Consider the following 142224-nt stretch of genomic DNA (forward strand, 5'->3'; position numbering starts at 1 on the left):
CGGATCGTAGGGGCACCACTCCCTGTGGTGTGTCTTGGGCAAGTACTGACTGGCGGCGCCCATCCCTCTCCAAACTGTTTTGGGTTGGGGTTTGCTCCCTCGTATAAAACAGAGAGCACTAGTCTCCATGGATACCAGTAGCAGGAGAAGCCTCCTGTTCCGACTTAGATACAGCACCTTCATCATCTGGTCGCTGTTGTTTTTTTGGTGTGAAACCTCATACTGCTCTTCGGAGATGAGCCAGACCCCGGCAATGACGTGCAGCGATGTTTCAGTGACGATACTGATACTAGATCCTAAAACAGTGAGGGAAAACTATTTTGTTCCAAAATTTGAAGTATTCATAAATATGTGCAATGCTAGGCCAACTAGTGAAGTAGACCATTTGGCATTTAGATGCATGCCAAACTTTTGACATTCAAAAGTGAAATTTTATCGCAGATTATTTTTTACGCGCTAAACAAAATATTAAAAACACAACAACCAACATGTGCTCGGCTTAAGTTTTCATCTCGCTTTGAAATAAAGAAGCTGTGGACTAAGTGACTAGTCTCGAGTAAAGATTTTTTTTGACGTTTGGATTCGAAAAAGCAGGAGTCAAAAGTTAAAGGGACAGTGGGTCATATTGAGTGCCTCTAGTGGTACAAAAAAAAACTTCATCAATTTGAACAATAGGCAAAAATACATGAACTATCAGACCAATGGTAGTCCTTATGAATATTCATAGGTCAAGAAATGTGTATTTGTTTTTACAGAGTGGATTCCATAACTATTCGCCGCCATGTTAGTCTGGCATCTTGCTGCTATGTTGTGCTCATTTGACACTGGTTTTCGTTTGCTTTGGACACTACAGCACCATCTAGTGGTCGAATATTACACAATGTACCTTTTAAATTCCATTCTGATTTGTTTTTGTCTCTTGACAGTTATAGTAACCCGCAACATCAAATACAAGGTTGCTTAAGTGACCGTTACTTTAATAAGACACGCAGAAAATGTTCTTAGCACAACCAATGCTTAGTCTCTTTTGTCATTGTCACTTGTTGGTGCTGTTGCATTGACTTGACTGGTCCCCGTGGCAGCATGCTCATCCACAATTTGCAAAATGTCTTTCCCTGCAGCCTGCTCCTTCCTCTTTGCCTTTAAGAGGCGCTGATGACTCGCTGAAGGGTCTTCATAGGGGACTAAGGACATGGGCACGCGGACCGTGTCTATTCCGTTCACCTGCAAAAAAAAAAAAAAAATTTGTGTTTTTGTTTTCATTTTCCACCCCCAAAATATGACTTAACTGTATTCTCTGTACTATAAGGCGCACCTTAAACCCTTTAATTGGCCAGAAATTTGAAAATGTGCCTTAGATACTGCCAAATACTAGTGGATACAATTGTGATGCAAAAAGTAAGTGTGAAGATCAAAGAACACACGAGGCAGGGCTAGGAGAAGTTGAAAGCAAGAATGGGATACAAGAATATTTCGCAACTTTTACACAGCTCCCGGAGCACTGTGCGAGCAAGAATATCAAAATGAAGAGAGGATAAAGCCACTGCAAACTTACCAAGACCTGGCGTTCTCTTCAAACCTTTAGCCCAAAACAAGGAAAAAACTAATCAGAGAAGCAACCAAGGAGTCCTACAATTACATTGGATGACCTGCGGACAAACACAACTTACGTGGGGCAATATGTGCATAAGACAATTGTCGCACCCTGCATAGCTATGCCCTTTATAGAAGAGTGGCAAGAAAAAAAGCCCATTCTGAAAGAATACCATAACAAGGTCTGTTTGGCATTTGTAAGAAGCCACAGGGAAGACACAAAAGATATGTGGAACAAGATGCTCTGGTCAGGTGAGACCATAGTTCAAAATTGAACTTATTCTGTTGACGCCTATTATAATTTATTTATTTATTTGTTCGCGTAACATCAAATGTTTCCTTTCACTATTGTGTCCCACATGTCGTTGATTCTTAGAAAATACTTTTAAGATCTATACATTTGAAGCCAGAAATTTGGTAATACATCCAAAAGTCCTTGGCGAGCCAATACTTTTACAAGGTACTGTATATGAAAAATATATGACAAAAGGCTACTTTGGGGAGCGGTGGCCTTGTAGTGCAGAGAATACGGTAATATTTCTCTTACCGTGACTTCGCACCAGTAGTCTCCCTCCTCTGTAATTGGCTCAAATGGAAGCTTTAAGGCATGAGCTGGCACCACCATGACAAACTAAAATCAAGTTGATTTAGAAACAGGTTAATCGGGTCTTCCACCTTAAAGGTACAGTGTGTATGGAATACTTAGTGCCTCCTAGTGGTTAAAAAAACCTAAATCATTAGAAACAACAATAAGGATTCAACTGATAACTAAAAGTATACATGAACTATAATATAAAATGACATTATTTAAATATTTTAATTTAATTACTGTATTTATTTGACAAAAGATGAGGCTCACCCAGGGGGAACTGGATCTGTCAGCCATCTTGCTTCCACTGGTGCCTCAAAAAACATTTTTTCTTTCTTATTTTTTAACTTTTTTCTCCTGTTTTCCATTTTTGTTCTTTTTCATTTTTATTAATCTATTTTCTTTTTCATTTATTAAATTCTTTATTTATTCATTCTTTCCTGCTCTTTTTCTTTCTTTCTTCACTTTTTTTCTACTCTTTTTCTCTTATTTCATTTTTCTTTTCCTTTCTTTTCCATTTTCTGCGTTCTTTTCTGTATTCTTTTTTCATTCTTTCATTTTTTTCTGTCTTTTGTTTAAATACCTTTTTCAATTTTTTTTAATCAAATTTATCTCTCGACTATTTTTATCTTTCCTTTTCATTTATGTATTTATTTCTCTCTTTTCTTTAGTCTTTTTCACCTTTTTACTGTTGTTTTTTCTTTATTTTTTCTTTCTTTTATCCTTTACTTCTTTCCTTTATTCAGACACCCCCCCATTTCTTTCCCTTTCCCCTATTTCTAAATGATTTCATCCTTTTCTTCCATCTTTTCCTTTTTCCTTTCCCTTTTTTTTCACTGATCAAAAAACTGAGGAGAAACATTTGGCTTTTTGGTCACAAAGATTTTTAGCAGTTGATTTTGGTTGCACTGAAGAATTAAATCACACCTAGTGATCAGTATACATACTGTCCCTTTAACACATTTGTTGTTACATACCTTCTTAAGAAACTGCCTCCTCACAACCTCACTGGTCAGCTTAAAGTCCTCAGAGGGCATTTTGTTTATTTTCAGCGTGCAGCGTTTCAGGTACTCGACTGTCTGCCAAATGCGTCATCACAATCATCAGTTAATACTTCACGACATTGAGTCATTTTTTTCCTAATTTTATTTTGTCTTTCCGCATCTGTATCGCCCAAAATATGGAGGAAATTTATATGAAATAAATGTGGTTTATTAAGTTGTCCTAATTTGAATATATATATATATTTATATATATATATATATAAATAAAAAAACAACTCAGTGCTAAAGATGCATTTTCACATCATTTAGTTGTATTTTTTTATTTCAATTTTTTTGGGTATGGCCAAAAACATGGAGAAAAGTGAGGACATTAAAACAAATGTCTTCTAATTTTAAATGTTAAAAAAGGAGAATTCCATCCTTCCATCCATTCATTATCAGCACCGCTTATCCTCAGTAGGGTCGCGGGGGTGCTGGAGCCCATCCTCGCTATCTTTGGGCAGTGGGCAGGGGACACACTGAACTGGTTGCCAGCCAGTCGCAGGGCACACAGAGACAGACAACTCACTTGCTCATTCACACCTAGGGACAATTTGGACTGGCCAATTAACCTGACATGCATGTTTTTGGAATGTGGGAGGAAACCGGAGTGCCCAAAAGAAACCCACGCATGCACAAGGAGAACATGCAAACTCCACACAGGAGGTTCGATCTCATGACCTCAGAACTGTGCCGCACACGCGCTAACCACTGCGCCGCCGTGCTGCCCGATTTGGAATTCCATATGTTTAAAATAAAAAATTATACATTAACAAACATTAATACGTTACATTTGTCTTTTTTTTTCTTTTTCACTTTTTTCTTTTATGCAATGTTTACAAGACGATTTCATGACTTTTTGATAAAATGAACTAATTGTTGGGAAAATCACTTTTTGCCAATTATGCCTTTCCACGTCACTTATTTAGTTTTTTTTACTGTGTCTGAAATCAGATTATATTTTGTTGTTTTGTCCTTGCAAAAGAACAACTTATCCCAGCCTGTTTATGTACTTTACTGTTGCCCACATATTTTAATATTATAGCTTTGTTTTAATTATTTTATCATTTCTTTTAGCATAGTGTGTCATATAGGGCATCCAATAAATTCTTTCTTTTTGCTATTTTAGATAATCATAAACGTTATTCGGGCTGCACGATTTTGGAAAAAACTAATTGGGTATTTTCAGATCAGTATTGCGATTTCGATGCATCTTTCGATTTAAAGAAACAACAAACGCATTTTCTGTGCGAGCACTTAATTATAGTTACATATTTTGACTTTAAGAAAACAGTGTCCTCTCCTGGTGAGCTTTGTTAGGGTTGTGAAATGACTTTCAAAAATAGAACTACAGAAATACTACAAAAATACTCCAAAGGAAATACTTCAACAGTAAACTCGAAAAATACAACTACAGTAATACTATAATACAGAGATGGGTGGGTGGCGGATCCCTAAACCACTAGGGTCATAGGTGCACCATTCCATGTGGTGTGTCTTGAGCAAGCACAGCCTGGTGAAGCCGATCCCTCTACAAGCCAACAAATGTACTCATACCAACACATCAAAACAAAAAGACTACAAAATTCTACCACGGAAATACTTACATTTTACATAGATATTACAGAAATATTACAAAAATACTACAATGGGAATACTACTATTATACTACTGCAGAAAGACTACAAACTTTGCCTCGCCTTTTTTAGCTAGTTGGGTTAAAACTTGCCTTAGACTTGCTGTAAAAACCTGGACTAGGACAGTTCTGGTTGGCCAAACACTTAATCACTCAATTAACAAAGGGGAAAAACCCACAAGCACACAAACTATAAATCCTTGAGAGGAAAAAAAGGCAGTGTTTTGAGATTACACGTTCCCATTACATTATATAGCAATATTGATTAATTAAACAAATTAATTTTTGCAGCCCTAAAACATATTATGTGGATCTTGGAAATGAGTAAAATATCTCTATTGATGAACTTGTACTTAAATAAAAAAATTGAAGTAAATGGGTAATCAAAAATGCTGTCACACACCAGTTGTCCAGTTCGGGTTTGGATCCTTTCTTCAATCGACCCCTCGCGCCAAAGCTGCACGTAATGAAATGAGAGCACAGTGTTCAATAATCACATATTAAGGTAGGACCCTACCCTATAACGCACCCTTAACTCCTCCGCAAAGATCTGCTTGTTCTCTGGGGACGGATACACGGCGAGCCCTTGTGCCAGTAGCTTGTTTCGTCCCACTGACTTTTTGACAAACACCGTTTCTCCTCGGCCGCCCAGTTCTGCAAAAATATGTATCAATGACTAGTACGTAGATATATGTATTTGTTGATGTTTTTTCCGGACTCATTCAATGCCGTAACGTAAAAATATGTTTTCAAAAGCATTGTCCCCGGGAGCCATATCGGGTTTTTTTAAAAACCCATTTTAATTAGAAAAAATATATATATTGTTGCAACGTTTCACAACGTTGATATCAATGACAATGTTGACAATGCCAAAGGGTTTAACTCTGCTCATCAGTAAGTATCAAGCCTCTGGAAATGATTTCAGTATGATAAATCAGCATTAGTTGGCAGGGGTGGCTTCGATCAGATCTTTGTCCACTCATCGAGGTAGCCCCCACTTCTAGTCTTGCTTCCTGTGTCTAGCAATGAAAGTGTGTAGGCAGACCTGTATGGCGAGTGTCGTCGTAGTGAAGCAGCAAATATATGGATAAGTACAGACAGTTAACACTTCAAGCTTTTTTCTTGATTAAAAAGATGATTACGTCTCTTTGTCATTGTTGAGGTAGAGAGGGATGTGATCGCCATGGTGACCAAAAATCATTCTAGAACCTATGGCACTGAATTGTTTTTGCAAAGTTCATGAATCGTTCATGAATAAGTTCAGTGTTCCTGCAATAAAATGTTATTTTATAAGTAAAGTGCCCTTGGGTTTATGGAAAGTACTGTTTGGGAATTGGAGGTATCACTAATGCAAAAATAAAGCACCAGAGTGAAAGTTCTTTTTGAAACGCATCCTTTTACTAAAAGCAATTTGACTTAGTTTTCTTGTAAATTCAACTGTTTAACACTATTAAAAGCTAGAAACATACCTTTTTCACAAATAATGATGAGTGTTGAAGCTTTCTTTTGATATGCTCTGCATGGCCCATCTACTTACTGAACTAATTTTTTTCCAGAAATAAGTAAAAATGGCAAAAATGAATTGACATCGGCTCTTCCCATTTGAGAGAAACGTCTGGCATTGAATGAGTTGAGAAAATCTTAGGCTGACACTCACGAGGGACAGTCTGTGTAAGGATGAGCTCCATCTTTTCCTTCGGAGAGTGTTTTGTGTCCTCCACCACCTTGTAGATGCGGTGCCGACGGGGGTGCAACCTTGGGGCCCTGCCGATCTTGGACAGGGGCACCTGCCACCAGCGCTCTACCACCACAGTGCCCTGCAGAGACATAATCACTGTAATAATACAAACCTTGCGGAGAACGTCCTCTAGACCAGGGCTCTCCAACATGGTGCCTACCAGGACCAGGTAACCCCCTAAGACAGGGGTCAGGAACTTATGGCTTGCAAGCCAAGTGTGGCTCTTTTCATAAGTACATCGGGCTCGGAAATAATATTCACTTTTTGCAATGCATTTAGGCATCTGTGCTGCCAGCAGCAGGAATGCTGCAGTGTTTTCCTACCTTTTTAAGACTGTTTTAGAAGAAACATCATTTTGATTTTTCAGGTCTTTCGTTCATTCTGTTATTACCTATATTGAATGTTGATGAGCTTGCTACATCCATTTTGGCCAAGTCATCCTGGAAGGGGAACTACCTCATGTGCGGCCCCTTTTTGCATGCTTTTACATACTGCATTCTCGTTTACAATATTGAAATGTCCTGCTCTCTGAGCTTCCCAAAAAGAGTATTGCTAGCTTGCAGCTCTTACAAAACTCGGAAGCACGGATTCTTGCCTGAGTTTTACAGCAAAGCACTTTGAGTGGCAATTTTTTTGCCTGAAAAGGGCTTTTCAAATACATTTGATTTGATTTTCGAGGTTTCTTCAGTTTCTTCGTGCTGAGGTTTTGGAGATTTTCCTTGCGCTCGTGTAGGTTTCGAATACAGGGATGGTGTAATGGTGGTCTTTGCAGGCCTTGAGACTTTTTGTAATCAAGGGCGGAACAAATAAATATGACTTTACTCGTAACAACATAGTAATAACGTAATCAACTGGTAACCTTGTCAATCAGCTTCAAAAAGGTTGAGGACCTATGGACTAACCTATTGAGGTTTTTCCATTCAAAATATATAAAAACAATGACTGGTTTTAATGCAATTTCCGTAAAAACATTGTGGACGTGACCTGTTATGCTACGTATTGTTTAAATTATAACAAAAAAACGCAGACACAAACCTGGGCAGGAGTGACAGAGAAGCTCCTGATCGTCATTTGGCCAAGCAACCTATGAAGGGCACTGCAGCTGGAGCTCAGCATGTTGAGGGAAGTTACACAAAACGATAATATATAATAGTGATGTTTGTCACAATATTCCTCCAAAGTGGGATTAAGTGCTCGTATTCGAGAGCGATTATTTAAATCATTGCACGCTTAATGCTACAAACACTAAAATGCTAGCACGCTTACAGTAAAATGAAGGACCCCAAATTAATATGTCCTAAACATTGCCGGAATAAAAAAAAGTTAAAAAACAAAACAAAAACTGTCTTTGCTTTATTGCATGAAAATTTGAAATTTGTGTTCACTTCAAATTTATGGTAACCATATAATGTTATCATATGCTCATACGTTTTAAATCTCAAAATTAAAAGAAGCAGAAAATCAATAGCAGAGCGTCATACAAAGTAGTCCCAGAAATTGCCTACTCTAAATACAATAACAAGGGTTGTTCTCTTATTAGAGACATGCTGCAGTGAAGTACGACTAATAATTGTATGTGATAAATAACAAGCATTTAATTGTTGTTATTTTATGTCAGGTGCAAAATACAACATTTGGAACCAGTAATATACTGAATATTGAAAAAATAAACTAGGTTCAATGACATGTGGTTAAACCAGTGGTCAGCAACCTGCGGCTCTAGATATTATATCTCAGTACTTCCGGGAACGGTGCATTCGCAATGATCGCAGCAATGCTTTAGGGCTAGGACCTTAGCTTGGCCATTTGGCTGAGAGTAAGTGTCCCGGCTCCTAGGCTTTGTAGCGTATTATGAACTGACCAATAACGGATAATGGATAATGAATAACGAAGATAGATCAATAACCCTTAAAAACCCCAAAACCCCCATCTCATCGGCCCGGTATAGCAGTACCTCCGGGAACGGTGCATTCGCAATGATCGCAGCAAGGCTTTAGGGCTAGGACCTTAGCTTGGCCTTTTGGCTGAGAGTAAGTGTTCCGGCTCCTAGGCTTTGTAGCGTATTATGAACTGACCGATAACGGATAATGGATAATGAATAACGAAGATAGATCAATAACCCTTAAAAACCCCAAACCCCATCTCATCAGCCGTACCGCTTATCCTCATTAGGGTCGCGGGGGAGGCTGGAGCCCATCCCAGCCATCTCCGGGCAGTGGGCAGGGGACACCCTGAACTGGTTGCCAGCCAATCGCAGGGCACACAGGGACAGACAACTCATTCGCTCATTCACACCTAGGGACAATTTGGACTGGCCAATTCACCTGAAATGCATGTTTTTGGAACGTGGGAGGAAACCAGAGTGCCCGGAGGAAACTCACGCAAGCACGGGGAGAACATACAAACTCCGCACAGGAAGTATTCTATAGTTAATCAAGTAATTCTTTATCGTAAAGAGGTCAGTTTATAAAAAATAATTTATGTTACTTTGTTTTAGGTACCTCTGTGTTATTTATTGATTCAAGTATTTGAGTATTAATCCAGTTTTTGTACATTTGCTTTAAAACACATATAATGAAGGAGATCGTGTTTGCAGTAAATACTTGGTTTATTTTGTTACTGTTACCTAAATGACGATCAGTATACCACTTTGCACAATATAATTGAATATTTCGTGTCCATCAAACCCAGACTACACTTGTAGTTGAAATTTGTACAATTTCAGATTATGAACCAGAGGGAAAACATGCCTGGCTGCCCTTTGAACGCTTATGTATTGATTCCTGTGCAGCCAGTAGGACAAGTTGCTCACTTTGTCAAATATAAGTCTATTTATTTATTTTTTCTGCAAATTCCAAATCTGTTGTCTGCTTCTGTGGCCTTATCCACTGTGGATTTCAATCTCACTACCACAGAAACATCTTGTATTTGAATTGTATTTGTAATGACAGAGTACAACATGGAACAGGTACTAGTTAAGTATGCAAATGATCAAGTAATAGGGGGCCCTTAAATCTCATTTTGCTTAGGGCCCAAGTATTTCGGGGTACTCAAGCACCTACCAAATTCAACCCAAGCACACCCTAAAATTACTGCATTTTCAAACTCTCTTTTTCGTAATAAAGGACAGGATAGGCTTAAATATAATGAAACACGCTAGCGTAAATATGAAAAAATATAACAAAATGAAAAGGTAATACAACGCAGCGTGGAACACACATCGCTGCCTTTAAATGGTTCAGTCTATTTGATTCCTAGCAATGCTCTTACCCCTGCTCCTCTTTTGCTAGGCAGGTGTCAGGTGCGGCATAGCGGCGGAGTCTGTGGGGGCTTTGGTTTACTACAGTAAGAGTACCGGTATGTTATTATGGAATCCCAAGAGTGCCATACTTCAATTAAATAAAAGGAACATTCAATTCAGAGAAACTACCTTGAAACAAACATTCATTTGATAAAAACGGCATTTTAAAATAGAAGGCCTTTAGCAAAATATTGAAATTAAAAAGTAAGCATAACCGAATTAAACAAGTTTAATCACTTGAAACAAAATGAAAAACATGTTTTCAACCAGCTCCAAACCTAAAATCGCCCTTGGGCCCCATGAAGGCTCAGTACGGCCCTGGTTACGAGGCTATTTCCCGGATTTTCAACCTTTTTAACCTGCGGGCGGGTCATGGTCCCCATTAACTGCGATAAGCGAGGGATAAATGTACTTTTTAATCCAGCTCGCCAAACGGAAATGGTCACAATGTCATGACAATATGTATTATACTCAATTACGTACTACTAATAACACTTGTTTTAGGTGCCAACTTTGCCCCCATTGTCTCTTTTTGTGTCTATAACAAAAATACTACCACAGAAATACTACAGAATTACAACAAAACAAAATGTTAAATTTAGTGCTCAAAACTGATGAGAAAAACTACAATATAAATACTACCAAAACACTACTCCACTAGTACTGTACTATGATACAAAAATGCTACAACATAAATACTACAAAAATACAAAAAGAGTACAGTAAGGTCCTCAGTTCGAGGCCAGGTGGAACATACGTTGGCTTTGTGAGGGATGGGCTTCACTAGGCTGTACTTGCCCAACACCACAGGAAATGGTGCCCCTATACGACTTGTGTGCTTAAGCTATTCAACCAACCAACCAACATTACAAAAATATTAAGGTAATACTACAAAAAATATCACGACAGAAATATGACAAAGATGATATCATATAAAAATACTGCAAAAATACCACTACAATGATACTATGACACAAAAATACAGCTACTGAAAAATTTCTGCAGAAATACAACAAAAATACTACTATAAAAGTATCACAGCAGAAATATTACAAAATCCAACTTCAGCAATACTCAAACATGATACAAAGACACTACAGACATTCTACAAAAATACCTCAATGAAAATACTAAGAAAGCACTACTGCAGAAATACTATTAAAATACTACAAAAATAAAACTACAGTAAATACAAGAAAAATACCCCAAAATACTACAAAAATCAAAACTACAGTAAATACTACAAAATAAAACCAAAGTAATAAAACTAGATATGAAATATAGTGCTTGAAACAAGGACTTATTTTACTATTTTGCTGTAATTGTGAACGTTTCTAAACAAATTTGATACAACTAATCTATTTTAAAAGAAATATAAAATGCGCACACATATACATATATCCATCCATCCATTATCTGTACCGCTTATCTTCAGTGGGTCGCGGGGGTGCTGGAGCCCATCCCAGCCATCTCCGGGACACCATGAACTGGTTGCCAGCTAGTCGCAGGGCACACAGGGAAAGACAATTCGCTCGCTCATTCACACCTAGGGACAATTTGGACCGGCCAATTAACCTGACGTGCATGTTTTTGGGATGTGGGAGAAAACCGGAGTGCCCGGAGGAAACCCACGCAAGCACGAGGAGAACATGCAAACTCCGCACAGGAAGGTTGGTAGCTGGATTTGAATCCATGACCTCAGAACTGTGCCGCACACGCGCTAACCACCGCGCCGCCATGTGGCCAAACTCCTTTGGACCAAATACCGCAAATAGCTGCCTCCCCTTGCTCTACGTTATTGCCTGTCAGACATAGTTGTGGGTAGAGTACTCTCTGACGCACATTTGGCACGCAAGCAAGTGGAAGAAGTTGGAGAACAGAGGTCAAAAATGTCCGCTCTCATCAGAAAGATCATCAACACTGCTTCGGCACCTGCTGCAATCGGCCCCTACAGGTAACTCATGCATATAGTGAATAAGTATTAATATATAAAACGAGAGGTGTGTCTTTGCGGTTGTTGAACTTTAACGATAACGCCTTGCAAGGCAAAACTTTGAGCAAATAAGGATCCAGAGTCCAAACTCATTCAAGAGCTTTAAAGGGACGAATAAAACAATGGCAACAATTCGCAGGCAGATAACGTACACGGAAAAAGCGCCCGTCAGGAAGGGGATATACAGGTAGATTACAAGAAAATCTCACTTTGCACACCCATTTTCATTCTCTTTTCATTTTTTTTCATTGACAAGTTGTTTCTTGTAATGCCTAAAGGTGAGTTCCGTGCGTAAACCAATCAGGAAGCTTGTGTTTAGTGACCAGAGGTGGGTAGTAACGAGTTACATTTAGTCTAATACATTTTTTTGAGTAAATTTTAGTACATTTTGTACTTCTGAGAGTATTTTTAAATCACTATACTTTTACTTGAGTAGATTTGTGAAGAAGAAACTACTCTTACTCTGCTAAATCAGGCTATATTGAACTCGTTACTTAAATCCAGTGGCGGGTAGTAACAAGTTACATTTACTCCGATAAATTTATTGGAGAAGGTTTGTGGACATTTTTTTCTTCTGGGAATATTTTAAAATCACTGAGTAGATTCGTGAAGAAGAAACTGTAATCTTACTCCGATACATTAGGCTACATTGAACCCGTCATGAGTGACTGAATGTCATTAATGATCAAAAAGAGAATTGTTGTCAGTAAATGTTAATCTGTACAACATTACAATTTCCCACTAATTTGCTGTATTTCCAAAACAGAAATGTAATGCAGTCATTAGAGCGGTTTATTCACACACAAATATTTAATTTTGCTTCGAAAATTCAGATTCAATGAAATGAAATGACCTGCATTTATATAGCGCTTTTCAAGTCAATGACTTCCCAAAGCGCTTTACATTGTGCTTCACATTTCCCAATAGCGGCCGTGATCTGTGCAGCCATGTAAGGCGCTAACCTGCTTATTGGGGGTAATTGGGGGTTCAATGTCTTACCCAAGGACACTTCGACATGTAACACGGACAAGCCGGAATTCGAACTGGGATCCCTTAATCCTAAAACGATCGCTCTACCTCCTGAGCTACTGCCGCCCCAAATTCAGATATACTTTATTGTCATTCTAGTACACGTGTATACAGAACGAAATGTTGATACATCTGACCCGCACAGTTTTTTTGAATGTACAGATACAAATAAAATGTATTGAGTTGGAGTTTTGAAGTACTAATAATTTACTAAATAATTATGCCTATGTATAGTATTGTACAGTAGTGCAAAGAGTGCAAGAGGAGCAGCTAACCAGATGTGCAAAATGGGCAGTCAGGTAAACAAGTCACTATACAATAACAATAACACTGGAGTACGATAGTGCAGAGGAGAACAGATGTGCAAAGGAGTGGCTAGGTATAAAGAACTGCCAGTAGTGCAAAAAAACAAAACAAACAAACAGATGTACAGATTAGCAGCAGTGTAGACTTACTCTGTGTGTGATTGACCATTTAATAGTCTAGTGGCCAGGGGGACAAGACTATTGCAGAACCTGGTGGTCCTGCAACGCACACTGCAGTACCTCTTCCCAGTCCATGATGGGGGTGAGAGGGGTCCCCGAAAATAAAGGATCTTTAGCCTAAAATACTTCTCTTGAGTCAAGATCTTTTGTTATTTAAATTAAAAATTAAAAAGCATTAGATTTAAAAAATAAATACATCTGTAAGCGATTTTGGGGGGAGAAAAGCGATAGTCTGACTCATAAAACTGTAGTTTTGGTGAGTACGGAATTTAAAAAGCCGGTAAGACTTGTGACGTAAGGTAAAAATAATATACATTTTCTTATTCAATCAGATATTTTGTTGTAAAATTGTATCTTATTCCTCATTAAAATAATCAAATTCTTCTCCCTAACTCTCAAATGAAATATAGTTAGTTTGTTACAAATAAAAAATAAAAATCTCCTTTTACTTTGAAGTATTTTTCTTGAAAAGTAAACTTTCCTCTACATATATTGGATTGTTTTGATGGTGTGATTCATTTTTTACTTTAATTATATTGCTTGCCCCCTTTTGCATGTGTATCTGTCTTTTTGACGTCCCCTTATGTTGGGTGGGGAAAGGTGAAGTTTCTAAGAGTATATTTGATGTTTTTATCCAGCACTTTGAGTTTAGGTGTCTGAAAAGTGAGGTTCATTTTGATTTGATTTCAAATGTGGAAAACAAATGATGGTTTTGCAGCCAGGCAGTCCTGGTGGACAGGACCTTGTACATCTCGGGTCAGCTCGGGATGGACGTGGCTTCTGGACAGCTGGTCCAGGGAGGAGTTCAAGCTCAGGCCAAACAGGTTATGCATTTATATTTGGAAGCACACAAACATGTGATAAAATACCCTATTTTCTGGACTATAAGACACATTTAGAACCCCAAATTGGCCATAAATTGTAGAGTGCGCTTTATGTACACCAGAACTTGAGCAATGACTGATCATTTGATAATTATCACTGGCCCAAATTGTGATAACTTGTATCCAACGGGATTTGAACCTGGGTTGCGGCGCAGAGGGCGCCAGTACGTCACCTTTTACTGGACAAATATATGCGAAAACAGAGGTCTTAGCTTATGATCACTATTTTTATACAAGGTGCTAGAAACACTGATTTGCATAGTGCATTCTGTTACATTTAACAGTCTCTCCAATTTTTCACGTGTGTGTCACTAATGTTAATTAAGACAGTTACCATAAACTGAAAGTCTTTCAACGAAATAGTTTTGAGAAAGCGGTGAGCCAGATTTGGTAAGATGAAAAGGTGCAGGAGCTGATTATTCAGCCTGACATTCTGTAATAAATTCTCCCTCTGAGAAAGGTTTGCAGTGTTTGGAGATCAGCCTGGTGACCTCTTAGCTTGCCTTTGTAGCATCTTCATTTGACTCGCAGGGTCTCGTGAACAAGCACTGCTTTGGCGTTAAAACAGCTTCCAGTTGTTTTACCTTTTCACAGCGTTTCCAGTTAGCTTTTTGTAGTCAGCATATTTCATACGGCAGTACCTCTTGATATAATATTCTTTGAAAACAGCCACAGTCTCTTGGCAAAAAAGGCAGATGCAGTTGTTTCGGATTTTGGTGGGGAAAAAAATATCCAATTTCCACATGTCCTGGAAGCGGCGGCCCTCACAGTCAACTTTCCTTTTTTTATTTACAGTCGCCTTGTCGGGAACGGAGTAGGCTATTATTTTAACAGAAAGCCAAGGGCATCGGGGTTTAAACGGATACTGCCATCATATGGTGAAATGGTGATATGTTGTTTTTTTTTTGCACAAATTTCTTTTATACTGCGGGCAACATTATTCATGGGTGACACATTATTAACTTTATGACAGAGGCCGCAGGCCAGTAACAATTTTATCATTGCCCGTAACTGTCCCGCTGGCCGGACTTTGGACATAACTTAATTTTATTAAAGCACAGGTGAAGAAGTGGACAGATGGTCTAACCTATCAGAATGCACTATGTGAATCAGTGTTTCTGTCACCATGAGCAGAAACAGTGTGATGATGAGATAAGCTCTGCCTTTTTGTTAATCATCTGTGATCAAATAGTAAATTGTCAGTGGCCTCGCCACCGTGATCAGGATTCAATTCCCAATCCAAACAATGACTTGCGATTTTCATCAGTAAGATGAGAACTGATATACACGGTTAAAGACAGTAGCTCTGAGTATACTCTCAATTTCAAATGCTTTATAGTCCGGAGTGCCTTATGTATTAACATTGTATGACAATGGACAATTTTTAGTAATCTGGTCCACTTTATTGTTTGGAAAATAGGGTCATTATAAAATCAGTAATTGTTATTCCTCAGGCTCTGGTCAACATGGGGGAGATCCTCAAAGCTTCAGGGTGCAACTACAGCAACGGTAACGCCTCAAGTGTCGAAGTTTGTTTTCCTCTCGACCAACACGCCATATTTGTACATTTCAGTGGTGAAGACGACCGTCCTGCTGGCGGACATTAATGACTTTAACGCTGTCAATGAAGTCTACAAGACATGTGAGTAGATGATGACGGAGAACATCTTTAGTAGTCCATTTGGCACTCATCTTTGGCCTCTTGCACATGAATGGAAGACAACAGACACGTGAAACGGAATCTCACGAGTCCACTTTGCGTTTGTAAGTTGAAACCTTTACGTGGGAGGTTACCGTGTAACGTGAACTTCGCCAGTGCCGGCCGTATTGTCACTTGCATTCCATTCGGCGTTGAGGGAAAAAAAGCACAGGTGCTAGAGGTTGAACGATTATCGGCACCAATATTTAGGAATTTGACGGATATCTGTATTCTCTGGCCTGATTTATTTAAGCTCAGATACAGCCGAGCCTTTCGCTACTTCTCTCATGCCATCTTTCTCACATGCTACCCACCTGACCAGGGGCAGAGCCACTGAAGCAGGAAGAATAACATTGGAGTGGAGTAAACAGCGGCAGCTTTGCTAACTCTTGAGTCCCGATATGCCTGTGAATCATCATCGCTGATAATATCGAGATTTTAAAAAGTCTGTGGTAGAAAAGCGTGTGTGTGATTAAGGTATAGCGTAAAAAGTGTAGCTAACTTGTTTTAGGGAAGCATGTTCCGGTGTATACTGATATATTAGCTCTTATCATAACATTTGGCAATCAAGTAGGTGTTTATGATTGAAAGCATAAAAAGCACTCTAAAGTGGAAGGCCAAGTAATTAGCTGTTACCATAACATTAGTTCGTCAATCTGGCTCTAAAACAGGAGTGCCCACACTTTTCAATTTGCGAGCTGTGTTAAAATTTTGAAGCACTTTATTGTTTTAAGTTAATTTAAGTCATGTTGATTGTATTAACATTTTGATTTATTATTTAAAAAACATCAATGTGCTATTCAATTTATGTACCCTTATGCAAGTTGCTGCTAATCGTATTTTATTTCCTGCACTCTTAGTTTTTGGTTTAAGTAAAAGATCAGTCCTGTTAGTTGTGTTGAAATTCTAATTTATTTAGTGTTAAAGGTTTCAGAAGCTAATAAAGTTTTATTTGAATTTATAAAAAATATTCTTAGTTCTTTTTTGCATTATTAAACATTTCTTATGCCAACATTTAAGCTTTTACAGCAAATGAATATCGGCTACAAATATCGGTGATCAACCTCCTCCTAATATTACTAATCGGTATTGGTATCAGCCTATCCTCATTGTCATTACAATAACATTCGTGTTCATACGTGATTTTTGTATTCATGTAAGTCCTAATTCTAAACGTCTTACCAGCTCAGTAGCCTAGATGGTAAGGCGCCCGCTTTGAGACTGGGAGGTTCGGGTTCGCGCCCCGGCCGAGTCATTCCTAAGACTTAAAAAGTGGTCGGCGGCGCCCTCTCTTGGCTGCGGCTGCATCGGGTCAGATGCAATCGACATTTCGTTCTGTGTACATTGTTACACAGAATGACAATACAAGGAAATTATTATTATTATTATTATTATTATTTTCCTCCAGTTTTCTGCAACAACTTCCCTGCCAGAGCGGCCTACCAAGTGGCGGCACTGCCCCGCGTGAGTGCCCACTTTTACACGATTGGATATCTTGCCGTCTTCATCGAAATCCAACTCCATTTCCATCTTTTCAGGGCGGCCTGGTGGAGATCGAAGCCGTGGCGGTCCTCGGTCCTCTCGCCGACTCCTGACTAGACGGCCGTATCGCAAATAAGTTATAGCGTCAAAAACAAAACCTCATTATTTTGGGAAGCGCTCTGAGCTCCGTGAACCACTGGAAAAGCCCGTGTCATCGAAGAAAGCACTTCATGCAATTACTTTCGTTATCCTGAACATAAAGCGTCTCGTAAACGGTCATTTGAAATAAAAGAACTGGAGCAGTGTTTTGATGACGGTCATTTTATTATGATTCATCACAGAATTTGAATTACAGATAGCAAAAGAATCAAACTTTCTATACACTTGTCATTTATTTCAATAAATGCATGAATTTAAACTATCAAAATGGGAGCACTGTGTAGTTTGAGAATTAAATCATATTTGCTCTCGCATATTACATCATACTCTTATATGAGCACAACTATACTCTCATACAGATAGTCATACACCATGAGGAAAACACTGCTATACTCTTTCCTACATACGTCTATACTCTCAAACACGCTACTATACTCTCGTACACAAACTACTATATTCTCACAGGTACCACTATACCCTCGTACACACTATTTACTCATACATATTACTATACAGTACTCTCTTTCACACAGTATAATGCTTTCACACACATGCAACTATACTTTCATACTCACACTACTATACTTTCACACATACTACTATACACTCTCACATATCACTATACTCTCATAAACAAACGACTATACTTTCTCATACATATTAACTCAAGCATTTTACTTTACTTTCAGTTACACACACTGCTATCCTTTCACACAAACATATTACTATACCCTCTCACTCTCGCACATTTATGCTCTCAGACACATTACTATACCCTCTCACTCAAACATTACTATAAATTTATATACACACACTACTATACTCACTCATATGCATTACTATATTCTCACACACATACTACTACAATCTCATCCACAATACTATACATTTTTATACACGCTATTATACTCTCTCACACATATTACTATACTCTCATGCACACACTATTACGCTGTCACACACACACTACTATACTCTCACACCTACTTGTAGACTGGGAGCAACTCCAGCCTGATGTCAAACTGGAGTATGTGAGTGTGTGTGAATGGGTAAGTGTGAAGCACATTGTAAAGTGCTTTGGGAGGTCTTCATTGACTTGAAAAGCGCTTTATAAATGCAGAACATTTACATTTACAACATACACACAGATCTGTGTGCATCGCCGTGGTTACCAAATGTACCCGAGGTAAAACAACACTGAGAGGTGAGGTGATCATTACACTTGGTGTGAAAAAACCTTGAAGTATTAGCAATTTTAATGGTGTGTGAGGAATAATAATGCTGTGTGTGTGTAGGGGTATAGTAGTATGTGCGTGAGAATACGGTAGTATGTGTGTGAAAGCAGAGTAGTGTGTGTGAGAGGATAGAAGTGTTGCACATGGGCGTGAGTGAGTACAGTGGTATGTATGAGAGTATGATAGTGTTGTACATATGTATGACGGTAGAACAGTATAGCCATGCATGTGTGAGAGTGATATTTGTGAGAGCAGGTATTACCGGTAGTTACTTTTCAAATGGCTCCTCATAATTAAAGTTTCTTTCTTCCTTCCATGGTCATTCCATTCATTTGGATTTGTAACTTTTGGCATTGCAGGTCTGATGTCGCAGTTAATGCGAAACATCCTCTTATATAATTAAGTGCTGTGGTCTTAAGGCAGAAGTGGAAGGCTCACAATGACGATGTCATCGTTTCTCCAAACTTGGCAATGTTAATAAAAGTTTACAGTCTGGTAGGCGATGTCAGTCATTTGATGCTATATGAACAAAGAAAATGAGTATATCAATTTATGATTTGATATAATGCTCTATAACAGGGGTCTCCAACCTTTTTTAAGCGTCAAGCTACTTTTTGTTTTCTAATTAGCGCAAAGGGCACCCATTTTCATAAGAATTATTGAAATAGGAACTTAGCCAGATGGCTTGCTGGGTAGCTAAACGAGGTAGCTTGATGGTTAGGTAGAAAGGTAAACAGGTAAAAAACTAAAAAGGAGCTAGATAGCTAAATAAAAGAGTAAAAAGCCATCTGAACAGCTACAGTAGATAAAAAGCTAAAACAAAGCTTGCTAGCTAGCTACAAAGGAGGCCATAGTTACATTTATAATGAGCACAAAAAGGCAAAATGTTAGCTGGATAGCTAAAATAGCTAAAAAGATAGAAAGATGATTAGCTACAAAGGTTTAAAAAGGTAGCCAGATAGATAGCCACAAAAAAACAGCAATATTATTGCGCAAAAATTGAGAATTTAATTTGCTATACTTCCTAGGAAAAAAATCAGTATCAATAAAAATAAACGAGCTTATTACACAAAAACATTTTTATTCTACTCTCCTAATTAATTGCTCAAAAATAAATATCAATACTTGAATAAAAGTCTTTGTCCATGAAACCTATGAACTGGATATCATTTGAATTTCTAAAATAATTTATCATGTTATTATTATGTTATTACTGTGTTATTACCAGGTTAATTATTAAAAATACGGTTGAACAGACTCAGTCGACCACTAAATTTTTTTTAATAGAAAATCTCAATGAGCCAGCACTGGGGAACTATTTTCAAAACAGGTCTGCGGGCACCCTAACCCTAACCCTAGGGGCCCCCTGGTGCCTACAGGCACTATCATAACAGCAGGACGTGAACAAATCATGTAATTTACAATGACATTACTCTTAAATCACAAAATAGGCGAACTTAAGCATAACATGTCCCCCCTATTACCTATCACGGTCCCCCCTGTTACTGCTAAGCAATGTAACAGGGGGCACATTTGGCCTATCTTAGGTGTGAAATAATTGGTAAAAAATGTTAGAGAATAACATCCTTAGCTGGACCAATACCTTTCTCTCATAGTTTGAAAGTCCCTCTTTCAGATGAAATGTTGAAAACATTGAATATTTGACATTTTTGGAGTGAATGTTACCATGCTCAAATGGCCCCTAATGGGAAGAATGACCCACATAAGACGTTACTCGGTACTTGAGTAGTTCTTTTCCCCTAAGTACTGTTTTACTTTTACTCAGGTGTTTATTTAGGTGACTACTTCTTACTTCTACTTGAGTCCAATAATTCTGAAATAACAGTACTTGAGTCAAATCTTTGACTACTCTACCCACCTATGATCCTTATTGAGAAGGGAGCTCACCTGGTGCCTCTTCCGTTTCTTGTTTGGGTTCAGTCGAATAGGCAGCTTCCATTTGATTGGACCCTAAATTCCGTAAATTATATTTGCCTTTCTTAATTCATTCCTCAAGGCATTATTCCCCCTTTCCTTAATTTACCGTTTTCCAAATGTGCAGCGTCTACTTGAGCTGCGGTTTCAGCAGGGGCAGAATCTGGGTCAACGTCAAGCATCTGCAGTTCTTCCTCCGGGGGGCCTGTCTCCGTCCCCGTACCATTTGTGGGTCCAGTCTGCTCCGGAATTGTCTCGGTGTCTTCGGCCACGTTGCCGTTAAGTGCCGCTGCGTTAGGGGGAAAACACATTTGACTGGACAGTGTGTAGCATTCGACCACTATATGTCGCTTTATTGCAGGGGCGGGCCAACTGCGGCCCAAGGGCCACGTGCGGCTCGGCAGGGTATTTCATCCGGCCCGCCAAAGGAAAACAGTCTAAATATAATGACGATACATAAAATGGTAAATAAAGTGCTAGTAATAAAAAGTTTTTCTTGGTCTTTTAAATATTAGATCGCTTGCTCCTAAAGCTTTACTTGTTGATAATATTATTCGTGATTACAAACTTAACTTGATTGGTCTATGTGAAACTTGGTTGAGACCGGATTCGTTTTTACCGATAAATGAGGCTTCTCCTCAAGACTACGTGAGCAGCCATGTAGCACGCTCTTTGAAGAAGGGTGGCGGTGTCGCGCTAATTTCTGAAAAAAACACTCAAATTTACGCCTCGAACCTCCAATAGTTAGAAGGCGTTCGAGGCACTTGTTATGCGGTCCTCTCTATTGTAAATTTATGTACTAACTATTTATCGCTCACCAGGACCATACTCAGCCTTCTTAGATGAATTCTCTGAACTTTTTGACCTAGTAACCTATAAAGACAAAATAATAATTATGGGGGACTTTAACATTCATATGAACTCTCCACTCAGTTCACTTACTGTTGCGTTTCGGTCTCTTATTGATACATTTGGTTTTAATCAACTGGTTGATTTGCCAACTCATAAAGATGGAAACACGCTAGACTTGGTTCTGACTGGAGGAGTTTCAACCTCAAACATGACGGTGTTACCGTGTACTACCGTTATTTCTGATCACTATTTAGTTACATTTGAGGTGCAAGCTAAATGTAGTACTAAAAAAGCTGAAGGATTTAGCGGACGCAATATAAGCACTGGCACAGTTTCTGAGCATCCTTTCCTTCATACAAAGGCTCTATCGACTCACTCATGAATAATTTTAATGCTACCCTGACTAGTGTCCTGGATTCAGTAGCGCCCATACGGCTTAAATCACGACCTAAAAGACGCACGCCTTGGTTTACCGATGGAACTACTGTAGATCCCTTGAACAAGAATGCAGGAAATCTGAAAGAAAATGGTGCGCTACCAAGCTTGAGGTTTTCCATCAAACCTGGTGTGATAGCTTGTTAAAGTATAAAGCAGCCCTTGCCTCTGCAAAATCAGCCCACTTCTCGAAGGTGATTGCGTTACAAAAGAACAACCCCAAAATCCTTCTCGACATTGTAGCATCGCTTACAAGGCAACAGATTATCCCAGATAGTTATACCCATTCAGCCCATGACTTTATTGTCTTCTTTAATAAGAAGATTCAATGCATACAGGAAGAAATTTCTAAAGACAGTGTTAATACATCATATATTAAAGGGCTGAAATCTATAGATGCACGACATGGTGGCTGTCCAGGGAATTTGTCCCAATTTAGTGAACTGTCACTCGATAATCTTAAACAGGTGGTCAATACGGCCAAACCAAGGACTTGCCTGTTAGACCCGCTTCCGGGTTTACTTATTAAAGGTCTTTTTGGGGTCCTTGGACCTTCAGTTCTTAATATTATAAACATATCACTCTCCTCAGGTGTAGTTCCAGCGGCTTTTAAGTCCGCTGTTATTAAACCTACACTGAAACGACTCAACCATGATCCAGAAAGCTTATGTAATTATAGACCTGTGTCAAACCTACCATTTCTTTCTAAAGTACTTGAAAAAGTAGTGGCACAGCAGCTGAATGATTTTATGTCCGAGAACAATCTTTTTGAATCAATGCAATCAGGATTCAGGGCTAACCACTCTACTGAGACAGCTCTGATTAAGGTAACCAAAGATCTTCTACTGGCAATGGACTCTGGCGCTTCATCACTTTTGCTGCTGCTGGACCTTAGTGCTGCTTTTGACACAGTGGACCATAATATCTTACTAGAACGGTTGGAAAAATGGATTAGTCTCTCAGGAACCTTCCTCTCATGGTTCGTATCCTACCTCTCAGATAGGACGCAATGTGTTAAATATGGCGAAATGACGTCTGAGCCCTTTAGTGTTACCTGTGGTGTTCCACAGGGTTCAGTACTTGGCCCCCTTCTTTTCAGCATTTACATGCTTCCATTAGGTGATAGTATTTGCAAGTATAATATCAGTTTCCACTGCTACGCAGATGACACTCCACTATATCTTCCGTTGAAGGAATCTCCCACACTAAATTGTGGAAATTTGGAGGCCTGCCTCACCGAGATAAAAGAGTGGATGTCACTCAATTTCTTGCGCCTTAACTCTGAAAAGACTGAAATGTTAGTCATTGGTCCATCTAAATGCCATGACTTATTCTCAAAAACTGCTGTGAACATTGACAAATGTCACATCACACAGAGTGACTCAGTTAAAAATTTAGGTTTCATATTCGACCCCGATCTGTCCTTTCAAACACACGTGAAGACAATTACTAGAATCGCTTTCATCCATCTTCGCAACATTGCTAAAATTCGTCCTATGCTGTCTCCGTCGGATGCGGTGATTATAATTCACGCGTTTGTTACTTCCCGTCTCGATTACTGTAATGCTCTACTCTCCGGTCTCCAGAAGTCCAGAATCAAGAGTCTTCAGCTGGTAAAAAATGCTGCAGCGAGGCTTTTAACTAGGACAAGAAAGTCCGATCACGTAACCTGCATTGGCTCCCTGTTAGCCTAAGATGTGATTTCAAGGTTCTCTTGGTATTATACAAAATCATACATGGACTTGCTCCCTCATATCTTTCAGATCTGATTTCCCCCTGTGTTCTGGTCCGAAGCCTTCGTTCTGAAAGCGCTGGCCTACTGGTGATCCCAAAAGCCAAGAAGTGTTCCGCAGGTTCGAGAGCGTTCGCCATCCGGGCACCGGTGCGGTGGAATGCTCTTCCCCCTGAGATCCGATCTGCAACCTCAGTGGAAATGTTTAAATCTAAGCTTAAAACACACTTCTACTCTATATCATATGAATAACCTATATTTTTTGTTGACAATATCTCTGTACTATTTGTACTTGCAACATCCATTGCAGCCTGGTCATCCAGAAAGGGGGTTACCATATGTGCGGTCCCTTCTCAAGGTTTCTTCATTTTCCTCATGTTGAGGTTTTTGAGTTTTTCCTTGCCCTCATGTTGGTTTCAGATCAGGGGATGGTGTAATAATAGTCTGAAATAATCTGTGCAATAACCTGTGCAGCCCTTTGAGACTCTTTGTGATTAAGGTTGTCACAAAAAATATGACTTGATTTGACTTGACTTGGCTTGGTGCCAACTCTGTCCCCATTGTCCTTATGTGTGTCTACAACCAACACGCTATGACAGAAATACTACAAAAATACTACAAAACCAAATATCACATTAGGTGCTTAAAAACAGGGATCCATTATATTATCTAGCCTTTATTCTGAAAAGAAAAATAATACAAAAACACTACTAAAGTATTACTATGACACAAAAAAATACTGCTACAGTAATATTACAACTGAAAAATTACAGTAGTAAAAAAGAGTAGATAAAAACAATAAAAAGAATACGACAGAAATACACCAAAAATACCACTTACATAATACCATAATTAAAAAATAATAATATGACACAAATATTATAAAAGAAATACTACAGAATACAGCTACAATAGTATTACAAAAATACTAAAGAATTACTAAAACAATACTAGTATGGAAATACTACAAAATAATTCTTCTGAAAAACTACATAAATACAACGACAGTAAAACTATAATGCAGAAATACCACAACAAAAATATTATGACCATAACACTACAAAAATATTACTACAGTAATACAAAAATACTACAGATAACCAACAAAAATTGTACTTGAAAAACACTCCAAAAAATACTCCAGAAATACAACAAAAATACTACAGATATACAACAAAAAGTCAACGATGAACATTTTACAAAAATTCTACAGAAATACTAAAACAATACTCGTACGAAATACTTCCAAAAACCATCGACAGAAATAGTAGATAATTACAACTACAGAAATATTATCATGCAAAAATACTACTACATAAATATTATGACCATAACACTACAAAAACACTACTACACTAATACAAAAATATTACAGATATACAACAAAACTACTACTAAAATAATACTACAAAAATACAGCAAAAATACTACTATGAATTTTCTACAAAAATACTACTGCAGAAATAAATCAAACATAAAAAATACAACTACAGTAATATTACAAAAGTGAATATTAAAATATAGTGCTTCAAATAGGGACCTAATTTCTTTAATTCAGAGTGTTTCAAAACCCCTTTGATGAAACTATTTAGAAATAGATATAATGAAATATATCATGTCAATATTAAAAAAAAGAAAAAAATACAATTAAAAAAATAGGATAAGTCTCCAGGATTGGCCATTATTCAGTATCTCTGCTTTCTTCTATTGATCAGCCAACTGTAACATGTATCCATATCAGTAGATGGCAGCAAATTAATATTATTTTTCTTTTAATATACTCATGATCTGCTCTCAATGTAGTACAGTACACTTATTTATTTATTTTGAAATTGTTTAAGACTGCACTACAAAATATAACAAGTCATGGTTATTTAATCACAAGAAGTCTCAAAGCTTTTGAATGACCTAGATTCATGTCGATGATGTCTGTTCAAAGCATATACATTCTAAAAAGAGGGGGACCAAGTACAGAGCCCTGCAAAACGCCACAGGTAACACTAAAGGGCTCACAGGTCATACCACCAAATCTAACACAATGCGTCCTATTTGAAAGGTAAAATCTGAACCATGAGAGCACGGTTCCTGAGAGACTAATCAATTTTGCCAGACGATCTAGTAAGATAATAAATCTTGCACATACATTTTCTGATTTTAATGAACAGAAAAGTTAGAACTGGTAAAACATTTTTCTGTTCCACTTGTAGATATTTTTTGTTGTTTTGATGTATTCTGTTTGCCATTTATTTTTTAGAAGAAAAAAAAGGATAAAAACAATAAAAATTTAAAAATATACAAAATATTACAGAAACATTAGTAACCAATAATAACCTCTATTACTTCCTCAGCCATGGTGACCGCAAAAAAACTTCATACTGTCGATTCGGTGATAGTTTAAGCTTTAAAACAGGAAACTGGGGCCTGAAATACATTTTTAAAATGATTTTCACAGTGTGCCTTGAGATGTTTTTGTTGGAAAAAGTCTGCCTTGGCTCAAAAAAGGTTAGGAAAAACTGCACTAGACTAGGCAGAGAGTAGACGATGATCTTCTGTCCTGGAGGAGGGAGCATTTGGTTTGCATTTGATTGAAAAAAAAAATCATAACTTTTGATAGAAATGACCTGCAGACTCAGAAATTTTTGGTGGACTGGATTCAATTATACCACGGGGTAGTTTGGCCTTTTGTACAGTAATTGCTATTATTAAAGCCCCAGTGTGTAATATTTGACCACCCGATGGCACCGTTGTCTAATGCGAACGAAAAACCAGTGCCACAGAAAGGAGCAATACGCCAGACAAACATGGCTGTGACCATAGGTAAGGATTCCACTATGTACAAAAAATACAACATTTAAAAAAAATTCTTAAAACAAAATTTAACATTGATAGTTCATGTATTTTTTCCTAGTTGTCCCGTGTTGTTATGCTACTGTTTTTTAGCAATAGTGCAAGTTGGTTACCTGTGGTGTCGGTTCCATTTCTCTCTTCTGGTTTAGCTCCAGGTTTGGTAGAGTCCACTGCAGAAGTCTGGGAGCTAGTCGAACATCCCATCCTCTTCTGTTGCTGGAGTTTAGACAGGAAAAGGTGTCGAATTAAAAAAAAGTAGGATTTGGGATTTGTTTTTCTTGTCAGTGTTGTGGGTGTTTACACATCTTGGAAGGGTTTCTGAGATGTTGTGGTGTTGTTCTCCAGTTACTGAGATACAACCCTTTTCAGTCAGTGTCGGATTTGTTGTTGACTGTAACTGTGGCTGTTTCCAGGAGGCCCAGGGCAAAAAATACATTATTCAAGTGGTCAGCTTGCGTATACCTGCTGCTCCGCCTTAATGGGCGGTTAACAGGAGTGACTCTTATGAACACTTCTCTGGGAGGAAGTCTTGAATCATAGAATTTAATCAGTCAACAAACTCAGTTTGGCTCGGGGGTTGGATCTGGACTGTTAGGCTCGAAAGGATCCAAGTGCAGAGACAGGATGACAGTCTTTAATAAGGATCGGGAAAATAACAAAAGGCGCTCCAAGAGGAAGGGATTGGAAAAAAGCTGGTAACAAAAACAGTCCTTAAAAAGGCAAGGCTGTAATAAATAAGTCTTATGAAGCAGCGAGGCGTAGAGGACTATCTTGAGAACAGTGAGGACGGGAATGAACAATAGACAAAGAAAGTCAGTCAAAGCTGTCCCTAAACACACACACTAGGATTCTAATGAGCCCGATGTCTGCCCAATCAGTCAATCAACAACATGGCGCCTAGGAACCTTACACAGACCTTATGTTCTCAGGTGGGCTGGATCAGTAACAGTATGTAAACTCCAAATATTTAGCTTTGTTTTTAAGTGCTATGCTTTATCATTCAACCTACATTTGTAGCCAATCCCTCCATCCATTTTTTGTGCCACCTTTCCTCACTAGGGTCGCAGGTGTGCTGGAGCCCATCCCAACTGTCTTCTGGCAGTGGGCAGGGGACACCCTGAACTGGTTGCCAGCCAATCGCAGGACACACAGAGACAGACCACCCGCTCGCTCATTCGCACCTAGGGACAATTTGAACCGGCCAATTAAACGAACATGCATGTTTTTGATATGCTAAAAGAAACTGGAGTACCCAGGGTAAACCCACGCAGGCACGGGGAGAACATGCAAACTCTGCGGCCAGCAGCTGGAATTGAGAGGCAGACGCACTCACCACTTATTCACCATCAGTGCAGATGGCGCTGGGCAGAGAAGTGCTCTATGTGCATAGCTCTGCCTGCCCCTATCACTCACCCAATTACATTGCTCTGTGTGCTTGGCTGCCGTTTCTGGGTGTTTGCAGTTTTTTTTCTGTGAATATTCAAAATACAGCGTCTCACCAGTGAACATATATTGTTTAATGAGCTTCCATGTCAAGGATTCCTTACTGACGTACAGCCAAAATGGGGTATGGTAGTGTGACATTGTGCCTGTAAACTGTAGTGGAAACTGTGTTGTAAATATACTGGACCGAACCACTTCTATTACTTGTCTTATGTCAGGTATTAACATGATCATCAGAATAGGAACATATTAGAAAAACTTTGCATGAACAGGATTTTATGTCCGAGCTATTGTACTCATGAAAAGAGCCACATACGGCTCGTGAGCCATAGGTTCTTGACCCCTCATATGCATTCATAACTATATTTTCCCGTTGTAATTTGATTTTATGGCCCCTGAGACACATTTTTTCATTTTATAATCTTGAAACGGGCCACTGGCTGGAGACTCTTTCACAAAATAAGGGATCAAAAAAATTACAACTATCACAAACGCACCCATCGGTTGATGCGCAGAAGTCGACTGCGCATGGTCGCCTCCTGATGACGCTGCAAAGCATGCTGGGCCTTCCTTTCCTTCCGAGGCCATATTGAAGTAACCCTACCGTAAGAGCCTCTCGCTATTCCCTATTTAAAACAAGCCGAATATACTCTATTTGCTTAGTCCGCACAAACAAAACGTAACGAAAAGGTTTATTGTTCCGTTTTCGCCCGCAGGTTGGCCAGGTTCGGACTACTAACCGACAAAATGGTGGCCGCAAAGAAGACGGTGAGTGGCAGTCAGTTTTTTTCCCCATTCGGCATACGCTGGCCGCTTCACGTGGAGACGAGGCCTGCTAAGCTAACATGCTAACACGAAATCCCCTTATTCCCTACTAAACCTTAACAATGTATAAAGTCGTTGCTAAGTAATAATAGCATGACGTAAAGGCCTTCACGTAGTAGAGTTGGTGAATGTCTTGCAGTCATACATTGCTGTCAAAGCGAATGCGGTGACCGACTCCTCTTCAATTTAGGACTGCAAATAACGATTATTTCAATAGCCGACTAGTCACCGATTATTGAAATGAGTAGTCAAAAAATATGATTACTTTTTTTAAGTGAGCATTAAGTTGACTTGATGAGGAAAAGTGTAATAAAGTTATGATTAAAAACGGTTTAGTGAAAAATACATCTTTTATCGAACACTTTGCTGATTCGTTAATTAATTAAATAAAAATGCATGTAAACCTAAATTGCAGTGCTTGATCAAATTATTAACATTTTTTTATTTTTATCCCTGTAAACTAAAACGGGCTCTTTACCAGCAGTGGAATATTTAAAAATAAAATATTTTGCAATGAACATTCAGTGGTCAACTGCAAAGTCTGTATACAAAGTACCTAATGATTCTCAACTGTTGGCAGGCATGACAATCCATCGCCTTGAGTACAGTTTAATTGTTGTCAATCAATGATTTGAATCATGGCCTGGGGTATTCAAGAAAGTTGTCAATTTCAATGCTCAATTTGAGGCTGGAAAATGTTAAAAATAATATTTTTATGTACATAGATAATGTCGGTATTTCCTCTACACTTTTATACGCCCTGATTGATTTCATGCCCGAGTTTGAAAAGAAACGATTTTAACAACTGACGTTTGACGTGTTTACGTTTCAACTACTGACTGTTCTCTGGACCCCGTGCATTTAATTTGAAGTACCTTTGGCAGTTTGGCGTAAAACTCAAACTGTCTTTTATAGCGGAATACTAACGTGGGTGTCATCCAAACCATATTGGTTTTATCTACTTGAATCTTCGCGAGGCGAATCGCCCGCCCCCACTCTCCCCAACTGTCTCAACGTGATTTTTGAAAGCGTGTGCCTCACATAGCGACAGCCATGATGCGCAAATTGTCCGTATTCAGACTAAAAAGTCCCCAAACCTTTTGTATGTCTACTTAATGTTTGCGCCGTCGACATTGCTGTATGTTTTCTAGCATTCGAGACAGATGCTATTGCACATGTGTGACTCTCAAAAGAGATGATATTCATGTAGAGATGCGTCACTGTTGGAAAAACGTGTCTGACGAAAATAGCCGACACCAGAATTAAGTGTTTGTTATTTCTATTGTCGACTGTTGTCAACGTCGGCTAATTATTGCAGCCGTAGTTTACATACGTTGTCACTGACAATTATTAAAAACGTTTTGTAATGTAGAAAAAGTCGATGGAGTCCATCAACTCCCGACTCCAGCTGGTGATGAAGAGTGGCAAGTATGTGCTTGGCTACAAACAGTCCCAGAAGATGATCCGACAGGGCAAAGCCAAGCTGGTCATCCTGGCCAACAACTGCCCGGCTCTCAGGTAAAGATGTATGACATACCGTATTTTCCGCACTATAAGGTGCACCTAAAGCCTTTATTTTTTATTTTTTCAAAAACTGACCGTGCGCCTTATAATACAGTGCGCCTTATATATGGATCAATATTAGGTCGCAGGGTCTCGCAAAACAAAGGCAAGCAGCTGCCGGCTAGATTTTTCCTTGTAGGTGATGTGGTCCGTGGTGTATGCTGGGATACATATGCCGGCGTTTCATTTCCCAGCCAATGTGTCAATCATTTGAATCGATCACTATTGGCTAAAGTTATTCGGAGGTAAAGGGGGCGGATCCTTTTTATCATTTACAGGCTCGCATAGGCTAAAGGGGCAAAACAAAGCTTGCAATTGGCCGAAAGAGATGAATGTGAATAGCAAGTTTGGTTGTCTACGGCATAGAGTAAACATGATTTACCATTCTGTATTTGTAAATATTTTACTCTCCTGGATTTACTACACTCACGGATATAAGAGGACCATGGTTGCACATTATTATTGAACAAAACGACTTCGGTGAGCTACTCCGGCTATATATTTTCCCAGTATCTTGTTTCAGAGTGATATCGATGTTTCTGTGATGGGTTCTTATTTTAAATTAAACTCAATTCCAAGTGTTTATTGTCATATGCACAGTAAAGTTGCGAGCGAAAAAGAAAATAGAAACTAAGGAATGGTTGTCATTTCTTGAATCCCAAGACTTTAACCATCCGAATGATATTTGGAACGATGCATTTGACTGACATCGTACGGACACCGCATCCGCACGTGTCTACGACACGTATTTACTTCTTTGCAAGCTTTGGGAATGTTAAGGTGGTAATCGGTTGGACTGAACTATCTGAATGTTTTGTCCACGTTCCCATTGTAGCGCCTTATAATCTGGTGCGCCTTATGTATGGAAGATATAGGACCAAAAGCTATTTTTTGGGGGTGCGCCCTATAACCCGGTGCGCCCTATAGTGCGGAAAATACAGTTTTTGACTTTGGGGATTCTGCTTGTTTATTTTGTAATACATGGTGCAAGAGGACCGTCCTAACCCTAAGATCAATAAAAGGCTGGTAAATAGCTCACACAAATGACATACAGGACAATAGACGTCACATAAAATAATACAAGCAGCAGGTGACTAAAAGATGAAAAGCAGAAGTGTATTCTTCACATGCAATCAAATTGAATACTAAATAGCGCAAGGGATAATAAAAACCAAAGGAACTAAACTGTGCCATTTTTCTTTTTTGGCCACATTGCGGGTACCCTTAGAAGCAATATCTCGGCTCCCTCATTGAAATGAATAAAACTGAAAAATACTTTTGCACGGAGCTGGGAAAAAAAATATATATACCTTGTGAATTTTTTTTAAAATTGCTACTGATTAATGTTACTGAATTTATACATTTCACTCTTGTTAAAATTAACTTCTCATTCATTGTAATATTATTATAACTTAGGCCAGTTTTTCTTAGCACTGCGTTGTAATAATTTTGTCTATTCATCCTGATCTCATGTTTTAACCCGGAGGGCCATGGTTAATCTTGTTGGATACAATGTTCAACTATTTTGATATCAATGACAATATTGACAATTCTAATTCGTGCATTTTTAAATAAAAATATTCGTAGGTCGAGGAATAGATAACGAGTCTCACCTAAAGGAAGCTGACATTGTTCTGCCATCTTGCTTTTACAGGTACTCTTAAAAAAAAGGATGGGCAAAAAATGAGAAGAAAATGGTGCATTTGGTCACTTTGGGTCTATGGAATTTGTATTCTTCCTTCTGCTTTTTAGTACTTGTTTTTGTTTGCACTGTATTATATTGACATCTAGGGGTCAAATAACACAGACTCCCTATAAGTTATTTACTTGAACTGCTTTTCTCACACCATCAATTTTATCATTGCATCTATTATCTGAATTAAAAAGCCAGCTGCTGTTTTGTCTTGCAAATGTATGAAATGTGTTGGAAAACAATGATAGCGTTCTGGTAATCAATGTTTTTGGCATTTTCTTATTAGGAAGTCAGAGATCGAGTACTACGCTATGCTGGCCAAGACTGGCGTGCACCACTACAGTGGCAACAACATCGAACTGGGAACCGCCTGCGGCAAATATTATCGCGTATGCACGCTAGCCATTATCGACCCCGGTGAGTTTAAATTAGTTCGCTTTTACATAGGGCTTCAACAAGTCAGGTCCCGTTTATTTGTTTGGCCCTTGATAACAAAATGTCTCAAAAGACTGCAAAGGTTACAATTACGCCATCCCCTGATCTCAAACTGACATGCGGGCTAGGAAAAACGCAAATACCGCAGCAAGGAATATATCAACTTGATTCTTACCTCATTCGACGCCAGACGTTTCTCTCAAATGGGGAGTGCTGGCGCCGACCAATTTTTGCCATTTGACTTGTTTTTTTTGGAGGCCTGCAGAAAATGTCGGGCTGTAGCTATATCGGCAGTAGGACTATGGCTGCAACTAACAATGATTTGAATTATTGATCAATCAGTTGATTATTTTATGGATGAATCGTTTTTTAAAAAAACACACACATTTTGAATCTCCTTTATTCAAATATTGAAGTTATGGATAAAAACATAAAATTCAAGTGTTTGTCAATATTTTAACAACAAATACTGTATGCTACAAACCTGCAGATACTTTTTCTGAGTGTGTGAATGGGTAAAGTGTGGAATGCATTGTAAAGCGCTTCGGAGGTCCTCGGTGACTGCTTAAAGGGCTTTATCAGCGCATTCCATTTTACCATTTACTGATTCATCAATAACGAAAATAATCGTTAGTTGCAGGCCTAATTTCCAGACTGATTAAAGACGTGCGTTTGTGTTAATGAATCCACATTTATTTGTGGTCCTGGCATTTTTACCCAATGGCAAACGGCTTTTTCACATTGAGAACTGACGCATGCTCTCGACATCGGGCCAAGATGTGATTTCTTTGTCGCTGACTCAATGATTTTTGTCTTGTGCAGGCGATTCTGACATCATCAGGAGCATGCCCGATCAGCCGCAGCAGGCTCAGTAAAGACCTTCACCCCCTCGCACAATTCCTTCACCCTGATTGTCATAAATAAAGTTGGTGTTGACCGAATCTGGCCCCGACTTGACTTATTTCCCATTTAAAATGACATTACTGTGAGTGTCCACTGGAGGGTGGCAACGTTATTAAATCTTTTCCAGGTCATTGAGACCCGGGATCAATTTTTATACATATGCGTTCGTTTGAAGTCACACAACATGGAAGCTCTTTTTGGATCGGATCGATATTCAACTTCATTTTAACATTTTGCTTTGTGATGTTAAGTTTCGCCTGAAAACCTTGAATGCTTGAATTTTGGGCAAAGAATTGGTAAATGCCTGAAATAGTTGCCGCGACCACGCATTAAATGACGAAAAAAATAATACCCGTCTGCTTAAAGGTAGTTCCCATAACTTCAAAATATTTATCCCAGAACAAAAGTAAACTGCAAAAACATATCACCCCCCCATCTTATTCTTTCTAATGTAGTCCAGCCCCAAAATGTTTTTTTACTATATGCCCCCCCACCTAAAGTAAGTTTTGCACCCCTGTTTTGAGTTTTATTCTAGCTTTCAAATATCACCCTTTTTCTTTGTCCTACTCTTTGCTTTTTCTTTTTCTCCCTGTCCTTTTTTGTCTTTCTGATCTACAAGTCCGCTTCTCAACAGAACATTTTTTTCTATCGCTTGTTCTCTGAGCTGATATGATATCGATACCTTTGTCTTACAGACCTAATGGAGCTATCAAAAATCAAAATTAGTTTTGACCTCATTCAGTTTTATTAGGTGGTCATAAAATACTTTTACAAGCATAATGTCACATGCATGGGATTCATCTCTCTGCGATGAGGGATTTATCCCGTCTGAGCGACCAAAATGGAGTCGGGCATTACCTTGGATGAGGGACTGATTGACGCTCGCCTACTTAACTGGGATGAATGGGCAAGTGGGTCACAATCTGGCTGCATTCTTGCACATCAATATGATTTTTTGCTTAATCGGCAAAGGCTTTCCGACCTGGACCGTTTCCATTTGACCCATAAAAGTGAATGAAGTATATCACCCTTGAATTAAGCGAGGTTGTTGATAATGTTCTCGTTTTGGGCCTAAGTATGTATATCCACGTTTGTGTGTCTTTCCACCCAAGAAAATGAAGGAGTTTAACTATGACCATTTTTCACAGGCTGTCAGGGAGGTTTTCCTGGATGAGAAAAATGACAAAAAAGCTGACTCGGCACTTTTGGTACTATTGCCCTACCTTTTTTTTTGTGTGTGTCAGGTCCACCAAAGAAAACAGGAGTTTCGATATGACCCTCTTTCACAGGCAGTTAAAGACGTTGTCATGGATGTGAAAATGCCCAGAAGAGCTGACTCAGTTATTTTGGTTTTGTTGACTTGGATTTTTCCCAGAAAAAGAATCCACCCTCTCAGGCCAGAACAGCATTGAATATCAACACACACTATCACGGGCGATTAGATAGGTTGCCTTTGATGTGAAAAGTGCAACAAAAAAGACGACTCAGCATTTTTTTTGTTCGTTGGTTGTATCCATCCACCCAGGTAAAGGAGGGAAGAGTTTCGAGATGACTACTATCTTTTACAGGCAGGGGTTGGATTTGATGTGGAAAAATGCCCAAAAAAACTTACCCAGCACTTTTTTTTTTGACTTTACATTTTTTTCCCCAGAAAAAAAAAATCCTATCTCCCAGACAAGAATGACATTGATAATCAACGTAATCTATTACTGGCAGTTAGGTAGATTACCCTAGATGTGAAAAATGTCATGAACAGTCACTTAGCACTTTTGTTTGCGTTGACTCAGCATTTTATTTCCTAAAAACCAATAAGCTCTACCAGACCAGAACAACAAATATCAACACTTTTTTAGGAAATGAGTTACACTCTATGGGGAAAAAAAAACAAGAAAAGAGCAGACTCTGCACTCTTTATTTTGTTGACCCATTAGTTTTTCCCAGAAAGACATTCCACTCCCCCAGCATGGTTTGGCATGAAGAGAATTAGAAGTATTGCACGTGAGCAGATTTTTCCCTACATCTCATGGTGAAAAAAATGGCTCAAAAAAGTGGGCCAAAGCATGACTTGGATTATTGTTTAGGCTCCTATTTGTAGACAAGTGATCATCTTTTACCTCATTGAGAACAAAAATGCTGATGGTGTTTTTATACCAGATTAAATCCCTGGTCCAGTCTGCAGGCCGCATGTTTGACATGTCTCCCCTATATAAAAATGTGCTAATCTTCCCCTGCTAGCTGTTAATAAACAGCCACATTTCAAATTAGAAACAAGAACACCAATAATAAAAAAACAGCTGACCCTTCTTACATGTTGGATTTTATTTATTAGAATTGAGGAAACATCACTGGATCACAAATGACAGTCACAGGGATGATTACCCATTTAGCCATTCCATTTCCTGAAAGTTTGTCTTTTAAATCTAATGTCTGTCAAATCAAAGTGACAGTTTTCTCCAATGAAATGTGCAAAAGCAGCAGTAATCATCCAACTCATTGTTGAGTTTTACCCTGTAAGTTAATTTTCATGGACACAAACAGAACATTGTGAAATGATGTAATTGTGCTATTTATATGATGGTATGCAGAGGTGGGTTATATAGTTACATTTACTTGAGAAAGTTTTGAGACATTTTGTACTTCTAAGAATATTTTTAAATCACTATACTTTTTACTTGAGTATATTAGTAAGAAACTGTACTCTTACTCCTCTACATTAGGCTACATTAAACCCGTTAAATCCAGTTACTAGAGTAAGTTTTGGGATATTTTGTACTCGTTTTTTTAATCACTATATATTATTTTACTTTTGCTTGAGTAGATTGTCTGTGCAGCCCTTTGAGACTTCTTGTAATTAAGGACCATACAAATAAACATGACTTGACTCTTACGCTGCTGCATTAGTCGACATGGAACCCCTTAGTTAAAACCCCTCTACGTAAGTATGAGTCTGTCGGTCTTTGATAATGTGCGGTTATTTTGTCTAAGACATCGTTTCTTTTAAGATTTGACTAGTGACCCAAACGATCACAAGCTGGAACTTGTTTTTCTTACTGAACTGTATGCACAGTATATACAGTGTAGCTGTAGCCTCAAATATATATTTCTTTAATCCAGAGAGGGTTCACCCAAGCAAACTGAGTACACAGACATCCGATTACAGACTTTTATTCATTATTTATTACTTTGTTGTTTGGATAGAAGTTGATGATCTGATTGAATGGTTGTTAAAAACATCAATTAGATGTTATTCAGTACTTGTAGTCTTTTCACCAAGTACTTTTTTACTTTTACTCATGTAATATTTGGATGACTACTCTTTACTTCTACTTGAGTCCTATCATTCTGAAGTCACGGTACTTTTACTTGAGTCAAATGTTTGGCTACTCTACCCACCTCTGATGGTTTGTGTAATGAAAATGATTAGCTCATGTGTATGTACCAATTGTATGGTATACCATCATTTTTTGAAAAACTAAACATTAATGTTGAATGAGTTATATCTGCCGTTTTCATAGGGAAAATAGGTAATATTTGACCACTAAATGTCGCTGTATTGTGTAGTAAAACCACAAGGGAGTGCTAAAAAATCCAGCAGAAAATACAAACTATGGAGACTCAAAGGTGCAAAGTCTTTCTTTTTTTATGTCCAGCTTTTGGCGAATGAAAGAGAAAAAACAGCAAAGGAAAAGGGAAAAAAGAGAAAGGAAAAGAGAAAATGAAACACAAAGAAAACAAAAACCACATAGGAAATGATTTGAAAAACAGAAATAAAAGACGTGAAAAATGGAAAAGACAAAAAAAATGATAAAGGAAAATAAGAGTAAAGAAAAAAGCAAGAGAAAAATAATTCAAATGATGAAAATGGAATAAAAAAAAACAGAAAACATGACACAAAAAAGGCAGAAAAAGAGGAAAAAAAAGACAGGTTTTTGTTTTTCTTCCCGCTTCGTAGCACTCATTTCAAGTTGCACTAGACAATATAGCGACATCTAGTGGTTAAATAACACACCCTCTCTAAGGTAAGACAAAACGTGTTCCCATGCTACAGTTTATATATTGCTTTCTCCCTCAGTCAATAGTTTGTGTTCTAGAGCTTTTTAGCCCTCGTTTTTGTTGTACGACACGATACAGTGACCTCTCATGATCAAGTATTACGCAGTGTCCCTTTAAAATCGACGCTTGAAATAAACTCAAATGGTTTGTTTGTATAAATGCTGTTTAGGTGATAAAACAGGACACATTGGATTCATGTGCTCCAGCAGTTTGTGCTATTATGCTAAGCTAAGATCCTGAATGACATTAGCTTGGAGAAAGGTTAGCGATGCACACAAAAGAGCACTCATTGCGTTACGTCATACCAGGAAAATGTCCTGCAGTACTGCCCAACTACATCCAATACATGAAAAAAAAAAGACTAAAGAGGGATATAGTACTCTCCGGGTAGACTCGTGCATTCCAAGGAACGTTTTAAAAATTCCCTTGGAACATGTGAATTTCGCTGTACAAAATTAATTTGCAACCAAACTCTTAGTTTATAATGCTTTCAAATTGGGGAAATTCTCTCGTTACATGAGCAACTGGAGCTACGGGCACAATCCTGGAACAAAATTAGCTCGTATTTAGAGGTACCACTGTACTACGATTTCTTCGCAGGGACAAGAGACAAATGACCCATTTCCTCCTCTCTCAGGCATTACCAAAAATATACAAAAATACCTCATTGCTACATTCAAAAAGGGAGGAGCATTAGGTAGAAATCGCTTGAGTTCATCACTCAAAAAACAATCACAAGAGGGAATCACAGTTGGTGGCCTACTCACAAGTGCATGTCCAAGTTCCTCGGAACACGAGGGAGAACTGTACGTCGCCATGATGGAGATACTTTCTGGAGATGGAGATAAGCTATGGGGAACAACGAGAGGGAATCACAGTTTCGAGGGTAACAGATAGTGGACCACTCGGAGTGCATGTCCAGGTTCCTCCAGGACACGTGGGAGAACCTTACGTCACCATGATGGAGATACTTTCTGAAGATGATGCTAAACTAACGGGAAAGGCGAGGGGAAATAGAAGTTTCAGGGATAACAGTTGGTGGCCAACTCAGAGTGCATGTCCAGGTTCCTCCAGAACACGGGGGAGAACCTTACGTCACCATGAAGAAGATACCTTCTGGGGGTGGTGCTAAGCTAACGGGAACGTCAGCAAGTGTCTACATCCGGTACTCGGATAAAGCTAGCAGTGGAGAGGCGTCGGAAAAGTGGTGCAAGTCGATAGCGGGTGGGCTCAAGCCTCCACATATTGAGGTGGGGCCTCCTTGGGTGGTATTGCCACCACCTCCTCATAGGGTGGGAGCAGGACCTGAAAATAGATCACACAAAGTTGTCAACACAAAATTGTCACTGTTTATGTTATACTGAACGCTGCACAGAGCTCAGACATAAACCGATTCTGTTCGCCTGATATTCTCCTGCTCCCACAACAAGATCACTGTTGCCAAAATGGAATTTTAAAATTGGGCATTCAGTGCAATTGATAGAATATATTCTACCAGAATCTGATAATAATGAAAAACCTTGCCCAAAGGGAACATACCCAAGTGGGTGTAATCTGGATTATGTGTCAATCACAACAAGACATCGAGGACATAGAGCAAGGGTGGCCAACGCGGTCCTGGAGAGCCGCAAGACATGCATATGTTGGGGGTTGCTTTGCTCCAACATAGGTGAAGCCAATTTTCAGCTTGTTAGCAGGCTTTGTGAGAGCTTGATAACGATCCAGGCGATTGGATTGTCCTGCATGTTTTAGGAGTTGCTCTGCTCCAATGATTCCAATCACCTCGATCATTGAAGACGTTTTATATGACGTTTATCTTCCAATATTTTCAGTACCATTAAGAGAAGAAATCCACAGTGAATCATGTATTTTGCAAAGCCACAAATATATATGTAATTTACATATGCAATTTTTAAGCTTGCCTGTGCATATCTAAAGACATATGATTTTAAGGTCTTGAGTAAATTACAAATACATTTGTTGTTGTAGGGTGAAACAAAATCTCCATTTTTTTGCATGGCCTATAATAAATGTCCATATGTGATGCGTTACCACTGCACTAATTCACAATTCATAATGCCCCTGTTTCAGAGTAGCATGCAACTGTCCTTTTGGGTGCAACCCATAGGGAGCGAAAAGGCTTCATAGGACAGCTCCGTACAAACTAATGCAAGCTGCCGTTGATTACTAAGAGAAAAATGCCAAGCAGACTTTTGGAGAAACAGCAACAATTTCAAGCCTTTTTGAGCACTTCACCCCGAATTAAGCATAGAAACCTCCAATTCAGAATCACGTGTCGTGAAATCGTGACTAAATGATCCGTTTTGTATCCATTAAGCACGACTCGTCGGATGCCTTGATAAGAAACGTCCATCGTGGACGGCCGCTGTTGCTAATTCTGGCGAGCGGTAGAAATATGCTCCGAGGGGATGCCTTTGTGAAGCATCAGTTGAGGAGGGGGGAAGCCTCGCAAACTCATCACGGACCAGATTTGAAATCAGGCAGACAAGCAGACCGTTGCGTAACGTGTTCACGACAGGAGAGGACAAACAGAGCATGAAGCACGATTGCGTGCATCTCAAATGGCATTTACAGTGAAAAAAATATGTGTCTCCTCCCCAATTTCTGTGTTTTGGGGATATTTATCACTCGCAAAGGTTTCAGATCAGCCAACCATTTTCAATACCACACAGAGATAAGCCAAGGAAATGAAAATACACTTTTCAAATGTTGATTCAATTTATTAAAGAACAAAAAATAATTAAAACATATCTGAAAAAGTAACTTAAATCACAAAGTAACTGTCACTGACCATAATTTTGGGAAAGCTGAGTTCAATTCCACAGGCCACGCCCAAAATTGATGGCCTCCCCTGTGTTGTATCAATAAATCACTTAAAATAAATCTGTTAGACGAAGTGAAGTAGGCTAGGAAATCTCAAAAACACAATTAACATGCCACAATCCAGAGAAATTATATAAAAAAAATCTAAAAAAAAGTGATTTGAATCCATTAGCCCGGAAAAGGTCACAAAGCCAATTCCAAGGCTGTAGATCTCCAGCGAACCACTGTCAGAGCCATTTTCCACAAATGGAGAAAACGGGGAACAGTGGAAAACAGGATTGGTTGACCAACTAAGATTAATTCAAGAGTGTGACTACGGCTCATCCAGGAGGTTAACAAAAGAACCATGAATGTCATCCAAAGAATTGCAGGCTTTCCTGGCCTCAGTTAAGGTCAGACAGTGTTCATGACTACACTATTAGAAAGACACTGACCAAAAACCAAATCCATTTCAGAGTTCCCAGGCAAAAAACACTGCTGCCACAAAAGAAGACAAAGAGTTGTCTCACATTAGTCAAAAAGCATCTTAATTATCCTCAAGAATTTTGGAGAACCATTCTGTGTACTTACTGATGAGGCGCACCCCGAAAAAAATGTATCATACGTCCTCTATTTTTCACATACTGGACTATAAGGCGCATGACATTGAGACTACAGTAAGTGGAACAGTGTGCATTCATGTATAACCGTTTGGCTCTTTATACACTTGTGGTATATATGAAAGCAGTCAAATGAGTGTCACTGACCAATTTGCATAACATTATATTCATCAGGAATCAAACCCGAGTGTTGGACACTCTGTGGACACTTTATCACTAGAGCACAAGTGATACATATGACATAAAGGCATTAATAAAAAAATAAATAAATGGAGGTTGTGTATCGGCCAAGTCAAAGTTCGGATTTCAATCCAATTGTGATGCTGTGGCGTGATGCTAAATGGGCAGTACATGCAAGAAACCCCCCAATGGGGCAGATTCTACACCAGTTTGCAAAGAAGAGTGGGCCAGTATTCCTTCACAACAATGTGAAAGACTCATAACCAATCATCTTAAACGTTTGATTTCTGTTTTCGCTGCCAAAAGTGGCCCAACTCGCTATTAAGTTAAAGGGGCGATTATATTTTAACATAGGGCCAGATAGATTTTGATTTTTGTGCCTTAATAAATGGAATCGACCTTTCAAAACTGCATTTTGTATTTACTTTAGTTGACTCTGTGTTATATTAAAACTGGTTTGCTGATCTGAAACCTTTGTGAGCGATAAAAATGCAAAAAAACACAGAATTCAAGGACAGGGCACGTTATTTTTCAGGCCCTGTAAAAACAAATATGTGTTGCTACCTCCTGAATGGCGATAAAAGACATTTAGGAAAAGTACGTGGACTGCGACCTGGATGATAAGGACGATGATAAGCTTGGTGAGGGAAACTATGCGAGCGCAGATTAATGTCTTATGTATCCGTGTTGGGGATTAGCGCAGACAGGCAGATGGAAAGTGTGAGCGCGCCTAAAGCCTTTCGGGAGACAAAATGTACTCTAGTCCGAGCACTCATTCAGAGTCTCTTCCGATCGAACATTCAAGAAAATATGCATTTTTTGCCCTGAGTCTTGACATACTTTGTGTACATACTCTGCGATTGACATACGTCATTTTTAGTCCTGCGTGTGCATTCATCGAAACATTTCATTTTTAGGTGTTGAGTAAATCCTGAATATATAATAATAATAATAATAATTTCCTTTGTATTGTCATTCTTTGTAACAATGTACACAGAACGAAATGTCGATACACCTGACCCGTTGTAGCGAGCCGATGCAGCCGCAGTGGATCCAAACAATCTTTTTGAGACCAATCTCTTCCTAAATAGATGCCGGGTAAAAAGGACTGAAATATGCAGAGGTGGGTAGTAATGAGTTCCATTTATTCCGTTACATTAACTTGAGTAAGTTTTGTGACAGTTTGTACTTCTAGTGGGTATTTTTAAATCACTACAATTTTTACTTTTACTTGAGTAGAATTGTGTAGAAGAAACTGTGCTCTTACTCCGCTACATTGAAGCCGTGACTTAATTCCATCCACGTAAGTACGCGTCTGTGTCTATTAAGGGGCATTTATTTTGACGGATACCTGTTTTTTTTTTCTTCTTTTTTGCCCTGTTTTTCTTATTTTTTCCCTATTTTGAAGTCATTGCGTGCATAATGTTACATAATAATTGGTAACTTAGAGATTCAACCAACAAAAAACACCCGAAGCGCAGTTTGGGACCCAAAAGGGCTCTTTATAGTGAGCTAAGCCGAAGAACAAACCATTCCTCTAAAAATAGTCAGGATTCCCATCTGAACAAGTAAACTCCGGTCAAAGACGTCACTGAGTTCTTTTGTATTTACTCCGTTGTTTTTGCCACAAAACAACTTATTTTAAAAAGTAATCGAAATAGTTAGTTTCCCTGGTCACTAGTTACATTTACTATAGAGTACAGGAATTCAGTTACTGACTCTGTTACCTTTTAGAAGAAGTAGTAACTCATTACTTTAAGTAACGTGCCAAACACGGAGGAAAACTAGCTTTCCGGAATCAAAAGTAAGGCTTTTGCAGGCTTCGGTCACTCACCGTGGTGTCATTAGTGGTTACATAAACCAGAACCTCTGTAGTGCCTCGACCACTCACGTATCTGTAGCAGTTCCACACGCAACCAATCAGGTAGGCCTGCAGAGACAAATGAATGGACATGACTTATAAAGTACACAATGGTTGTTTAAGGCAGATTGTGGGGATCCAAAAGTGGGTCGCGGACCCGTTTTCAGCGGCCTGGAACAAATTAATGTTAAGAAATGGAATAACTGAGGGTCAATTACACTCCTTAGCAATAGATCCCTTCTTCCTGTCCAGTCAACCGGCGCCATCCCGATTATGTTTGAGAAGGACCGGATCTCGTTCTACTGTTGGTTTGTGCGCTTTATTTCCTTTTTTCGTTCGTAATAATAGATACCGAGAAAGTTAATGATGGAAAGTGGAAAAGAGTGACAACAATGATCTCGTCAAAAGGGAAACTATTGTGAAATACGAAAATGGTGTACAAGTGTCTGCCATTGAAGCTCTGCTTGAAGGTATAATAAATGGTATATGCTAAGCTTTTCCTTTTACCAGTTACCTCCCTGCTTGGTGCTCAACAGTAGGGGTTGGAATTGGGGGGTTTGGTCACCTAATGACTCCCGACGATAGGTGTTGCCATACACCAGTTGGGTTGAGCGAGGGGGCTGGGAATCCCCTCCTCTGTTTACATCTCGTAGAAAGAGTCAAGAATGAAAGAATGTAAGAATGTTCTTGACTTTAACCACCTCCACAAGGGGGATATGGCTCTGGTATATAGACATACGTTACCTACACCATGGGTCTCAAACTTGCTGCCCCTGTTTTGAAACAGCACACCAGTGCTGGGTTATTGTGGTTTTCCAGTAAATCTCTTTTTCCCTCTTTCTCTCTTTTATCTATATCTTTCTTAATCTCTTTATATATTTCTTACGCCATCCGTTTCTCTCTTTATCTATCCCTTTCACTTGCTCTCTTTTTTCTCTTTCACTTTCTCTGTCTCCTTTCCTTTTTCCTTCTCTTTATCTCTTTATATACCCCTTTTCTCTCTTATTCACTTCTTACTTCATCTTTTTCTCTCTCTCTCTCTCTCCCTCTATCTTTGTCTATCTCTCTTCCTTATTCTATCTTGCTCCCTTTTTTTCTTTCTCTTTCTTTTCTTTCTTTCGCGTTACCCAGGTGGACCCCTGAACTAAAATGACTTTGACACATCTGAGCTGGAAGAAGTCGACAGCAAGTAGACTATTTTGAAGTTACATACCCCACCTTTAAGTGAGACTGGTTGAGAACCAGTGCTTTAAGGTTACATGAAAACAAAGGTATTCTTGAGTAAAGAGTGGGACCGCCTTTGCCAAAACGTGACTTTCTACTCTGCTTTCTTGCCGCGCTCCTTCGGTAGCACCGAGTTGGGACTTGGCAGTCTAACAGCGGACTTCATTGTGTTTGTGCGTGAAAAGAGCGAAGGGCATGCTGGGACTGCACCAGAGCCAAAGCTAAAGTGCCTAGCCGCTTCAACAGATGGCCCCAATCTCAATCATGGAACCATCTGCTAATTCTGAAAAGTCAGGAAAAGGAAAATTATCTTGTGTCAAAAAATGCCCCCTCTGCCATTTTTGCATGTGTGTCAAGTACACTTGATTAATATCTAAGGAAGTACTCGTTATAGGTGGCAAAATACAGTATTAACTTTGGTATCGCGGTTGATGGAGAGCAGAACCCCCCACGAAATGTGAAAATCCGCATAGGAGCGATGCCCATCTATAAAAACCCCAGGGGTCCAACTTACCTCAAGATGACGTCCTTACCGACATTCGACTTGGGCTCGGGCTTAAGATCTTACCGCCAGTGGCGAACAAAACCTTTTCTTGCTCAGAGTTGTTTGACCTTTTGCTATTACATCAACGCAATTATTAGGGAAGTCTGGGGGTAGGATTAATTAAGCATTTGCTTCTTCCTTTTTGTTTCCGGACATGTATGTTAACATTGTTTTTGTTTTTGATTTGTTTTGTTTTGTTTTTATCATGTTTGAAATCAAGTTTCATTAATTCATTCATTCATTCAACCACAACCATGGCCTAAACCAGCAAAATTAGCTTTGTGGGCCTCCTATTACCTTATCATTTGCATACCTACAAGAACTTATTCCATGTTCTACTTCAAGGGTACGAAACTATTTGGATTTGCTAGGGGCCACATTAGGTTCAAAGATTTGGCCAAGGGGCCCATCTTAGAGACTGACCCGTTTTTTGCATTTCTTTTGAAATAGATTGAAAACCAATTGGATGAGACTAAACGATCACAATTCTTTAGTTTTTTTTTTTAGCATTTCTGGAATTGGATGTTCATTGAAAATCTGTAGTTTTTTGCAGTATATGGATCCCTTAACCACATGTAGAGGGACCATTTCCTGTAGTGTGTCTTGGGCAAGTACAGCCTGGTGACACCCACCCCCATTCAGGCAGTTTTTATTTGTTATAGTATTTTTATTGTAGTATTCTATTAGTATTTATGTAGTATTTCTATACTAGAATTTGTGTGGTGTATCTGTAGTACTTTTGTAGTAAGTGTGTAGTACTACAGTAGTCTTATGTATTATTACTATAGTATTATTATTTTGTGTTTTTTTTGTAGTATTTCTTTTATATTTCGCAGTATTTCCAAAGTAGACATTTTGTTGTATTTTGTGGTACATTATTACTGTAGTTTTTTTCTGTAGTATTTTTGATATATTTTTATAGAAGAATTTTTGTAGTATTGCTGCAGTTGTATTTTTGCAGTATTTCCGTTGTAAGACTTCTGTAGTAGTTTTTCTGTCGTAATATTTCCCTAAAAGTGTTATGTATTATAGTATTATGTAGTGGTATATTTGCAGTATTTCTGTGGAAGTGTTTCTCAAGCAGTATTTTAGTAGTATTATAGTACATTTTTGGTAGTATTTTGTGAGCACTAACCTAGAAGGAGCTGACGTAATTGCCCGCCATCTTGCTGCTACAGGTACACAAAAAAACAAACCTCGCAAAAGGGTGGGCCGAAACTGAGAAGAAAAATTATGGAGTTTTGTTCCATTGAATCTCCTCTCAGTTTGCACTCCTTTTCACTGCACTATACAAGATCTTAATATCTAGTGGTCATCTAATACACAGTGACCCTATAAAAGGACACTATATAATATTTATTGCCTCCTAGTGGTAGTAAAAAAACTTTCAGTAAAAAAAAAAAAAAAAATCATTGATTTGAATACTAAGCAAAATACATGCACTATCATACCGATGCAAATTTTTATCCCAAAAAATCATAGTGGAATCCCTATTTAGGTCGGCGCCATGTTTGTCTGTTCTTGATGCCTGCTGCGGGACTGGATTTTGTTCGCATTAGACAAACAGTGCCGTCTAGTGGTCAGGTATTACACACTGGGGCTTTAACGACAGTAATAATGTGTTTGCACATGCACTGGCATTGGTGCATTCACGCGCTAGTAAAGCAGGCTTCCTGCAGCTCTCTTAAGCGTGTGACCATGTGGTAGAGAACATTAACGCTATAGAAATGTTCACAGCTTCATGATGTATGACATATGCTCTAATTCATGGCAGTACTACATGATGAACACATCCAATTACGGGTGAGCAATGTTCAGCGAGGTGCTTAGGGAAGAAGCACTGGACAGCCCCAATCCTACTCTGCTTTATGGTTTGTGAAGGAGCCTGGCTCCTAAATATAACTGCGATAAACTCGTTCAATGCCAGACGTTTCTCTCAAATGGGGAGTGCTGGATGATTTTTGCCATTTGGACTCATTTTTGAAGGCCTACACAAAATGTAGTACTGTAGCTGTAGACCCTTTCATTGGTTTGTGACGCATCTGGTGGGCGGGGCTTAGCCTACAATAGAACTATTTGCAGAGGAAAATAATGCTTTCATAGCTGCTAGTTGTCGTCATGTTGTGCTTTTGAGTGCCAGAATCAAAGAGAACACGATAGCATTTGTATATTGAACTTGCACAGGATCCCAGAGGACACTCCTCCTCAAAGCCAAAGAGAAGAGTTGTGGTGAAATGCAATAAAGCGAAAAGATTGGACTGAGGCACTTGTCAAAAATGCTCAGGTTTTCAGCGCACATTTCATATCAAGTAAGACAAATTAAACGTTTATGATTGTTGCTATCGAGTCCATATTACTTATTATATGGGCAAAATACTTTCTCATTTTCTTAACTTTAGCTAACTGTTAGCGTGTAGCCTCAATGCCGGTAGCCTTGTAAACACTGAATGTGTCAAACATATAAACACAAACGCATTACAAACAATTGTTTGGCATACAGTCCAAGTGATTCATTAGATACGTTTAATTATTTATTCATTATTTATTAATTTATTTTTCTTTCTCTATTTTATGTTGTGTCAAACCAACGCAAGTCTAGTTCTTGGCTCCAGCTTCGGCTGTGAAAGGATGTAATAGGCAGAGGACATATCGAAAGAGAGCATGTTTCTAGCTTTTACCATAGTTTGGTAAACAACAATTGAACATTGCTAAGTTTCTTGAAAATACTTATTTCCCAGAACTCTTGAGAAAAACAGCTATTGTGAAAGGATGCACTTCAAGCAGAACTTTCACATAGGTGCTTTTTGTTTCATTTGTGAGACGTCCAATATCTAATTAATGCTTTTTATGAACACAAGGGCTTATTGCTTGCAAAACAAGATTTCATTGCAAGGACACTGAACTTATGCATGAACTTTGCAAGAACTTTTAAGGGCCCGATAATTCCAGTGATGTGATGACATGATTCCGCTCACCATGGCGATCGTGTTCCAGTGGAGGTGTACGGAACGTCATCCCTCCCAGGATAAAAAATCTTGAAATGTTAACTGTCCGTACTTATACATATATCTTCGCTACGCTGACCACACTGCATCACTATGCCCTTTACTTATCATACGGGGCCGCCTACGCAATTCAATTGCTGGATAGAGGAAGCAAATCTTGGAAGTGGGGGATTTCCCAATGTGTGGACAAAGATCTGATCTACTCCTGCCATCAATGGTGATTTCTCATCTCATCTCATTAGCTACACCGCTTATCCTCAGTAGGGTTGCGGGGGTGCTGGAGCCCATCCCAGCAATGATCGGGCAGTGGGCAGGGATCGGGGACAGACCAATTCACCTGAAATGCATGTTTTTGGAATGTGGGAGGAAACTGGAGTGCCCGGAGGAAACCTACACAAGCACGGGGAGAACATACAAACTCCGCACTGGAAGTCTGGAGCTGGATTTGAACCCACGCAGGAGGTTCCCAAGACATGAACTGTGCCGCACATGCGCTGACCACTGCGCTGCCGTGCTGTAATGTCAATGGTGATTTATCATACTGAAATCCTTCCGAGATGTTACTTACTTATGAGCTGCTCTAAACCCTTTATAATAGCTTTTTTGAAGTAAGACAATTTAAAAAAAACAAAACGAACAAGATATTTTTACGTTTTAGCACTCAGGGACCTTAAGGCACTGAAAGAGTAAAATACCATGAAATGGGGCTTAGGGCTATACAAATCGACATGACTTATACGATATGTGCAGTAATTTAAGCGCATATGTTACCTTGAAAGATAGAATGCCGCCAATAAACAGGAGAACTGCAAAGACGAGGCACATATTATTGGTGGACATGATGTCCTCTTTGTAAGGGAAGGTCCCCGGCTGCAAAAGGGGGGAGAAAAAAATAAAATAAGAAACAGATTTAGGAGTAGTTTGCACATGTACAACATGGATTACAGGGTTCGTACACCTTTTTAATTGGCAAATTCAATAATTATTTAAGGAGTTTAAAAGCCAATTTTCCAATTTCTCCAATTCTATTAAAAGAAGAAATCTTACTTTTTCAGTTGCAGGAATTTCTTTCCATTACAATTTACTACTGGGACTACCTTAATTCCTAGCATGGCCCAGAATAAATGTCCATAATTGATACATAAACCTTGCAATAATACACATTTTGTAGTGCCCTGCTTAGGTGTGGCAGGCACGTGTCACGCTTCATAAGACAATGCCATAGAAACTAATGCAAGCTGCCGTTAATCACAAGGGAAAAAATGCAATGACAAATCAAAGCCACCAGAAAGCAGTCTTGGTGTCGTCTTTAAGCTGACTTTATGAGAAATATGGCAGCAATTTCAAGCATTTACAAGCACTTCACCCAAAATCCAAGAACTTTTCAATCCATGAAACATACATAAAATTCAAGACTTTTCAATGGTGTCAGGAACTTATACGAACCCTGAAATTAGGCTCAAATTTCCAAGGATGTCAAAGCAAATTCAAGCAACAAAAACACACAAAAAGCCACTCACCAGTTGCTGAAGGTAGTCCTGCACAGTGTTGGGGTACACCACCACGCTGATGGCCACCAGGGTGTTAAGGGCAAAGTCGAAGATTTGGTAGCAGAAAAACGGAATGATCCATGCGGCGTGTTGCTGTTCCGGGCAAGACGGGAACGTCATACGAGGTGAAAACAATGTGTAACGCCATCGGAAAATGGCTGCCGACTTACCTTATAAGCTCCGTATGTCGCCATGCCACAAATAAGAATCATGAGGAGGGATATTGCAGTTGCTATGCAGATGTCTGCATGGTGAAAAGAAAGGGTGGATGTATGTTGAGCCTCTTCAGGACAAAATTCTTAGCAAAAGCTTTGAAACATTGAAATTGTTAAATATGTGGCCGAGCAGCAAATTAATGTAGACATATTTTTCACAAAATAAGAAAATGTGGTGTCTTCAAGATTCATACACCTTTATTATGGCCAAATTCAACCACTTTTTTACCGGGTTCCTACATCTTTTTGGTGGTTAAATTCAAGCATGTTCAAAGAAAATTTTCCAATTTCCCAAGTCCAATTAAAAGAAATATCCGATGTGAATCATGCATTTTGCAGAAACAATGTATGTATGTAGCTTACATTTTCAAGGGAAGTTCTTCCCATTACAATGTACCACTTGGAAACGCTACAGATGCTGCCCCACTAACGAATGAGATAAGTTCCGGAAGATCTTTCGTAAGTTGCTTTAGTGCTATGTTTTGTATGTTTAAGATCTATATAAGTATGTTCAAGGCTTGTATAAGTAACCTGTATTGTTTTGAACTAAAAAATAAACATTTCATAAAATAATATGCTCTATAAAAGATAAATAAAGTTAAGTTTAACTTACTTGTCGAAGATAGACTTCATAAGTTAGGCTACCTCCTCCTACGTGGTAGCAAGTGGCCGAAAAAAAGCCATCTGATCATTTTCTCAACCACGTCAATCTTTCTTATTCCACTTTCATTTCAAAAGAAACGGCCCGCCTCTTCTTTACACCAACCATATTAAATGGATGCACGAGTTATTAGACAATAAAAATGTCAAAGTTCTTAGCATGCTGGAGTACAGTATAGAATGTTTACACATTAACTAGGAAGAGGAAGCCAGATTTCTTCTTCCGGGTGGATGCTGGCTGACCTCTCAGAGCAACACACGAGGGTAGCGGCGGAAATAAACACTACAGTAGTGTCCTGTACTCTGAAAAAGGTGCACACAATACAAAATCTAACTTAGAGCAATGTCCAGATATTTTTCAAAATCCCCCCAAAAATGTTCGGATCTACCGTTTTTCGTAAGTTGAATAGTTGTAAGTAGGGGAGTGTCTGTACCCTCATTTTTTGCACGGCCCATAATAAATGTCCATAATTAGTCCGTAATACTTGCACTAATACACATTCCGTAGTGCCCTGTTTATCAGTAGCATGCACCTTTCCTCTCAGGCGTGACCCATAAGCGGGATGACTCTTCATAGTACAATGCCGTTTAAACCAATGCCAGCTGCCGTTAATTGTGAGGGGAAAAAATGCAATGGCAAAGTGAACCAGAGAGCAGTGTCAGTGTCATTTTTAAGCAAAATTGTTGTGTAACAGTTTTAAGTATTTCCAAGCGCTTCACCTAAAATTCAAGCACTTATCAACACTTGAAAACGCACATTACAATTCAAGCACCTGTATGAACCCTATTTTAAAGCACTTTCAAAAGCCAATTTTCAGTGCAATATCCTGGTTTGAAGTGTATAGTTTTCATTTTTGGTGTGAATACTTTTCATTAGAGGTGATTACTGTATATTTTTTCTATTTTTTTATATAGCTTGCCAACTGGAGTGCAACCCTAATTTTGTTGCAGCAACACAATGATAACAAAGGTGATTTTGAAATCTCTCCATTATAATGCGCTGGTGGCAGCTTGTAGTTTTTTCCTACCCTGCCTCTGAAATACCGCTTGGATGCAGCTGACTGGCGTCAAAGTACATAAAAGTCCCCTCGGGCAGCCGTGGAGGTCACGCAATGTGTGCGCTGATTAAAAACAGGGATCTCATTCCAGGCAGGATTATGGCATCCATCTTGAATGACTCACCAATCTATGAACTGATCCCATGACGGGATTTGTTAAACGTTGCCAAGATGCGACAATCTGCATGTTTCGGTTTGGTAGGGATTAGTGGCAATGTTGATATAACTCCAACGCTCATTCTTTTTTACTTCCCGGGATGGTGGCGGAGGAGGAAAAAACTACTGTATGTTCCGCACAAGAAAATCAGGTGCACCCCCCAAAATATGGTCTTTAGTCATATATTTTTAACACATAAGGCACAATTGACTAGTAGCAGAGGTGGGTAGAGTGGCCAAAAATTGTACTTAAGTAAAAGTACTGTTACTTCAGAGTGAAAGGACACAAGTAAAAAGTAGTAATCCAAATAAATAATTGGGTAAAAGTGAAAAAAAACAACACAAGTAATGAGTAACGTCATTTATTGCTTTGGTTTTATCAGATCATTAAATAATTAAAGTCCATCCAATCAACAATAAATTACAAGTCTGTATAATTCTAAGTCTGTGTACTCAAACAGTTTGTTTGGGTAAATCTTATCTGTCCAAAACTTCAACATTTGAGTGAATAAGAGGAAATTAAAAATGTATTTAAGAAATCCAATTCATTGATTAATCGAATATGATGATGAAAATATTCGTTAGTTAGCCCTATTATTTCGGGTGCGTCTTATAGTCCAGAAAATACAGTATTTTTTAAAAATATGAAAGTCAATTTCCACTCACTGGCGTCGTCCATGACATCGACGTCTGTTCCCAGCTCCGAGCTAGTGAGGTGGTAGCGGTACTGCACGGGGTCATTGAGGGCCGACAAAAGGATGAGTAAAACAACCGCGTTGATGAGCTGCAGGCAAAAACAAAAAAAAAACACACAATACAAAGAATAGGAGTATATATTTTTAAAATGCTTTTGTGGCTGGCATCTTAAAAGGAATACAAAAGACAATTTATTTTACAATTGGTCAGAGAACTCCCCACAATCATGCAGATATGTTCCAAAATATTCAAAGCGCCATGGATATACCAGCTCAGTAGCCTAGATGGTAAGGCGCCCGCTTTGAGACTGGGAGGTCGGTGGTTCGCGCCCCGGCCGAGTCATTCCTAAGACTTAAAAAGTGGTCGGCGGCGCCCTCTGTTGGCTGCGGCTGCATCGGCTCGCTACAACGGGTCAGGTGCAATCGACATTTCGTTCTGTGTACATTGTTACACAGAATGACAATACAAGGAAATTATTATTATTATTATCTCAGCGAATTATTTTCAAAGTTGACAGTTTGACCTCATATTCCCATGAGCTGTACTGTCACCGAAAGACATCAAGGAAATCAAAACAATGGCGGGTCTCGTTGAAAAACAGACTGCGATCGTAGTAATCAGCAAATACATAGCTGTGCCTCTGGGGGACTTCTGACTTTTTTGTCTGAGTTGCATACTTTGATTATCAAAGGCTGCATGAGGGAAGTTTACCTTCCTTCGTGTCCAGCTTGCGTTCCTTTTTCCCCTTCGCCTCCTTATATGGATGTGATCGTGACTTTTCCTCTTGTGTTTTTCCCCACATGTCTTGCAATTAATATAATATTCGCTTGCAGGCCCCCAAAGGCTTCCAGTTTTGTTTGGTCTAGGTTAGCCCCATTAGCAGTCAGCTAGCAGGCCAGCCTGCCATGCTCTTTGTTTTTTCTCCCATCAAGGTTCCTGTTTGTTGCCGTGGTAGTTGTTTTGTTGTTGACTCCCAGTAATTGTGGATGCCTACTGCATGCTTTTGGTCGGCCAGATCCCTTTTTTCCTGCTGCCATTGAATCATTGCTGTACCATTGCTGCACCCACCTGCAACACATCACCGAGGCATCCTCTACAAAAACTTGGCTTAACACACTCAAAACTTCTTTGACTAATTAAAACGTAAACTAATAGGGTTCTGGTGTCACAGCTCAGGTGGTCAAACCTACACGATATGCCCTTTATACGGGTAACAAAAATAGTGCAATAAAAAAAGCAAACAGGGCGGATCTTGGGCTGCACAGCTCCTTGAATATAGCAGAGTGGAGAGAGAGGAACACAATCTGAAGAGAGCAGCCCTGTAGGTTAGCATTGCAGCTAAGTTCTCCAGGCAGGATTTGAGCTTCAGAGACATGATTTCACGTCACAACATATGACGTTGATGCGATTGAAGCAACAACCAGTATCCTGTGTTTTCACAACCTGATACCAGTAAGAAAGCAAAACATTAAAATATATATCTCTCTCCCATCCTTTACAATTTATAACATTTTGGGAAAAGCACCAGGGAGCCACTCAGCAGTCAAGAGCCGCATGTGGCACCTGAGCCACTGGTTGCTGACCCCTGGTCCAGACATAAATCATTCTAGGGTTGTGCAAGGGATAGCATAGACGCTTACGAAAGCCCAGGCAGGGATTTAGCCGTATTAAGAGGTGTGCTATGTTTAAAAGCTCAGGTGAGTACACAAACAACAATGCTAAATTTAACCTAAGTGCACATGGAGGGCAAATCGGCTAACTGGAATTACAGCAATGTGAATCGTCTAAACCAGTAGGAATATTGTCTTATCCTTTAATCATTTAACTCTAAAACATAAGGTACAATAAAAAGCTATATTTTACTAGATTAGCCATATTGTTAATGTAAATTGTATATTTGAAAATATTTTACTGGTTAAAAGATGTTATAAAGATGGATAGAGTGATACAAAGGACGGTAGAGGGAGTTAGGAAGATGTCTAGATAGATGTCTAGGTAGATAGATAGATATAGATGTACAAGTTATATTTTGTCGTTGTATTTTGTCATAGGGGCAGCACGGCGGCGCATTGGTTAGCGTGTGTGCGGCACAGTTCTAAGGTCTTGGGAACCTCCTGTGTGGGTTCATATCCATCAACCGGAATTCCTGTGCGGAGTTTGTATGTTCTCCCCGTGCTTGCGTGGGTTTGCTCCGGGCACTCCGGTTTCCTCCCACATTCCAAAGACATGCATTTCAGGTGGATTGGTCGGTCCAAATTGTCCCTAGGTGTGAATGAGCGAGCGAGTTGTCTGTCCCTGTGTGCCCTGCGATTGGCTGGCAACCAGTTCAGGGTGTCCCCTGCCCACTGCCCGATGATTGCTGGGATGGGCTCCAGCACCCCCGCGACCCTACTGAGGATAAGCGGTGCAGCTAATGAGATTTTGTCATAGTTTTATTTTGTCCTTATTGTTTTTCGTTGTCCTTGTGTTTTGTCACAGCAAAATTATATTTAGATGAGGGGGCGGGTCAAACTGGCTGAGCTTTTCACCTATTTGTATTAAGCTACCCAGGGCTGTTGCTTGTTAGCCAAGGGCTGAATGGCATTGCGGTTGATGGGTGCACTTAGCTCAAAAGATTTGACCTGCCCCTCATTCAAATGACAGTTTGCTGTGGCAATACACAACAACGACAAAATACGACAATAACCAAATATGACAAAATCAAAATACGACGACGATAAAATACAATAAAAACAAAATACAGTTTGTACAAAATACAAAGGCGACAAAATGCCATTGGTACAAAATACTACAGCGGCGCAATTAAATTGGGATAAAATACAAAAACGACAAAATACAGTTTGTACAGAATACAATTAGTACAAAATACAACGACAAGATACAACAGCAGGAAAATACAACAACGAGAAAATATAACGAGGAAAATAAATATTTTTTCATACATTTTTCTCTACATGAATGAAAGAGCGTTTGAAGCTTATTTGCTACTTAAGACATACTTCCCAAATTCTTAAAAGCTACACACAAATGTACCACCACGTTTTGAACATTTATCACATTTGTCCTGCTTTTTGTATTTACTGTATGTGGTTAATTCTATTGTATCAGTAAACAATATATATTTTATATACATATTATATCCATTAATAATTGAGATATTTTTAAATTGAGCATTTAGAATATTTCGTTTTTTGTTTACAGGGTTCGTCAATCCTTTTCATGGCCAAATTCAAACACTTTTTAAGGACTTTCAAAGCCAAAATTCCTATTTTCCAAGGACCATTAAGCAAGAATAGTACCTAAGATCATGGAGTATTTACAGTAGTACATTTCTTTAATTTTTATTGGTTTAATGCGTGGTCTATCGGGTCAGACTGCTGGGAAATATGGCAACAATTTCAAGCATCAACAAGCACCTTACCCAAAATTCAAGCCCTTTACAAACACAGCATTAAAAGGAAAGCATTTCAAGGATTCAGAGCACCTGTACGAAACCTGAGGTTAAAATCACTTTCTCCAAACTGGTCACTTGTTAGTGTGGCATTAAGTTTCTGGCAAAATGGCTGAAAAATAAAACAAGTGTAAGAAAAAAAACAAGGCACTTATTTTGTTTTCGCCAAAACAGGTTCGGCATTGTGGCCTTCATTTGAATTCCGTTACCAAAACAACAGCCGACGTCGTTTATTCAGTAGAAAAGATTTCAAAAGAAAACAATGAACAAGACTTACCATATACCAAATGCCCAAAATGATGGTGCCTGTCCGGACATGGCAGCAAAGGCAGCAACTCGTCGAGTACCAGCGTTCCCACGGCGATATCATCCTTAAATGTTCCGAAACCAGAACGAATTTACATGAAGACTGCCCAAAGGCTTTTGGTCATGAATGGAGTCAAAGAAAGGAAGAAAGAAAAAAGGATAAATGGAGCTTGTTGTCACATCGACTGGAATGCCAAACGGGTTGATCGCCTTCTGCTTCGGAATGAGAAGAGATTAGTGATGTGTCGTTCGAGAACGAAACTGCCCTATGAGATGGCTCATTGGAGTGACCGATGAGAGCCGGAGTTCTGCAAGCACCATCAATAAGAAGCCAGCTCCTCCCCAAAAGGTTTTCTCTCTCTCTCTCTCTCTCTCTCTCTCTCTCTCTCTCTCTCTCTCTCTCTCTCTCTCTCTCTCTCTCTCTCTCTCTCTCTCTCTCTCTCTCTCTCTCTCTCTCTCTCTCTCTCTCTCTCTCTCTCTCTTTGTTTTTTTTCTCGTTACCTTCTTCCTCTCGTCATCTCTCTATCTCTTACACTCTTTTTCAAATTTTTGTATTCTCTGTCTTTCTGTTTCTGTTTTTTTCTCGTTTTCTTTCTCTGTCTTCCTCTGTGTTTCCCTCTTTTTCACTCTCTCTCTCTTTCCCACTATTTTTCTTTGTCTCTATTTGTCTTTTTTGTCTTGCTCTGTAGCTTTCTCTCTCTATTTCCCATTCTCTCATTTTCTCCTTTTTCCAGTTCTCAGCCAGTCTGTCTTCCTCTCTCTCTCTCTCTCTCTCTCTCTCTCTCTCTCTCTCTCTCTCTCTCTCTCTCTCTCTCTCTCTCTCTCTCTCCTGTCTCTCTTTCTCACTCTCTCTTTGTTTTTTTTCTCGTTACCTTCTTCCTCTCGTCATCTCTCTCTCTCTTACACTCTTTTTCAAATTTTTGTATTCTCTGTCTTTCTGTTTCTGTTTTTTTCTCTTTTTCTTTCTCTGTCTTCCTCTGTGTTTCCCTCTTTTTCACTCTCTCTCTCTTTCCCACTATTTTTCTTTGTCTCTATTTGTCTTTTTTGTCTTGCTCTGTAGCTTTCTCTCTCTATTTCCCATTCTCTCATTTTCTCCTTTTTCCAGTTCTCAGCCAGTCTGTCTTCCTCTCTCTCTCTCTCTCTCTCTCTCTCTCTCTCTCTCTCTCTCTCTCTCTCTCTCTCCTGTCTCTCTTTCTCACTCTCTCTTTGTTTTTTTTCTCGTTACCTTCTTCCTCTCGTCATCTCTCTCTCTCTTACACTCTTTTTCAAATTTTTGTATTCTCTGTCTTTCTGTTTCTGTTTTTTCTCTTTTTCTTTCTCTGTCTTCCTCTGTGTTTCCCTCTTTTTCACTCTCTCTCTCTTTCCCACTATTTTTCTTTGTCTCTATTTGTCTTTTTTGTCTTGCTCTGTAGCTTTCTCTCTCTATTTCCCATTCTCTCATTTTCTCCTTTTTCCAGTTCTCAGCCAGTCTGTCTTCCTCTCTCTCTCTCTCTCTCTCTCTCTCTCTCTCTCTCTCTCTCTCTCTCTCTCTCTCTCTCTCTCTCTCTCTCTCTCTCTCCTGTCTCTCTTTCTCACTCTCCTTTTCTCTCTCTCTTGCTCTCTCTCCTCTCTGTCTCTCTCATATCATTTCTCTGTATCTACCTCTTTGTTCTCTTTCTTTCTCTTTTTCTTTCAACCTCCAGCTCTTTCTCACTCTCTTTTCCCCCTCAATCCTTCTATATCTCTCTGTCTCTCATCTTCTCACATTCTCCCATTCACTCTTGTCTCTCTCTTTCTCTCATCCACTCTTTTTTCTCTCTTTCTCGCCTCTCTAACCTAAAGGCGCTTGTGACTGTTCAATACAAGTAGTGTGTTGTTTGCTTCGTTTGAACATTTTGAAAGTTGAAGTGATGTAAAAGTTCAAAGTACATTGAAACAACATTATCAAATTGTAGCGTAACACATTTCGGAAACAAACTAATTTGGTACATGATGTTTTATGATTATTGGTAACTAATCGCAGTCCACCATTCAAAACAAAAGCGATCTGAAGTGCCGTTTGGGAGCTGAGTAAGCCGGCTCGTTCCAGTGAGCTTAGCCAAAAAAGCCAAGTCTCTAGAAAGAGACAGAATTGCCATCACGAGAACAAATGAGTGTGAGTCGTTTAATCTAATCTGGATCATCCCACAATCACGTGAACAATTTTATTTTATTTTATTTTTACATTGAAACGTCACGTGATGACTGTTAATAAAGTTTTTGCGAAAGGTTCGTGTCTAATTTAATTTACTTTAAAAATAATATTTTACCCGAAAAGACCCCGTTCTAACCCACATCACACCGGATCAGCACAAAATGCTTTTTTGAGGTTGTAACAGTTTTTTTTGTTTCATTTTTAGGATGATAAAAATGACATAACATGAAGGGGGTTTTAACATGATGCAGTATAATATCACACACTGTTCCTTTAACAATTATAGTTGAAGGTTTGCGTGTAGTAACCGATTGCCTCCAGAGAGGTCAGTCACGTCACGTCAAGGAAAACACAGCCGAAGACGAAGAAACCCGGAAGTTAGCATCACATCGCTAAAGGGAGTCAAATGTGAGTGTGTGAAATTGTGTATGTCAGCACTTTTTGGTGAATTTACCAAATACAAAGCACTGCAGCTCATTTAATATGCTCTCACGTCTGCGTTATTTTAGTCTCGTTGCTTCAGCCTGCCAGCGGCAAACAAAGAGACAAGAAGTACGTAAAGCATGCTAACAGCAGAGTACCGGTGGAGGTTTTAAAACTGTCAAAATAACAAAAGTCCACATGCTGAGAGCTTTTGATGAAAAACGACTTCGCAGTGTTATTTTATTTCGTTTGTTTATTCGTTTTGGGCAGTAACATTCTTTGTTTACCCTTGTAAGCATCACTTCAATGCATAACAGAATGTCTGAAAGGTAGTGAGGCGAATGCAACTTAATAAATCGTATCCCTTTTCTCATATATACAAAACTCAAAGTAAATTTCCTGCCACTTTTGTTGAATTGATATTCACGGCGGGTGTGAAACAAGTTGTAAATCTCACAGGCAACTCATAGACAACAAATAATAGTTGTGTAACAGAAGGAACACATTCATAACTGTGTTTCTACAGGTAACAGATATCAGTTCACTGTTATCGATGAAATATTTGTAGATGTGTACTTGGACAGTTTTCTTTGGTGAACCCTCTGCTGATCAAAAAATATACTGTATGTAAGGCTACAGCTATATACATTGCACATACACTACAGTTAAAAAAATGTTCCTAACCCTGCTCACAAATACTGCTGGGTGCTTGTTTAGGGTCACTGGTCAAATCTAAATAAAATAAATGTTATATTAGGCCTCACATATTAGAAGACTTGAGCTATGCCATTAGTTCGATGTGACTTGTCCTTGTTTGGCGTATTACTAGCTAAAACACTCGGTCCGCGGTCTGCATTAGCCTATTCGGGTCTGTTTGATAAAACAGAGATCACCTCCTGTAACTCTGAATATCTTCAGCCAGTAGTAACCAATTCCAATGATGATTGACACATTGCTTAGCCAAAGGAACTCCCAACACGATTTTATGCCATTTTCCGGTGTGACTTAAAATCCGAGCCGAAAATAAACATGCGCAAGGCAATCCAAGATTTATTTTTACGCACCATTATTATGCGCGTGTGTGCACAACCATTGATAGTCTTCTCAAGAAATGTTAAATATTAACAACTCTTTCACAATGTCTAACAAATTGGCAAAAGCTATCGTCTCACCAGTTTTCCAACTAAGATGCCCATGCTACACAAAACTTGAGAGTCTTACATTTCAAAAGTTACCAAAAACGTCCATATTCAATTTACTTTGGGTACGTCTCAGATTGGGACTTTAGGCGAATTGTACAGGAACGTTAAGGGTTTAAGTAATCACAGAAAAACAAAATGAGCAGAGGAAATGCACTTTTCTTTTAAAATCGACTGAAAAATTGCTAGTAGTTTTTTTTTTTAACCAAAATCGTGAAGCACAGGTGGACATATTTAAAACTGCAAGTCATTGTTGAACACTATTTTCCTCTTGTGCTTCTATTGGCATTATCTCGCGTCCACGCGTTTGACACGTGTACTATAAATGGTCTCTTGTTCTCATGTCTTCTAGATCTTTCTGCTAAGCAGAAGCAGAAGAGCTCCATAATGGAGCCTGAGCACATCAAAGTAGAGGCAGAGGAGGATCAGAGACAGAGCCGCAAAGCGGAGCAACAAAAGAAGAGGACTGACGCAAAATTCCAAGTGACTAGCGTTATTGTCAAGAGCCAAGAAGAGCAGGTAAGCCGCACACAGCTTAAGGAAAACAAGGAAGACGCTCCTGTTGAAGCGCAACTTCACAGACTTGCACGTTCTCGAGAGGTCACTGATCCAAAGACCCTGATTCCCGGTGACATGGTGACACCCGGGGTTACCTTACCAGGATTAAACTGCGGCCGGCACCCGAAAGTGAAGCCGTTCGTCTGCCCCTTTTGTCGCAAAACCTTCAACCAGCGCGTCCATTTATCTCGCCACTTGAGCGTCCACACAGGGGACAAACCTTTCCACTGCAGCGTTTGCAGCAAAATGTTCGCCACCCGGGACCGTCTGCGCTCTCACACCAGGATCCACACGGGAGAAAAACCTTTCGGCTGCCCGGTCTGCGGCAAGCGTTTCTTCCACCGTTCGCATTTAGTCAAACACTCTCACATTCACACGGGCGTGAAGCCTTTCTCCTGCTTGTTTTGTGCCAAGCGCTTCTACTCCAAGGGCGACCTCATCAAACACACACGGACGCACACTGGAGAGAAACCCTTTAGCTGTTCCATTTGCAATACGAGCTTCAGTGACAGCTCCACACTGGGTAAACACAAACGGCGACACACGGGGGAGAAACCTTTTGGCTGCAGCGTGTGCCACAAACGCTTCCCTTTCAATTTCCAGGTTAAGAAGCACAAGTGTGTTGAGGAGAAAAGCAACACTAAGGTCACTTAATTGGATAATGACTTGACGACTACCACTATTTTTCTTACAGCATCTGTTTTGTTATTGGCTGTAACTAGATATGGGAAAAACTGTGAAAAACATCCGATTTCTGTTTTTCAGGAGGATGATAAAACACTTGTTTTTCAAAAACAACTTTGAAAGAGTTTTTTTTTTTTTTACAAGAAAACAAAGATACTGTGCCGTGAAAACTTATTTGCCCCTTTCCTGATTTCTGTGTTTTTTGCATATCTATCACTCACAAAGGTTTCAGATCATCAAACCAGTTTTAATATCTCACACAGACGACTGAAGGAAATACAAAATGCACTTTTAAAATGTTGATTCTATTAAGTCACAAAAAAAAAATCTGGGCCTCTCTGTGAAAAAGTAGTTTTTGCAAAGAAGAGTGGGCCAAAATTCCTCCACAGTGTTGTGAAAGACTCATTACCAATTCTCGTAAATGCTTGGCAACTTCTTGTTCATAGGAGACCCAATAGGTTTCGATTATTTTTTGTGCCTTAATTAATGGAATCAACATTTCTAGTGTTTTCTACTTATTTGGGTTGTCTCTGTGTTATATTAACATTAGTTTGATGATCAGAAACTTTTTTGTGAATGAAATGTTAAAAAGACAGAAATCAGTATGGGGCAAATACCTTTTCATGCATGGCACTGCAAACATTCCTTTAAAGAATGCCATTTTATGACACATACTGCTTGTTTCATTGTAAGAAAAAAGGTTAGGACACGTGAATTAGTTTCAAGCACTTATTAAGATTGTTGTCGGTTTGAGGTTATCACCTCCCCTTCAGAGACCCTCTCACCGCATCCTGCATGTCCTTGATGTAAGATTATGCATGCAATACGTCCCTTTAAAAACGATTTGTTCCAAAAGTATTTTAATATGTCTGAATGTGATAAAGGGGCTAGAAAGGGTGCAAAATGTAAAATGAAGAGTGTTAAAAGGATTAACAAAACCATCCTAAAGCCCTGGACAAAATTCGATTGGACTTTCGAAACTGTTGGGCGTATCTTTTTCTTTTCATTTTGTAAACTAAATTGTATTTTCACAATACTGCTACCTGCTGGATTGTACTGTATCGTTTTGGGCCCCTTTAAATAACGAGACAGGGTAAAATTCACATTTTGAATGCTGTGTAAAACACAAAGTAAGAAAATAATGTGAAATTAAACTACTGGAATCGGACATTTTCTGTGATTTTTGTCAACTGTTTTAATTTTGTCAAATTATGACTCAGATGGGCTTTTTTACCCTAATGGCCACAATTTTTACCAAGCCAGTTGTAGGTCAAGGGGTCGGGTGGGTGAGTAGTTCAAGCCTGTGGCCCGCTGGCTGGAACTGGCTCATTGATGGATTGAATCGGCCCACGAGACAATGCTGAGAGAAGCGCAAGAGAAAAACAGGTTGCAGGTTAAAAAATGTCCGCTCTCTCTCGTTCTCGTCTCCTTTTCTCTCGCTCTTTGACTCTCTCACTTTGTTGCCTTTCGTCTCTCTCTTTTTCTCTTTCTGTCTCTGTTTCTCCCTCTCTTTTTATCTTTCTGTCTTGGTTCTTCTTTTTCTCTTTTTCCCTCATTCTCTTTCCTTCATTTTGTTTTTCTTTCTCAACTGTCTTCCCCTCTCTTGTTTCTTATTGTCTGTATTTTCTCTCTTGCTCTATTTCCCTCTCTTTAATTCATTTTCCCTTTCTCTCGCTCTCATTCATATTTTATCTGTCTTATATCTGTAATTTACCAGTGTGGCCCCAGAGAGAATGTTTTTGTACTGTATGGCCCCTGAGCTAAAATGAGTTTGACACCTTTGATATAGGCGCTCTAGGGCAGTACTAAAGATACTGCAGCTTAAAGGGACACTTTGTGATATTTCACCACTAGGTGTCACTGTATTTTGTGCAACAGAAAACGAGTGCCATAAAGCATAATGGAGATGACAAACTCTGATAATGACAAACTCGGAGTGGCCAAAGGGCACCATTGTTCTTATTTTCTAGGCTTTTACGAGGTTTTTGGGGTACCCGTTTCAACAAGATTGAAAACAATATCATCTCCCTCTAAGTGAGCTTCATGTAAACAAATACAGATTTCTCTACCTTCAAGTATTTAAAAAAACACATGATAATTCATGTACTTTTGCTTATTATTCAAATCAATATTGTTATTTTTTTCATGAAGTTATTGTTATTTTAACCACTAAGGGCTTAGCATACACAATGTCCCTTTAAGTTCTGTCCTGTTAAGCAATGCTGCTGTCTAACCTGTGAGGAATTCAGTTGGTGTGACAGACCGTTTTTGTCCACGTTTGAGTTCTGACAAAAAAGAAGAAGAAACCTTACAGGAAACCAGGCTCTCCCCGGAGCCAAACATATCTTGTCACCATCATAGACCAAGAACATCTCAGGTGGGCTTCCGTCTCAAGCACTAAACCAAACTAGATATTTTGCTATCGTTTATATTCTTTCAATAACGAATATGCCATTAGGTGGTAAGAAAATAATGTACATATTTATGACTGATTTGGTTAAAACCACAATTTTGTGCACAGGGTTCATATGGGTGCTTGAAAAACTTCAAAATTGTAATGTATTTTCAAGGATTGAAAAGTGCTTGAATTTTGATGAATACTTGAAAATGTTACCATGTTTCTCAATATGTCTGCTTAATTCGCTGACCCTGCTCTCTGGTGGCTTTGCGTTTTAATTTCCTCTCCTTGTGATTAACGGCAGCTGGCATTAGTTTGTATGGCGTTGTCCTATGAAGCCCAGGTGCATGCTACACTGTGAAATGTGTGTTAGTGCAAAGATTACATATCAATTATGGACATTCATTATGGTCCATGCAAGTAATTAAGATAGCATTTCCAAGTGGTTTATTTTAACGGGAAGAACTTCCTGCACCTGAAAATGTAAGCGACATATAAACAATTTATATAGGGAGAGATTTCCCTTAAAAATATTTCCACATTTATTGTTGAGATCCACAGATTTATTTGCAATTTACTCAAGATCTAAAAATCATATGTCCTGATAGATTACAAATCACATATGTCAATCGCAGATATATTTGGGGCTCTGTAAAATACAGGATTCACACAGGATTTCTTCTATAAATGATACTGGAGAAATTGGCAAATTTGCTCTAAAAGTGCTAGAATTTAGTTGTGAAAAAAGTGACTGAACCCTCTACTTATTTATGACTCTAATTTGGTTAAAGTCACAATTTTGTGCATGTTCGTACGTGCCCTAAATGTCAGTTAAGGCTCCAAATAACCCGAACTTTGCTCTTTTTTTTCCATTCCTTCAGTGAATAAAAAAATGGAAAATATTGTCTGTGCAATGCAGGGGGAAAAACTGTCATTTGGTTTGTAAATGTATTTATGGTGCTTACTGACACTTCCCCTTTTGTGTCATGCGTATCAATCTGTGTGAGGGTGTAGACTTCACTTCGTCTTTGCACCATCAAGTGGACAATTGACCTGAATTCTGCCTTTTAACACGTGAGAATCTTTATTTCTATTCTGATTGTGAAATTTTTGTGTGACAATATGTGACTCCGCGCTTGTTTAAAGGTCACATCCAATCACTGGGGTCCATTCTTGTAGAATCTGTTCATATCTGCTTATATTTCTTTTAATTTATTATGATTTCATTTTCAACACAAGGATACATATGAGAAGACTTTTCTCTCGATTATCGAACCTCCAATTTCTCCAACAATGCAAGTGTGAATTTCCCTACGGGGATGAATAAAGTATCTATCTATCCATCTGTATGGTAGGCATGGTTCAGTGTAGTATCGTGTTCATATTTTCAAGACAAAATTCGCTAAATAATCGTTGCCATTTGGGTTGCATACAGAGGTTGAAGAAACGAGGTGCATTTACTCCATTATGCTGACTTGAGTAAGTTTTGGGAAATTGTATACTTTTGGGTGTATTTCTAAATAGCTGTACGTTTTACTTGAGTAGATCTGTGAAGAAGAAACTGAACTCTTATTTTGCTACATTAGGGTAGATTGAACCCGTTACTTAAATACCCACGTAAGTTTGCGTCTGTTTATTTCTGCCAAGGCACATTATTTTGTCAAAGACTTCGTTTTTTGTATTCAGATATGGCCAGGGACACAAACATTCACCAGGTGGCACCTGTGAGCAGGGTTAGGAATGTTTTTTTTACAGTACTGTACTGTATGCACAGTGTATACCAAGGTGGGTAGAAACGAGTTACATTTACTCAATTAGATTTACGTGAGAAAGCTTTAGGACATTTTGTTTTTCAAAGAGTATTTTTAATTTATTTCTTTTTTACTTTTACCTGAGTAGATTTGTGAAGAAGAACATATTAGCTTCGTTACTTAAATCCCCTACCTGTAGGTAAGCGTCTGTCTTTCTCTGCTAAGGTCATTTATTTTGTCAGATACCTTGTTTCTTTTATTCAGATGTGACCCAAACAACCACTAGGTGGCACCTGTGAGCAAGGTTAGGAATGTTTTTTTTTTACAGTACTGTATGCAGTGTATATAGTTGAAGCCTCGCATAGATATTTTGAATCCAGATTTGGATGACTACTTTTTCCTTCAACTTAAATCATATTATTCAGAAGTAAATTGAGTACCCACCTGTGGTTGTATCTATTATAAATTGATCAAATGTTGCAACAAAATGTAAAGTTTACATTCTATTTATTTGGGTTAGCTAGAATCGTGATTATTATTCATATTGTGTTGCCATGTGGGGCTGATTGAAAAGATTACATCGATATTTTTGGATTTGGAATTTCCCTTGTGTAGCATGAATAACACATTTCTTTCCATTTGTGTTTGCATTGAACTAGACTGGTCATATTTTTCTCATGCAGTATAGACAAAACAAAAGAGACCTTTTCGTCTCTATTGGAAGTCTTTTGCTCTAACATACAAACGTTCCTTTTCGTCCAAAATTTCAAGCACTGGTGTGTAATATTTGACCACTAGATGGCACTGTTGTCAAATGCGAACAAAAAATGCCAAATGAGCGCAGTGTAGCAGCAAGATGCCAGACAAACAGGGCGCGGACTTCTATGTAGGGATTCGACTTCGTAAAATAAATGGAAACTTCTTGACCTATGATTTCTTTTTTTAATAAAAATTAACATTGTTTTCACAGTTTATGTATTTTTGCCTATTTTACAAATCGTTTTTTTTTTAACTTTTTATTTCTCACACCAATTTTGACAGAGGTTTGATTCCACCATCTTACATCAACACAAAATATATACACTTGACACACTCATAAATAACAGAAGGAACAACAAAGAAGAAAAAATACTATTAATAGAAAAGAAGAATAAATGTTCACACAATACATCCATACAAAAAGAAATATATATATATAAAAAAATAATAAATAAAAATATACACCCAAAAAAAACAAACAAACAAAAAAAACATAATAAATAGGGGGAGGTGTTTAGACATCAAGTAAAATTTGTGTGATAGGCTTCCATCTTTTTTCGAATTGGTCAAGTTTCAGTTGAAGTCTTGCAGTGATTTTTTCCATAATGTACATTTGCTTTAATTTGTCTCTCCATTGTTTTATGTCAGGAGGTTGTGGTTTCAGCCAGGACACTGTGATCATTTTCTTTGCTACCAGAAGCATTACCCTTAGTATATATTTCTGTTGACCAGATAGTAATTCTTCTGGCAAAATTCCTATTATGTAAGCCTTTGGGTCCAACCGCAACTCCCAGCCAGTAATTAATTTTTTTTCTCTCTGGATACTTCTCCAAAAATGTAATATTACAGGGCAATTCCAGAAAATATGCGTAAAGTCTCCGACCCCCCCACAGTTACGCCAACATAGATTTGAGGTATTTTTATATTTTGAATTGATAGAGGGTGTATAGAAGAATCGCATTTTTACTTTCCATTCAAACTCCCTCCATGTCGGGCTGTTGGTTATTTTGTGTCCCTCTTTCAATGTTTTTTCCCATTCGTTGTCTTTTATCGCTACATTAGTTTCTTGTTCCCATTTTTCCTTAACTGCCATGTCCTCATTACTGAGATCCATTCTCAGGGCTTTATATAGTTTTGATATAACCCCCTTTATTGATTGTCCTTTTGTATATGATATTAATAATTCCTCTACCTTTGTTGGCTCCTTACATATTTTCCCCCATTCCTCGTGTTTCTGGAGGTAATGCCTTAGTTGCAAATATTTGTAAAAATCATTTCTGGGTAGGTCAAATTCTTGTTGGAGTTGTTCGAATGATTTCATTGCCTGTGCTTCCAATACTTGGGTAATCAACATCAGTCCTTTTTGGGCCCATTTTTGAAACCCTACCTCCATAACCCCAGGTTTAAAGTCTGGGTTTTTCGCTATTTTGGTAGCCCTATTCACAGATCTTGACATTTTTAATTTTTTTTGTATTGTTGACCAAGTTTTAATAGTTCCCTTAATCCATTCATTCTGGATTTTTAATTTCTTCCACCTCGTGACTGATATGTATGGTAACGATTCCACAGGCATATTTGGACAAGATCGCTGCTCCATGTCCACCCATATCGTATCTTTGTCTGTAGTAATCCACAAGATGAGTGCTTTAATTTGAGCCGCCCAATAGTAATATTTAATATTGGGTAGGTCTAGGCCCCCTTTTTCTTTAGGAGCTAACAGGGTTTTGTATTTTATTCTAGGTTTCTTGTTTTGCCAAAGGAATTTTGTTATCAATTTATTTAACATTTTAAATGTGGATGCCGGGATCAGAATTGGAAGGGATTGAAACAGAAATAATAGTCTTGGTAATATGTTCATTCTAATTGTTTCTATCCTTCCGATAAGACTTAGGGGCAAAATTCCCCATTTTTCCAACTCTTTCCTTATTTCTTTTATCAACATTCCATAATTTGCATCAAAACAGCTGTTTGGAATGTGGTGTAATGGTCACCCCCAAATATTTAAACCCTTTATTTGTCCATTTAAAATCAAATCTTTCAATCACATCTGTTGGACATTTTCCTGATATCATCATTGCTATTGATTTGCTCTCATTATTTGAATACCCAGCTACTTCTCCATATATTTTAAGGCTCTCCAACAGTGGTGGTATTGATAACGAAGGTTCCTTCAGCATTACCAACAGGTCGTCTGCAAACAATGATATTTTATGTTCTGTTCCTCCTTCATCAAATATCCCCCTTATTTGCTCATTTTGTCTAATTGATTCTGCGAGTGGTTCTATGCTTATTGCAAACAAGAGTGGGCTTAAACAATCCCCATGCCGGACTCCTCTTTTGATTTCAAAGAAATCTGAACAGTGACCATTTACTCTAAAACGAGATTTAGGATTTTTATAGATTATTTTCACCCATTCAACAAATATTTGAGGGACCCAAAAGCTATAAGTGATTGATGTAAGAAGCTCCATTTCACCCCATCGAAAGCTTTTTGTGCATCAGTAACATCGAGGGTTGGGTCTTAGATTTTGTGCTCGTAATTATGTTTAGTATCCTCCTAATATTGTTTGCACCCTGCCTTCCCGGAATAAACCCTGTTTGATCATTTCTAATTAATTTCGCTATAAATTTCTGCATTCTTTTTGCCAGTATGCTTGTAAGAATTTTTAGATCATTACAAAGTAAACTAACTGGTCTATAGCTTTCACACAATATTGGGTCTTTTCCTTCTTTGTGCAAGACTGTTATGATGGCTTCCGACCATGATTTGGGGGGGATCTCCTTTTGTTAGAGCATAGTTAAATACTTTATGCAGTACTGGTGTTAATTCTTCCTTAAAGCTTTTGTAGAACACCCCCGGGAATCCATCCGTTCCTGGTGATTTATTTATTTTTAAGTTATTTATTGTATCTTGTATTTCCTGTTTTGTAATGGGGCGAATAATTTCTAATGCATCCCCCCCTGTTAGTGTTGGTAAATTTAGTTTTCCTAAAAAGTTTTGTGCCGTGTAGTTATCTAAGTCATTTTCTGAGTCCTTGTATAATTCTTTATAATAATCTGCAAATGCTTCTGCTATACCTTTGGGTTTTACTAAACATTGTTTAGAGATAGGATGTTTTATTTGTGATATAATTCTATCTGTTTGGGCCTTTTTAAGTTGGAAGGCTAGCAGTCGACTGGCTCTATTGCCCATTTCATAGTATCTCTGGTTCACAAAGTGCAGAGCCCCTTCTGCTTTATTTGTCAAAAGTTCATCTAATTTGCTTCTGGTTGTTTTTAATACCTGTAATCTGGATTCATTTGGTGTTTTTTTATGTTCTTCTTCTAGTTCCTTAATCTTATCCTCCAATTCCTTCTGATTCTTTAAGCGTATTCGTTTCAGTCGGGACGATATTTCAATTAATTTCCCCCTTATTACAGCTTTCCCTCCTTCCCATAATATCGATGGAGAAACCTCATTGTTGTCATTGATTTGGAAATATTCTTTTATACACCGTTTTATTTCCTGTACTACGTTTTTATCTGAGAGGAGAGATACATTCATCCTCCAATTACTAAAATGGGGTTCATTGTCTAAACTTAGTTTCAAAGTAATTGGAGAATGGTCACTTATCGTAATATTCTCTATACCACACTCTACTACTGTATGCATATGTTGTCTTGAAATATAAAAGTAATCAATTCTCGAATAGCTGCCATGCGGGTTTGAATAGAAAGTATAGTCTTTAGTTTGGGGATTCTTCTCTCTCCATGGATCTATCAATCCCAATTCTTTAGTTATGTTATTCAACATCCTCGACCTCTTTGTATTTGTTCCATGTACTGAAGGATACTTGTCCACTTTGCAATTCTGTACAGTGTTAAAGTCACCTCCTATAAATAAACAAATCGGTTTTTTTTAGCTAATGTATTTTGTACCACTAGGAGGCACTAGATATTACACACTGTCCCTTTAGACTAGAGTAACTTCAGTGTCTCATTTGATAGTTTCTAAATAGAAATAGTGGGGCGGCAGTAGCTCAGTCTTGGGATCAAGAGATCGCAGGTTCGAATCCCGGCACCTCTGTGTTACATGTCAAAGTGTCCTTGGGTAAGACACTGAACCCCTAATGCCCTCAATAAGCAGGTTGGCGCCTTACATGGCTGCACGGCCATTTCAAATCTGTGAAAAATCTAAACTACCAGATACCTTTGACATAGAACAGGCGTGTCAAACATAGAGCCTACAGGCCAGATCAGCGCCCATGAATAGTTTAATCTGGCCTGTCAAAAACTTCTTAGTTCAGTATGTCAGAAAAGTGGGTCTAGGTAATTTCTATCACAAGTTATGATTTTTTTTTTTTAAATAAATGCAAACCAAATGTTCTCTCTGGCCTTAAGAGAGCAGTAAAGGATACACTTTTAGCTTTTGTGGGCCCAGCCTAGCAGTTTGAGCTCATGTAGTCTAATTTTATTTCCATGCACTGCTAAAACCTTTATTCTGTATTTCTTTTTATTCATTTCAAACCAGTATGACTGACTAACCAGTACCCTAACCCGAAGGATTTTGTGTGTGTTTTTTTAAGAGCTCCCACTTGAGATTGTAGTGTGATGAATTGGTTCAGTTGTAAAACTGCATTCACTCAACTGTTAAAATGAAACTATTAACACATTCAATGGTAAACTTGGAAATCATTTTTCTGTTTCGTTTGTGAATAAATGTGTTTCGCTTAAAAAAGATCCCATGTCATCCATTATTACATCATGCAGAGTAGGTTACCAATGTCTGCTGAATGATAAAGCATAATAATGTTAAACTACGGTAAGGTAAAAATGTAGTTTACATAAGTTTACTGATCTGGCCCATCTGGGAACAGAAAGTCTGGATCTGGCTCCAGAACCAGTCTGCCACCCCTAGACTTAGAACCTTTAAAACATTGTTTTTCCACAAGCGTGTAAATAATTAAAAGCCCAATGTGTCATATTTGACCACAAATGGCACAGTGTTGTCTGGTACGAGCGTGGGCCAGTGATACACGGCAGTGTGATGGCAGGATGTCAGACAAACATGGCGCCAACCAAACTGGGGATTCCACAGTGTAAAAGGAATACAAATCTCTTGACCTATACATTTTCAAAATCAAAATTAACAAAGGTATAATATTTCATGCACTTTTGCCTAATATTCAATCAATGTTTTTGTTTCATACTGAATGAAACTTTTCTTTTTGTACCAGAAGGAGGCACTAAATATTACACAAGGTCCCTTTAAACCAGGGGTGTCAAACTCATTTTAACTCGGGGGCCACACGATAGAAAAACATTTTGTCGGGGGCCAGAATAGTAGATTGAAGAGAAAGAAAAAGAGAGATAAAGAAATAAGAGAAAGAAGGAGGGAAAAGGAGAGAGGTGGGACAAAAAAAGAGAGAGGAGAGAGCGTGAGAAACAAAAGATAAAGAGTCGTGAGAGAGGGGGAAATTTTTTTTAAGGGTTATTGTTCTATCTTCTTTATTCATTATCCATTATCCCCAATTGCCATCAGCCCGCGTGTGCTCCGCCCCTTCTTTTTGATTCGTCCGTAGAACACATAACAGAATAAATCTCTCAAATAAATACATTACAAAAATATACAGTTGCAAATACATACTATACATGGTTACACATATTTACGAAGAAAGACGTTACACCGAGAGAGTTTTCAAAGCTTTAATAATAATAATAATATAACTTTCATCCCAAACCGTGCCTTTGAAAGGTACCAACACGCTAGTAGGATCATGCTCGCAATGTATCATACGTGCCTGATTAAAAAAAGCATCCCGTAATTGTAAAATTCACGGAAAATCGTCCTCAACTTACTTTTCATAACTATCGCCACCAATGGCGTCTTCTTCATTATCGGAACGCACCTTAACCTCATAGACAATTTGTGCTTAAACTTAGGGGTTGCAGTCTTTCTTGACACACATATTCTACTGGTCTTAAACTTGCCTTCTAAACTCCCGCGCCGCTGGTGGCTGTTAGAAAAATTCCATAAATTGGCCGCTTCACTGAATAAGCTGCAGGGCTGAACATTTGGGAAAAAAGTAGCGGCTTATAGTCCGGAATTTACGGTAGAAATACAGGAGAGAAAAGAAAGCGCGAAGGGTAGGAAAAGAGAAAGAGAAAAGGAAAAAAGGAAGTTAGAGCAAAAGAGATTAAAAGACACAGAGAGAGAGAGAGACAAAGAGCAGCAAAGGAAGAGAAAAAGACACAGAGAGTGAAAGAGACAGAGTGGGAGAAAAGGGGTGGAAAAGAGAGAGAGAAAAAAAATACAAGTACAGTGTCTTTGTGAGAGGCACCTGGCTTTGGCAACATTAAGTTGACATATTTCAACCTGTAGCTTGTTTTTCCATTGCGCTTCTCTGGGTGTTGTCACGCGGGCCGGATTCAATCCTAGCGGGCCTGATCCGGCCCACGGTCCGCCAGTGTGACACCTGTGCTTTAAACTATATCATGTTTTAAGATGAAGCAAAACCATATGGTTACAATGAGAACAGACAGACAAAACATAAAACATTTAGAATTTGAAACTCTAGGTCAAATTTGACTATAGTTTTCTTAAATTTACTCTCATTTGGCAAGGACTCCTTGCCTTATGAAATCTGGATCTTTTTCCCTGAAATTAGACAGACTTCACTTTTCACTGAATAAGGAAGTTCACATTGGCTTGGTTAAATGAAACAATCTGCATCACCTTCTCAGGAATTAGAAGCGCCACAAATAATTTATTAACCATGCCCGGACAAAGAAAGGGATTAGAGCAGGGGTGTCAAACTCACTTTAGGGTTAGGATCAATTGCTAAAACGGAAAAAACACGGGGGCTAAACTAGTAGGTTAAAGAGGAAAAAGAGAGAAAATGAAAAATATGGAAAAGAAGGTGAGAGAGCAAGCTAGGAAGGTAAAGAAATATAGAAAGTTAGAAAGAGAGAAATACAGTGGGACCTCGCTACTTCGCGCTTCGCCGTTCGCAGATTAAGAGCTTCGCGGGCCTAAAAAAAATAAAATAAATAGTTTAATTTTTTTTTTTAAAAAGCATTTTTGAAGGGGCGTCGCTACTTTGCAGATTTTCACTTTTCGCTGGTGGTTTTGGTCCCCATTAACCGGGTCTGAAAAAAATAATTAAATATTTAATAAAAAAAAAAAAAAAAGGTTTTGGTCCCCATTAACCGCGATAACCGAGGTCCCACTGTAAAGAGTGGGAGAAAAAGAAAAACCAAGAAAGGGGGAGAAAGGGAAAGAGGGGTTAAGAAAGAGACAGAAAGAAAGCGAGAGATAAAGAAATGGAGAAAAAGGAAACAGAACAGGAAAGAAGAAACAGATGGAGATAGAGACACATAATAAGAGGTACAAAAGAGAAAAATATAGCAAAATAAATAAATAGTGAAAGACACAGAGAAAGACAATGAGAGGTATTAAACTAGGGAGAAAGACAGAAAAACAATAAAAGATAGAGATATTAAGAGAGGAAGAGAAAGACAGAAAGAGAAATAGAGGGATAACACAGGAGGAAAATGAGCAAGAGAGTAGGACAGCTAGAGAAAGAAATACAACCAAAGTGTCTGTGAGTGACACCTTGCTTTGGCGATATCCAGTGGACACATTTAAAAGTGCAGCTTGTTTTTCTCTTGCGCTTTTCTCAGCGTTGTTTCGCGAGCCGGATTAAATCCCTTAGGGGCGCTGAATCAGCCCGTGGTCAGCATCTTTGACACCTCTGATTTAGAGAAGTTTTTCCTGAGTTTATTGAGCCAACCTCTCATTTCTGGCTGCACAACTGGAGGTAATGCTTCGCAAATCTGACGCACAGTTTTGCTGTTCAGAGATTGGATTTTTGAGATAGCGACCGTACGTAGGAGCGGACCAGATGCATGACTGAAGTTTGGCAATATGTGCACTGTGATTGGCTAGAAACGACAAACGCAAGCTCAAAATGCTGACTTTGTGGGGGTGGGGGGCAAACACTCCTACGGAAGGGAGTGCAGGTCTGTAAGGACGTGACTCAAGATGACTTCTTACAAGACGGGCTGCTCCACTGTCTGCCACGAGCAAGCTGATTGGACTTTGAAAAACTGAAAAAATCTATATCTTCATGAAAAATGGATATTTTATCAGCGTAAGTCAAGGTAAGTGGGTGAGCCGTTTGAGGTTTTTATTTACAACTAATAAGATAAATAAAACTGAAAAGTCTAGGTATTTGAGTAAAGAAGGCTGTAATGGTTTCACAATTGTGCTTTCAAAATGGCCGGACAATTATTTCTACAGCTAAAGTACAGGGCACAGAAATTATTGGAATATTCCCAAGGCACCACCTTTACACCAGTCCTCTGTCCAAACTAAATCCTGCAGGTGGTTTGATAAGACTCAAGGCCTTCTTCACCCACAGTCTATCAAAAAATGCTACTTAGAACAATGTAGAGACTGAATAACAACTGGATAAAGCGATATATTGTGGCGACAAGTGAATGAAACAAGAAGTGAACAAGTACATTCGAATATGGATATTCATAAGATGAATTATCACCAAGTTCTTGATTATATGCTGTGACATTTCTATATCTAAATCTAATATTTTCTGTTTACTATCTAAATCTAATCTAATCCAAACTCCTAAACATTACCTATAAATCCCAATTTGTGTGTGACTATATTCATATGTGATTTATAGGCTCCATCCAGGATTGGGCTGGGCTGCTTGGAGTGGTCGGTGGTCAGGAGCTTCAGTTCCCAATTTGGCCACCAGAGGGTATTAGACCCCATGAAAGCAGAACACATAAAGCAAATGTTTATCGATTTTCTGGGGTATTCATTGTCTGCGCTTTGACACGAAGCCTAGCTAAAGACACTCGAGGAGGGCTTAAGTACAACTATGTAAAGCTTCACGAAAATCGAGTCGGTTCTTTCATAGCCTATATATCACACACATACACACACGCACCACAAATCAGGATTTGTGAAGTAGTTAAGAATAGCTTCATTAGATTCAGAAAGATTTTGTCTCACAAGTATTTGTTAGCTTCTACCATACATTACTTTCTTTTTTCCCCCAGGTTCAAACAGGTTTCCCAGTGAAACAGCTTTATCTCCTTTCCTCAACGCCTCCCTGAGCTTCAAGACAACTAAAGGAAGCGATATGGACACGTTATCTGTTGTCCTGAACGCGTTCACAATCCTGCTTGGGATTCCTGGCAACTCTGTTGTCATCTGGGTAGCAGGATTCAAGCTAAAGGTAAATGGATCCTTTAACTACAGAGTTTAAATTGTTGTCTTTTGTTATTTCATTCCAGTCCAGTTCAAATTTACATACTGAAAATTCAGCAATACAGAGGACCCCTAGTTAAAAGCCACATGCCCAAATTTAAGAAAGAACTTTGTTTTTGCACAGGGCGCACCAGATTTTTAGCCGCAATCTTGGCAGAACTGGCGGGGAAATGTCTAGGAAAAATAACACGTTGTGCCGCAATCAAGACACTCTTATGCAGTCTCTGTCTGCAGCTGTCAATCTTAATCAACTTGCGCAGTGCATTTACATATATCCAAGTCTGACAAAAATCATTTACTAAAATATTCAATCATCCGACACTACTTGTTCAAAAGATTCCAAGTATTTAGGTGTGATTTTTGTTGCACCTGTGCGTATCTGTCCATGCCAATTTAATTAATGGTTAAAGGTGAGTTGGATCCTTTGACCATTATGGTCGAAGGGGCACAATTTCCTGTGTTGTGTCTAGGGCAATTACAGCTTTGTGGCATGCACGCCTCTCCAGGCCAACAAATAGCACTTTACCAGTCGCTGAGTACCTCCGAAGCGCTTTACAATGCACTTCACACTTTACCTATTCCCAGTCATCCATGCAAGGCGTCTACCAGCATATCTCGGGGATTAGAACCCAAGAACACGTCGACCTTTAACTGAGAAAAGCCAGGAGTCAAATCTGCGACCTCTTTGGTCCCAAGACGATCACTCTACCTCCTGAGCTACTACCGCTATTGACTACTAGTTGATTGAGATTGACAGCTGCAGACAGTTTCCGCAAAGGAGTGTCTTATCGCGGCACAATGTGTTACTTTTCTTACAATTCCCCACGCTCCTGCCAAGACCGCCATCTTGACAGTGGAAATCGCGTTCCTCCATACTTGCACATCACTAATTAGACGACGAGACATTTGGATACCAAACGGAGTCTGAGTTACTTGCGACGTTTACTCGTGCTGCATCGAGTTTCTTCATTTTGACATTCAGTGCACTTAGCAGAAATCGCATTGCTTTGTCATAATTAAACAGCCTGATTCACCCTGGTCCCCACCAGTCCAGCTGAGGATGCGCCACCGCACCAAAGCAGGGCCCCGACGGACATTGCAGCTAGGGAAATCCCCGAAAAAGGGCCCGGCGCGCATTCAAAGACGCCGCCAACACACTTGTCACCTTTTGAAAAAACAAGAAAAAAAAAAAGCCGCAGTATTTAAATTGTTGGAAAAAAGAACACATTGAGGTCCAGAATTTACGATGTACAGGGTTTGTACAGGTGCCTGAATTTTTTGAATTTTAAGGTTTGAGAAGTGCTTGCATTTTGGATGAAGTGCTTGTAAACGCTTCAAGTTGTTGCCATCTTTCCCAGCATTCTGACTTGATAGATCACGCATAAAGATTTTTTTTTAAGTTTCTCTAAAAATTACGCTGACAATGCTCTCTAAAAGTTTCACTTTGGCTGTCGCAATTTGCAAGAAGTCCGACAAATCAATCAGCAGATTTCTTCTTTTGATGGTACTGAGGAAATAAAACATTGTCTTTGAAAGTCTTTGAAAAGTGCTTGAATTTGGCCACGAAAAGGGTCTACGAACCTTGTACATAGTCATCGGTGGCACAATGTCAGGATGACTAATTTGTGCCTTCCTTATCTTCAGGCAACCGTCCTCAATGTGTGGCTGGTCAACCTGGCAGTAGCTGACATCATCTTCTGCTTCACTCGGATCTTCTCCCTGATCAAGAAGCTGTTCCTGGACCATTGGCCTTTCGGTCTATTCATCTGCAAATTCAACGGTTTCTTCAAGTACGCCAACATGTTTTGTTCCGTCTTCATGCTGGCCATCATTAGCCTGGACCGGGCCATCTGCGTTTGGTTTCCCGTGTTCACCAGGCGCCACCGCACTGTGTGCAACGCTCGAGTTGTGGCCGTGTGCGTGTGGGCGGCGGCTGTGGTCTTCAGCACACCTTACTTCTTCTACAGGCAAGTTTTTATCGGTGCCAAGAACCTGAGTAAGTGCACAGTGGAGGAGGTGAAGGATGAAGACGCCAGAACGGTTCTGTATTTCATCCGCTTCCTGTGCGGGTTTTTGTTGCCCTTCTTGGTCATCTTGGGATGCTACATCCTAGCCGGGGTGGGCATCCGCCGCACCCGCTTGGTGGCGAAGTCGCGTCCCTTGCGGGTGCTTGCCCTTTTAGTGGGTGCCTTCTTTCTGTGTTGGGCTCCTTACCACGGTTTACTGATGCTCAGGATGGTGGACAGCAAAAGCTCAGTGGTGAAGATGTGGTTGCCAGCCGCGAAGGGTGTAGCCTACTTCAATAGCTGCGTCAACCCATTGCTGTACTTCTTTGTGGGTCTCAAACTGAAGGGCCGTTCTAGGAAGTCGTTAGCAGGGTTGTACAAGAGTGCTCTGGCCGACGATGCAGATGGACCTACAGGGCAGTCCAATGAAGACTCTGGGGAGAGTGGGTCTCGAGTGTGATATAGAAAGGTGGAAGAGTGTTAGTCGAGGGTTTAGTTTTGGGATTGACAGAGGGGACGTGTCCGCATTAATATTGAGTAATTATAGTGTTGTCCCACCAATGTTATTTGATAACCTTAGGCCTGGGCGATAAAACGATGACTATCGTCATAAAATCTTTGCCACAAAAAATAATAAAAACATTTGTTAAGTCGATAATTAAAACCGTTCTTACCAACCAGCCATCGGATAAAATGTAATGAAAACACAAGTTGTAGAATATTATTCAGGAGGAAGAAGGTGACGAGGACCAGCCAATCATTTGGCACGTATAATGGTAGAGCGGCTCACATAGAGTGAAAGCAAAAAGACTAAATCACGGTCAAAATGAGCGCTAAAGAGGCGAAGCACAACACACAGCATACCCACTCAAAGCTTGCTGAAGGAGTTGTACACAAGAGAGGCCCCTCATCTGTACTTGTTTGGAGCTATTTTAACTACTTATATCTGATTAAAAAAACAGAGCAGCGACGTACACTGCAAACTATGCCGACAATCTGTACCAACCAAGACGGGAAACAACAAACTTATGGCACCATTTCAAACTGTATCGCCCGCTAGAATACGCTGAAAGAAAACCAAAACGTTCAACAAGCATGAAAAAAACTTTCCAGGAGCGAGCTGACTAGCAAGGCATTGTTTAATATGCCTCATATTTGTCTATGTTCTGACGTTAAAGATTGGTGCAAGCTCAACTTTGTCCAAGGGCATACATTAGACTTAAAATGTGAGAGGAAAAAAAAGACATGATAATTATCGATATCGACCGACAAGAAATGTTTTATTGTGATAGCAATTTTTGTCATGAAGATTGGATCACCTGGTAAAAATTGTGGCGTGTCCCAACCAATGCCAAGACCAAACCTGCACCCTTGGTGTTTAGCTCTTTAAAATCTTAACTGGTATTGGATGTAAAAAAGCTAAATAAAAATATGCTGTTATGGTCTATACCCTTTCTTTAAACCACATGCACCGATTATAACCAAAAGGTAAATGTTGACCACAAATGCACTCTTGGTTGCCTAAGTCTAAAAATTTTTATGACAACATCTTGATCATTTGTGAGCACAAATCAATAAGCGTGAATACTATGTTGAACACATTTTACACCAGGTTAAAGAAGATGCGCTGAATTTGGAAGTTTGTCACTCTTTGCCAGTATCTCCTGGCATCATTGCAGCTTCCGTCAGTTCAAGTAATGATGTGCCTGCAAACGCGTGCAATTCTAAGACGCGCCTGAAGAGACTCTTCTTTTTTTATCTTTCTTGTGGTTTGAGTTGGTGTTTCGACTGTATTTGAAACAGGCCTTGTCTTGGGCTTTCAATGCTAAACAAAAATGTTGAAACAAAAAAAATATTCGGGGACGAGCATGAAGTTACTTTCCAACCCTGGCTCGACCCCCCCGATCCTCCAACCAAAATCTGCCTGAATAGCTTTGCTAAAGTAAATATAAAATACAAAGGCTCTTTGAACTCTTTGAATGGACATGGTAAACACATACTTAATAGAGAAAATATTCAAAATTCAACTTCTCAGGGACATCTCAAATGACCCACTCCAGAAATGTATATTTTAGTTTTCCAAATTTTTTTAACATTGAGTACACTTTGTGCGGCACAGTTCTGAGGTCATGGGTTAAAATCCAGCTACCAACTTTCCTGTGCGGAGTTTGTATGTTCTCCCCGTGCTTGCATGGGTTTCCTCCGGGCACTCCAGTTTCCTCCCACATTCCAAAAACATGCATGTCCAAACTGTCCCTAGGTATGAATGAGCGAGCGAATTGTCTGTCCCTGTGTGCCCTGCGACTGGCTGGCAACCAGTTCAGGGTGTCCCCTGCCCACTGGCCGTAGATGGCTGGGATGGGCCCCAGCGCCCCCGCAACCCTACTGAGGATAAGCAGTACAGATAATGGATGGATGGATACACTTATCACCTCTTGGACCAAAATATATAATTGATATGGTGCCTGTTTTTTTTAAATATTGCGGCCAAAAATAAACAATCCTAAAATTATACCTCTATCTTTTGCCTCCGTCCTACTTTTAATCCATGTGCGTTTGAATCATTTTAAGAGCACGACGTGAAATTTGGGTCGGGCCTATAATCATTATGTTCAGGTTCTGTCTTGAAAAAAATCCCCTCGTCATTTTTCTATCTTTTTAGCCCATCCCACGTCGTAGCACATTCGGCTCAGCTGCACGCTCAGCGGCAGCCTTGTCGGACTCAGAGAAACACGTGCGAGTCAGGGGGCGGAGTCAAACCAAATCATCCCTCCTCCTCCCAACCCTTTACACATAAAATATGAAAATTCGTGTTTGCTTTCAGGCTTGGTTCATCAAATCAAGTTAATTGGTTGGGCTTGGGCTGGTTCAGACTTGAATACCTGCAGGCAAGGTCAGGCTAGATTTTTTTAACACCTGATCTTATGTGTGTATGTGAGAAAGTGTATGTCCTCTCCAGATGTGCTATGCTGTTGTTTTATCATTAGAAAATAATAAAAAAAATAAAGCTGCCAAAGAAAACACACAAACTAGAGAAATTGTTTGTCACAAAAATGAGTTTAAAAAAAAATCTTAAAGACACAAACCCAAGCGCTCCTTTTTCACTCGTACTCTGCGATCAGAACCATCATGCCGACCCCAAACAGCAAGGCCAGGATCTCCATCAGCGACTGTCCGAAACTGGAGCGCCCGGCTAAAAGTTCTGGGAGGACTGTTACCGTGGCGATGTAAACAAAACCACCCGCTGTGAAGGGCAAAATCCAGAGGGTGGCTGCCGCTCCCACGCCTTCGGCCAACAGCGAACACGCCGTGCCAGCTAGTGCTCCCACAGCAGTGAGCAGTTGCAAGCACATCGCCTGAAGATAAAAAAGAAGTAAATGGTCACTTGCCGACACAGAAGGAACCATAATTCAGTGGTGGGCTGTCACGGCCTGCAAAGGCTCCTTTGTTGGCTTAAAACATATTTGAATCACATGATGTTAGCTCATTCAGTGCCATAACATATTAATGTGTTTTCAAAAGCATCGTCTTAAAGTGCCAAAACACAAAAATAGCTTTTTTTGTTTCCTTTATTAACTATGTATAATAAAGGGTTTGGCGCAGCGCATCGGTAAGTATCAAGCCTCTAGGAATTATTTATTATGAGATAACACTATTAAACGGCAGGAGTGGTTTTGACCAGATCTTTGTCCACACATCGAGCAAACCTCCACATCCTAGTTTTGCCTTCTGTATCGAGCGACTGAGAGTGTGCAGTGAGGAGAGCGAATATATGGATAAGGACAAAAAGATGCTTCAAAGGGGCTTTTTTTTCTTTCAGGAAACAAATAAAAAATAAGTACCTTCATCACCATCAGGGCAGAGAGATAATGTTTCAAGAACGTCCTCAGGAATACGATCGCCGTCGTGACTGAAATTGTGTGATGAAATATCGGGCGCTGAAAAAGTTCATGCATACGTGTTCTTGCAATAAAATGCGTTGCAAGCAGCGTGCCCTTATGTTTAGGGAAAGCTAGTTTAGATTTTGGAGGTTTAATAAATGCAAAAAAAGCCCAGAAGTGAAAGTTCTGCTTGAAATGCATCCTTTCACAAATAGCCATTTTCTCACAAGTTTTCTTAGAAAAGAGTATTTTACTCAATGGTACAACTAGAAACATACGGACTCTTAGAATTTGAAACGTCTGGCATTGGGTGATCTAATAATATTTTTCCATGAACCTTTCCTAAATAATTCCAAATTGTCTGTCAGCAACCTTTCACTGATTTTTCCCAGGTAGCACTGCTTCCAGATGTGTGCCTTCATATTTAAGCATTTAAACAATCATATTTCAGCCATTACTTGTTGACAGGGTCAGAAATCTAACTGGAAGGCTTCACAATCACTTCTGAAGGCCCTGTAGCATAAAGCTGTCACTTGAATCAATCTGATTTTCAGTTTGTGATAACTAGGCCTTTTCACAGGCATATGGGGGGCATCAATGTTTTCACAAACTATGATTGGCTAGGGAGCAGTAATGCAGCTAAGTGCTGGTGCCAACCGCCACTAAACTTCAAAGGGACAAAGAAGAATGACTGGCTCGTGGAAAAAAAAGTCAAGCTAGAGCTAGCAAAATGTCATATAGCAGGCCTGTCACACTGCAAATTGTATAGCTGGAAGTGCTTGTTATTTGCCACAGATCCACATGGTGTTTGGAGAAACACAGGATTTGTATATTTGACTTGCCAAACCAAGGCCCCAACGAGACACCAAAGCACTGCTGGACACTTAAAGACAACGGTACTCAAAAACCAGAAACCAGAGTGAGGCTATAACTCGAGCAAGTGTGCTGGGAACAAAGCTTCTAAACAAAAAGGTGATGAAAAATAGGGACATCTTAAAAAGACTGAGATTGTGTCATTTTTCTTTGCAAGCAGGAACTTTCATTTTAGGGACACGAAGAAAGCGTCCAAAAACGGAGGAAACTATGTAGAGCTTATTTCGTCTCATTGCTGGGAGACACAAAAGATTGAGGGAGGATTGATATTGTGTACAAATAAAAACTGAATTTTGGTGAATAAAAATAAATAAAAATGCGATTTTATGAGGATATTATTGATGCTTTTTTTTTACATATGTCGCAGCTGTAGCTGCAAAAAAACGTTTTATAGCCATAAAATTTACTGAGGGTTGAATTGATTCAGACGTAGCAACACGGAAGGCTTAGGTATGAAATACATGGCCCACCACTGTGTAAATGCTAACTCCAGGGGTGGGGGGGCTAACCCAGCAGGACTCACTTTCTTCTTGGTGCAGCCGGACTGAACTAGGATGGCGAAGTCTCCGATCTCGTGTGGCACCTCATGCAGCAAAATGGTAACTGTGGTGATAGCGCCAACTGCTGGACCCACCAAGAAGGACGCACCGATAGCCAGGCCGTCTGTGAAGTTGTGAGTGAAGTCGGCCGCCAGGTTGAGATAGCCGGACACCTTGATGTCTGTGGTGACAATTTAATGACATTTGATCAGATATTGCATTTTATAATGTTTTCTTGTGAGGGCCACATCACTTTCCTGTTTTCTGACAAGGGGCTGCAGTCAGTTTGTAACAAAGAACATGGGACAGTTGCAAGAGTGCCTAATAAAAAATGTATTGTTTTCCAGAAAGCCACAGTCAATTAACCAGGGTTCGCCAACCATTTTCATGGCCAAATTCAAGCACTTATTAAGGACTTTTAGAGCCAATTTTTCAATATCTCCAGCACCATTAGAAGAAGAAAAAATCACGTGTGAATCATGCATTTTGCAGAACCACAAATATATCTGCAAATTACATATGCCATTTTTAATCTTGCATTTGCAATTATCAAGACATAATTTTTTTATCTTGAATAAATCGCAAATATATTTGTGGAGCTGAACAATACATGTCTAAATATTTTTTAGACAAATCTCTACCCATATACATGTTGGGTAAAAATAACAGCAATATGTAGCTTACATTTTCATTAGCAGGATGTTATTCTCAAATCAATTTACCACTGAGTAACACTATCTTCATTTTTCGTATCGCCCATCATAAATGTCCATAGTTGATACATAAACCTTGCACATATTCACATTTAATAGTTCCCTGTCTAGTTTTAGCATGCACATGTCCTATTGGGTGCAACCGTTAGGGCGATTAGGCCTCATAGGACAGTGGCATACCAACTAATGCCAGCAACCGTTAATCACAAGAGAAGAAAAAATGCAATGGCAAAGCCACCAGAGAGCAGTGTCGGCCTCGTTTTTAAGCGGAGGTTTTGAGAAACATGGCAACAATTTCAAGCCTTTTTAAGCACTCTAGCCAAAATTCAAGCAAGTTTTAATCCTTGAAAACACGACGTTAAAATTCAAGCATTTTCAAGGATGTCAATCACCTGTATGAACCCAGAATAACCCTTTTGGATTTTTCACAGAACCAAAGTCAGAGAAAACCCCACTATTTATGAAAAAAATATAACTAAATAACTGTCTCTGGATTTCTTGCAGGACAAAACTCAGCAAATAATTAATAATACTATTCATGGAAAAAAAAAAAACCCCTAAAACTTTGTGGGTTCGTAACAAAAAAGGTCCATGACATATAAATTTTCTTAAGACGTCCAAGTTCAGCTTAGTTGTCAGAGCACTGGACCACCAGTGGTATAAAGGACTTGCGAAAAGGCAGTAAATTTTATCTCATTATCACAGTATTTAAGTTACGGTACCAGAGACGACTGTTAATTTAGTTAGTAGCGTTTCACAAGATACAATGACAATAAATTATATTCGATTATTCTATTCTAAGCATTGCGAGTGACAAATTGTAACATGAATTGCACAACTAAATTAACATTCATAGTGTGATAAATCGATAAAACCAAATGCCTTTTCATATGTCATCTGTATCACTGTTAGTTCAATGGTAAGAGTTTGACGCTCTTGCAGCCGCTACATAGGTCGGAATTTTATTACAACCAAAAAACCCACACCTCCAAGTTTTTCTTTCGGTAAAAAAAAAAGGGCATCAAAATGTTCTCTGGTATTTTTTCGGAGGCCATTGTTTGAGGACCAATGATTCAAGGGATTGTCATGAAGCAAAAGCTTCCTACTTACCAGCAGAATTTTCCACTTTCTTCTTTTTGGGTGTCTTCTCCTCTTCTCCGTCACTGTCCTTCTCTTTAGCACCTTCTAAAAATGTTTTAAAGTTGTTAAGTGAGTTCAGATTTCTGCAGGCATGAAAATGTGTCTGTGATGAAAAAGGTGAGAAGAGTGTGGAGGAGATGTGTACCTGCACACTGTACAACCCAACAAAATATTGGGAAGTTTATTATCTAGACTGAAGTTGCTTGCATGAAAGTAGGTTAAATTTAGTCTGGCTAAGTTACTGTGGTGATTCTCTACAGGCAGCTTGCGCCAGAACCGGCTAACAACTAGGCTAAGATTGTACTCAGAAATACATCTGGCACTTCTACTGTCCAATGTGAAAAACTAATGGGTTTTTTAACCCCCATAACCAATATTCCTTGTGTGCTTCCACGGGTCTGAGCAATCACAAAAAGTCTGAGCATCCGTTGGAATAACGGTGAGCAACATCAATCACAAGTCTGGCAACCAAATCATTTGCAAACATGCCCAAAACCGGAGATTAAATTAAGTTACATTCTGCTGGCTTTCAGGCAACACTAGTTCGATTTTCAAATTTGAATGAATCGGCTCGTGAAATATTGGAAAGATTGCACGGCCCACACGTCACTTGCTTTGACAACAACTATTAGATCAGTTTTTGTTGTTTTAAAGTGTCTTTTTAAACTAATATCTACATTTTGTGGATTTATTTAGTTGGTTGCACAGTAAAAAAAAACCTATTTCTTCACACTGTTTAGTGGAAGTACACTGTTGGCAACAAGATTGACTCGGCATATTTGCAAATTATTTGAATGTAATGCAGGAGCAATCAAAGAAACCTCAAAAACCATGTCCTTTTTCCCCTTCTTTATTTTTTTTACCACTTTTTCTTCAATTTTTTTCTTTTTATGTTTCTTTTTCCCCCTAGCTTTTTCCTTTTTTTGTTCTCTAGTTTTCTTTTGTTACTTATTTCCCCCCCCAAACTTTTTACTTGTTTTTCCCCCTGCTTTTTTCTTCTGTTTTTACTTTTTCTCCCTTTTTTTACCCCCCCCTTTTTTACTTATTTGTCCATTTTTCTTTTTTTTGCTTTATTTTTTCCCCTTGAAAGTCATTTTGTGCATAATGTTACATAATAATTTGTAGTATGTAGATGACAGCAAAGAGCCATTTGGGGGCAAAAGATCAAGCTCGTTAGTGAGCCGAGCCGAAAGAGACGCTTCTCTAAAAAAGATGGAAACTTGCACAGCAGCATTAACGTAGGCACGAAGATAAGAAATTTCATGTAGCAACAAAATCAAACAACGCAGGCGATAATTAAAGTAAACCACACTTGTCTCTCTATATTTTGATGTCTTAGTGATAAAAAAAAAAAAACAATAATTCTTAAAAAAAAAAAATCTTAAAACTCCCCAACCGCGCGGTTAATAATGCATATAAATCCCTTATTTTAAAAGGGTGAATTTCTCCAAAAGGTCAGCGATTTACATGTCTATTTCTAAACATATATCTTACTGTGCGAGTGTCCGTGCGAGTGGCCGCCCTTCAGGAAACGTACAAACTTCTCCACGATCAAAAAGGCGACGATGCCACCCAGGACCCACAGTCCTACTGACATCATGTGGTCGTGGGCAGCGCCTGCAGTGCACAGGAGAGAGGACTAAGTCAATCAAGTCAAAAGGAAGTCTTGAAATGTAAAGGCGAATTTATCCAATATCTCATTTTTAAAACCATGACATTAAAGATAACGAACGTCTGTTACCGTGCGAGTGGCCGTGCGAGTCATCTGCGGCTTGAGGGGCATCACCGTGGTGGGAGTGCGGCGCTACAGTGGGCAGAAGGAGGAAGTCAGCTTGAAAGCAACATTTTCCTGACATGCTGGTTGTGGGGTCTCAGAATCACTGCTGAGTAGGATTCGGGAAATTTGGCTTCCGAGCAAATGTGTAGATAAAGGGTTAAATACTGGCATGCCTGCTGGGAGCATGGCAGCGGAAATGAAAACCATACACAGAGTTACCAACCCAGCACAGAAGTCCATTGCTGCTCTCCGCCGAGGCTGGAGGACATTTCCGGCTTGCTATACCGCAGCAGAGCCAACAATGTTATAAAGGACTCCTCTCACCCCGGCCACCACCTCTTTGACCCGTTGCCCCTGGTAGGCACTGCAGGTCTCGTAAATGAAAGACTAAAAGGCTCAGAGTTTCCTACCCAGGGCTATCACCACCCTAAACAAGCACACAAGACTGAAAAGTATATAACTTGCCTGTGTATGGAAAAATAGGTGACTATATAATATTCATTGACCTAATTTCAAAAGTTATTACACTATTTTTTATTGCACTATTGCATAGCTGTCAACCTCAGACAATTGCTCCCCTTATTAATGATTGCAATTCCCCTTATTGAGCATGAATAAACCTTATGAACCCAACGCAGAACCTTTTTACTCACAGGAGGACAGCCATTGTCAAATACCGCAATCTGCTACCAGTGACCGAGACCATCTGGATTAGAGCTGAAATAAGCAAGACGAGATCATTTTAACAAATAACCAAGATTATTTTAAAAATTCCAAGACAAAAATTGCTATAATGCGTACACAATTTGTAGTGGACAGGTATGTTATTGGTACGACACACTATTTTTCATGGCACTATTACAGTGTTCTCAATTGCCCACGTCCCTGCGTCGTAGACGCATCATTTTTGCTGGAGACGCATAGTGTCAAGTCAACATGTGTCATTTTTACCCGATTACATTTTTTTTAAACAAAGATTTACTGCACTCCAAACTTTTCGTCAGACAGATACGTTGTTTTGGTCTCGCGGTTCGAGTTTTCGTCTGCACGCCGATCTCGGCAAACGAGGTCTCGTTGTTTCGAGATTACGTCATTGTTGTGGTGGTTGTTGTCGAGGGAAGGTGAAGGCTAAGTATGCCTCCGAAAAAAGTTAGTATTGTGTGAAAGTCAACACAAAATTGGTATTTTCTTCAGTGTTAGTAATAAGTCAAAAACTTAATGCAGAAAGTGATAACAACGGCAATAATTCCAGCACGAAAAAACGGCGGAGAAATTTTTCGGAAGATCGCGGAGGCAAGGAAAACACGTGTATTGAAGCCAACGATTCGACGAAAGGAAACATACAAAAGAATACTCCTAAGCAAGATAAGGACTTTTCTGCCAAAATGGACTCAATTATATTCCTGTTTACGCTATGAGGAGGCATTACAACTGGCGGGACAGCAAACCACGAAGAATATATGAATTGGAAAATCTGAAGTGATAACTTGCTTTGTATTACCAATTAACTGTGATGATTAAAACTGCACGAATATATAGACTAATATTTCAGCAATATTATTTTGTAAAATGTACAATATTTTTGTGAAGTGAAAAATCTGAAGTGATAACTGCTTTGTATTATCAATTAACTGTGATGATTAAAACTGAAAGAAAATACAGTAAACCTCGGATAAGTCGGACTCGCATAAGTCGGATTCTCGGATAAGTCGGACAAATTGCGTGGAACGTTTGTTCTCTAGGCTTTTCTGTAGTATTACACCTCGCATAAGTCGGATTTTATAAGTCGGATCCTCGCCTAAGTCGGATGGATTTTTCCGTACAATTGACCCTTTTTAATGGTTTTCGCCTCTGATAAGTCGGATCGGTATCAGGTCGCCTAGGACATCTCCCAAATGCTCTAAATTTCAGCCTCCAGTGGCAGTAAGCGATGGAATTTTCCGGGAAGATTTTCACTCCTCACAGATTTTCCGGGAAGATTTTCACCCCTCCCAGATTTTCCGGGAAGATTTCTTGATGTGACGTGGCGTTCCGTGATTGGCAGAGGCTATTCATCAAACTCCTCCTCAGTGTTGAATGATAGCACTCTCAATCACAGCACGCGGTCATAGAACAAAGCCTCGTAATCATAATCCCATTGTTTCTTATTACAGTATTGCTAGCATTCAAATTGAATTTGTGTGAATTTCTTTGGACTTCCTTGCGGTCTGTGCGGTCTACGGTGTGGCGATGGCCTCAAGTTCTAAAACCAAAGGCAGGAGTCTCAAGACTAGAACGTATGAAGAAAAGCTCGCTATCATTGAATTCCAAGAAAAGAATCAGCACATGAAGCAAAAAGACATCGCGGCGAAGTTTGGAATGAGCCCTCAAACTTTGAGCGACATTCTGAAAAGCCAGAAGAAGATAAAAGATATGTGTGCGACAGATTTTAGAGCTCCGACCGCTAAAAGGCAGAGGGTAAATGATCATCCAGATGTCGACAAAGCACAGTGTATTATTAACCATAGTTCATATCAACCATGTTCATGTTCATTTTAAGAACTTTTTTGATAATAAATCACGTTCATGTTACAAGATATCATTGCTTGGTATTTCATTTTACATATACAAGTATGCACTTTTCTAAGAGTTAAATTTCTTCTTAGTTCGAAATTTTGCGACCTCGGATAAGTCGGATCCTCGGATAAGTCGGATGAAAATGACCGGTCCATCTGGATCCGACTTATCCGAGGTTTACTGTATAGGTTAAAATAATTATTTCAGCAATATTATTTTGAATAATGTGCAATATTGTTGTGAACTGAAAAATCTTGAAGTGATAACTGATTTGTATTACCAATAAACTGTGATGATTAAAACTGAATGAATATATAGAATTATATTACCGTATTTTCCGCACTATAAGGCGCACCAGGTTATAGGGCGCACCCCCAAAAAAGTTTTTGGTCCTATATTTTCCATACATAAGGCGCACCGGATTACAAGGCGCTACAATGGGAACGTCGACAAAACAGTCAGATAGTTCAGTCAAACTTATTACCCCCTTAACATTCCGAAAGCTTGCAAAGAAGCAAATACGTGTCTCAGACATGTACGGAAACAGTGTCTGTACGATGTCACCAATCACTCAAATGCATCGTTCCAAATATCATTCGGAAGGTTAAAGTCTTGGGATTCAAGAAATGCGAAACATTTCTTAGTTTCCATTTTATTTTTTGCTGGCAACTGTGTGGGCAGCAAAGTAAGAATTTTATTGTACAGGGAAACGGGGTTCTTTACTGTGCATATGACAATAAACACTTTGAATTGAATTTAGTTTAAAAATAGACTCATCACAGAAACATCAAGATCGTTCTAAAACAAGATACCGGGAAAATATAAAGCCGCATAGCTCACCTAAGTTCTCTTGCAGACATCACGTTCAAAAATGATATGTAACCATGGTCTTCTTACAACCGTGAGTGTAGTAAATCCAGGAGAGTAAAATATTTTCAAATACAGAATAGTAAAAAATGTTTTCTCTATGCCGTAGTGCAACCCAATGTGTGATTCACATTCATCTTTTTCGGCCAATTGCAGGCTTTGTTTCGCCCCTTTAGCCTATGCGAGCCTGTTAATGATAACCTCCGAATAACTTTAGCCAATAGTGACTGATTCAAATGATGATTGACACATTGGTTAGGAAATGAAACGCCGGTATATAAATCCCAGCATACACCGCGGACTACTTCGCCTTCGGGGGAAAATCTAGTCGGCGGCTGCTTGCCTTAGTTGCAAGACTTTGCGACTTAATATTGATCCATATATAAGGCGCAGGGGCAGCACGGCGGAGCAGTGGTTAGCGCTTGTGCGGCACAGTTCATGTCATGGGAACCTCCTGCGTGGGTTCAAATCCAGCTCCAGACTTCCTGTGCGGAGTTTGTATGTTCTCCCCGTGCTTGCGTGGGTTTCCTCCGGGCACTCCGGTTTCCTCCCACATTTCAAAAACATGCATTTCAGGTGAATTGGCCGGTCCAAATTGTCCCTAGGTGTGAATGAGCGAGTGAGTTGTCTGTCCCCGTGTGACCTGCGATTGGCTGGCAACCAGTTCAGGGTGTCCCCTGCCCACTGCCCAGAGATGGCTGGGATGGGCTCCAGCCCCCCCGTGACCCTAATGAGGATAAGCGGTACGGCTAATGAGATGAGATATAAGGCGCACTGTATTATACGGCGCATGGTCAGCTTTTGAAAAAAATAAAGGCTTTTAGGTGCGCCTTATAGTGCGGAAAATACGGTATATATTTGTCGCCGATTTACAATGTCAACCTCGATAACACTAAATTTTGGGGACCCATAGATCTCTGTTGGGACCCATAGATTTTTGAGCATGCGAGTTCCCGGGACCCATCACTTTTCACAGGTAAAATGAACACTGCTATTAATACGGAAGAAAAACTTACAACTTGGGACAGTCTCAAAGCATCACCCTATCAATCTTTTTGCCTATTTATCTTGACATTCTTTTATCTCATTTTTCTCTTTTCGGTCTTTAATGCATCTTCATTTTGTTTATCCTTGAGTGAGGTTAAATCTCGTTGCAGACAATGTTCACAACGTTCTCATCAATGGCAATAAAGAATATTATTTTCTATAAAAGAGCAGTGTGTAGAAATGTTGCCATTTGGTTTTCAACTAATAACATTTAAAAATTCTTAAAAGAAGCTACAAGACAACAGCCATAAAGGAAGAATGTTAAACTTATTAATCAACTAACAAGTCAGTTTTAGTCGGTAACGAGCTATTTGCACCTATTTACATCTTTTCTTTTTGCTTTTGTCTGCAAAACATAAAACCTTGCCTCATCGTTCTCAAACGACAGGACGTACCCAAAGCGTGCGGTATGAGGTGGAGGAAAGCGTCACCCAGCAGGCCTCCCGATGCAAAACTCAGCAGCACTTTAAGCAAGTTCTGGTGCTGGTCGCTGTTGGATTGAACTGGGATGAGGAAGAGGATGAGAAAGGGTGCGGCGCTGATGAGCAGCGTGGCGCCGATAGCCTGGGGCAAGAAGGTAGGTCGGCTCGCTTTAAGGATCGTTTTCTAAATTGAGTAACTGACAGTTTGAGTTCTAACCTGCATCCACAACTCCAATGTCTCCCGTTTCTCTGCAACCTTTATCTGCTTCTTGGGGGCGTGCCCATGACCGTGGTTGTGTCCATGGTCATCATCATTCCCATGTCCGTGTCCGTGGTCGTGCACATGATCATGTCCGTGCTCTAGAAAGACAAAAAACTCAGTTTTAGTCACCAGCATAACTTCAATCGTTGTTTTGTTCTTGGCAACCACTTTTCAAAACAAAACCTGCATGCATTGCTTATCAACTGGGGCTGCAACCAACAAATATTTTAATGGACGACTAGTTGACAAATAGAGGCGATTAGTCGAATAATAAAAATATAACAATAATTATCATCAGATATTTTCTACCAACATAAATATGAAAATCTTTCGATAATAGTTGATTATTTAAAGTGTAATTACACCACCCTAACACAAGAGAAAGTGGGGGTGCTAATGCAACAGCCACGCAAGTTCCAGACCAACATTTAGGAGATGAAGGTGATGAGGACCAACCAATCATTTTGCAGAAATAGTGGTAGACCGGTTTACAGAGTTAAAGCAAAAGCCCTACAAGACGGTCAAAATGAGTGCTAAAAGAGACAAGGGACAACACCCAACATACCCATTAAAGCAGGGGTCGGGAATCTTTTTGACTCAAAGAGCCATAAAAGCAAAATATATTAATTTTATTTTGGGAAAGAGGCACACCATATATTATGAGAAAAATTTACTTAATTGCTAAACCCACGAACCAGACAAAAGGTTAGTCTTCAGCACATTTATTTTTGATGATTTGATAAAAATTATGAAAAGAGAATAATGCCAGAGCCCGTGTCCCAAAATCAACAAACATACCACTTTAAACTTGTCTCTTTCTTGCAATTACTCAAGATCGGTTAAACTCGTTTTGACCCTTTTTTTTTCATACATATTGGTTTCAAAACCAGATGCAAGCAGTTATTTTGTAAAAACGTCACAACATTCTGCAAACAGGGAGCCTGATGTGCTTACCTTTGGCACAGACAGCGTAGGGCGAGAGATGGGAGGGAGTGCTTGCCCTTTTTGCATAGCTCCACCCATCCCTCCCACTCACCCAATCAAATAACTTAAGTTCTTTTCCGGTGTTTTGGCGTATTTGCAGTTTGTTCTGTGGATTCATCATAAGGTATCTGAACACTGAACACAGATTATATAGTGAGCTTTTATATAAAGGGTTCTTTAGCCTTGTACAGTGGAACCTCGGTTCTCGACCATAATCCGTTCCAGAACCCTGTTCGAAAACCGATTTGTTCGATCACCGAAATCATTTTCCCCATTAAAAATAATGTAAATCGTTTGAATCCGTTCCAACACCCTGAATGTTTACCTTGAATGTTTAACGTAAACATAAAGCTAACCCAGGCTAATCGTACGTTCGCGTTATTGTAATCTTCCGTACGAAAGATTACGCTAGCATGAACGTGTAAAAATTTAAAAAAAAGGATAAAGAAAAGAATTATGAATAGGATTTCTTACCTTTGTGGTGGTCAGCAGAAGGCGCAGGCAAGATCAGACACTCGCACATCTCCTTCATATTTTGCCATTATTTCTTAAATGCAATAGTTGTACGCACTACGTTTCTTTTTTCACCTGTAGAAACTTTGCTGCTTGCACTGACTATCTTCGGAGGCATAATTAGGGGCTAAAACACTTCGTACACCTATATTAAAAGCGAAAGCAAAACGAAGCACGTCCGCACGCGATAACAGTTGGTCACGAAAAGAGCGATCCACACCCGTACGCCGCTCAGCATCACACCCTAGCGTAGGCACTCTAGCATTACCGGCGTTCGAACTCCGATTTTTGAACCGAACAGCGGAGCAAGAATTTCTAAAAATTTTTGGGTCAGACTCCGATTTGTTCGAACTAAGAGGCGTTCGAAAACCGAGGTTCCAATGTACTGCCAAAACGAGTTTTTTTTTGGTGTGGCACCTTGACTAAATTGTAGTGAAAAACGTGCCCTATATATACTGCGAAGTGCTGCTTTGAAATTCAGCTTTGGTTTGGCTTTGTGTGTATCTGAACAGGATCAACGGCTCAAGTTTTGAACGAGATGGAGAAATTTGCATGCAATCAAATTTGTCTCCGAGCCACAGATACTCATAAAAAGAGCCATATATGGCTCGCGAGCCATAGGTTCCTGACCCCTGCACTAAAGCATGCTGAAAGAGTCAGACAGGAGATACCCCTCATCTTCAGTTGTTTGAAGCTATTTTGGCTACTAAGAGACCGATAAAAAAACAGGGCAACAGAGCCATATATGGCTCGCGAGCCATAGGTTCCTGACCCCTGCACTAAAGCATGCTGAAAGAGTCAGACAGGAGATACCCCTCATCTTCAGTTGTTTGAAGCTATTTTGGCTACTAAGAGACCGATAAAAAAACAGGGCAACGAGACTTACTGCAAACTTTGCCAATGACATGTGCCAACTAGGACGGGCAACAAGACACTTTCTCTACCATTTAAAACTGTGTTGCTCGTTAGAATACGAAGGAATCGAAGGAAAAACTATTCAAAAACGATTCAGTCCCAAACAGGTGCTAGCTGGCGATATTATATCGCCTCCATTTTCTTTTCAGATTGAGTAGCCAAAATACCTCTAAAGAACGAAAGATAAAGTAGCTCTCCTGTCTACGACTCTTTCTACATGTTTAAGGTGGGTATGCTCATGTGATCCTTCATTTCTTTATCACTCATTTTGACTGCGTTGTAGTTGCTTTAACTCTGTTATAGCCGCTCTACCGCTATTACTGGTAAATGATTGGCTTGTCTTGGTCACCTTCTCCGTCTCCTGAATGTTGGTCTGGAACTTGCAATTTTATTACATTAGCGCCCCCATTTTCTCTGATGTTCGAGTTTTTATCTATCCCTTCATCTTCTTATGCTCATTCGGGTCGGTAGGGAAGCTTAGACCTCCCCTACCCCAGCCACTTCATCCAGCTCATCCGACGGGATCCCGAGGCAGTCCCAGGCCAGCCTAGAGACGTAGTTTGTCCAGCGTGTCCCCGGGGCTTCTGCGGGTCAGACATGTCCAAAACACCTCCCGAGGGAGCCGTGCGCCAAAGACCATACATTTGGCTGCTTCCGGGCTCTCTACGCACCCGAGCCCCTTGGCCCGTACCACAGGTGCCTTTGGGCTGTGCCCGGACGGACTCCGTGAGCATCGGTCCGGCCACCAGGCGCTCGCCAGCGGACCCCACTCTCACGCCTCCAGAGAGAACCACCCGTAACCTGCGTCAGGGTGAGGGAAATCATGCAACTATGTTCTTTTTCGTCATAAGGGGTCTTTGAGCTGCGCTTTGTCTGGCCCCTCACCTAGGACCTGCTTGTCATGGGTGATCCTACTAGGGGCTTAAAGCCCCTGACAACATACCTCTCAGGATCAATTGGGACACACTTACCCCTCCACCACAATAAGGTAGCAGATCACGGCAGATGTGATTACGGTTCAAATTATCGCCTCATATCAAACGTTTTGATTATTTATGTTGGCAAAATGGTATGACGATAATTATCGTTAGTGATTTGTAGCCAGGCCTAATGCAAGGTCATTGTTCTTACCGTGGGCATGTGCATGGTCATCATTTTGCTCATGTCCGTGACCATGCCAGAGATGCTCTTCCACTTCCTCCTCCAATAGTGGCACGTTGGCTTGGGCGCTCCACTTGCTAGCACCGTGAAACATCTTCACTTCTGGTTCGTGCGAGTGCTCGTGGTGATGATGGTGCTCATCTCCATGAGCGTGCCCATGATGGTGATGATGGTGGTGGTGGCCGTCATGGTGGTCGTGTGAGTGGCCGTGAGCATCGCTCAGATGTGAGGTGGAAAACAGTAACAGGAAAGACGTGATCAGGATCACCAGCATATGTGGGCGCCTCATCGTATTTAGCTGTAAAACGAAAGGAAAATTTCAGAAAGCACATTCAGGGTTCGCAAACCTATTTCACGGCGTAATTCAAGCACTTTTTAAGGACTTTCAATTTCTCCAGTACCATTAACAGAAAACAATCCAGTGTGAATCATGTATTTTGCAGAGCCAGAAATATATCTGCAATTCACATATGGAACTTTAAATCTTGTGTGTGCATTTAATAGGACATATGGATCTTTTCACCTTGAAAAAATGAGGGAATATATTTGTTTTTTGAGACAAATCTTTTCCCATAAAACCGTTGGGTAATAGTAATATGCATATAATATGTAGCTTACATTTATAGTTCAAGGAAGTTCCTTCCACTACAATATACCCTTGGGAAACTCTACTTTCATTTTTTGCATGGCCCATTATTAATGTCCATAATTGTGATCCTTGCATTACAATTATGGACCTTTTGCAGTGCCCTGTTTAGATATAACATGCAGAGGCGCTTCACTGGACAATGCTGTACCAACTAATGCTAGCTACAGTTAATCACGAGGGAAGAAGAGATGCAATAGCAAAGTGAAGCCACCAGAGAGCAGTGTCAGCATCATTTTTAAGCAGAGTTGTTCAGATACATGGCAACAATCTCAACCATTTACAAGCACCAAAAATTCAGGCACAAACTTTGACAATATTAAACCCCACTTTCCATCCCATTATCTTCTAGTCCTGCCCCCATGAGAATATTTTTTCTACACGTAACCCCTGGTATACACAATTAAAAATAGGCTACTAAACTTCAATGACCCGCAATTCAACTTCATATTGAAAGTGCATCTTCTCGCTTGACGCCTCGATCGTGCCTGAGTAAACGGATTTAGCACTTGACTTTTTTCGCACTTAAGCCGGAAACAAACAAACGAGAAAGTTAATGCAGCATCAGTTCACGACTAAGCGGCTAACGAGCCTATGCTAAAGGTAGAAGTAGCGCCGGCAAAATGAAAACATGGACAAATTATTGTTAGGAGAAACATACTAGCGAGTGTAATTGTTTCGCTGACGACCTGTGAGTTGCTTTGTCTTTTCTTCGTCGGAAAAGCAAAATACAGCTTCAACTCGGAGGATGTTTCCCACCTACAGAGTTATGCTAGCTGTTGGCCGAGACGTGGCATTCAAATCCTCAAATCTCGCGGGAAGACATCCCGATTCCAAGCCTTCGTTCCTCTTCCTAGCTGACCTGCTGCAAACAGTAGTTCTTGACACAGGACATTTACGGAGAAAATTGAAATGGAAAATTTGACATATTTGTGTTTTCAAACTGAAGGAGAGATAATCGGGCGATTCTGTGAACTCTAGGGCAGATTGTCTGGCGTCTGTGGTTGCTAAGGAGGGAAAAGAGGCTGTGTAGGTCGAAATCTCGCGAGTATCGTCCTTTGACGCGTACTTTAAAAAAATGCTTTATTGAATTGAAAATCGCACAATATATATATATATATATATATATATATATATATATATATATATATATATATATATATATATATATATATATATATATTTGTGTTTGTGTGTGTACACACAATTACAAGAGAATATAAATGAAAACAATGACAAAAGAATATAAATAAACATGCAAGGTAGAAAACAGATAAGTTATATAAAATACCAAAATTTTTATGAATATTATTAATTATAATGCAGCACGGCGACGCACAGTTCTGAGGTCATGAGATCGAACCTCCTGTGTGGAGTTTGCATGTTCTCCCCGTGCTTGCGTGGGTTTCCTCCGGGCACTCCAGTTTCCTCCCACATTCCAAAAACATGCATTTCAGGTGAATTGGCCGGTCCAAATTGTCCCTAGGTGTAAATGAGTGAGTGAGTTGTCTGTAATGAAATTTTAAAAGAACGCTCTGTATCCTCATCCTATCAAGAAGATGTGGAGGTGTTAAGTAAGGACTGTGTCGGCGGTTGTTCAGAAACATTCTCCAGTTTCAATGATTTGTCCCGTGATAATCTAACACAGATGGTCAGTAGGGCCAAACAAACTACATGCCTGCTCGATCCGTTTCCAGCTTCACTGGTGAAGGATCTGTTAGGGATCTTAGGACCATCAGTTTGAAATATTATTAATATATCGCTATCCTCGGGTATTGTTCCTGTAGCCTTCAAGTCTGCCGTCATTAAACCCACGCTTAAGCGACCTAACCTTGACCCAGAAAGCCTAGGTCATTATAGGCCATTGTCAAATCTGCCATTTTGTGCAAAATTACTTGAAAAGGTCGTTGCACAGCAGCTAAATGACTTCATGTCAGGAAATAACCTCTTGGAAACTGTCCAGTCAGCATTTCGGGCAAATCACTCTACTGAGACAGCCCTGGCTAAAGTAACCAATGATCTCCTTTTAGCAATAGATTCCGGTGCCTCATCAATGTTACTGCTGCTGGATCTAAGCGCTGCTTTTGATACTGTCAACCACAACTCATTACTGGTTAGTCTAGAATGCATTGGTATCCCAGGAACTGTACTCTCGTGGTTTAGGTCCTACCTGTCAGACAGGATGCAATGTGTTAACTATGGCAATCTGACCTTTAAACAATCTAATGTCCCCTGTGGTATTCCTCAAGGCTCTGTACTTGGCCCCCTTCTTTTTAGTATTTATATGATCCCGCTTGGTGACATCCGCAAGTATAATATTAGTTTCCATTGCTATGCAGATGACACTCAACTGTATGTGCCACTGGAAACATCTGGACATTTAAGTTGTAGAAATCTGGAGGCTTGCCTTACTGAGATTCAAAGATGGATGTCACTTAATTTTTTACGCCTTAACCCAGAAAAAACTGAAATGTTGATTATTGATCCAGCTCACTGTCGTCAGTTATTTTCAAACACTACCCTGAACCTAGACAAATGTAATATCACCCATAGTGACTCGGTCAAAAATCTAGGTGTTATATTTGATCCTAATCTGTCGTTTCAGTCACATGTGAAAAATATTACTAGAATAGCTTTCTACCACCTCTGTAATATTGTGAAGATTCGTTCGATGCTGTCCCAATCAGATGCAGAGGTTTTAATTCATGCGTTTAGTACTTCTCGGCTTGATTACTGTAATGTACAGTGGAACCTCGGTTTTCGAACGCCTCTCAGTTCGGACAAATTGGTGTTCGACCAAAAATTTCGAGAAATTCTTGCTTCGCTGTTCGATCAAAAAATCGGAGTTCGAACGCCGGTACGCTAGGGTGTGATGCTGAGCGGCACATGTGTGTTTTAGCCCCTAATTATGCCTCCGAAGAAGGTCGGTGCAAGCGGGACAGGTGAAAAAGACAAGTTCGTACAACTATTGCCTTTAAGAAAGACATCATAGCTAAATATGAAGGAGGTGGGCGAATGTCTGATCTTGCTAGTGAATACAGCATATCCGCGATAACCGAGGTCTTACTGTACTTTTAATGGGAAAAACGATTTTCGGTGATCGACCAAATCGGTTTTCGAACAGGGTTCTGGAACGGATTATGGACGAGAACCGATGTTCCACTGTATTGCTTTCTGGTCTCCCGATGTCTAGCATTAAAAGTTTGCAGCTGGTTCAGAATGCGGCAGCTAGACTTTTGACTAAGACCAAAAAGTTTGAGCGTATTACTCCTGTATCGGCCAACTTGCACTGGCTCCCAGTCCACTTAAGATGTGACTTTAAGGTTCTCTTATTAACATATAAATGTTTGCATGGGCTTGCACCCTCTTATCTCTCTGATTTGATTCCCCCCTATGTTCCTGCACAGGGTCTGCGCTTGGAAAATGCCGGTCTACTTGTGACTCAGAGAGCCAAGAAGTCTGTAGGCTCAAGAGCGTTCTCCATCCGGGCCCCGGTGTTATGGAATGCCCTGCCTCCGGGGATAAGAGTTGTAACCTCAACGGAGGTTTTTAAATTGAGGCTTCAGACACACTTCTATTCCAAAGCTTATGATTGATGCCCACCTCATATTCTGTATTGTCCTGTCTTTTTCCGACTGCCTCCCTAGCTGATACGAAGGAGAAGGACGATTTGAGATGAGTCAGCGGACCAGCGTCTGACCTGAAGCATGTCAACCCCTGCATTTACCAGCTGGCAGAGACGGGAAGCTGTGTCGTGGCCGTCATAGACTTTCTGGAGTAGTTTACAGGCTGGGGGCGTCGTTGCTGTCATGCACTTTCCGGACATTTTCAACATCTTACCTAGTGTTTACTATTCTGTGTACAGTAATGCTAATTGTGATTCACCCTGGTCAATCCTGGAAGGAGGATTACTACATGTGAGGTCCTTTCTCAAGGATTCTCTTTTTTCCTCACACTGAGGTTTTTGAGTTGTTCCTTGCCCGCATGCTGGTTTAAGATCAGGTAATTGTGCAATTGTGTAATTGTAATCCTGTGCAGTCCTTTGAGACATTTTTGTGATTAAGGGCTATATAAATAAATGTGACTTGACTTGTACACTGCAACTGGCTGGCAACCAGTTCAGGGTGTCCCCTACCCACTGCCCGAAGATAGCTGGGATGGGCTCCAGCATCCTCGCGACCCTACTGAGGATAAGCGGTGCATATAATGGATGGATGGATTAATTTTAATCAAAGGTGGGTAATAACGAATTTACTCCATTCAATTTACTTGAGTAAGTTTAGGGACCGTTTGTACTTCAAAAGTTTGTTTAAATTTAAGTTTTTTTGGGTTGAATTTGGGGGTGTTAGAGTACCCAGAGTGTTTAGCTGGTTTAAAAAAAACATTTGAATAAAAGTGATTTAATAATAAGACAATATTAAGTGGTAAAAATAGTTGTTCAACATAACCACTATATAACATACTCTCGCCATAATACACCGGAGCCTCCACAGATTCCGTCGCTATGCTGCAAGTGACACTGAGTGAAGGAGGAGCAGTGCTGGGAATCAAATGGTCCGAACAATTTTAAGGCTGTGGAGTATTTTTGACATTGCGATGTTCACTTTTCCCCTTGTTTTCCTCCTTTTTATTTTTTATCTACCGTCATCATAATTAAGCCTACCCTGTCCTGTATTATTTCACATAAAACTGTGAAAACATATCTTGCGAAAAGTTTGGGTTTATTCTTCTCTCTGTTGTTGCCAAATGAAACTGAAAAAAATATATACTATTGCATATTACTACTGTTAATTATTTTCATTGCACTATTTTTACAATGCACTTCGGTATTCTTCTTTGGTTTATTATTATTATTATGATTATAACTTATTATCCATCCATCCATTATCTGCAGCGCTTATCCTCAGTAGGGTTGCGGGGGTGCTGGAGCCCATCCCAGCCATCTCTGGGACACCCTGAACTGGTTGCCAGCCAGTTGCAGGGCACACAGAGACAGATAATTCGCACGCTCATTCACACATAGGGACAATTTTTGAACGGCCAATTAACCTGACATGCATGTTTTTGGAATGTGAGAGGAAACTGGAGTGCCCAGAGGAAACCCACGCAAGCACGGGCAGAACATGCAAACTCCACACAGGAGGTTCGATCTCATCACTTCAGAACTGTGCCGCACACGCGCTAACCACTTTTATCTCTTTTCTCTTTACAGTCTTTATTACAGGATTTAACCTTGAGTGCCATGTCTAATCTCATTGAAATTGCACATAATGTTTCACAACGTGACAAGAAAGATGATTATAATTCGTATTCATATAAAGGAAAAGAGTGTTTCAAAAATGCAATACTTTTTTGGGGGTGCTCGTGTTAAATTTGGGGGCCAAAACGGGTTAGTTACGCCCATGACGACAACCAAATCTCCACCCCTTTCTACCACATTCATAAACTATTAGATCGCAAACGACGTTACATGTTAGACTCCATCCGCAAGAAACAGACGAGAAACAATGAGCGCGACATGGCAGTTCTTGCTCCCTTTTTACTTGTGGAATATGCAAAACACATCTGCAGGTTGGATTGAATTCACTTTTCGAATTTTGCTTCGAATTGACTTAGTTTATTTCTTACTTCACCGTACATGTGGCTTGGCACCCACTTTCAGTTTCACTTTCACAAGGAAGAGCAGTTGTTGAAGTTGTACTGATATGTTTTGTAGAGATCGGGTAAATCCGAATACTAAATCATGTCTAACGTTTATTTTTGATTTCTAAGTACAGTATTAATTGATATGATTGGTTGACGTTTTTATTTTTGATCTTCATATACAAGGTTACAATGAATTAAAGATCAACAGTTTTGATAAGCAATTAAAAAAACGGGAATAATCCGGAGGTTATCTTGGACTTTTCTTATTAATCAAGTCACATAAGCTGATTTCTATAACAAGGTTTTATATGTAACAAAATCACATCTCATCATCACACAAGATAAATAATCATCAACTATCTATCGATATACCAAAGCCATAATCCCCCATTGGGAGTTGGCTAGAGTCAAGGACAAACTCACATTCACCAAAACATTCACTCCACTTTGCTCTTCCCAACCTGACACCGAACATTAAGCCCACAGCACAACACAAGCTGAGTTGCTGTGCTATGCAACCCTTAATCAGCAGAGTAGTCTGGCAGGATACACTGGTTTATCCCTCCACATTTTAGGCGTCCATTTCTTAAAAAAATCTTAATCATTCTTAATCAGCATGATCATGTGTAGTATATTATGTTGATTTCAATAAACGAATATAATTTATTTTCTTTTAAATTTCGCTCTCACTCCCCTCGCCTTTTTTCTCCCTCTCATTTTAGATCCGTCTCAATTTAATCTGCAATTATTTTCCATCCAAAGAGTCAAGATCAGTGTTGGGGAAGTCGCTGTTCTGCCTTAGGGCCCGGTCACACAGCCTTTTGCGTCTGTACGCGGTTAAAATTTTGCGACTTTTTTTTGCCCGTGGTTGCCCGCGGTAGAAAATGCGCAAAATTGGCCAACCCGCTGTTCATCCGTGGTATGCCTGCAAAACAGACGCCGGCGACTGTACCGCTTCCTCATCGCGTCAGAAGATCAAGATTTCAAGCTATGGCACCGAATAAGCCAATATGTTATTATTGTAATAGTTGTTCATTTTTATTTTATTGTCTTGTTATGAAATGAAAAGAAATGTCAAGAAATAAAAATGGATTAAGACGAGGTCACTACGGTGACAGGGATCCATGTTCACCCCTTGTGTGCTCGGCAAATCGCGCTGAATATACGCGGAGAAAGGTGTTTGATCGCCACACGCGTTACACACGCTAATTCACGTGAAAACAACGCGATACAGGCGCAGAACAAACGTGCTATGACCGTGCTCCACCCGCGATTACCCGCTAAAATTCCGCGTCCTACCCACGTGTAACCACGCCCTGGCCGCTGCCGTAGCACGTCGTTCCGCGTCTGTACCGCGTCATAGCCGCGTGTGTACCACGTGTGCTGCCCGCGGTTACCTGTGGTCTAAAGTTTTGAGCAGCGCAAAACTTTTTCGCGCGGCCAACCGCGTGTGAATTTCTTGCCGCGTGTAAAGCACGGCTGTATCTCGTCTGTATCGCGATCTCAAAGCGTCCACGGGCAGAAATTTCTGGTCGTGATACAGACGCAAACGGCTGTGTGACCGGGCCCTTAACAACGCACGCGCATCTTGGCTACGTCACACTCGTTTACAAACACGTAAAGGGCTCGATAGGTGTTGGCGGAAAGGGGTCTATATGTGTTATAACTTTAAGTACAGGATACAAGCTGCCCTATAATAAGTCCTTGAACATTCTTACAGCAAGACATTCCCTGAGATACTTCCTCACCGCAAGCTCCGGAATGCAAAACTTCCCAGAATTTGTCGGTGCTGCCGAAGTAGACGGGGTCCGGGTGGGCTACTGCGACAGTGACATGCAGTCAGCGGAACCCAAACAGGAATGGATGAAGCAGTTGGTACGGGACGATCCCTGGCACCTGGAATGGTACAAACACAAATGCTCCGGCAATCTGGAGGTCTTTAGGAACAACCTCAAGACCCTGAGTCGGCGGTTGAACCAATCCGGAGGTATGACATGCTGAATAAATTCTGAATCTTATGCCTGGCTTTATGAATACATCTGGCTCGGACATAAAACACAGGCCATAGTAATTTTCCAATCTTAGTACACGCAAGCCCGAAGAAGCAGAGTAAGATTTCCATTCGGTTCAAAATATATATCCAGGACCTCTGAGCCGACATGCTAACCATTCAACCGCCATGTGGTCCATAATATATAGGACAAACTTTCGACAACAGTTTACACTCGCAGTGTTACACAAACATACCCTGTTATGGCTGCACATTCTTAAGGAATCCTATCTATGGAAGCTCATTTAACACTCTATTGTTAGGTTCATACTCCAAAGCTAAATGGTCAATTCAGATTTTTCGGTAAAATCCGTTGTTTTTGTGGGACTAAATGCGACTTCATCTCCTGAGTGAAATGGTCTGCATAGGCAGAAGAGGACACTTGACCTCATACGCAATGCACTCGTGTTTTCGGAAGTACTCATGGATTTTGACAGCGGAGCATTGTCCCCCCAATTATTAATAAAATCCAAACCTCGCTTCTCCCCCCATTGAATGCTCTCTGTGTGGTGTGATTTGAATGTAAATATTGCTTACAAACACTAGAGGATACTATCTCTTTATCAATGAGCGCCACTGTTGTCAACAGCAGTGAGGTCGAGCCACATGTCGTGAATCTAGTTATATACTATGCAATGTTGGCTGTTTTGTAAGTTACAAGTGTTCAACTTCCATGAATGTGAGAATTCATGACACCCTGTGTTTTCGTCCCCCGAGGTTGTATATTTCACTGCTCCCTCCCCTTCGTTAAAGGACAAATAGTAACATTTACCGCCTATCGATGACCTGCAGGCGGCATGAATGTGTCTCTACCGTTCACATAGAAGTTGCATTCCAAAAGATCAGATGTGTATCTGATTTAGGACCACATATATAAATGGCCTGGGTTTTGTGTGATAAAAGCGGATTTGTTCCGTTCAGAAGGACTTAAACAGATCGGATTTAAAAAAAAAAAATAATAATCAAAATTGCCTGCAGTGTGAACTTAGCCTATGTTCTTCTCTATTGAGACACTTTTTGATGAATACACCCGAAAACGTCAGCCAAAAAAACCCAGAGCAATTGGGTTAGCGGTAGGTTTGCTCATTTAGCGCTCTCTCTTCTCCTTGCTCTCGCCCAGCGCCCTCCGCTCTGAAGCAAAATACATCAGTATCTTTCTTGTTTACAGTATTTTATGACTCTGCTCACCTTGTTTTGAAACCATTATTCTTGACAAAAGCGTCGATCAAACTGAGCCTCAATGATCTTAAGTAACTGCGAGAGGGAGACAAAGTTGAAGTAGAATATTTGTTGATATGGACACAGGCTTTGACATTAGTCTTATTTCATAAATTTGATCAAATCATCTAAGACTACACAGTGAAATAAAATGCACTGAGGAATGAACTTTTGTCTGGAGAGCGGATTTGGCCGTTTTGTTGAATTTTGTCTGAAAAAAATATGGTGTGGTTCTCAAATCAAATCAAATATTTAGCTTTCATGGCTCTTCGAGTCATAAAGGTTCCCAACCCTGGGGTATGCTGTCTTCATTAATACCCTCTGGCCACCAGGCAGCCACATTTTGCAGCGGATGAACGGCTGTGAGGTAGATGACGAGAGCGGTGAGGTCGAGGGATACAACCAATATGGCTACGACGGCAAAGACTTCATCGTGTTGAACCTGGAAACATTGACGTGGACGGCGCCGAGCCCGCAGGCGTTCACCACAAAGCTCATTTGGGACACTGACACAGAAAGACTAACCTACAACAAGAACTACTACATCCATAGGTGCCCAGAGTGGCTGAAGATGTACCTGCAATACGGTAGCAGTGTCCTGGAGAGAAAAGGTGGAGTATTTTAACAGTATCCTCACAACTATGGAAAAATGTTGAAAAATATTTCACACGCCCGGGGATCCCAGGTATTTGGTCTGAAAGTTGACCCGTCTGGCTTGTTTACTGTAGAGCTGTGAAATAATTGAAGGAACACAACACTTTTAAAATGGTGAATCCCATTAAGACAACATGTGAGGCCACCTCGGAAACAGACAGCGATTGCATACCGCTCATTTCTGCTCGGAGGTAGGCGATTCGGGCTTTTCGTTTGTGTTTTTCGCTCAGTGTGTCGGTACGATTTTTTTTGGTTAGCTCCCCGTTGACGTTAAGGCTGCCGAGGGCTTTCCTGTTTTGTTTGCTCCTGGTTGGTGCTCGCTGGCTGCTCACTGTGTGTTTTTTGGTCGTCTAGCATGGCTTAGCCCCGGTTTTCTTTGTAGTCGTAGCCGTTGCCACTTTTCATTGTTGGTTTCTGGTTAGCCTGGCTGGTCACTGTGGTCTGTTGATTGGCTAGCCTGGTTTTAGCGCTGGTTTTGTTCCCTGGTTTGTTTTTTATTTGCGTTTGTTGCCATATCCGTTGCCGCTCTTGATTTTTGGGTCCTGAATAGTCTGGCTGCTCACTGCTTGTTTTTTGATCGGCTAGGCTCATATTTTTACGCCAGGTTGCAGCTGCCTTTCGTTCATTGGTCCTTGTTCGCCTCCCGTTGGAGTCCTCTCTTTGTATTTTTTTCCAGTTAGCTCCTTTTTGGTTGACCGTCCTTTGTTGTACCATAACTGCATCCACACATTTCAGAAAGGGGCCCAGATTTGGTAAGCTAAAAATGTGTGAGGGCTGACTATTCAGCCAGGCAATCTTTAAACAGTCTAAGAAATTCACTCTCCATTTTGCAGTGCTTTGTGATCAGCGTCGCGACCTCATAGCTCGCCTTTGTAGCACTTTCGCAGGGTCTCGTGAAAAAGCGCCACTGTGTGTTACAACAGCTTTCAGTTGCTTCACCTTTTCACAACATTTTTTTCAAGTTAGCCTTCTGTAGTCAGCATGATTCGTCTAGCAGTTCCTCTTGATGTTATAGTTTGAAAACAACCGCAGTCTCTTTTCAAACTAGGCAGACGCAGTTGTTAAGGATTTAGGTGAAAAGTATACTCCAATTTCCACATGTCGTGGAAGCAGCGGCCCTCAGAATCAACTTCCTTTTTTATTTACAGTCACCATGCTAAAATTGTCACAAAAAGCCAAGGGCAAGGTGGCCAAAGGGCTACTGCCATCCACTGGTGAAATGGTGAATTTTCTTTTTAAATTTATACTGCATTCAACATTAATCGTGGGTCACATATTAGTAATTTTATGACAGAGGCTGTGCCCCAGTAAAAAATGTGATGACTGACTTTGCACATGCCTGGCCCAGGCAGTCTCTACCAATACTAAAACTTTGCTTGAAACACTCATAACCTCTTTAACTAAGTAACATGTAAAAGAATATGGCGACTGGTTGATTGGTTGCTGCGCCGTCGCTGTTTCGGTCTTCTTGAACAATTTTATTTATTACCTATGTTAATTGTTGACAGTGACTACGTTTTGTGTTGCAGCCTCGTCATCCTGGAAGGGGTGATTACCTTTTGTGTGCCCCGTCCTCGAGGTGTCTTATCCTTTTCATGCTGAGGTTTTTGAGTTTTACCTCGCATGCCGGTTTTAGATCAAGGGATGTTGTCATTGTGGCAGTTGACTTGGTGTTCCTCCGATGACGATGCAGCTCAGGAGGCTAATGACAAGACATGTTGTCTTTAAATTATCTCGGAAAACAGTTGGAATATACCGACAAATTCTATTTTGATTTGATGCAAAAACCATGTGTTATTTCCTTACATTTTGGATGTTTCATAATCTGGGATTACCTCTAAGCAAGCGTGTCTGATTTCTGACGATACACCACAAAAACCACTTTCCACCTGTCCCGCAGAGTTCCCTTTCGTGTCTCTCCTCCAGGAGACGCCCACGTCGCCAGTACGTTGCCACGCAACGGGCTTCTACCCCGACTTAGCCATGCTGTTCTGGAGGAGAAGCGGTGAGGAGCTCCACGAAAACGTGACGCTCGGGGAGATCCTTCCCAACCAGGACGACACTTTCCAGATGAGCGCGAGCTTGAACTTGTCTGCAGTCCCGGTCGCAAACTGGCCAGACTACGAATGTGTGTTTCAGCTCAACGGAGTCAAAGAGCAACTGGTGGTCAAACTGGACACAGAGGCCATCCAAACAAATTGGAGTAAGGCAGTGCTTCTCAGTTGTTTTCTGTCGTATTTTTACAGTAACCCTACCAAGCCTGTCTGTATTTCATCATGATAAGCTTAATGTTCTTCTTCTGTTACAGTTCCTCCGTCAAAATTTCCATTAGGTGCCGTTATCGGTGGCCCTGTCCTACTGCTGTCTCTTGTGGTAGCCGGTGTCGTGGGACTTTACATCTGGAGGAGGAGAACAAAAGACAGTGGTAAGGACATCAAGTCATCAAATAACAATACATTTGTCTGGAAAAAATCAAATAGAGGGAAACTGACTGTTTCAGGTCATGAGGATTTTCTACCTTTATTCCCAAGGAAGATAGTTCAATCCATTTAACTGGGGATATCCTTGATTTCTCTTCTTCCTGTTCAGTCAATCTGCGCCTTCCCAACTGTGTTTGAAAAGGACCACATCTCATTTTATTGTGATTTTGATAGTTTTATTTACCTTTTCTGTTCACAATAATGGGTCCTAAGAAAGTGAATATTTCGGCTACAAAAGACTTTTATTATGTGGCTATTTTAAAGCTATTCTAGGGCGTCGCTTATATGCGATGTAGGCTTATATGTAAGTATATATTTTGGGGGAAAAAAGGTGAATATATTTTACAATATTTGCTTTTAACTGCACAATACTTTTATTTGATGGATTTAAAATGTGGATTTTTTTTCTTCATTTGGTTCCTAGCTTGTCATTCGGGTAGAATGGTGGATCTTCAAGTCAGACCAGTTTAGAGCCATTGACCTAAATGATCGGGAATGTAACCAGACAAACAATAGGGTTTCGTTATGAGTCAGTGTAGTAAAGATAAAAAAGTACAAAGTCTCCTCAAACCTGTTTATTTTCTGTCTCATCCTTGACACTCTGCATGACTTTCCAAACTCTCCTTTGTCTTTCAGGATTCCAGGCTGTTGACAGTAAGTGTTCTAAATTCACCTACCGTAATTGTCGGATTATAAATAGATTCGGATTATAGATCTCACTATCCCAAAAAATGCATAATTAAGAAGGAAACAACATATATAAGTCACACTGGAGTAAGTCCCAATTTTGGGGGAAATGTATTTGATAAAATTCAACACCTAAAACAAATATGTCGAAGGCAATTGATAACACAAAATAAGTGTACAGTATACTAATGTTACGTGGTTGACATGCCTTGTAATGTTATCAACGACATATTGAGAATTATTCAGATAACTCTAGCATAAATAACCTGCTTACCAATCTTTTGTGATTTTGCAGTGGACCCAAACGCGGGAAGCAGGAAAAGGCAAAGTGCCCAAAATAGGTGGCATTTAATAAATAAATAAAAAATCTATAAAGTAACAAACAATTGGTCAAAAATATTGTCTGAAACAGAAAAACAGAACCTCAGAAACCTGGATAGAACTGCAAAAAGATGATGGTATTTATGGTGGAAAGTGGATGATGCAAAATGAAAGTAGAGCCTTGGTACTGTGCATAATGTCCTTATATAGGGTCAGGCTAATTAGGGACAAGTGTGGGGTAATTATACACACCTATCCCAATTACCATTGGCGCCATCTGGTGGACGGAGGCTCGCCAGAAGCTCAGGAGGTCGCAAGTTCGTTTGTCACTGAAATACCTCATGCAACATATCATTGGAAAACTTCAATTCTTGGGATTCAAGATATGATGACCACTTTAAAATATATTTATTACAGAAACATCAGGATCAGTCTGAAACAAGACACCTAAAAACTATAAAGCCAGCATAACTCACCGTTACGTCCCCTGGCCGTCATCAAATTTGTTGAATGTCCGCTAAAATGACCTCAGTACATCAAGGACAATCCATAGAATCCAACCGTGAATATTGATAATGCAGACAGATTAAATTAAACACCTAAAAGCATTTCTGCTCGTTGGGCATTTCTATTAGTAATTTGTTCGTTTTGCTCCCCTTTAAAAAAATGACTGGTAAAGTTATTCCCAATATGGTTGTTAGCCTCTGATCTTTTGATTGATGCCACTCTCGTTATAAGCAGGCTATTTTCCTGGTCCACGGCATAGGCTAATGCGGGCTTAGCCTATACCGTTTTCTTTTATAAAATAAGATTGCGTCCTGTAGCTCTGAATATCTTCAGCCAAAAGTAACCAATTCAAATGATGACTGACACATTGGTTAGCCAATGAAATTCCTAATATAATTGTATGCTATTTTCAGAGCGTGTATTCAAATCCGAGCCGAATTCATGCGCATAGCAATGTGTGATTCATTTTTACGCACCAATATTATGCACAAGTGTGCACAATCTTTGCTTTGACTTCTGAAAAGAATTGTCAAACATTTACAACTCTTTCATTATGTCTAAAAATGGCCAATGTAAAATACAAATTTGCAAAGGCTTAGGAGTTGTAAACTGTTTTACTTCAAACAGCCACTTTTGGAAACGCTTAAACCTACCCTTAGAAAAATGTATAAAATACAAGATTTAGTTTCTCAGATTGTGATCAAATTTGACAGGGAACCAGGTAAGGCTTCAATCTATTGTCTCACCTGTTTTCTAGCTAAGATGCCCATGCTACACTCATCTGCAGGCATGTGATTGCAGAAAAATAAAAATGTTCCATTTCTGTGTGTTCCAACTCAGAATACTCAATTTTAGTAGCCCTTGGAGTGATAATTTCAGTTTGGGACAAAACTTCAGAGTCTTTCCATTCAAAAGACTAAAACTGCCCATATTCTCGAAACGGTACAAGAAGAGCATTCATTTTACTTTGGGTACGTCTTGGATTGGGATTTTAAGCAAATTTACAGGATGAATTGTCCATGGTCAAGACACTTAACCACTGATGGTTTCGATATGCAGGCTAACGCTATCTATTTCAGAACGGGTAAAGTGTGAAGTACATTGCAAAGAGGTTTGGGAGATCTTCAGTGACTGATTAAAGCGCAATAGAAATACACTCATTTGACCATTTACTTAAGTCGCACCAGAGTATAGGTCCCACCTCCTGCCAAATGAAGAAAAAAACCTGATTTATAATCCGAGAAATACAGTAGTTGTGCTATTGAGGCACTACACCCAGCCATTTTGACCTGTTGTGATATCCATTTCCATCCTTAGCTCGTGTAGAACCTGCAACTCTTCAATTATGAAGTTAATCCCTCTAAGGATGGTGAGCCCAGGAGTATGTCACAGAAAACGACAGGAGAGGAACTTGTTACTACAGAAGACTGTGACTGAGAAATCAAAATGTGATTCGTCCATCAGTTATAACTCCTTAAGGGCTGCAACAACAAATCAATAACCGATTAACATTGATTATTAACTCATTCAATGCCATACGTTTCTATCAAAGGAAACCTAGCCTTTCATTAGAAAAATAAGTATTTTTCTAACTCTTACCATTCATTGATAAACAACAGTTGAACAACACAAAGTTTCTTGAAAACGCTTCTTTCCAAGAAAACTTCTGCAAAAAACTATAATAATAATAATAATATAATAATAATACATTTAAGCAGAACTTTCACTTGTGTGCTTTTTCTGCATTGTAATACCTCCAATATGTAAGCAATACTTTCCCTAAACACAGGGCACTTTGCTTGCAAAATAACATTTTTTGCAAGAACACTGAGTTTATGTATGAACTTTGCAAGAACTTTTCAGCGCCCCATGTTTACGGTGAAGTGATCACATGATTCAAGTCATCATGATGATCGCTGACATGCACTAAACGTCATCCTTCATTGTCCTGACAATAATAAAGGGACATTGTCATCTTTTTAAGAAAAAAAACCTCAGTCTGTACTTATCCAAATCCTTGCTTTTCCCACCCCACTGCATCACTTCACCAACTCGCCACGTGGGCCCGCACAAAGATCTGATCAAAGACACTCCTGCCATCTAATAGTGATCTATCACACTGAAATAATTCCCAGAGGCTTAATACTTACTGATGAGCTGTGCCAAACAATTTATAATAGCTTTAAAAAAAACAACAAAGAAACAATTTTTTACGTTTCCGCACTCAGGGACAATGCATCCAAAAACGTATTCATTCGTTATGGCAATGAATGAGTTAGAAGCGCTTCGATTTGTTGTGCTGCGTGATTCATGCTTTACTCAGCACATTAATTCTAAGAGTACATTTTTTAACCCAATGCAGCCCCCGTTTCCAAATAGTTACCCACGCTGCACTGCACAATACTGCTACATCTAGTGGTAAAATATTACACTTTGTCACTATAAATCAGTATTTCTTTTTAAATGAATGAAGTTTTCTTTTACCACGAGGCGCTAGATAATACACACTGCCCCTTTATATTATTTTTTGTCGTTTCATGTACATGTCGACTATAGATTGTCAAAGTATTATTACAAATGAAGAAATCCTGCCTTTATTCCCAACCACTTGTTTGCACTATCCTGTGATGTGATCCACTTTAATGATATTTTCATCTTTTTATGTTATTACATCAATAAATGTATTTACTTGAAAAATAATTTTGTCCTTATTTTGGTATTTTTCAAATACTGTTAAGCAGGAAAAAATGGTGACGTTTGTGGTGTATGGTTGATATTATTTGGAAGTGACAGCTTTTGTCATGGTTCAATGCCTGCAGTCCCTCCCCTTCACCAATAGATGGCAACATTACCCGATTTTCAAGTCTCCCTCTCAACTCCCCGGTCCAGGTGCTCCCAATCAGCCAATCAACCAACCTCTACTATAAATCCTCGGGCTTTCACTTTACGTTTAAACCTAGTCCAATATATTCCCTCGCCTAGATGACAAACTTCTCTCCATAAGACATTCTTAACCAGTCCTTTCCTTTCTTCACCAGACATTTTCTTCAAGGCACTCCCAAATTTTCACCACCAAGACCACCTTTTTAAGATTCCCTCTCAAGCTTCTCCTCCTCATCAGTACTGGTTCCACTCTCCCTTATCATTAGTGAATTCCGTTTTTGTTTATTGAATAAATAGCCTGTATTGCGGCTTGACCACATCCCTATTTTTTCCGTCTCTTAATGTCCTGCATTTGGGTCTCTCCGACATCAAACGTGTCAGGACCAGAACAGAAGCAGGACCAAGATGGATAACGTTACTCACAAGTTAATTGAAATATAGAGGAAAGTCAGCGCCAGTGATCCGGTGCTCGCTGGACGCGGGAAGCAAGCCGCTCAAGGGATCGGAGCGTGTTGTGAATGCGGAAGTGGATCTTCCGGAGCGGGAGATCGTAGCGTAGGTTGTTAGCCAGGACGGGAGATTAGAACGTGGTCGGGGTCGAAAAACAGGTTGAAGCAGGAGACAAACGGGGAAATCAGGAACGGACTAGTGTAAAACGGGTGACAAAACGGGACCGACGGGAGTCAGAGTCAAAAATGCTTGCCTTGTGAAAACAGAGGTTGGCTGACGGACTGACAACAGGCGAGTGAAAGGAATGAGCTTAAATAGGACGGGGAACCGATCAGGTAACCAACAGCAGCTGGCGCCAAACGAGCGGGCCGGGCACAGGTGAGTGTAATGAGTAATCATGACAAGTAACAATTTTGACATAAAAAAGTAAAAATAAATAATCACGAATACCTTCATAAAAATAACAACAGACATTACTTCATTTTGAAAATAAGTGGGCAAATCTTTTGCTTTTCACTGGTTAGTTGAAGAGAATATTTTATGCCTAAGGGAATATTAATCTGTATCTATTAATTTTTTTTAAACCGAATTTTGACTGGATAAAAAAATGACAACTTTAATTTCCAACTATCTTTTTACGGTACACTGCTATTTATTGTAGTTTTTCTGTACAATTTCTCTATTATTATTTTTGAAGTACAGTGTGTCAATATTTCTGTTGTAGTATTATAGTACTACTGTAGTGGTCATTTGGATTTCTGAAGTATTTCCACAGTAATGTTTCAGTAGTATTTTCGTATTATTTCAATACAAGTATATTTGTAGTAATTATTTAATATTTTTCCATATTACTTTAGTTATGTTTTTGTTGTATTTCTGTGATTTTTCTGTCGTAGTGTTCTTGTATTATAGTATTACTGTACGACAACCCCTAGCAAAAATTATGGAGTAACCAGTCACCAGGGTTTGTAGTATTTTTGTGTATTTCTAGAGCATTTTTTCCTTTTCAGAATAAAAGTAAAATAACATATTAGGTCCCTGTTTTCTACACTAAATTCAATGTTTAATTTTGTAGTAATTTTATAATATTGTGTAATATTTCTGTTGTATGTTCATAGTATTTCCATAGTAATATATTTGTATTTTTTTAAATATTTTTAATATTACTTTAGTTGTCTTTTTGTAGTATATCTGTTAAAATATTCTGTAGTAGTATTCTTGTATCATAACATTACTGTACTAGTATTTTTTGATAGTATTTCCATACTTTTTTTCTGAAAGCAAAATAATATATTAGGTTCCTGTTTCCAAGCAATACATTTGACGTTTAGTTTTGTAGTAATGTTGTATTTATTTTAGACACACAAAAGGATGATGGGGACAAAGTTGGCACCAGAACAGTTTTTCATTAGTAGTGCTATATTTACTACTATATTTACTACTAATCACTAATATTTACTAGTTCAAGTCCAGCTACTGCAGCCTCCCCGTGTTGGGGTTTGCATGTAATCCCCGTGTCTGCGTGGGTTTCCTCTAGGCACTCCAGTTTTCTCCCACATTCCAAAAACATGTATGTCAGGTTAATTGGCCGTTCGGAATAAAATAATCATTTTTATCTAATCACCGCTAGAGGTCATTGTTTGCACTTCACAAAATGAAAGAAAAAAGGAATTTTTTTGCGATCGTGTTTCTGAGAATCAAAATACATAAAGTTGTTTTTTGATTAAGCAATCCAGTTTATCTTTGTTAATATAGATTTTTTTGCATCCCTGCCACGTTTTTGGACAGCATTGTTGCATTTTTAAGGTCCCATAAATTTTCAAAAAATAAAAAATATATATTCGGAGTAAAAAGTACATCCGTGTACTGTACAGTGACTGTCTTCGGGAGATTTTCACAGAAATTGTTATTAAATTTCAAATAGTTTAACTTCAGATTTTAACAAATAGATTTGATAAATACAAACAAATATAAAACATCCATCCATTATCTGCACCGCTTATCCTCAGTAGGGTCGCGGGGGTGCTGGAGCCCATCCCAGCTGTCTTCGGGCAGTGGGCAGGGGACACCCCGAACTGGTTGCCAACCAGTCGCAGGGCACACAGAGACAGACAATTTGCGCGCTTATTCACACCTCGGGACAATTTGGACCGGCCGATTAACCTGACATGCATGTTTTTGTAATGTGGGAGGAAACCGGAGTGCCCGCAGAAAACCCACACAAGCACAGGGAGAACATGCAAACTCGGCACCAGAGGTTTAATCTCATGACCTCAGAACTGTGCCGCACACGCGCTAACCACTGCGCTGCCATGCTGCCCATACATAAAACATTAGAAATGAAAACTTTTTTGCTGCATAAATAAGTCTTTTTTTGACTGATATTAGACTGGCGTGAAAAGATCTGGAAAGGAAAAATTAGAATAAGAATTGTCTTTATTGTCATTGATATCAACGTTGTGAAACATTGTATGCCAGAGATTAGACATGGCACTCCAGGGTAACACATGTCATTGGAGAGAAAAGAGATAATGTCATGATTACTGATGGCTGTGTCACACCTGTGGCTGCTCCTTTGGCGCCAACATCCACGGGACCTGATTGGTTGTTGGACTCTTTTTAAACTCCTCCCTTCCTGAAAGGACCCGTCAGATCGTCTGTGAACCTCTGCTCTCAGCTAGGCAAGCTTTTGTACTCTCGGACATTATCTTGCCCTGTTTTCCTGCCTGATACCTGTGGCTGACTTTTTTCTGGACCCGTTTCAGCTTTTGCTCCTCTGTCCCGGCTATCGACCTGTTTTGCCCTGTTTCCTGCCCGATATCCGTTGCCGACCTATTTTCTGGACCCGTTTCTGTTTTGCTCCCCCGTCCTGGCCATCGACCTGTTTTCTCGCTTTCAACAACTACCCTCACTCGAGACGGAAGTGCCACTTCCGCTTTCCTGCCATCTACTACCTGTGACCGACGATCATCGGATTGTGGATGCAAGCACTGCTCTCTTTCTTAATAAAAACTGGGTAAAACGAACACTATTGGTCCTGTCTCCGTTCCTGGTCTGTGACAGATAAAAGACAATCAGGATGAATGGGCCAACTACAACATAGTGCTTAGAAAAACTGGCCCAAGTTATCAAGTTATAATAAGAATAATGCAGAATAGTTCATTGTAATAACAGTGCAATGAAAAAAGGTGCAATAACATTTAATTAATTATTTAGTTCCACAATTTTGTGCAGTAGCATATATATATATATATATATATATATATATATATATATATATATATATATATACTGGACTGTCTCAGAAAATTAGAATATTGTGATAAAGTTCTTTATTTTCTGTAATGCAATTAAAAAAACAAAAATGTCATACATTCTGGATTCATTACACATCAACTGAACTATTTCAATATTGCTGATTTTGGCTTACAGCTGAAAAAAACTCAAAAATCCTATCTCAAAATATTAGAATACTTCCTCAGACCAAGTAAAAAAAATAATTTTATAACAGCAAAACTAAATCAAACATTTGAAAATGTCCATTGATGCACTCAGTACTTGGTTGGGAATCCTTTTGCACGGATTACTGCATCAATCCGGCGTGGCATGGAGGCAATCAGCCTGTGGCATTGCTGAGGTGTTATTGATGCCCAGGATGCTTCGATAGCGGCCTTCAGCTCATTTGCATTTGTAGGTCTGGTGTATTTCATCTTCTTCTTAACTATACCCCACAAATTCTCGATGGGGTTCAGGTCAGGGGAATTAGCAGGCCAATCAAGGACAGTGATGCCATGGTCAGTGCACCAGTTACTGGTGGTTTTGGCACTGTGGGCAGGTGCCAGATCATGCTGGAAAATGAAATCCTCATCTCCATAGAGCTTTCCAGCAGATGGAAGCATGTAGTGCTCTAAAATCTCTTGGTACACAGTTGCATTTACTCTGGACTTGATGAAACACAGTGGACCAACACCAGCAGCTGACATGGCTCCCCAAACCATTGCTGACTGTGGGAACTTCACACTGGATTTCAAGCAACTTGGATTTTGCTCCTCTCCAGCCTTTCTCCAGACTCTGGCGCCTTGACTTCCAAATGAAATGCAAAACTTGCTTTCGTCTGAAAAGAGGACTTTGGACTACTCTGCAACTGTCCAGTGCTTCTTCTCCATAGCCCAAGTCAGACGCTTCTTCCGTTGTCTTGAGTTCAGAAGTGGCTTGACCATGGTAATACGGCTATTGTTGCCCATTTCCCGGACATGTCCGTGAACTGTGGCTTTTGATACCTGGACTCCAGCTTCAGCCCACTGTCTTTGAAGCTCCCCCAAATTCTGGAAGCGGCTCTTCGTCACAATTTTGTTAAGGCTGCGGTCATCTCTCTTGGTTGTGCAGCGTTTCCGGCCACATTTTTCCCTTCCAACAGACTTTTTGTGGATATGCTTTGAAACTGCACTCTGTGAACAGCCTGCTCTTTGAGAAATTTCTTTTTGTGTCTTACCCTCCTGATGGAGGGTATCAATGATGATCCCCTGGACAGCAGTCAGATCAGCAGTGATTTAGTTTACTGAACCAAGCTGAGTGTTTTTAAGGCTCAGGAAACCCTCGCAAGGTGTTTCGAGTTAATTAGATGATTCAGGTGATTAGTTGAATAGCCTACTTGTATACTTTTTCATGATATTCTAATATTTTGAGATAGGATTTTTGAGTTTTCTTAAGCTGTAAGCCAAATTCAGCAATATTAAAATAATAAAAGACTTGAAATAGTTCAGTTGATGTGTAATGAATCCAGAATGTATGACATTTTTGTTTTTTTAATTGCATTACGGAAAATAAAGAACTTTATCACAATATTCTAATTTTCTGAGACAGTCCAGTATATATATATATACATATTCAGTTTTATTTTGTAGCAACAAAAAGAGGATGATAACCGTAGGATAAAAATGGTGAAAGTAAGAAAATGACTGTTTCAAATGAAGCCCAAGTGTCAACCCAACCCCCCAAAAAGATGAAAAAGTGAATGCTTATTCAAGTGTATCCAAGAATTTCACATTCTTGCACGTGCAACAAAAGTTGCAATGATGATTTCAGCCAAAAGAGTATTTTTGAAGTTACATACACCACCTTTAGGCGTTTCGAGCTGTTTTGTAAGGAAGAATGGGCAAACATTCCTGTTTCAAGAAGTGCAAAACTTGAAAATTAATTGGGTTCCCTTTCACAATGTTGCTGATTCTTAAAAAAATATTTTAAGTGTGTTTAAAGCTAGAAATATGGCAATATGTCAAAAAGTTCTCGGGGCTTGGTAGGGGGGTTAACACTTTTGCAAGGCATTGTACCTGGGTGCCTGGACCTCAAATGTTTTGTCCTCCTGTTCGGAAACCTTTTCCTCGGAAAGACAGATGCGAGACGTGCTACCAGGCGAGACTCACAGACATTGATATCAATCAATAATCCTTGTCGTTGAGTAAAGTCTACTTCAAGTTCACACGTCCTGGAGGGGCGTCTGCAGCCGGCTGCTCATTTAGTCCGGGGGTCCACGCTGACCCCCGAACCGCCGCCGGGAATTGTCCTCATGCAAATAAGAGGGGGCAACCAATTCATGGCCGCACAATTCGATTATGCATCTGCATATTGAGCATCTGCACCCCACAAAAATCTGCCAATACCGCACTGGGCCCCTATTCGAAGGCCCCCGCGAGGGCAGTGGTCCACGACCCCTAAGGGAGGGAGAAGGGGAAGAGGGGGTGCACGTTCTTCTATGTTTCTGCACCCCCCTTTCGCCCATGCCTGACCTCGTCAGGCCCGGCCACACCACCTGACCCAACCCCGGAGACGGAGAAGGGATGAGTGGAGTTCAAGGTAAACAGAGATCTCGAGAGGCCGGACTTGTAGGTTGGAAGGGAAAAAAATGAAAGAGGGGAAGAGAGAGAAAAAGAAAAAGAAAAAAAAAGAGGTAGAAAAAAAGACAAAGAGAGAGGGAAATAACTAAATGACCAACAATGATAAACAGAAGGAAAGAAATAAAGAGGGAGAAAAAAATACAAAGAGAAGAGAAAGAGAAAGATTGAGAAAGAGAGAGAGAGAGAAAATGAGAAAAGGAGAGAAAAAGAGAGAGAAAAAGAGAGAGAGAAAAATAGGGAGAAAAAAGAGAAAGAAAGAGAACCAAATAAATAACAATTACAAACAGAAAGAAAGAAAGAGAAAGGGAGAAAAAAGAAAGAGAAAAGGAGAAAAAAGAAAGAGAATAGAAAAAGTGAGAGAGTTAGAGTGAAAAGTATAAAAATAGAGAAAAAGAAATAGAAAAAGAAAGAGAGAGAGAAAAAAGAGAAAGAGAGAGTGCGAATGAAAGGGAAAAATATAGAGAAAAATAAAGAGAAAAAGAAAGAGAGATAAAAAAGAGAAATGGAGAGGTGGGGGGAGAGAGAGAGAACTAAATGACTAACAATGACAAAACAGAATGCTCCTTGGGTGCTTTTAAGTATTAGTTTAAAAACATTTGGACAGACAACATTATGAAGCACTATGGCAGTATAATGAAATCCAATCAACACCAGACATGCCGGGATACAGTTGTGGAAAAGTTTAAACCAGAAATGGGAAACGAGAATATATTGCAACATATACACTAATCCTGGAGTACTGTGCGAGCAATAATAGCAAAATGGAGAGAGCATGAGACCACTGCAAACCTAACAAAATCTGGCCGGCCATCTAAACCTTTGACCCAAACAAGGAGAAAATGAATCAAAGAGGCAACACTGAGATTCATGATCACATTGAATGACCTGCAGGCATACAAAGCTGAGGTGGGACAATCTGTTCATAAGACAACTATTAGCCATACAAATCTGCACGATATAGAAGGGTGGTACAAAGAAAGCCCTTTCTGTAAGAATACCATAAAATGGCCCGTTTGGCATTTGCAAGAAGCCACACGGGAGACGTGGAACATGGAACAAGGTGCTCTGGTCATATGAGACCAAAGTTGAACTCTTTGGGCTGAATGCAAAGTGAAAGGTCTGGCGTAAGAGTAACACTGCACATTCAACCAGAAAACAACATCCCAACTGTCAAGCATGGTGGTGGCAGCATCATGCTCTGGGATTGCTTTTCTTCAGCGGGGATTGGAAAGATGGTTTGAGTTGATGGGAAGATGGATGGGAGCAAATACAGGACAAATCTGGCAGAAAATCCTTTGGAGTCTGCAAGAGACGTGAGAACAAGGTGCGGGCTCACCTTTTCAACAGAACGACAAAATTTACAACGGAATGGTTTAAGGCTAACAATATGAAGAGGTTAGAATGGCCAAGCCAAAGTCCAGACCTCAATCATATTGCGCATTTGGGGAAAGATCTAAAAAATGCTGTTCACAAACAATCACTATCAAACCTTAATGAAATGTAACTGTTTTGTCAGGAAGAATGGGCAAATATTTCTGTTTCATAACTTGTAGAGACATACCCAAAACGACTTGTGCCTGTGATTGCAGCAAAAGGAGGTTGTAAGAGGTATTACCTCAGAGGGGGGCAAATATATTTGCAACATCTGTAATTAATTTTTTCACTTGTTAGCACAATATAAAATGTTGAATACAGTAAATTTTGTTCATTTAAGATTGTGTCTCACAGGTTGTTGATTCTTAGAAAATATTTTGAGTTTTTTATCTACAAGTTTGAAGCCTGAATAGAATAGAATAGAATAGAATAGAATAGAATACCCTTATTGTCATTGTTACAAAATGGGTTGAACATATTGTGACAATGAAATTGGGCGTGGCACTCCAGTTTCACATTTGACAGTGAGGATAAAAGAAAAAAAGAAGATAAAGGAACAAAGAAGATAAGGTTATAAATTACACAATATTTACACAAGAATGTGGGCATTTAGGATGTTACATAGAGTTCTGGGATCTTAGCAATATAGCAATAGGTCAATTTTGGTGGAGACACTTCCCCTCTGTCCATGTCAAAACCGCACCCTTACTTGGACCGCGCACCACACTTTGCACACCTCTACACTGACCAAAGGAACACTTGAACACAACAGGTGGCAGCCAAGTTCCTGCAAGGTCATTGAAATTCTCTGCAGCGTTCTAGTGTCCCGTCACACGTCTGAAGGCCACACAGAGGTTCTCTGTGCTCTCCTGGCCCTAGTGCATCTTTGGATAGCCACCCAAAGAAGTTTTATGAACTCCGGCGCTTCCTGAAGAAAGTCAAAGTAAGAGAGATGATCTTCGAGAGTCCTGTAAAAACAGCTCGGCTCGCAAATGGCTCCTCAGATCGTTTTTGTTGCTTTAATCCATATTTTACCTATATCAGGTCAACTGACTGCACAAGGAAAATCCCTCGCATCTTCATTCACAACACACATGTCTTCATCTGGACCTGCAGGGGTCAGTACAGCAGTGGACAAATGTTCTCAACTTCCTGCAGTTGACAAGAACTTCCTGATAGACAGCCATATTGAGACTTCAAACCCAACATGTGCTTTAGAGACAATGCTCGCAAAAGTTTGTCAAGCAAAGCTTGAAGTATCTAATTGCAAAATCCCCAGCTTGACAGTCAAATGCAACTGGTAGGGGATTGAATTCATTAAGATACTTGCCTTGTTGATGAACGAAATGAAGAGCCTTTATTGAGCTTTTAATCACTGACGTGGAAGATGTGTGTTCAGGTATTGTTTGCAATTGGTGGCTTAAGGAATACGGTTTGACTAATGGCTCATATTATTTGAGAATCTTGAAAGTTGAGGCCAGATATCATTAGTTTGGCTTATGTTTAAATACAATGAATTGAATTACTTCTATGTACATTTTAGATTTATGATGCTTATGCTCAAATCCAGCTACCAATAGAATAGAATAGAATATACCTTTATTGTCATTGTTACAAAATGGGTTAACATATTGTGACAACGAAATTGGGCATGACACTCCAGTTTTACATTCACAGTGAGGTATGAGCCAAGAAGATAAGGAACAGAGAAGATAAGGTTATAAAACAAGGGGGATAAGGCTATAGTTATAATTTACATGGTATTTACACAAGGAATGTCGGCATGTGGGATGTTACATACAGTGTTGTCGTTATACCGTTGGTATCGTAAGGGTTGTGCAATATTGCATTTGGTGCAAAGTCATCATAGTGCAAAAAAATAGTCAGCATATGCATTGGTGCAAACATAGACAACATAGTGCAGAAAAAGGGAAATGGTCAGACATTGTGCAAGGTGAGCAGTAAACGTAGTGCAGTCGACATGTGCAAGAACATAGACATTAGTACCATTATATTCGTATGAGGTAGTTTTCAGGTTTTTTGTGCTGTGTCTGTTTTGAGCAGTGAACAAACATAGTGCAGACAGCATGTACGTGAGTACCATTTTACATTCGTGTGAGGTAGTTTTTTGCAACAGTTTTCAGTTTTTTTGTGCGGTGTCTGTTTAGGGTGGTAATGGCTGTGGGGAAGAAACTGTCTCTGAGTCTGTTTGTTTTTGCTTTGTGTGACCTGTAGCGCTTGCCGGAAGGCAGCAGGTCGAAGAGGTGGTGGCCGGGGTGAGAAAAGTCCATGATGATGTTTTCTGCTCTGCTGAGGTAGCGAGAGCAGGCAATGTCCTCCAGACTGGGCAGAGAGCAGCCGACGATTCTCTGGGCTGTTTTGATGATCCTCTGGAGCTTTTTCCTGTCTGCTGCTGTGCACCCAGCATACCACACCGTGATGCAGTATGTTAGGATGCTCTCCACTGTGGCTTTGTAGAAGGACACCTGCAGCTGCTGTTTTAGATGATTTTTCCTGAGCAATCTCAGGAAGTGCAGTCGCTGCTGGGCCTTCCCTACCACCGCTCTGGTGTTTGCAGACCAGGAGAGGTCGTCGGATATGTGCACACCCAGAAATTTGAAAGAGTGGACTCTCTCTACACAGTCTCCTTTTATGGTGAGTGGTGCTGGATTCCTGCCATTCCTTCTGAAATCCAGAATCAGTTCTTTTGTTTTTGTGGTGTTCGATATGAGGTGGTTTTCCGAACACCTGTGCGGAGTTTGCATGTTTTCCCCGTGCTTGCGTGGGTTTCCTCCGGGCACTCCGGTTTCCTCCCACATTCCAAAAACATGCAAGTCAGGTTAATTGGCCGGTCTAAATTGTCCCTAGGTGTGAATGAGCGAGCGAATTGTCTATCCCTGTGTGCCCTGCGACTGGCTGGCAACCAGTTTAGGGTGTTCCTGCCCACTGTCCGAAGTTGGCTGGGATAAGCTTCAGCACCCCTGCGACCCTTCTGAGGATAAGCGGTGCAGATAATGGATGGCCTGGATGGAAGGATGCTTATGTTCAATTGTTTTTGAGTTACTTGCCTTCAAGGTTAGTTCAATCTCAAACCTGAGATGCCTGTAATGAGCCCGCCTGATACTAAGCTTTGGACGTTAAGCTATTTTATTTGAGGTTATTTTTCATTACAATGATTTGTAATTTATCTGTTTTTTGTATAACCTGAAGACATCTGTATTTTTTTTTTTTATAACACAGTTGGTTTTCAATTTGATAACTGCTAATAACTGTCAACCCGGAACCCCTTCATAACCACCTTGAATTTTAATAAAAAAGAAAGAAGGGAAAAAACTGTTGCTCTTGCAAGTTGAAGTGCAAACTGATGACAAAATCAACTCGTCACCAATTATTACGTAACATTTATTTCACAATTATTATGTAAGATTTTGCACAAACTTACTTAAAAAGGGGGGGAAAAAGGTATCGGGGCAACAGTCTCAACATCACCAGAGGAATCAGCTGTGGTCCAAGAGGCAGCCGAGGGGTCGGTGATCCGGTAACTCCATTTTAGTAAAGGCGATAATTAAAAAGGAAAACATAGATCGCACCTAGACTATAAGTGGAATTTTTGGGGGAGGTTTCAACCCATCCATCATCTGCACTGCTTTTCCTCAATAGGGGTGCCGAAGCCCATCCCAGCTAATTTCGGGCAGTGGGCAGGGGACACCCTGAACCGGTTTTTGGGAAGTTTACTTGATAAACACCAAAAACATACATGTCTCCTTAAAGCAGTGGTTCTCAAATAGCGGTGCGGGCCGTTGGAACTTCATTTTAAGAATAAATTGCAATGTAGCCTAAAGTAGCGGAGTAAGAGTACAGGTTCTTCTTCCCAAATCTACTCAAGTAAAATTGAAGAGTATCATGATTGAAAAGTACTCCTAGAAGTAGAAAATGTCCCAAAACTTACTCAAATAAATGTTATGTAGTAAATGTAACTTGTTATTACCCACCTCTATATACCGGTAATAACGTTTTAAATCTATTGGTATAACAATGTGTTAATAATTTCACACATAAGTCTCAATGGAGCATAGGACGCGCCCCGGCCAAACTATGAAAGAAACTGCGACTTATAGTCCGTAAAATACGGTACTTCAAGTTTTCCTTGGGTGGGCTTTGCCCCCCTCTTGGTAACGCCCCTGATTGACTCGTCAACCATGGTTAATTTGCTGCGCTGTGGAACTTGCGGCCAACCGTTCTCCCATCAGGACGCATTTGTAGCGACAGCACAATTTGTTCAAAGGCTTTTTTTGTCCTTGTGTTTCGGGGAGGGGGGACAAAAGGTGTCAAACAGCGTGACAGACTCCTAATCCTATTAGGACGACCTCCGACGGACACGAATGCTGAGGCTCGCTCCATCCCGGGGACCAGTTGTTAAGAATCCAAAAAGGGATGTGTATGTGTGCGTGCGTATTGTAATAGTGATGTTATCCACGTTGTCATAATGTGTTATCCGCTGAGGCCTCGCCATCTCCTGTCAGTTTCGCTCAGCCACAGTTCGGACAGACATTTCAATTACTTCATTTGCCAGGCGTTGGAGATAGTGATTTCCTAGGAATGATACGTTTATGATCATTCAAAAATGGAAATCACTGTAGAGATTTTGAACTCATTCAGTGCCATAATGTATAAAAACGTTTTCAGAATCAAAAATAATTGTTGAGGGTTTTTTTTTTTTAAAAAGAAATCGAAGGCTTTTCCTCTGCTCTTCCGTTAGTGATAGGATTATTGTAAATTTATAATGTGTTTACCACCAATATTAAGCATTTTAGAGACCCTTGCCGTTGCGTAAATGGTTTTCTTTGCTTCAAAGGGTCTTATCACCTTCCGTAAGGTGAGCTGTCCAAACTCATCAACCATTTGCATGTGGAGAAAAAGCTGCATTCTTCTAAATTCTTATAAAGGATTACCTCATGGTCCCTTCTCAAGGTTTCTTCATTTTCTTCATGTAGGTTTTAGATCAGGGGATGGTGTCATAATAGTCTGTGGTTTGCAATAATCTGTGGTCTGTGCAGCCCTTTGAGACTCTGTGTGATTAAGGGCTATACAAATAAACATGACTTGACTTGATTTGATTTCTGCTTGGTGTTCCCTTGTATACAATGGTGTGTTCCCCTGTTCCTTCCCCCACCGACCGAACTATAATAAAAAGGGGAGTTGTTGAAGTTCTGTTCAGATAAGAATCGGGACTGGAACTGATTGCATCTCCTCATGAGCTGAAATTGATGTCTCCTGTCTCTTGCTGTGTGTTTTTTTTCAGAGATGTAAGGTGATTGACCCAACAGTTAGTATCAAGCCTCTGCGAATGATTTCAGAATGATAAATCACAACTGCATGGCAGGAATGGAATGATCAGATCTTTGTCTACACATAAGGGAGCTTCTACTTCCTCTTGTTGCTTTACTTCCTCTATTTAGCAATTGAGCGTGTGGGCAGCGCTCGAGTGAATAAATCGAGTGATCACGTCAACGGAAACATCAGGCACTGTAAAGTTATTGCAAAGTTTATGTATCGTTCAGTGTTTTTGCAATAAAGTGTTGATTTGCAATTAAAGTTCTCTTGTGTCAATTAAAACCATTGTATACATTTTGGAGGTATCTTAAATGCAAAAAAAAAAAGCATCAAAGGGAAAGTTGTGCTTGAAATGCTTTCTTTTACAGAAAGCCGTTTATCTCAGACGTTTTCTTGGAAACGAGTATTTTCAAGAAACAATGTTCAACTGTTGTTTACTAAACAATGCTGAAAGCTAGAAACATCTTTTTTTTCCTAATGGAAAATAAGACCTTCTTTTGATATATCCTATGCCTATATAGCTTCAAAATAAAAAGTTATGACGACCTTCAAAAACGAGACAAAAATTGGATGGCACCAGCTCTTCCTATTTGATAGAACCTTCTGCCATTGAACGGTGTAAAATGATGCAGAAGTGAAATCGTAAGAGCATTGCCTTAAAGGGAACAGCCTTTGTGTGTGTGTGTGCTTACTTGCTAAAAAGCTTGTAGCAAAGTAGAATAGAATCGAATTAGAAGAGAATTGCCTTGTCATTTATAACGACATAGTAATCCTTGTATGCACCAAGATTAGACATGGTACTCCAGGGTACATGTAATAAAGACTTTAAAGTAAAAAAATAAGATAAGACCGTGAGAATAAAGTGGCAAAAATATTTACAACTTAGTGCATAGAAACTGACACAAGTTAGAATGCTAGCGCAATGAAAGGTACAGTAGTGCAATAACATTAGCCAAAAATGTCCCAAATACAGTACAGAAAGTACCCTTCATATTTCTTGGGAGCTTGCAAACGTACACTTAGCTGTCCACGTGGTCTTTTAACAACTCGAAGATCTCCTTCTCCATTTCTGGGTAGAGTCCAAGTCCAAATTTCATTTTTTTCTCCAGGCTTGATGTATTGCAAAAATAATTTCACAAATAAAAAGGCCAAAACCAAGCACACTTTTACTGTAAATCCAGTGCTCACACTTGCCCCATTGATATCCCGCGTGTTGGTCTTGTATAAGACATACCCCTCTTTGTGTGCTGCGTGCTGTTTGCTACATGCAACCAAACATGCGCATACTGTATGTAAAAGCTGATTTCAGTGTCTTACTTTACAGCTTGGATTGGGGTACATAAGGTGGGGAGAATATCTCCATGAGGAGAATTTCGGCATTTCATAATATTCGCTTGAGAGAGTGCCACCAAAACTGTATTCAGGTGAATTTTGTAGGAAAATATGAACTCCCTTCAGTTACCTGATTAAGGGATCTTTGTGACAATGTAAGTAAAGCAATTGTGCTCAATTGTGGAAAGACACTTTAATTACTGATCTGCATTTATAAGGTGACGGGGTAACGCATCAAGTAGTAGCAAGAGTAGAGTTACAAATAAATATTAATAACGTGTTACACAACTCGTTACTGAGAATGGTAAATGCGTTCCTTTGTAACCCGTTAGTCCTAACACTGCATGCAAGCACCAAGCAATTGCTTGATTGACTTTTTTTTATGTGCTTGATACAATAAAAGTTTAAAAATGTCAGTGTGGTTCTTACATCCATTGATTTTTCTCTTTGTGTCTCTTAGAGGAGAATCCAGGCCTCAAATTGTCCGGTGTGAACCAGAAGACTGAGTTTTCGACATTATAAATGCAAAGTATCGTAACGTTTTGTCACCTATTGATTCATCGGTGCATTGTGGTGGCTCAAAACGAGCAGAATGAAGCCGCCTTTTGTCTTCTTTGGGTATCACTTATGCAGGCCAAGTGCTGGCGGGGGCCACAAAGACGCCCGGACCCTCCGGAATCGTCAGCTCAATGGCGGCGCGTATGCGGGGCATTAAACGCGGTCAATTGGCTGGCAAATGCGGCCTGCGATTAGCTTCGAGCTCTTTTTTGGGGGCCTCCTTTGCCCTGGTCACCCCCACCCTCCAAGCATCTCCCCACCTTTGCCCCCAACCCGCTTAATCAGTTAAATGTTAAAGCTAAGCCCAAATTCTTAAACATGCAAAATGTAAGGAAATAGTATATGTTTTTTTTTGCATAAAATCTATATCAAATCCAATTGAATCAAAATTATTTGTAAAGCACTTTTCAGACAACAAATTGGAATCAAAACTCGTAAAAGCTCTTTAAAATCAATCCTGAAATGTACAAGGAGCAAATGCAGTGATTTCAAAACTGGTGTGATGTGATCCATGCCCCCGGACCCCATGAGCACACGTGCTGCTGTATTTTGTTGTAGCTGCAAGCTGGCAATATTCTTTTTGGGGAGACTGAAGTGCAGGACATTACAAAAATCCCAAAAAGAGGAAGATGGATAAATGGGTGGACTCTGGCTATATTTTTTGAATGATAAAAACCAATTTTAGTCATTGTTCTGACATATGGAATACAATTTAGTAAAAAAGAGTAAAAATAACGCCCACATTTTAAAACAATCTGAAGGTCTAAAATCTCTTAGTTTTGGTAAAGGTTTCGCTCTGACCTTCAGGACCAATGACAAGACCTCTGTTTTGTCATGGTTGAGCTGTAGGAAGTTCTATGCCATTCATGACTCAATGTCTAAAATGCATTTAAAAAAATATCTATAGGACTTGTGTCATGGGGCCACGCGGCAATGTACAGCTTAATGTCATCTGCGTAACTATTGAAATTGACTCCATGTCTCCTCATGACATCCCCAACAGGGGAAGCATATACAGATTAAAAAGTACCGAATCTCAGAGGGCAGAGCATTCAACAGCACAAGAGCCCGAATTGAGTACGCTCTCGAACCTGCGGATTTCTTCTTGGTTCTTGGGATCACTAGTCGACCAGCATTTTCCAAGCGAATACTCCAGGGGGCACTCTAGGGGGGCATTAAATCTAAAAGATTTGACAGGGCCAATTCCATTCAAAATTTCGTATAATACCAACATAACAGTAAAATCACATCTTAAACTTTCAGGGAGCCAGTGCAGGTCAGCCAAAATCAGGGTAATGTGATCAAACGGTCTTGTCTTAGTTTAAAGCCTTTCAGTGCAACATCAATATTTTACTACAGTATATATATATATTTAGGGCAGCACGGCGGCGCAGTGGTTAGCGCGTGTGCGGCACAGTTCTAAGGTCTTGGGAACCTCCTGTGTGGGTTCAAATCCAGCTACCGGACTTACTGTGCGGTGTGTATGTTCTCCACGTGCTTGCGTGGGTTTCCTCCGGGCACTCCGGTTTCCTCCCACATTCCAAAGACATGCATTTCAGGTGGATTGGCCAGTCCAAATTGTCCCTAGGTGTGAATGAGCGAGCGAGTTGTCTGTCCCTGTGTGCCCTGCGATTGGCTGGCAACCAGTTCAGGGTGTCTCCTGCCCACTGCCTGATGATTGCTGGGATGGGCTCCAGCACCCCCGTGACCCTACTGAGGATAAGCGGTGCAGCTAATGAGATGAGATGAGATATATATATTTACTCAAACAAACTGCGCTTCATAACGAAGAATTTGAATCTTTTCTTCATAAAAAAGGTCGCAGTATTTGTAGCTGGTTCTTTTTATGTATTTCACAAATAGACAGGGCCCACCGCCCGATAGAGCGCGGTTGGGGTCTGCTGCGGCCGCCTTACGACAACGCGGACAAACATACAAGTGTGCGTATTTAAAAATACACCTGGAGCAAAACAGAGTTTAGTTGTGGTTATTTTAAGAGTCAGTTTTCAGATTCCAACACTTCCAACCATTATTCATTAATCTTCAATTCTCTCACAGCTGCTCGGTTTCCACGTTCTGCCGCATACACCACGGCCTTAGCTTCCATGAGTACTTCCGCAAACAATGGGTGCATTGCAAGTGACGTCACCTGTCCACTTCTGTGCTAGTGGAACATGGTGGCATTCAAACCGGAGATGCATAGAAGTCGCATTTAGTTGGAAATGTAAATTATCTCACCAAAGCATCGGATTTCACCCAAATATCAGAATTTTGCATTTAGCTCTCCAGTGTGAACCCAGCCTTATATACACGCCCACGCCTCACCCTTTAGTGGTGACGCCCGCACCACACCCTTTAGGGGTGATGCCCAAACTTAACCATTTAGCAGCCTCGGTGTCCTCAGCTACATCCGCTGCTTTACATCACATCAAGGGCGCACTGCAGGATAGGGCGCGCCACACAATTTCAGGAAAATCTGAGACTCTTTTGCGCGCCTTATCCTCGAGAAAATACGGTAAATCAACTCAACCACCAATAAAAGCATTCTTCTGAAAAATCACAATGACCCAGCACTGGTGAGCGTTTTACATAGCAGGTCTGCGGGCACCTCAGCTGTCCTTAGGGGGTACCCTTTTGCCCTAGGGCACCACGTTGGAGACCCCTGCTCTAGACATATCTGGCAGGGGCATTCGCTGTCTGTTTTTGAGCTGGTCTCACATATTGGGCGCCGTCACGAATGGCAGCCACTCCAGCAGCTCCCGTGTTATTTTCGATTGTTCTCGATTGTTCTCAGCTCAGGGATGCTGCTGGAAATGTGAATTTCCCTTCGGGGATGAACAAAGTATCTATCTATCTATCTATCTATCTATCTATCTATCTATCTATCTATCTATCTATCTATCTATCTATCTATCTATCTATCTATCTATCTATCTATCTATCTATCTATCTATCTATCTATCTATCTATCTATCTATCTATCTATCTATCTATCTATCTATCTATCTATCTATCTATCTATCTATCTATCTATCTATCTAAAGGAATTTGTCATTTTGAAAGTAATTTGTTACTTCAATGGCCTCACAACTCTAGAATATACAAGTAAGATGGATTAAATGTGAAACAAAATTTCTCAAGTTCCTTGGGGCGTGTGATTTTTTGAAACATTTGCTAAAAATAATAACAATTCTATTTGGAAATACTTTTCAAGTCTAGTGGCATTTACTCTTTGGACGTGTGATTGAAAAAAGGCCAAAGAGGTTCGAGGAAAAGCCTCTCTTCCCTCCTTCTTTTCTCACCCTGTCTCTCCTCCTGTGTGCCGTCCAGCTGCCTGTGACCCTTGACCCCCTGACCCTTACTCCTGACCCTTGGACCGTTTCCCACGCCACGCCTTTTTGTGTCCGGCGCACCATGGCAACGCCTTGCTGGCTGCTGCTGCCACGGTAACAGATGGACAGAGGCCTGGAAATAACTTCATTCACAGGCTACTTTCGGGTGGCTTGGGGTGGGGGCCACCATGGACAATCTGGGCTGAGTCAACCCACCCTCCACTTATATCCCACCCCGTTCGGCACATAAAAATGGAGATACTTCTACACACATGCCTCCATTTGCTCTCCCCATGCGGCAAATCCAAACACCCGTTATGGCCTGTGATCAGCGGGGGTGCATGTACTTAGGCTTTATGCCTCATACTGGCAACTCAAGACACCTGAGCCGGAATAAAATCATATGTATAGGTTTTAAATTCAAGAACATGTTTCTGTGGAAAAACATAAAAAAACAATCAAAAATGCAAGGTGTCTTGGGTTTGCCAAATTTCAGACATTCCTACCGTGCAGGGATGTCCAGACCAGATTTGGTAAGTTGAAATTGTGTGAGGGCCGCCGTGAAAGGTTTGCAGTGCTTGACAATTTGCATTGCAACCTCATAGCTCGTCTTTGTAGCAGTTTTATCTGACTTGCAGGGTCTCGTGAAATAGCGCTCCTGTGCCTTTAAAACACCTTGTCACAGCGTTCGTTTCCAATTAGCTTTTTGTAGCCACCATGTTTTGTCTGGCAGTGCCTCTTAATATTTTATTCTTTGAATACAACCACAGTCACCTGGCAGACACAGTTGTTTCGGATTTCGGTAAAGAAATACTCCAATTTCCATTTGTCCAGGAAGCGGCGGCCCTCACAGTAAAATTTCCCATTTTTATTTACAGTCATCATGTCCAAAATGGGGTGAGCTAAAATTCTGTAAGAAAGGCAAGGAATAGTTGGCCATCATTTGGTGAAACTGTGATTTTTTTTGGGTGCAAATCTATTTTATACTGCGTTCAATACTATCGGCAGGCCACATATTATTATTTTATAACAGGCCATGGGTCAATAAGAATGTGATCATGGGCTGTAACTGGCCCCCGGGACGCACTTTGGACATGCTGACCATAGAGTTTAAATGATGCACTACTTGGAGCTACAAAAATATCCAAGCATTGAAGTTTATATCAGTGGTCGTCAACCTTTTCTGTACTACGGACCGGTTTAATGTCTATTATTGTCTTAAAACACCAACCATTCCTCACTGTCATAGGGTTGTGAATGAGTTAATGGTCAGGGCTATGCCATCAGAAGCCTCAGTTCCTGGAAAGGTCACCTATGGGCGAATTGGTCTGGCATAAAACACAACATGACTAACATGTCTCTGCTCTATTTGCTTCTGTCTCTGAAGCAATTCTGCTCCAAGCAATTATGTAAAGGTCTGGTAAGCCTGGATTGGGCAGCAGGGTGTGCTCCCGCAGGTCAACAAATAGCCCAACCTGCTCCCCTTTGCCAGATAAGTCACTGCCATAGAGGGTGTGAAAGGCGAATGTTGATTGCCTTAAAACAGAACTATGCCTACTGCGATGCAATGGAAATCTGGTGTGGCGTCTGCTTTAGCAACAGGAGACCATGTGGTTGCCCTGTCCCTGCGCCTGTGGAAAATCTGCTGCAAACAGGATCCACTCAAACCTCCTTCAACAAGGTTATATATGCGTGTTTGGGGATTGGTTGCAAATATTATATTCTCTTAAATCCGCATCCATGAATCTAGCAAGACTCCAAGCTGATTTTGGGCCCTCGTGTCTACAGTCTATGACGCTGGATTTGAGAATGGTTCTCTCATGGCTACTGCAGTGTTGGATCACTGGACGTGTTTGGGCTTAACAGGCGCCTAATATTTTATTTTGCTTTAATTGTGTGCGTTTCGGCGCGGCATGGCAGCTGAGTGGTTAGCGCGTCCGCGGCACTGTTCAGAAGTCATAGGCTCAAATACAGCTACCAGCCCTCCTCTGCGGAGTTTACATGTCCTCCTCGTGCTTGCGTGGGTTTCCTCCGGACACTCTGGTTTCCTCCCGCATTCCAAAAACATGCATGTCAGGTTATTTTGCCCGTCCAAATTGTGCCTATGTGTGACTGAGCGAGTGAGTTGTCTGTCTCTGTGTGCCCTGCAACTGGCTGGCAATCAGTTCAGGGTGTCCCCTGGCCACTGCCCAAAAGTAGCTGGGATGGGCTCCAGCACCCTCGCGACCCTACTAAGGATAAGCGGCTATGATAATGGATGGATGGATGTGTGCGTTCCAAAACCCCTTTGATGAATCTAATCTATTCAAAAACAAATATACAGAAATATAAGATCTTGTTATGGTCTCCTACCTCCTCCCAACTGGGGTTTGAACTGGGCACAGGTCTGTTCAATAATCACGCGCCTCTTCCCAATAATCCTGCACCCTTTCAAAGGAAATTTTGATCTGCATACTTTTGTTGGGTCATTGTCATTTTTGCCCACCACCATGCAAGTTCCTGCCTCCCTCACATGGGTCCATCACCCAAAATGTAACCTATATGTCTGCATGTTTATTTATTAATAGATATGGAAATTGGAAAGATCTCCAGGATCGGCCTCTTGGCCAAATTTTTGAACCTAATGTGGCCCCTGAGTCCAAATAGTTACCTACCCTTTGCTAAGGGACTGGCCCAAGTTATAATAATAGTGCATTGAAAGAATAGTACATTGTAACAATAGTGCAAAAGTAGTTAAAAACATAAGCAAAAATTCCCAGATACTGCATCACAAAGTCCTGGCACTTAAACAAGGGTTGCTTCGACTTCTTATAACCATCTCAAGTGTTTTTAAAAATAGCTCATATCCCATTTCACTCTGTTGCTATTTGCGGTCTAATGTGTAGGAGAGCGCTAACTCAAAGCGTGTGCCGTTAATTATCTCTGTACTGTGATTATCCTTTTTGTATTCTCACATTTTCTAATGGCACGAATTAGGGAAGGCATGAAGGAGGGACTGAAAGGAAGGGTTGGGGTAGGTGTCGGTTGTAAAGACACAGAGGAGCTCAACGGGAGGGCTGTGTTTGCAAACCCAAAGACAAACCACAAACTGAATAGAACAGCCGAGGGGCTCAATAAGGTGGCCGCCACAAAATGAAGTGCGACAGTTTTGGCGCTTATCACCAACTATCCTCTGAAAGCTCCAAACGAGTCACAAGGGGACAGATTAAAAGTGGACTGGAGTCATTATTGCAGAATTGCTTCAAATGCTTCAGAGGAAGGGAAACATTAGTTTTGCCTCCCATCCAAACAAAAACAAAGAGAGAGAGAGGGGACTTGGGCCTCACTTGGGGTAACATAAAGCAATTTTTCTCAACTGGCCGGTCTGGACCCAACAGTGGGTTGCTAACCCGTTTTCAGTGGGTCAGGGGCCTTGCTTTGGCAAACTATTGCCAAGAAGAAGAAAAAACAAAGGGGCAATTAAACTCCTTAACAGTCGAGAGCGATAATGCCCTACTCGATCTCTTCATCCCGTTCAGTCAATCGGCAAAGGGACCATATCTCATTTTATTGTAATTTCTTTCGTTTTATTTCCTTTTTCTGCCTATAATAATGGGTCCTAAGAAAATAAGTGATAAGGGGATGGTAACGTAGGACACAGTGAGTGGTAAAATGGTAATTGGACTACATTTGTAAGCACTTTTCAATTCACTGAAGACCTCCAAAGCGCTTTACAATGCACTTCACATTTACCCATTGACACACATACTCACACACCCACAGCTGAGTCAGACATGCAAGGGGCCTACCTGCTTGGTGGGGGTATTAGGAGTTCACTGTCTTGCCCAAGGACACTTTGACATTTAACTCAGGAATAGAACCTGCGTCCTTTTGGTCCCAAGACGAAATGATTTTGAAATGCGAAATCATTTTCAGCTTTTTACCAGTAGATTATTCTTTATTAAAGGTGGAGTGTGTCATTTGAAGTTGAAAGTTAAATATTTTCTCTCTTAAGGATGTGTTAACAATGCCCAATGTAGTTGAAAGTGATGTCATGCTTTATTTTCCATTACACCTATCTGCTTTTATCTTACTTCTATAAGGCCTTTTGGGGGTGAAAAGTAACCCCAAAAAGATGGAAAATGAAAACTTTATTCCTGCACGTTTAGAAAAATGCATGTACCATGTGTTACTTTGCCACTATCCCCTGGTTTAAAGTCATGATTGAGCCCTAAGTTTTTAAAATTCCGCACCCAACCATTAACTACATATCGGTAATTAAATAATTAGCGATGTTCAGGAAGTTATCAATGTTATTGATATTTTGAATTTCTTTTTGTATGTTGCTATTTTATCCCTGGAGAACCCAAGAATCATTTTCCCCTTCGGAAGATTATGGCCTGTATATTCTCCAATGTTAATACGTAAAATATGTTTAGGGGGTCCCTCATATGCGATGGAGGGTTATATGCAAGTATATATGGTACTAAAAGGTGTATTCTTTTTCTCTTTTTGCTCGTAAAAAAAGGTTTAAAATCTTTAAAAAAAAATGAAGAAAAGGAAAAGAAAAGTAAGTTCCTAATAACACCTCATGGCTCTGATTATTGTATGATATATGACCTCTAAATTAAAGAGGTGGCTTAGGTTTGTTCTTGGTTGGTCCAGAAAATTTTCTTCCTGTCTCCAGGGCACCCTATATTTGGGTCGTAACGAGTTACATTTACGCGGTTACATTTACTTGGATAAGTTTTGTCATATTTTGCACTTATAGGAGTATTTTTCAAATCACTATACTTTTTACTTTTACTTGAGTAGATTTGTGAAGAAGAAACTATACGCTTACTCCGCTACATTAGGCTACTTTGAGCCTTCTACTTAGATCGCCTTTACATGAGTAGGCATCTGTCTGTCTATGCTTAGGTCCATTTATTTTGTCAGACACCTCATTTCTATTTTATTATTCAAATTTAACCAGTGACCCAAACAACCACCAGGTGGCACTTGTGAGCATGGTTGAGAAGTTTTTCTTTTTTACTGTATTGTATGCGCAGTGTATATAGCTGTAGCTTCACATACAGTATGTATTGTCTTAATACACAGACTTACAATTACATAGACTTGTAATTTATTGTTGAATTTATTGTTGAACTTTGATGATTTGATGATCAGATTAAATGATTGTTTGATTTTCCAAAAAATCAATAAATGAGACGTTACTCAGTACTTGAGTAGTTTTTATTACCGAGTGTTTTTTTACTCAAGGAGTTATTTGGATGACTACTTTTTTTATTCTAATGGAGTCATATTATTCTGAAGTATCAGTGTTTTTACTTAAGTAAATCTTTTGGCTACTCTACTCAATTCTGCTATATCTATAGGCATTCCAAACAGTCCCTGTGAAAAAATATGGCTGGCATTGAATGAGTTAATTGCAATGTTCAAATTGACACACATACATTGCTCACTATGCATACCGCAACTCTAAACTACCCATTGCGGCAGTTTCATTCTGATGTGGCTTTTTTATGATAAAAAAATACTGCACTTTACTGTCTTGTGTTTTGGGTTTTAATCACAGTGTTCCAGAAGTGAGCTGGGTGAGGAGCAGGTGGACGGATGGGCTAATGGCTCTTTGGGGGTCCGAGGGGGCAGTTGTCCTCAGCCACCATGAGACAAAATCACACAATCAAAACCATTTAATCACATTTGTGCATTTCATATCTACCATCTCTGCATGCATCTGCATCCTACTACTTTCTCGACAAAACCCCACCTTCCCCTCCAACGCAAACCCGAGCCCCCCATCCTCTTTGCTTCTCACCCACTTCATTGTACCGAAGGAGATTTTCTCCATTGAGGCCCAGTCTCTTAGGTAACCCCAGCGCTGCATGAAATGAGGAGAGGGAGTGAGCGAGCAAAGCAGGGACGGTCGAAGACTGAAAGGGAGATCAGGAGAAGGGCGGGGAAAATGGGAGAATGCCCACCAAATTGTAAAGGTGGAGGCGGGGGGTAGGCTGAGCGGGGGGGCAATGGGGGTCCGGACATAGTGGCTTGAAGAAGGAGAGGGAGAAGGACGCGGGACCACTAGAGGAAAAGGCGGAGAAGGTGAAAGATGGAGAAGCAGTTTGGCTTGGATAGGGAGTGAGGACAGGAGAGATGGAGGACACCCAAAGGGACCGTGGCTTCATCATCTTCTTTCTGAGGTAAATCCCTGTCCCCCGCCTCATCCCTATTGACCCTCCCTCAGCTTTCATGTCAGGCACTTGTGCAGCTCTTTTCGATGTGTGAAGGGGGACCAAAATGGACATGTGCCGTACGAAAGACACCAAAGACCTTCTAAGTCAGCAAACTTGAGGACAAAGTTTTTGTACTTGTTTTGGAGCTTGATAGCCTTTGGGATTGACAGGTCTCTGTGAGACTTCAGGGGGAGCTACGCCAGCTTTTGAGGCTGTGCTGCTGTATGATTCTATGGTGGGATCGACTCAAGGGGTCCCCATGAATAGGGCCTCACCAAAGGCTGCATCGTTCGGATAAAGGGAAACGCCTAGTGTAGCTAAGAGCGAAACTTGTCAGCAAATCAGTTTGGGGGTTCGTTAGTGTTTAACAATTTTTTTTATTTGCGTCCACTCTGACAAAAAATAAATAAAACACTCACAACTTCCAACTGGGTTTGCCGTCCTGATGTGCGAACTTATCACGGCAGGCTTTTGTCCCCTTTGATATGCACTTGTTCTTTTGTAGCAGCCCACAAGGGCGACCAACCTCGGCCTGACCTCCCCCGAGTGATGACCCCTCTCTTCATAGGCATGTCATCTTCGCCCATGATGAATTAGGGCTCTCACTTTCTGTCTTTTCTTCTCACCATCCCTGGCTCCCTCTTCTCGATCTTCTCCTTTCCGCACTGACCAACAGGCCAAAGGTCTTCCTCAAAGGGGGACATTGCGGAACATCGGCCAGGAACAGAGCATGGGGGGGTCCGGAGCTGATTGTCCAAACGCAATTCTTGCGTCTGCCTTAGTGAAAACAGGAGTTGTGGATGGACATCACGCTCCTGACCTCTGTCTGTCAACAAAGAATGAGCTACGTGGGGTAAAGGGGATTTGGGTCGCCAAACATACCTTCTCAAGGATTTTTAATTTCCTCATGCTGAGGTTGTCGAGTTTTTCCTTGCCCTCGTGTAGGTTTTAGATCAGGGGATGGTGTAATAATAGTCTGTAGTCTGTTCAGCCCTTTGAGACTTCTTGGGATTAAAGGCTATACAAATAAACAAGATTTGACTAGAATGAACTGGTTTGATATCAACTTTTCAAAAACCCATCACCAGAACCTAAAAACATGGACTGGTAAAAGGACATCTTTTTAGACTTTACGACAAACCCCTTTGAGCAGGTTGTCCCAAAGTCGTGTTAGGATGTAGGCCTGTCCCGTTCATTTTGCACCAACCTATCCTCAATTGGAAGCATTGTCACACCTATTTACCCTCAGCCTATGTGTTTGTTAATTTGCCAATTTATATTGTCTTTGCAGGATGAAAAGACGAGCGAAAGATCAAGGAAATGGTAAAATGCATTTATATAGCACTTTACCGGTCACTGAGGATCTCCAAAGTGCTTTACAATACAGTTCAAATTTTACCCATTCAAACGCACACACTCACACACCGATAGTCAGCCTACCTGGATAACGTGGGCATTAGGGGTTCAGAGTCTTACCCAAGGACACTTAGACTCTTTGGTCCCAAAACAAACGCTCTACCTCCTGAGCTATCGCTGCTCAGGGAAAAGGAAGACAATTTTTGAGGGAAATCAGGTACTTTCAAACGGGTGAGATTTCTATACAGTAGTTGCAGGAAGTGTTAAGTCAGCGTTGGATATATTAAACAAAAAGAGGGACATGGGTATGGGGGATATATTGGGGGTCGGTGAAGGTGGTGAAGGGGCTGAAAGTGTGGGTGGTGGTGGTAGTTGGGGTGGGGGGATCAGAGCGAGACAGCATTAATATGCTAATGGACGGAGTGAATGCACAACAGGCCCACTGACCAAGCTAATCACTAGTGGACACACAGTGCAGCTAATCCCTAACGCAGCGCTCAAACTCACGTACTCAAACACAGGCATGCACACGAACTCAAATTTTGTCTGTTACATACCAGTTGTACAAGTCCAGCATTTAATTAAATGTATTGTCTCAAACAAGAAACAGATTAGTGGTCATTCGTTTCTTGTATTCTGCCTAAATGTTATCTATCGTAAAGAATGATCTTGATGATTATTGTTTGAGTAAATAAAAACAGCTACATAACTACTACACGTTTTGTCTTTCTTTCAAAAATGTTTGTGACTTTTTTGTGTTTCTATTTCTGAAAAAAGGCATGCGTTATTATTTCATTCAGAGAAGATGTGCTAGCTAGTCCATAGCACTAATAAAGAGATCAAATATTAAAGCCTACTTGTGTTATGGAACACATGATTTTTGAGTACATACAGACTACCGTTTAAAAGTTTGGAGTCGCTTGGAAATGTCCTTAATATTTTAAGGAAACAACTGTTTTTTTTCAATAAAGACGACATGAAACTATTGTAATGTGGCAATTAACTATTTCAGCCGCAAATGTCTCTTTTGTAAAACAATATCTACATAGGTATTTAAAGGTCCATTTACAGTGTTCTGATAATACATCCATCTAATATCTGCGCCACTTTTCCTCACTAGGGTCGCGGGTGCTGGAACCCATCCCAGCTATCTTCAGGCACTGGACATCCTGAAGTTTTGCTAATTGTAAATTGTTTTGGCTAATTGTGTGAGAAGGCTAATGGATGATGAAAGAACCCTTGAGCAACGATGTTAGCACAGATGAAAACAGTTTAGCTGGTTAGAGAAGCTATTAGGTCTGGCATACCTCCTATCACCAGAGGGCCCCAACCAGGGTTTGAACTGGGCACTGGTGTGTCCAATTATCACACCCTTGTGCCCAATTATCCACAACCTTTTAAAAGGACATTTTGAACATAATGTCCTGTCATGTCATTATTTCATTTTGTTTCCACCACCATGCCAGGTTTGTTTGTGTTTTGCTTCTGTCTTTTTGTTTTGTTACATTGCTCCTTACATTTTCCATTTCAAGATTCAGTCTTTGTTTCTGATTTGGGCTTTTTCATGGTTTAGTTTGTTTGGCATTTCTTGTTTTGTGATCTTATGTTTGTTTACTACCTGGTACCTTTTTTGTCATTAAATGCTATCTTCTTGTGCACTCCTGCCTCCCTAACATGTGTCCATCCTCTTCCAAAAACTTGAAAGTAGCTATATAACAGACCTTCCTCTTACCTAGTCAGGTATCTGGAGCATCACATTCGTGGGTGTGATTAATCTTTCAAAACGGTCGGAAAAAGAGAACTTTTGTGTGAAACTCGACTGTCTATTCGTGTTCTAAGAAATTAAATTGCCAAGACACTGACGATCTCCTACAACGGTGTGTTACCTTTAGAGAACAGCACCAAAAGGTTTTAACCAGAGTAGAAAGCAAAGTGGGAGCTTTCCTCTATCTGTCTTTCTCTTTTAATCTTTCCCTTTCTCTCTTTTCATCTATTTTTCTCTTACTATCACTTTCTCTATATCTGTCTTTCCCACTCTCTTCATCTCTCTTCCCTGTTTCTGTTCCTTTCTCTCTTGTTCTGTCTCTATCTGTCTTTCCCTTATGTCTTTATGTCTCTGCTTAATCCCCCTCTCTTTCCTTATCTCTTTTAGGCTTTCCCTCTCTATCTTTCTCTCCTTCTTTCTCTTTCTCTCTCTCTCTCTCTCTCTCTCACTGTTTGTCTCTCTTGTTTTCTTCAACTTTCCCTCTTTTTCTCTCTCTCCCTGTAATTCTTTCTCTTTCTTTCTCTCCTTAACCCATTCTCTCTTTGCCTATCTCATTTTCTCTCTATTTGGTTTTCAATCTCTCTTTTACGATATCCCTTTCTCTCTGTCCCTCTCTTGTCTTCGTCTCTTTCTCCCTTGCTCTCTCTGTGTTTTGATTTTTCGCTCTCTCCTTTTCTATTTCTCCGTCTTTCTTATTTATTTGTCTCTTTCTCTCTTTCTTTTTTATCTGTATTTCTGGCTTTCTCTCGAAAGGACTCGTGACTTGTCAATAAGTGGCGTCATCTCTGTGTTGTATGCTTACTAGTGTAAACAATTTGAAAGTTTGAATGGGGTCAAGGTTCGCTGTATAATGAAACAACAAAGTATTTTATAATATAGTAGCTTAATACATTTCAAAATTAATTAATTTGGCATATAAAGTTTCATCATTATTGGCAATAAACATTCTCAAGAGCCGTCGGGGAGCCGAAAAACTCGCCCCTTTTCAGTGGAACGAGTCGAAAGATCAAGTTCTTTAAAAAAAAAACGGTATTCCCATCACAACCAGTCAGCTTGTTTTCATCCTGGCGGGGGCAGGGAAGGCCGTCTGCGGGCCAAAGTGGACGCGTGTGTGCGCTGTTCTGGAGGTGGTGTAGACGGTGGGGAGGGTGGCAGGCAGACAGACATTGGGGGCCTTGTCGGCTCCATCGATTCATGTGAGGAAGCCGCTCCGTAAAACGTCAGTTACCCGAATTGAATTATTTTTTGGGGTATAATTTGTGATGTTTGCCCGCTGGGACGTTCGCTTTGCGTACATTTTAGCTTTTAATTTAGCGTTATAGCTAAGTCGTAGATCCGTTATTAACCGGCTAACACAGCTAGCATGGGTGAGCTTATCGTTTTCTCAGCCACTTTTAGAAGGTAAACGAATATTGTCTGGGGGATATGGTAACGCATACAAGATAATACACTATTTGCCCTTTATTATGTCCAAAGAGGAAATAAAAGGGTTGTCACGACAGAAGGTAAACTACATTTGCACTGTAAGCTAACGTTGAAGCTATGTCGATGCTAACGCTAGCTAAACACTGTGTGTGTTTCTTGTATTATTTGCTAATCTAAATGGCAGCTCAAACAAAACCTGCCAATCCCAGCGTGACGTTTAAACGTGTTCCGTGCACTAATAATGTTGCTCTAACATGTTTTGGCTCCTTGCACATTAATAACTGGCGTCTGTCGAGCAGCTATTTTGTTAAATATTTAAATAAAAAAAATAAAACCTTTCTCACACATACACAATTAGTGTCCAGTATGAACATCAACTACATTGCGACGTTTGGGCGCTCATAATTGTTTAACTTGATCGTAGTCGTTTATTATAGCGTCTCTTATTGCAGCTAAAGCATCATCCCCTTGCGTGTGTTGGCATTTCAGATCCGTTTTTGGTTCCTCCCAAGCAGCGCCAGCCCGGGCCCCAGTCCGCAGCCGCGAGTTTGACCGGAGGCTCGACGTTGTGCAGCGGCAATTGAGTCACGAGTAGCCACAGACAGAAGCGCCATGGGAGACAGTCGAGGTGAAAATCGGGGCATAAGCTGCTATACAACCTATAAATTCAAGGTTCTTAAGGGTGCTTGAAATCTTTGCAAATGCTTGAATTTTCAAAGATTTCAAGCACCCAGGATTATGTATCAATTATGGATATTTATCATGGGCCACGGGCAGCACGGCGGCGCAGTGGTTAGCGCACGTGCAGCACAGTTCTGAGGTCGTGGGAACCTCCTGCGTGGGTTCAAATCCAGCTCCCGGCCTTACTGTGTGGAGTTTGTATGTTCTCCCCGTGCTTGCGTGGGTTTCCTCCGGGCACTCCGGTTTCCTCCCACATTCCAAAGACATGCATTTCAGGTGAATTGGCCTTAGGTGTGACTGAGCGAGTGAGTCGTCTGTCCCCGTGTGCCCTGCGATTGGCTGGCAACCAGTTCAGGGTGTCCCCTGCCCACTGCCCGATGACTGCTGGGATGGGCTCCAGCACCCCCGCGACCCTACTGAGGATAAGCGGTGCAGCTGATGAGATTATGGGCCACACAGAAATGAAAGTAGAATTTCCCAGTAGAAAAATGTAATGGGAAGAACTTCCTGTCCCTGAAACTGTAAGGTCCATATTACCATCATTTTTACCCTACACCTATAATGGGAGATATTTGTTTTGAAAATACTTAAGCACATATTTTTCAAA

General features: G+C 40.1%; 10 protein-coding genes across 22 annotated transcripts in view; 6 read left to right on the forward strand and 4 right to left on the reverse strand.

Annotated features, from left to right (window-relative positions):
* Positions 1 to 960: 960 nt before the first annotated feature.
* Positions 961 to 7881, reverse strand: mrpl9 (mitochondrial ribosomal protein L9). The gene is made up of 7 exons (XM_088329405.1): positions 7635 to 7881; positions 6519 to 6678; positions 5391 to 5515; positions 5265 to 5318; positions 3160 to 3261; positions 2141 to 2224; positions 961 to 1224 (listed from the first exon to the last, which is right to left on the reverse strand). Exons 1-7 carry the CDS (start codon positions 7713 to 7715, stop codon positions 1018 to 1020), a joined length of 813 nt encoding a protein of 270 aa, XP_088185531.1. The 5' UTR covers positions 7716 to 7881; the 3' UTR covers positions 961 to 1017.
* Positions 7882 to 11694: 3813 nt separating this feature from the next.
* rida (reactive intermediate imine deaminase A) lies at positions 11695 to 17777 on the forward strand. Of its 2 annotated transcripts, none has more exons than XM_088329412.1 (6): positions 11695 to 11854; positions 14126 to 14231; positions 15746 to 15800; positions 15865 to 15933; positions 17399 to 17454; positions 17529 to 17777. In XM_088329412.1, exons 1-6 carry the CDS (start codon positions 11790 to 11792, stop codon positions 17583 to 17585), a joined length of 408 nt encoding a protein of 135 aa, XP_088185538.1. In that variant the 5' UTR covers positions 11695 to 11789; the 3' UTR covers positions 17586 to 17777. The 2 variants fall into 2 exon arrangements, with proteins under 2 accessions (XP_088185538.1, XP_088185539.1); XM_088329413.1 differs by lacking the exon at positions 11695 to 11854 and adding an exon at positions 11953 to 12080.
* A 77-nt stretch (positions 17778 to 17854) lies between these two features.
* LOC148371364 (uncharacterized) lies at positions 17855 to 28698 on the reverse strand. 2 transcript variants are annotated; one of them, XM_088329414.1, is made up of 5 exons: positions 28608 to 28698; positions 26781 to 26883; positions 20911 to 21090; positions 20775 to 20837; positions 17855 to 19385 (listed from the first exon to the last, which is right to left on the reverse strand). In XM_088329414.1, exons 1-5 carry the CDS (start codon positions 28638 to 28640, stop codon positions 19372 to 19374), a joined length of 393 nt encoding a protein of 130 aa, XP_088185540.1. In that variant the 5' UTR covers positions 28641 to 28698; the 3' UTR covers positions 17855 to 19371. The 2 variants fall into 2 exon arrangements, with proteins under 2 accessions (XP_088185540.1, XP_088185542.1); XM_088329416.1 differs by lacking the exon at positions 20775 to 20837.
* rpl30 (ribosomal protein L30) lies at positions 28633 to 33567 on the forward strand. Its single transcript, XM_088329417.1, has 5 exons — positions 28633 to 28715; positions 28827 to 28878; positions 30308 to 30453; positions 32478 to 32608; positions 33449 to 33567. Exons 2-5 carry the CDS (start codon positions 28858 to 28860, stop codon positions 33499 to 33501), a joined length of 351 nt encoding a protein of 116 aa, XP_088185543.1. The 5' UTR covers positions 28633 to 28715; positions 28827 to 28857; the 3' UTR covers positions 33502 to 33567.
* Positions 33568 to 35828: 2261 nt separating this feature from the next.
* Positions 35829 to 56234, reverse strand: laptm4b (lysosomal protein transmembrane 4 beta). Its single transcript, XM_088329408.1, has 7 exons — positions 55903 to 56234; positions 52145 to 52262; positions 49560 to 49633; positions 49360 to 49482; positions 48611 to 48709; positions 43040 to 43135; positions 35829 to 38887 (listed from the first exon to the last, which is right to left on the reverse strand). The coding sequence occupies exons 1-7, from the start codon at positions 55993 to 55995 to the stop codon at positions 38813 to 38815; spliced, it is 678 nt and encodes a 225-aa protein (XP_088185534.1). The 5' UTR covers positions 55996 to 56234; the 3' UTR covers positions 35829 to 38812.
* A 2172-nt stretch (positions 56235 to 58406) lies between these two features.
* Positions 58407 to 62136, forward strand: LOC148371367 (uncharacterized). Of its 2 annotated transcripts, none has more exons than XM_088329403.1 (2): positions 58407 to 58512; positions 60079 to 62136. In XM_088329403.1, the coding sequence occupies exon 2, from the start codon at positions 60114 to 60116 to the stop codon at positions 60936 to 60938; it is 825 nt and encodes a 274-aa protein (XP_088185529.1). In that variant the 5' UTR covers positions 58407 to 58512; positions 60079 to 60113; the 3' UTR covers positions 60939 to 62136. The 2 variants fall into 2 exon arrangements, with proteins under 2 accessions (XP_088185529.1, XP_088185530.1); XM_088329404.1 differs by having other exon boundaries at positions 58511 to 58656.
* A 2245-nt stretch (positions 62137 to 64381) lies between these two features.
* LOC148371368 (formyl peptide receptor 2-like) lies at positions 64382 to 78599 on the forward strand. 3 transcript variants are annotated; one of them, XM_088329398.1, is made up of 4 exons: positions 73676 to 74018; positions 74561 to 74638; positions 74943 to 75121; positions 76798 to 78599. In XM_088329398.1, the coding sequence occupies exons 1-4, from the start codon at positions 73985 to 73987 to the stop codon at positions 77617 to 77619; spliced, it is 1113 nt and encodes a 370-aa protein (XP_088185524.1). In that variant the 5' UTR covers positions 73676 to 73984; the 3' UTR covers positions 77620 to 78599. The 3 variants fall into 3 exon arrangements, with proteins under 3 accessions (XP_088185526.1, XP_088185524.1, XP_088185525.1); XM_088329400.1 differs by lacking the exons at positions 73676 to 74018; positions 74561 to 74638 and adding an exon at positions 64382 to 64440; XM_088329399.1 differs by lacking the exon at positions 74561 to 74638.
* A 1598-nt stretch (positions 78600 to 80197) lies between these two features.
* Positions 80198 to 96461, reverse strand: LOC148371369 (zinc transporter Slc39a7-like). 4 transcript variants are annotated; one of them, XM_088329396.1, is made up of 9 exons: positions 96219 to 96461; positions 94780 to 95107; positions 91192 to 91334; positions 90948 to 91116; positions 86047 to 86109; positions 85800 to 85922; positions 84276 to 84350; positions 82437 to 82633; positions 80198 to 80515 (listed from the first exon to the last, which is right to left on the reverse strand). In XM_088329396.1, the coding sequence occupies exons 2-9, from the start codon at positions 95096 to 95098 to the stop codon at positions 80261 to 80263; spliced, it is 1344 nt and encodes a 447-aa protein (XP_088185522.1). In that variant the 5' UTR covers positions 95099 to 95107; positions 96219 to 96461; the 3' UTR covers positions 80198 to 80260. The 4 variants fall into 4 exon arrangements, with proteins under 4 accessions (XP_088185522.1, XP_088185521.1, XP_088185520.1 ...); XM_088329395.1 differs by having other exon boundaries at positions 96215 to 96461; XM_088329394.1 differs by having other exon boundaries at positions 96145 to 96460.
* Positions 96462 to 100903: 4442 nt separating this feature from the next.
* LOC148371370 (major histocompatibility complex class I-related protein 1-like) lies at positions 100904 to 111712 on the forward strand. The gene is made up of 7 exons (XM_088329401.1): positions 100904 to 101026; positions 102822 to 103088; positions 104702 to 104980; positions 106924 to 107226; positions 107332 to 107448; positions 108140 to 108157; positions 110336 to 111712. Exons 1-7 carry the CDS (start codon positions 100963 to 100965, stop codon positions 110365 to 110367), a joined length of 1080 nt encoding a protein of 359 aa, XP_088185527.1. The 5' UTR covers positions 100904 to 100962; the 3' UTR covers positions 110368 to 111712.
* Positions 111713 to 140555: 28843 nt separating this feature from the next.
* The window catches only part of rxrba (retinoid x receptor, beta a), a 20378-nt gene continuing 18709 nt past the window's right edge, over positions 140556 to 142224 (forward strand). The window contains exons 1-2 of one of the 5 annotated variants that reach the window (XM_088329390.1): positions 140556 to 140730; positions 141452 to 141564. In XM_088329390.1, coding sequence (XP_088185516.1) covers positions 141549 to 141564 — 16 coding nt within the window. In that variant the 5' untranslated portion in view covers positions 140556 to 140730; positions 141452 to 141548. Of the gene's footprint in view, positions 140731 to 141425; positions 141565 to 142224 lie in introns of all 5 variants that reach the window. The other 4 variants (XM_088329391.1, XM_088329387.1, XM_088329389.1 and 1 more) reach the window with 4 other exon arrangements.

This window comes from Urocampus carinirostris, chromosome 2, assembly GCF_059441175.1.
Source record: "Urocampus carinirostris isolate Australia breed hairy pipefish chromosome 2, RoL_Ucar_1.0, whole genome shotgun sequence".
In the NCBI taxonomy this organism is placed as follows: domain Eukaryota; kingdom Metazoa; phylum Chordata; class Actinopteri; order Syngnathiformes; family Syngnathidae; genus Urocampus; species Urocampus carinirostris.

What these genes read in the sequence shown, in the direction of transcription:
- laptm4b (XM_088329408.1), bottom strand. Translation starts at nt 55,995, where the DNA reads ATGATATCGCCGTGGGAACGCTGGTACTCGACGAGTTGCTGCCTTTGC. An exon ending in TTTTGGGCATTTGGTATATG is followed by an intron (nt 52,263 to 55,902) that starts GTAAGTCTTGTT and finishes TTTTGCCTGCAG; the next exon opens with CTCATCAACGCGGTTGTTTT. An exon ending in TAACCACTAATGACACCACG is followed by an intron (nt 38,888 to 43,039) that starts GTGAGTGACCGA and finishes ATCTATTTTCAG; the next exon opens with GTCCTGCTCCCACCCTATGA.
- LOC148371364 (XM_088329414.1), bottom strand. Translation starts at nt 28,640, where the DNA reads ATGCGCAGTCGACTTCTGCGCATCAACCGATGG. An exon ending in TTCTGCGCATCAACCGATGG is followed by an intron (nt 26,884 to 28,607) that starts GTGCGTTTGTGA and finishes TCTAAACTCCAG; the next exon opens with CAACAGAAGAGGATGGGATG. An exon ending in AAATGGAACCGACACCACAG is followed by an intron (nt 21,091 to 26,780) that starts GTAACCAACTTG and finishes CCCCTAACGCAG; the next exon opens with CGGCACTTAACGGCAACGTG.
- mrpl9 (XM_088329405.1), bottom strand. Translation starts at nt 7,715, where the DNA reads ATGCTGAGCTCCAGCTGCAGTGCCCTTCATAGGTTGCTTGGCCAAATG. An exon ending in CCTTACACAGACTGTCCCTC is followed by an intron (nt 5,516 to 6,518) that starts GTGAGTGTCAGC and finishes ATATTTTTGCAG; the next exon opens with AACTGGGCGGCCGAGGAGAA. An exon ending in GGAGGCAGTTTCTTAAGAAG is followed by an intron (nt 2,225 to 3,159) that starts GTATGTAACAAC and finishes ACTTGATTTTAG; the next exon opens with TTTGTCATGGTGGTGCCAGC.
- rpl30 (XM_088329417.1), top strand. Translation starts at nt 28,858, where the DNA reads ATGGTGGCCGCAAAGAAGACG. An exon ending in TGGTGGCCGCAAAGAAGACG is followed by an intron (nt 28,879 to 30,307) that starts GTGAGTGGCAGT and finishes TTTGTAATGTAG; the next exon opens with AAAAAGTCGATGGAGTCCAT. An exon ending in AACAACTGCCCGGCTCTCAG is followed by an intron (nt 30,454 to 32,477) that starts GTAAAGATGTAT and finishes TTTTCTTATTAG; the next exon opens with GAAGTCAGAGATCGAGTACT.
- LOC148371368 (XM_088329398.1), top strand. Translation starts at nt 73,985, where the DNA reads ATGAAAAATGGATATTTTATCAGCGTAAGTCAAG. An exon ending in TTTTATCAGCGTAAGTCAAG is followed by an intron (nt 74,019 to 74,560) that starts GTAAGTGGGTGA and finishes TGTGATTTATAG; the next exon opens with GCTCCATCCAGGATTGGGCT. An exon ending in TAGCAGGATTCAAGCTAAAG is followed by an intron (nt 75,122 to 76,797) that starts GTAAATGGATCC and finishes CCTTATCTTCAG; the next exon opens with GCAACCGTCCTCAATGTGTG.
- LOC148371370 (XM_088329401.1), top strand. Translation starts at nt 100,963, where the DNA reads ATGAGCGCGACATGGCAGTTCTTGCTCCCTTTTTACTTGTGGAATATG. An exon ending in TATGCAAAACACATCTGCAG is followed by an intron (nt 101,027 to 102,821) that starts GTTGGATTGAAT and finishes ACATTCTTACAG; the next exon opens with CAAGACATTCCCTGAGATAC. An exon ending in GGCCATCCAAACAAATTGGA is followed by an intron (nt 107,227 to 107,331) that starts GTAAGGCAGTGC and finishes CTTCTGTTACAG; the next exon opens with TTCCTCCGTCAAAATTTCCA.
- rida (XM_088329412.1), top strand. Translation starts at nt 11,790, where the DNA reads ATGTCCGCTCTCATCAGAAAGATCATCAACACTGCTTCGGCACCTGCT. An exon ending in GCTGCAATCGGCCCCTACAG is followed by an intron (nt 11,855 to 14,125) that starts GTAACTCATGCA and finishes ATGGTTTTGCAG; the next exon opens with CCAGGCAGTCCTGGTGGACA. An exon ending in CAATGAAGTCTACAAGACAT is followed by an intron (nt 15,934 to 17,398) that starts GTGAGTAGATGA and finishes ATTTTCCTCCAG; the next exon opens with TTTTCTGCAACAACTTCCCT.
- LOC148371367 (XM_088329403.1), top strand. Translation starts at nt 60,114, where the DNA reads ATGGAGCCTGAGCACATCAAAGTAGAGGCAGAGGAGGATCAGAGACAG.
- LOC148371369 (XM_088329396.1), bottom strand. Translation starts at nt 95,098, where the DNA reads ATGAGGCGCCCACATATGCTGGTGATCCTGATCACGTCTTTCCTGTTA. An exon ending in CTCGCACGGACACTCGCACA is followed by an intron (nt 84,351 to 85,799) that starts GTAAGATATATG and finishes AAACATTTTTAG; the next exon opens with AAGGTGCTAAAGAGAAGGAC. An exon ending in GAAAGTGGAAAATTCTGCTG is followed by an intron (nt 82,634 to 84,275) that starts GTAAGTAGGAAG and finishes TTGTCACCACAG; the next exon opens with ACATCAAGGTGTCCGGCTAT.